General features: G+C 36.8%; 1 protein-coding gene across 2 annotated transcripts; it reads right to left on the reverse strand.

Moving 5' to 3' along the window:
• Positions 1 to 50,640: 50,640 nt before the first annotated feature.
• On the reverse strand, positions 50,641 to 111,410 carry LOC113118694 (extensin-like). 2 transcript variants are annotated; one of them, XM_026288066.1, is made up of 5 exons: positions 110,966 to 111,410; positions 83,971 to 84,064; positions 70,289 to 70,390; positions 61,999 to 62,183; positions 51,197 to 51,303 (listed from the first exon to the last, which is right to left on the reverse strand). In XM_026288066.1, the coding sequence occupies exons 1-4, from the start codon at positions 111,274 to 111,276 to the stop codon at positions 62,043 to 62,045; spliced, it is 648 nt and encodes a 215-aa protein (XP_026143851.1). In that variant the 5' UTR covers positions 111,277 to 111,410; the 3' UTR covers positions 51,197 to 51,303; positions 61,999 to 62,042. The 2 variants fall into 2 exon arrangements, with proteins under 2 accessions (XP_026143850.1, XP_026143851.1); XM_026288065.1 differs by lacking the exon at positions 61,999 to 62,183 and having other exon boundaries at positions 50,641 to 51,303.
• Positions 111,411 to 144,179: the final 32,769 nt, after the last annotated feature.

The following is a 144,179-nucleotide window of genomic DNA, read 5'->3' on the forward strand; positions in this document are numbered from 1 at the left end:
GTGCTAATACGAGTGCACCAACAACTTCACACGAGATCCGCTTTCTCTGCCGAAAAAAAAAAAAAAAAGTAATTCATTAAGGGTTAAAGCATCCATGTAACAACTGGCCATTTCACCTTTATTCATATCTGAATGTCTTCACGAAGCAAAGCAAAGTTTCTTTCATTTTATTTCCTAATGCTATGTTTGCTTCAGATATTGCTCATTGTCTAAGGCTAATTGTTCAGTTATATTTGCTAGCCATGCTATCGTATTGTCACACTGTCATTACCAGTTTAATTTACCAGCGTGCCTTGTTTTAATCTGTAGTCAAGGCTGTCAACATTAAACACGCCTTCTGCTTCAGGCTCATCTATTGGGAATGCTTTCATCAAACTTATCCGAAAATTTCGAACACACTTTAGTCAGTTTTGATTGGTTGTTCCACACACAACTTCATGGTAAACAATGCGTTAGCATCTTTTGGGGGTGAATTATGTCTTATTCCTCTCATCGCGAAGCAAACAGTTAAATAAAAAACTTGAACAGTCTCGCTGCTTTTTCTTCTGTGTGGGTGTATTCAAGCCGCGCGCTTCAGTTTGACTCTGAATAGAGCGTTCAGCGCGGGGGCGTGGTCACATTAGATATAATGAAGGGAGACGTGAAAAACGGACATCGCGTTGTTTTCATATGGATTACTTTATCACAGAATATCTGTTAGCAGCACTTGTTACACTTCATTTTAATGACATGTTTGTAAATGAAGATCAGCGCAGACAAAGGCTGCAGACAGCACACATACTGATAAGACGCTCAGGAGAAAACAAACACATAACTTCATAATCATACTTCGCGTTGTGATTCGGAGATGCTTGTTGGTCTAAATAAAGTTGGTAATGAACCCTCTTTTATGGCCAAACGCTTTGAAAATCCCGCCTTGTACCGAGATTAGAAAAGCAGTCATCAGTGAAATGTTGTGAACACAACAAAAGGGATTTTTTTGTACTGCTCTGGTGTTGTGGTAAAAATGAATTTTAACCATTGGTTCTTCTGATCTTCATTCTTTGGCAGTGAAAAGTGCAAAGTATTATGCAAAGTGTTCCTAGTGACGTACATAGAGATGGGCAAAAGATTTGAAATCTATAACGACTCGTTTCAGCGATTCAGAGTTGACTCCTTACTTTAGAAGCCAATAACTTTATACATCGTGTACTTTTTGGTTTAATTACTTTGCACATTGTTTACACTGATGGACAGCTACATCATACACTGTAATACAGGTAATTTTTGATTTCCCATCTGTGTGGCTCTTTAATGTGCAGATCGTAAATTTGCTCTTAAAGTTGTAACAATGCTTAACGTTATCTGGGCGTTATATTGACCATATGCCTTACTGCTTTAAATGGGCATGCTGCTCTTTTTACAGGTAGCTGGTTATAAAAGAGCACCCCTTCACTACTTCTATTCTTCTGTAAGGAAAGTTCTTCCGTTTCTAGACCTGCCATTGATTAAGCAGGATTTATACTTTTGCATTCGCTGGGTAATTTTTGGGTAAACTATCTCTTTAATTAGGATGATACACACTTTAAATTTCAATCATTCTGGACACAGCCACTTAATGTGCCAGAATTAAATGGGTAAATAACAACAAGTAAATAGTCTTTCAAACAATGTGCTTTAATACTTTAATACTAATAATATATATATATATATATATTAGGGGTGTAACGATACGCGTATTCGTATTGAACCGTTCGGTACGACGCTTTCGGTTCGGTACGCGGTACGCATTATGTATACCGAACGGTTCGTTGGAGTAATTAATTATATTTGAAAAAAAAAAAAAAAAAGAGAGAGAGAGAGAGAGAAATATAATGATATGCGTTCAACAAGGTAGCCCAATAACCCAAACAACGTAACAGGCAACGCCCCTGACACTCCCGAAGAAGAAAAAAACACCATCTTATATGTTTATGTTAGGCTACTCAGCAGGCGCTCGCTCACTCAGTACGCGCTGAAGGCTCGTTGCAAAATAGCCAATGCGTTTAACAGACTAGAAATGAGAAGATCCTCCAATAACCAACAGGTCTGGTGTTTGGGTGCACTTTGGATTCCCTTTAAGCTATAATGGTGATGGCAAGAGAGTGGTGGATAAAAAACAACGGTATGTCGCATTTGCAACATGACAGGGTACACCAGCGGGAATACAAAAAAAAAAAAAAAAAAAAAAAAAACACCAGCGGGAATATCTGGGATATATGCGTCAGTACTATCTGGGAAAAGACGAAAAAAAGGAGAAACATGCACGCAGCAAACTATCCCTGCAGCATTTAGACACTATAGCTTACAGGGAATCCAACCCAAACACCAGACCTGTTGGTTATTTTAGGATCTTATATTTCTGGTCTGTTAAATGCATTCGACATTTTGCAACGAGCCTTCAGCGCGTGCTGAGTGAGCGAGCGCCTTAGGGGCCGTTCACATATCGTGCCTAAAAACGCATGGAAAACGCTAAGCGCGTCTTTCTCCTCCTTTCCAAAGCGCTTGGGCAGAAGCGCTCATGAGGCGTCTGTCTTTGCTAAGCAACAATGACGTGCTCTCTCCATGAGACGCGGAAATTTCAGCGAAGGATAAATGGATTTGCAGCTCTAAAAATCGCTTGCAGTAGCTCTGCTACTAAATTTATTTCAAAATTGCAATCCATATACAACTATGATCAGCTGATCCTTCATCTTGGCTGAGCTCTCAACGTTGTTACGGGAAAGGATGAAGCTGATTGGTTGGTTCTTGTCACATGACCCGCGGTGCGCTTGCGGCATTCTGAAAAGTTGAGATGTTTTTACATTTTGCTGTATCTAAAACGTATCGAACCGAACCGAACCGAACCGTGACATCAGTGTATCGTATCGAACCGAACCGTGAATTTTGTGAACCGTTACACCCCTAATATATATATAGTAATTAATAATAATAGTAAATAAATAAAATAATAAAATAAAGTAATAATAATAATAATAATAATAATAATAATAAAATGATTTAAGTACAACATTTTTATATAATTATTAATATTAAAACACCTTTTACATTTTTTAAGTTTTAACATTTATTTATTAAATGTTACAATCCAAGTGTACATGTAAATGCCTAATTCATTCAAGTAAATGCATGGATAAGTTTGCAAAATGTGTTATTTTATCTACACTTATTGTATAACCATTCTTTAAACAAAATTGTCCTCATTCCAGATTGGTCAATCTAGTTATTTAATGGATTTTAAAATTGCTTTCATAATAATGATATGTTTATAGATTTGTTATGTTATGTTATTTATGTGTTATAATTAAAATAAAAGTAAAAGTTTTGTGTAGGTAACGTTATAAATTTTAAATTAAATATTAAAGAAACAGTACAGTAGATATAAAAATGCAACTGGGCTAAGTCTGGTGTGCTGCTTCGGCCTAGAATCTGAAAGTGAGTACACATGCATCCAGGCCGGGTGCGGCAGATGGATCCAATCCATTGGACAAGTCTCTATCAGACAACAATTGTAATACCATTGTTTTCTGTTGTTGGTGAAGTGTTATATCTTGTTTTTATTTATAAAAGCAGAGGACATTAAAGAAGAGTCAGGGCTATTCAGGAAGAGAAATACATGGGTCTTTTAATTCTCACATTGCACTTGTTTTCTGGAAGCAAATTACTTTGTCATCACTATATGATTCCACCCCTTGCTTACATATTAAAGTATAATTTTTATTAATACATAAGCAACAGCCTAAAAATTCTACTAACTACTCATACCTTGACAACCGCAGAGCAACTGTCCTTTACACCGTAGCAATGCCATTAAAACCACCCAAAACATTTTCTGCAAAAAAATGGGAAAGTTGCCATTCCAGCTACCAATATCATTTTTGCACAAGCAAACACCACCCACAATTTCATCAGAAAATGTACAAATCTAGCTTTCCCTGTTTTAACAATATTTGTCATGTCAGAAAAGCACATTGAATTGAAAATTGAAGAAATGCAAACAGAGTGAGAAAATATATTTATCGGCCATAGTATTTTCTCTGAATACTGAATAAGGCTTTCCACACAGTGTGTTGAAACACTGGAAAACCACAGCTCTTGTTTGTAAAGTAGCTCGCCCCATAGATGGTCAACAGTCGAGACAAAGCCCAATGGAAATATACAGCTCGTTTGGCGTCCTAATACATGGTCAGCCTTTGAGCAATTACTTTGCTTTATTCCGTCACCCTCAAATGAGTTTCCTTTGCCTTGCTGCTTTGAGTATTATTAACTCCTTCACAAAGAATTATTTAGTCACCTTGAGCATCTGGAAAATAGCGCTCAAAGTAATTATCAAATAGGGTCCACTTAGTTTTTAATTGACTCTCTTGGTTCATTGCCCCAACTTTGGTACGCTTGTCAAAAGTATCTCTGTTCTTTGTGACCCTTCCTGTCAAAGTAGAGCTTGTCAACTTCCAAGAAATGTCATTCCCTGTGGTGAGAAGGAAAGGCAGGGGAGCAGCAGAAAGTGTATATGAGAGAGGGGCTGGGAAGAAGATTTTTTTTTTTTCTGCTGGTACCATTTCAAAGCATTAAGCATCACAAGTGAGTATGAGCACATACTCTGCCATATCCTGCCCTGTGTGTGATCTCACCCCTCACTGTGAGAAAAGCTGCGGTGTTTCTCACGAGAACTAATTTCTTTCTCACAAGACATGTAAATAATAATGGGGATATCTTTTCTGTGGCTGCAATAGGAAACGTTACATTTGCAGTGCTGCTCTTCAAAATAGCATTTCTCTCAATGGTTTAGATTAATCAGACCTTTTAATGTTTTAAATCTGTAACAAGTGGCCTAATTTGACAAGCAGCTTGCAGCAAGAAGACATCATAGCTCTGTTTTCCATTTATTCAAAATTGCAATTTTATCTACTGATATGCATAACAAACATATGTGTAATAGATATATCCATATTTCTCCAGTTGATTAATCATGGTACATAAAGATAATTTTATATTACAAGTTTAAATATGCAAATAAGGTATTACCTAATTAAATATGCTTTCATGCATACACTGAAAAGTCATAGAAATGGATAAAGCCAGTTAAAGAAAGTCACTGAGTTCTAAAATTGCAGAATGTTTTCAAAGTAGACTGACATATACTTCTGAAGATCAAGGAGCATTTGCTTTCTCGAGATGTGACCCCTTTATGGTTCCTTTTATTCAGACCAGTGTGTGAAAAGATATTTGCAAGACATATTGCCTTGTTTCTGTGAGAAACTATTGGCCCGTAAAATGACAAATATCTGTTATAAGATGCACCAAAGATAACAGTGTTACGGCACATGTTTGCAGCAGGATTGGTATCGCAGGAGGAGTCTGTCAGGAGCACCCAGTGCCTTCTTTTCATGTGGAGGGATATTTGATTGGAAGTCTGATAAGTGAGATTGCTGTAAGATGTGAGGGTGCTTTGGGAAATGACTTATATTCCTGAAGACTCACAACATAATTTCATGTGTAAGCAGCTCCTTTATAGTCACAGGCCTTGCTTTACAGGCCTATAGTTCCCAATCAGAAAATAAAATGTATTCATTATTAAATAATATAGTACAACATAATGTAGAAAGATCACAAGTATTCCAGCTGGGAGGATAAAAAAGCAACAGAGAAGCGATCTATTCCCTCTCTAATACACATTCAAATTTGAGACATCTATTTTGGGCATGATACAGAAATAATATTTATGAGGAATTTAAATTTTTGATGTTGCTCTTCTGATCTGTCTGTAAACATATTCCAAGCTGATTAATGTTTTTTTCAAAAACAAAGACATTTGAAGTGGAAAAAATAATTTAAGACATTTAATTCAAGCTAGTGAATTAATTTAAGACTGTCTGTGGTCCTTTTATAAGGGGTCATATCTTGCAAAATGAAATTTCCATTGATCTTTTGAGATAAAAGAGCTCATTGTAGTTCGAAAACATATTTTAACTGTCAGAACTCAAAACTCTCCAGTGCAAAAACAGCAGTTATTGACACTAAAATAAAACATGACTTCTGCGCTTATATAACTGACTCACATCAGACAAAAGAAAAGGATTGGCACATTCTCATATCAACTACACCCATTCCGTTCAAAAGTGTGGTCTGCTCACTCATTCACAGAGAGATGAAAAGCAGAACGCTTCAAAGATGCTATTATTTCTAAGCACCAGGCAGACTAATGAGAGGATTAAAATGTGAGAAAGTTTGCCAAACCTTTAGTTGTTGCTTTTAGTGTAGCACCTGCAGCAGAGACTTTTTATTTTCATTGTTATTTTTATTTATTTATTTCTATAGGTGACCCAAAAATCTCCCCAAAATGAGATTTGTTATTAATTTACTCATTCCATCCATGATTTAGATTACTTTTTTCTCCATCAGTTGCTGAAACGGTGGTCCTTGGTGATTTATAAAATGCAATCTCACTCAAAGAAAGAAAGAAAGAAAGAAAGCATACAGTACATAGGCAACACAAAATTAACACCTCCTGCAGATATATTGAAGGTATATTAAGGTAAAGTAAAACAATTGGTCTGTGCAATAAACCTGCATTATTATTGATACAACATGATCATTTTATGAGTCACCGAGGTCTATGGTTTCAGCTAAAAATCTTTGCCGTACTACACCTATTATATATCAACCTTATGTGCAGAGATAAGAATATTAAATGCTACTTTAAGTGCATGACTGATGCTAGATGCAAGGGCCAGCATTATAGGATCAAGTATTATGACAGCACTAATGTGTATATTGTCTAGAGTATTCAATGAACAACTCACCTCTGTGTTACAGTGTGGCATGCAACTGCTGTCAGATAAATATTTTACTCTAATAAATAATTATATTTGACCTGCTGTCTCCAAGAGCCTGGATGAGACTCCACCATCCACACAGAGGGCAGCATGTACCTGTTAACATCTCTTATTTTATGCAAACATCACAAGTGTTTGAAATGCTCGAATTCTCATTGAAACAAAGTGTTTGCAGACATTCCGTGGTTGTGTTTGTTGTTCTGTCATTAGTAGCACTAAGCACAGTAGAGGATCAGTGTTCAACAAGGTTAGATCACGTTTGTCTGGTATATACAAGTTAGTTGATGACTCCACTAAATACACCATACAGTAAATCAGGTTCCTTTTTTCATCCCAGAGGAGCAGCATTATTCATTATTCATCTGACCTTCCCACGCTGAACTTTGTTTGGTTTTATAATTCATGATGAAGCAGAGCAGAGTCTAGTAAATTCCTGTAAGATCGCTGTTCTGTTATCTTCGTCAATTATTCACATTTGTCCCATAAACTTAATGAGCAGGACTGTTAGGATTAGACAGGATGTCCTGTGGATATTTGAGCACACTTGCAAGTGAAATTATGTCTTTATAGTAGCTTTATGCAAGGATGAGCATATTGCAGCTGGAGAGAACTTGGAGCATTGGAGAGGAGTGGCCACTTTACAACAATTTGCATTAGGTTCTTTCTTTCTTTTATTATTATTATTATTATTATTGTTGCAAAAATATATTAATGCAATATCCTCAAAGGCTTCACCATCCATAAATAGCATAAGATAGTACACTACTGTAAGTGGTGTAGTGCATAAATTGTTTTCCAGCATGTTGCCTTTGGATGTTATCTGTGTTTTTAGTGAGTCTGTAAGATTAATTTTGCATGCATGAACCTAAACGGATTGAAAAGTTAAAGCTGTCACTCACATGTGAGACTAACACGAGATAGCAGGTGATTTGACACTGCACTCTCAGACAGCAATAAAGATCGAGATGCTTAAATGGCAGTATACCTCAAATAACACCCTACATCCCAAATAAATAAATAAACCAAACAGGAAGCCACATGAAACAATTACAGATGACAATTACAGGCTGTCAAGTGACTTTTGCAAGCTGAGCTGCATGCAAGACACAATGGACCCTGAGCCATTGTGTGCATGAAGCCTGTAAATGTGCAATTAAGTGGCAAATGGCTCTTGTGTTGAGAAGCATGATGGTAGCCGAGGCATAAAACAGATTCCAGGGACTGTTCCGGAAGGACGCAGGGGACGTGCTGAGCACTTAGTGTTTCTCCTGCATGCAAAAGTGAGTGGTCTGTGTCTATTCAGCTCTGTGCTTGAGTTTCTTGGCATGCTTTCTCCCTTGTGAACCCAGACATGTTGGAGACCAAAGAAAGAGCCTGCTGCCCCAACGCCTCCTGTACATCAAACTTAGACGTTTGACATCTAAATGGTCCAACCCAACCCACATGCAGTTACTTATGTACTGTCCCTATGAATTACGGATGAAATGAGGAAAATGTGGAGGCCGCCATTAAAATGGTAAAATATAAATAGTAGCTGTCAAAGTAACCCATGATTAGCATGAATGATATAATTTTCCATGATGTTTTCTAGACCTGTAGCAACATGGTGACCATTCAGTAGCCACTAAAACGTTATTATCCTAACCCACAAAACCCACTGATTACATAAAGAAATGGGTGGTGGTGTATGTGGTCTATTATGTTTTACTTTGAAAAATAAATACATAATTGAGACAAAATAATTACAAAGAAATAGCACAAATGTGACTTTTGAAAATACTGAAATACTACTTTTAAACATGGTCAAATAAACAAAAATAAATGTGTGTATGTACGTGTGTCATTTTTGAAGCTCGGCAGTATCTGTCCCTTGCATTGTATTGCAAAGAACAGCTTATACATTCAGCAAAACATTTATTTGATTTTAACATTATTTGATTTCAACATGAGGATTACAGTCATATGGGATTGGAGTCACATGAGGCTAGGTAAATAATGACACATTTGTTATCTTTGGTTAAACTATCCCTTAATGTTTAGTCTCATTGGTGTGTATGAGCATGTCAGTGCATTTTATCAGCAGTAATAATGTGAATCATTTCAATTCAGGGCATTACATTCATATCACCAGCTCATTTAGCGGAGCTATCTATATAAACACACTGTCATGATGAGTCTAATTTCCTCTGCTCATTGTCAGTTTAAGTCTGAAATAACAGCAAAGTTTTTTTTTTGGCCAGCATTGACTCTATAATTAGTTCTAAATCTTCTGACTGCTACAATGCATATTTTCATTCTGTTTACACCGTCCCTTCTTCTGCTGATGTTGGAGTGTTTGAGGACTGTGCTAATAAGTATTGACTTTAGGAAATGAACAGGGAGAAACACCTCACAACCAAAGTCACGGCCTTTTTGATAGTGTAAACATTTTCAAGCTGAAGAAATGCTTCACTTACTTTATCATTTATTGTGCACTTTTAGTGTATGCTCTTCCTATTTTGATGTTTGTTTGAACTTCAGCAGATTGCCTTGACCATGAATGAAACATAAGGATGAGCAAATATTTTTATTTTATTTTACTTACGCCTTTAAAAGTGTACCGTGCGTTGGTTTTCAAGTATTTTCATGACATTCATCTGCAAATATTGCTGTAAAGATGTCCTCAAGTGTTAAGATTGCTGTGGTAGTTTATATAAAATATGGTTCTTGCACGGTTTAATATTCTCTAAACAACATATTAATTTGGCAAAAGCTAACTTTAAATGCTAACTTACATTGTGATGGTGATCATTTCAGACCTTCATTTGCAGAGCTATAGAGAGCAGAGTCTAGAGCGGAATGTAATCGATGGCGTTGCAATCAATATCAAAACATGAATCACAGATTAATGAGGCATCTAGAAAGCTTCAATCGAACAGTCTGTAAAGCCAGATGGTGTGCCTGAATATAAAAAGCCCCAAGGATGCTCGTTTATTCCAATAATAACATGATATAATAACATGATAAATAATAGAAAATCCCAGAGTTTTTACATGGATTTTGAGAAATTGAGTCATCATTTAGAATTCGGCATGTGATGAACACTCTCAAACTGATACAGAAGTCATTAAAGGAATCACCACATGATGAAGATTCTGTAACTTACTTATCTTCATCTCGTCATCTGTTGGCATTAAAACCGTATGGTTTTAATATGATATCTCATACATAAATGTGGTCATGAAATGACATGATTATTGACGTCCTCCTCATCAGAGTTATTATTACTGACATTAATATATCATTATTTATATACAAAAAAACAAAATACTATGGACTTATTTCTGTTATGGAAAAAAATGGCAATTGCAACTTTTTCCTCACAGTTTGGCCCTTTTTTTTCCACAATTGTGAGTTTAAATCTCACAATTTCGACTTTTCCCCCAGTCAGAACTGCAAGTTTATATCTCACAAGTGTAAATTATAAACTCCTAATTGTCCTGTTTTTTTATTTATTTGTTTTTATTTTTGAGTTTACGTCTTGCAGTGTATTTTTCTCTCAATTCTGAGTGTACATCTCTCTTTTTTTTTCACCATGAAATAAATATTTTATTCATTTTTTTTTTTTTACATTTATTTATATTTATATTTTTATATGTTTTATTATTCTTTTTTTTATTTTATAGTTTTATTCTATTATATAAGCTTCCATAAAATACAAATGATGAGACATGGAATTTATTTAATGGAATGATAAATAAAATAACTAAATATGAATGCCAGTAAACAAAGAACATCCAACTGAAAATAAACACAAAATTAATTAAATAGATGTTTGTAGTTATAATATTCATTAGTGTCCAATATAAAGTAACTCTGCATGCTTGTGTGAATGTCCCTTTAAAAGCTGTGCCATTTCTCTGGTCTTGAGCGGAAGGCTCTGCAGTCTCTCCATCTGAGCTTCCTCCACCCTGTCTATCAAATCCCTGGGCTTTAACTCATCATTAGCAGGCTGATCTAGCTTCGTATCTAGCACTGCGTCTCTCACTCAGTTTCTTGTCTCTCTCATAAACACACTGCAAGTGTTCTCATAATCACACTGTAAGCTTCCTGTGCAGGGTTTGGCATTAACAAAATGTCATATAAATTCCCCTCAAGGCCGACCAGGCTGTTAAATTAAGCACAACATGCAAAAATGGACCTCTAATGAAGTGCATTAACCTGAGGTAGAGAGGATTCATTTAGAGGCCCTTTGGTGTCTTTTCTTCCCATCTTTCTTTGCAATCATTTTCTCTCCTCTCAAAATGAGAACAAATGCAACAAAAGAAGGGAATGTAGAGAATAAAAATGTTCTGAATTATGCCTCTCATCTCAGAGGCATGTTTTCACAAAAAAAAGAGAGCTAAAAAGCCTTGAACAGCATGAACAATTGACATTTTTCTGTCAGACCAAGTCAAAAGGGCAGTGTCTGCACTGTCACCGTGAGCTATTGTGTGTCTAGGTTCAAAAAGAGATTTTTCCAGATGCATTTATCTGCTCTTAGATGCACTGTGGCCAATAGCAGCAGTGACAGCAGGACAGAGAAGTGCAACAGTTCTCTGTCAATCCTGTCACAGGCTTCTATCAAATAGATCTCCTACTTTCATAGTCTCTCCCTTATTTTTCTCTTTTGTCTGTATACTGTAGGCATAGGCAATTTTTTTTCCTGTATTAACTTTTTTTTCTTTATTATTTATGCATGACACATGACACTTATGCATGAATATTGCATTTTATTATTATTATCGTGAGTAACATCACCGCAGTGTCATTTTCACTTCATTTAAAGGGGAAATGAAATGGAAAATCAAAATGTTCTTGATATTTACACATATGAAAGGTTACTCTGCATTAAAAAAAAAAAAAAAAAAAAAAAAAAAAGGAAGTTTCAAAACTAACACCCTGGTTAAAAATATAAATATCATTGACTTGCCTCTGCAATTATATCTGGATGAGGAAATTTGATATCATGTTTGACTGCATGCTGCAAGACATACTGTATATCCTGCTCATCTGCAATTGACAGAAGGTGAGGACAAAAGCCCAATAGGACTAGTTTGTGCTAGTTTTATCAGGGCTGAAAAAAAGTGACAAAAGGACCCCTGAATATAAAAATAACAACCAGAAAAGTAGAACACATAATAAAAAAAAAAGAAGAAGAAGAAGAATAGCACATGCAGTATATATTTCCATAGAATGATTTAAGCAAATGGTGCAAAAAAATTAGAGCAGGAAAAAAACTAACTGATAGCTAAAAATCAATTAATTAATTCTCCTTCAAACTAAAATTCAGACATTAAAATTAAAAAATGGCAATAGATTAGCTGGTAACCTTTAAAGTCCAGAGATCGCCAACAATCAGATGTGATAAGACCTGATTTCCTGTCCATGTATCATTCAGCATTAAGCCTATTGGATGGAAAAGCAACAGTCTGGCAGCAGAACATGGCAGATTTCTATTGCAAAATCTGCACCAGTCAAGCAACTGCTACAGTACAGAGATGAATGTGAATGCCAACGGCTAGTTTTCTTCAGGAATTACACAGACTCCTGCCTAAGAACAAACAGAGGTTTGATAGCACTTCAGAGCCGCAGTGTTTACTGTCTTTGAGGAAATCAGTCTACGAATGGCTTAGTTATAGTTGTCTCTGCATATTAAACTGAGATACATGTATATATATATTTTATTCACATGTAGCTTTAAAAGTGGAACTAAAAATACATTTACATTATTTACAGTGTTTACTCTGACCTCTGATTTAAAACTGAGCTTGGCAGTTCATGTATTATCCACGGACAGCATCACAAACATCACATACTGTTAACGATAGATGGGATAGATGGGCTACGTATTCCTTACTGGGGCATAATCTTACCAGCTGCTTATTCATTTACTTATAAAGGACACGATCCTATGAGCTTCTGGATCATCTCAGATTAATTTCTATTGAAGCCCATAGACAAACAGAACAGCACTCTCAAAATTTTTTTAATAAAATACAATAAAATAAATAAATAAAAACAACAAAAACTACTGTCTAATTATTCGCAATGTCCTGAACTCTTCAATTTTGAATTCTGTATAATATTGTCCTTTAAGAACAGACCTACGACCCACTAACAGGTATAGACAAACAGTGATGGTGGTGAATGTGCATATATAATTACAAACAAGATCAAACTGTACATGAAGTATCTGCATCCCAACAGAGTTTTTTGACACTCATTCAGAAGACATTAATGCATGCATTACCTTTCCTTCATTACAAAGATGATGCTTAGTGATTACTCAATAACTCGTAAGGAAATTGCAAAATTAGTCACGCATTAGGAATTAATTATTGACTACTTTAAAATGTGAAAATTAAATTTGACAGCATGAACGCATTTGGGAATAAATAAAAATAGTAGTGATGAAATGATGTACAAACCGATCCAACAGTTTTTTTTTTTTTTTTTTTTTTTAACAGCAAATCCAGTGCAATATAAAATCACAAAGGAAATAGTGTTTCAAAAATAGAAAACATATGCTGATATTTGATATGAAAAATATATGATGAATAATAAATTAATCATAACCATATCTGCAGAAATCCACATAAAGAAATTATATAGTAATTAACAAGCCTTCTGTCACATCACTTTTACCCATATTTGACACTTGGCAAGTGTACATTTTCGGCACCATTGTACGTACTCCACATTAATTCTTTCAGATCCTAAATTAGCTTGTTTGATGTTGCTGTTGCGTAATAGCAGCACATATTTAGAGGTCTAATGGCTGTTGAAAGCGTATTTATTAGAAGTACCTTAGACATCCTGTAGAGATAGAAGTGTGTTTGATTTTGGTAAGAGTGTGTCAAAGTGTAAGCAAAGCTGTGACTCTGAGCTAAACAGGAGACAGTAGCTTAAGCTTCCTTCAAAATGATTGACTGATTTGCAGTGTTGTAATGTTGTAGACGAAGTAAAAATACTTTGTTACAATATTTAAGTATTTTTTGGGAGTATTTATACTTTACTTGAGTTTTAATATTTCAGGCAACTTTTACTGTTACTCCGATAAATTTCCCCAAAGTATATTACCAGTACTACAAAGTTACTTACTACAAAATAGTCAGAAGAACACAGAATGCAGGAAAGGTGCAGGTTTGCAAGTTTGTCTCGTAAAAAAAATTTTGCTAATGTGCAAACAAGAGTGTGTCTCACACAACCGCAGATGATTCACCTTTGCCTTTCAAGTCGAGGCTGGGGTGTGCGATATACAGCATCGTCTGCAATTATATGGTAAGTTTTGTTGTAATGATGTGCAATCTGACGTTATCAAGTAGGCTATATCACCAAATCATACACAGAGTGCATTCACATTCATTTATTAGTATATTAAAACTCTACATTCTAAATTGTAGACTGCAATAATTCTTCTAAAGACTTTTCATATTTATATAATTTAATGCAGGCCTAGTTAACTTAATATATATCACATAAAGAGTAAAATTTTTCTGTAGATGGATGAACACACTTAATAATCATTTTATTTTATTTTAGACATAATGGGCCCTATTTTAACTATCTAAATGCAAAGCACACGGTGTACTCAGGTCATGTCCAAATCCACTCTTGCTATTTTAATGACGAAAAATGGTCCGTGCACTAGGGCACATTTTTGGAATGGGTTTTCAAGTCAAGTCAAGTCACCTTTATTCATATAGCGCTTTAAACAAAATACATTCCGTCAAAGCAACTTAACAACATTCATTAAGAAAACAGTGTGTCAATAATGCAAAATGACAGTCAAAGGCAGTTCATCATTAAATTCAGTGATGTCTGTGCATTTATTTGCAATCAAGTCAACAATATCGCTGTAGATGAAGTGACCCCAACTAAGCAAGCCAGAGGCGACAGCGGCAAGGAACCGAAACTCCATAGGTGACAGAATGGAGAAAAAAACAAACCTTAGGAGAAACCAGGCTCAGTTGGGGGGCCAGTTCTCCTCTGACCAGACGAAACCAGTAGTTCAATTCCAGGCTGCAGCAAAGTCAGGTTGTGCAGATGAATCATCTGTTTCTTGTGCTCTTGTCCTGGTGGTCATGTGAGACAAGGTCTTTACAGAGGATCTGTATCTGGGGCTCTAGTTGTCCTGGTCTCCGCCTTCTTTCAGGGATGTAGAGGTCCCTTCTAGGTGCTGATCCACCATCTGGTCTGGATACGTACTGGATCCGGGTGACTGCAGTGACCCTCTGATCTGGATACAGACTGTATCTGGTGGCTACGGTGACCTCGGAATAAGAGAGAAACAGACTAATATTAGCGTAGATGCCATTCTTCTAATGATGTAGCAAGTACATCGGGTGGTATGGGAAGTGTTCCCGATTCCGTTTTACCTAATTAATGCAGCCTAAAAATCCTTTAACCGATTTGGAAATTAAAAGCATATTAGTATGTTATGTGTAAGCCAGGTTAAGGAGATGGGTCTTTAATCTAGATTTAAACTGCAAGAGTGTGTCTGCCTCCTGAACATTGTTAGGCGTGGGATGAAGTAAAATTTCATTCACCATTATTAGCAGTAATAAAATAAATTGCAAATAGGTAACCTAATTCTTATACACGCGATGACTACCCATCATTACATTTTTATATTTACAGTATGTAGTCTACACAATAATATTATTTTACACTGTAATCTTTTTGTTTTTAATATTTGGCATGTTTGTGTGATGCGCATCCCTGTGTGTAATAAGCAAAGTCAACACGCACTGTGGACCCGCCCAGAAGCGCATTTTCTACCAAGACGCTCTTTAAATAACAAAGAAATATTGCGCCATTGACTTTAGACTTTAGACCAGATTTGAGTTGGTCTATGGCACAGTCTGTTTTCAGCTCCCTAAAATAACAATGCGCCTGAACACACCTCTTTTTTAGACCAGCATGCCCATGGGCGCACAAATGAGCACAGATGCATTTGCTAATTAAACGATGTGACGCTGGATGAGAAAATGCGACTGACTGAAACTAGCAAACACACTTGCACTGCACCTTGTCACATTGCGCCGGGTGTATGATAGGGCCCATTATTGCTTATTTTTTGCTAAATTGTGCTCACGAAAGTATTTTCAAACAAAGATCACAGCACTGTTTCGTCTCTCTGAGCAATGGACATTATTGAATGAATAAACTTTTTGAACGATTCAGTTAAATACATTATTCAGTGATTCACTTATTAACATTGTCAAATGCTTTGTTTCTGAATGAATCAGCCATTTGAATGAATCGGTTCAATCTCAATGACTCGCTCATTAACATTCACTTGCAGTCACCTACTGGCGGTTTTAATTTCACATTTTGACTACCCCACTGATGTTTTCAATTATTTCAAATATCAGTATTCAAAGTTTTATGTTAAAAACAACACATTGAGCCTATTTATGCATTTGTAACTAAATTCATCCATGTCCCCTCTGAGATACATAAACGGTTCGATAAATGCTTTTTCAGATGCAGATTCCAGAAATGTTTTCTTATGTTGGAATGAAACACACTAAGTACCGGATGAAGTGCTTCTTATTCTTACCCCAAAATATAAAATGGAAGAAATAATTATAACTGAGCACATTCTTGCTACTCAAGCTGTGTATGGACATTTATATAATAATATATAATTATATATAATATATGAATGTATCAGGGAAAAACAGCAACGAGACTGCATTCAAATTGTAATAATTTGTTGATAAACTGGTGCTTTCTTTGTTTTCTACTTAAGAGATGAAGTCGATGACACTAACACAGTAGTGGATGTGCCTGTATATATATATCATACCGATTACTAGTGGTCTCAAACTCAATTCCTGGAGGGCCACAGCTCTGCAGAGTTTAGCTCCAACCAGCTCCAAATCACACCTGCTTGGAAGTTTCTAGTAATCCTGAAGACCTTGATTAGCTGGATCAGTTGTGTTTGATTAGGGTTGGAGCAAAACTGTGCAGAGCTGTGGCCCTCCAGGAATTCAGTTTGAGACCAATGGATTACACAATCTAAGAATATTTGTTTTCCATTTGAACTGGTTAATTTGAAAGTAGACATTTCACTCATATTTGTAATACTCAAGTAATATTACAAACGGTGACTTAAACTTCTACCAAAGTAATTTTCTGGTAAGATATCTGTACTTTTACTTGAGTATGACTTTCAGGTACTTTATACACCACTGTTGCTTTGTCTTTACATTCCACAGTTTTGTCTAACATTACCAAAAGATATCTGTTACAATACTTATGACATGCTATGGAGAGGGAATCTACATAAGAAATGTTTGAACACTGCATCTGACAAGTTTTTGCCCCCCAAAAATAAAAATAAATAAATAAAATAAAAAAGTGGAATATTTGTAAGAATATATATATATATATATATATATATATATATATATATATATATATATATATATATATATATATATATATATATCATTATTTTTATTTTTTTTTCGCGCTCAAGTTCACAAAGACAGAAATGGCAGAAAGAACATTTTTTTTGTGTTCATAATTTTACAAAAGCACAATGTTTTGTTGTTATTGTGAGTACACACAAATGCATTTTAAGTCTTTACAGATTCAAAGGATGCATTACTCTTATCTGTCTGACCAAAAATGAGGGAGTATTTTAAGAACAAGTAACTTAACCAGAGTCTGCATCTGTCATTCAGCAAGCGCACTACTGTTCATCTTCCACACTTCGCACAGACACTTCAATAGCACACATTTTTATAGGTTGACATTAGATAGAGCGGCCATGTGAAGTTGCTACTATTTACATATTTCAGATGATAAGCCATACAGTATTTGATGTCGATGAATGATATGATCTTGCCTGATGTACTGTATTACCAATACCGCATAGACCAGCTGTTAAAGATCTGTCTGTCACTGACTGCGTGACTTTTTCTGCGACTAAGTGACTAATAGAATTTTGGTCAACCAAGCCTCTTCTCATCGAGTAACGTATTTTTTATAGGTACTAAAAATTTGTTACTTGTTTCTACTTACACCAAGGCTGTTGCAAAAGACAGATATAATAATTATTCTGCTTTCTAAGATATGTCACAGATAACATGGCAGCATGTATTTTTCATAAAGAAGGCAATCCCATAATAAAATGTTACAAGGAGAAAAAAAAAAGGAAAAAATCCCTCTTTTGAGTTATGGTTGCTTTCAGTGATATGCTTACATTTCATTGGAATCATAGGATGCAGCCTATGGCCATAAATTTTGAATTAGTCCAATTAAATGTATTTATAAATGTATTCGCCCACACCTGAGGGTTAAGTTTGTTTAGACATGTTTTATAAGTAGCCCACTTACTGTCAACTTTGCCTATTCAGGCTCATAATGTTTGTTATTTTGGCTCCTGATGCAGTTTGAACAATTTATTTAAAGGAATCTGTTTTCTGTTTCTTTATCTGTTCATTTACTTTGGTGTAGAAACAATCCACAAAATAGATGCCATTATGGTCAGTATACCGGTTTAGTAAGAGAGAAAAATAGTGAGCTGAAATATGCTGACGGTTTCTTTAGAAACTATGTATATCTGAAAGGAAGTTGAAACATAAATACAGATATAAGTGCCATTCATTTTGATCCGAGCTGAAACTACAAAATAACTCATTTCTGAAGGCTGTGCCATTGTACTTATTATGGAAACAATTTATTTTAAAAGAATATACATAATATTAAGATTTTTTATTTTATTTTTTATTAATGAGTTATTTTATTCTATAACAATGTCATCATCATCACACATCAGTGTTTCTGTTGCATTTACACAGCACGACCCAACATCCAAATGCAATAGATCTCTTGGTTTTTTTGTTGTTGTTTTTTTTTTTTTTTTGCACAAAATGGCTAATTTGACCAAGTCTTTTCTAACATACTGTATTGACTTAATTAGTATCAAAGAACTGATGCTATTGACATCTTGACTAACTGGCTTACAGCAGCCTGCACTAGCATAGAATAAGATACATACTCGTCTAACCTAGTCTTTTCAGGGTAAAAATGGTCTTTTGAAAGTCATTAGAGCTTCTTTTCCAGAGGTTTCATACATCAAAAACTCTCTCTTTGAAGTTATGTTGAAATCCTCTCCATAGTCTCAATGCTATATGCAATATCAACGCAATTGGACTTCTGTGTTGCATGTAGCATCTGTTCTCTTATTTTTCATCTCCAACATTGCAGGTTATTTATCTGTCCTTTCTTCCTGTCGGCCCATTCATCAGGGGCTCTCTCTCCACAGGAGTATCACCCTGGCTCATCTCGGACGATGATGGACACAGGTGGCCGACAACAGCCAGCGAGGGAGTCGGTGGCTCTAGAATCACTCCACTTGTCCAGGGTTCTGGCAGGGATGTGGTGGGCTTATCATCAGTCTGCAGAAGTGCTCTGTCATGCCTCTGATTGGGTTTAATGTGGTTTCTTTTTCCTTTGATTTGAGACTGCACCTCCCGTTTGCTTCACTGTCAAGAAAACTGCTTTGAGGAAAAACACCAATGATGTACCACATAATATAATTTGGTAATGAAAAAAAAAAAATGTAGCAGTCTCTGTCCAGTCATGTTCAACCAACACACTAGCACAGGGTTGTGGCTGAAGATAAGCAGTAGCTTTTACTGCATTGTGAGTAAGGAGTCATGGGTACAAACCAGCCTTACATAGGTTTCAACAAATAAGATATGTTCCTGGATCAACATCCTTTTTAACGGTATAGCTGAATTTTAGTAATTGGCAGTTACACTAACAATTTCATTTTGAACCAAGTCTACATTTCAACTACAGTAAATAAAAAATTGAACGATGATGTCCAAAGACAGTTGGGTCCTATGTAGGGTTGGGTATTGTTTGAATTTTATCAATTCCAATTCCATTTATTTTTATTTATTCCGATTCTGTTCGATTCCCAGTTTTGATTCCAGTGTGATTAAATAATGATATCAACCATTTATCCTGTTTTTTTTATTTTTTTATTTTTTTATTTTTTTTATTATTTATTGGAGTTGAATAACATGAGAAAACATAACAGGTTATAAAAAGCTGGACTCTTTAAGAGCTGTTTGTGTGCAAAATATGACAGCATGAATCTGGAATTTTGTATTTATTTATTTATTTTTCCCTAATGGAAGTTGTGTTCTCTCCTGATTCAAAAAAACTTGATAGACAACTTAACAAAATCACATTTCATTTAAGGCGATTTACTCTATTTTATTTGCTACCGTACACATTGTACACACAATTTAAATCTGAATTACAAACTTGTATCCCAGTACTTCTGTGATTAGAATGTTTGTAGCAGAAAAGACTGTGACTGTTTCATTCATGACAGATGACTGCTGCTCTCTTTAGGTCAATGGCAGCGCGTACATTTAAATGTTCAAATCACACTGATGTGATGGTACACTGCACGGATAAACCAACAAGTGATCACAACATTGTAATCGCACATGTCAAAGGCTGAGGAATGAAACAGACAAATCATTTTAATTTAGAAATAGAATCGCGTTTGGTGTTTGAATCGTGTTCGAGATCGAGCTATTGAAGTGCTTTGTCATGTTGGTGGTGACACCTCTCTTGAAACATGTTTAGCTATCAAAGAAATTGTAGGTTTTTTGGTCTGATCACAAATGTAGCCAAACTTTGGAGCGCTTAGATTAGCGAGCAAGGTCCTGGCAGATAGCTAGGTCCGGTCCTCACAGATGACAAATATTTTAATTTGACAACAAATATCCGATTACTAACCTTAAGTATCCAATTCTGGAATCTGAATCGATTTACAATTCCCAACCCTAGTCCTTTGTCCTTTTGGACTTAAACTGTCATTGTGTGATTAAAAATTCTTATTGCGCAAGAAACAACGTAAATTTGGTTAAATTATAATTTCAAATTTTGGGTGATCTATCCCTTTAAATATAAAATAAATCAAATTTAATCTGATCAAATAATGGCTCAATTGGTGGAAATGTACAAAATGGTTCAAGAAACTGGCTCTGGCACCAGCACCTCTACTGGTGGAAAAGGAGTACTACAAAATCACAATTATACCGGGAGGTACCAACCTATTGTCTCTCTTATTTTTATGACTTAGAATCCTGAATCACCCTCATAAAATTTGTCTCTCTCATAGCAGTTTTATTAGAGCATAACATGGGTTATTTAAATTGGCTGTCTTAAGAATTAATAAGGGCTTAGCTCAGATCTCTCCGAATGTGAGAGCTGCAGTCCTTTTGATCATTCTAGATAATCTAGGCAGCATTGCAGGAGCCACATGAGGGCAGTGGAAGCTGGTGCAGTGGTTTAACAGAACGAGAATCATACTTAAAGATCGATTGAACCTGCTCTGGGTTTGTTTTTGAGACAGAGGGAGAGAGAGCAAGAAAATAAGAGAAAACAGCTGCCATCATGAGTTGTTTTGAACAACACGAGAAATGTCTGTGCCAATAAAAAATTCATGAGCAACGGTAAAATCACTATGGCTCTGTTCCAGAACCACACAGAGCTGCCTATTTAGGCTGTTTTCGGGGCAGAATAGGCATAATCCCTATGCAAACACTGTTTCTGAGGTGGTGGTGTGATTTTACTGCCTTCTAAGAAACCAAATATAACTTATTTAGGACAAAAGACAGGGCTGTATGTACTCCTTTAATAATGTAAATATAGATAAATAATCATGGTATATAAATATAATTAACCCCAGAAACTGGTACTTAAAAAGTTCCCGATCGTGATAGGGAATAGTGGTGTAAGTTTAACAACATGCTAGAAACAAAAATATGAGCTGAATCTCCTGTGTGTATCACAAATTGCATGCCGACTGAGCACTCAAAATGCTAGTTAGGATGTTGCCTAGGAAGAAAAGCAAGGCAGATAAGGTTTGGAACAAGAATTTATCTTTTTTTTTTTTTTACACCAGAAACCAATGTTGGCAGAAACCCGAGGCCTGGGACAAACATTCATTTCATTTTATCTGTAACTACAGAATCTCTCTTTACTCCTGGGTCCTGGACAATATTCTCCTGCAAACAACTCTTTCATGTGAACTGCACTCAGATATATGAGAAATATGACTGGCCTGCCAATATAAAGAAACATATATGGGTTTACATGAGTAGTTTATAATCTACCTCATAAATAAGCGTTCATTTCTGAGCGGTTTGAAAGTGTAGATACAATGATGATAAGCTGGAGGATTCTATAGACCCTGAGCATTTGTGATTCTCACGGTCAAACCAAGGCTGAAATTTAGCTACAGTTCCAAGTTTTCGCCACACGGAACTTCCTTGGGTGATTTTAAATGGATTAATTTTGCTGCTGGTGCGTGCAGCGAGGAAAATGTTATTCCCTTCGCAGCAAGCTTGCAGTGATGTCATCAGACAAGTAGGCAGAGAACAATCATTTCTGCTTGTTGACATGCTGGTGCTGTCTCTTCTAAATTGGCACAGAACCTCTTCTCCGCTTGCAGTTTTGTTTACACATCCACAGTCGAGCATGAAGACAACAACATGGGGGACGTCCATTACACACAACAACAAGATGACACTGTTTAAGCTGTGAACAGGGAGCGTGCAAACCCCTGTGGTCAATGAACTTAAACAGAAAAGGTAGAGAAAATGGAACACCTTTACTGTTTTTGATATTTTGAGTTGGTGGAAAACAAGGGCCATGTATGCAATTGAAGAAAACCTCATACAAAAACCCTGCGACTAATGCATAAGGGTAAAATAAGACTGACTGGCTAATAACCATCAGTTTCCATTGGGGTTTCTCCTCCGACAGGTCCTATCAAGAGATTTGAATAAGAAACTAATATTGTCAAAAAGTCACAGGAGTGGGGCTATTGCAGTTGTTTATGTTGTGACTGGCGGATTGCACTGCCGGTGAGATAATGACAATCTAATATGTTCGCAACTGGTTCACAAATCAGCATGAATGAGTCAATGGATGGACTAATTAGAACTAAAACAAATGAAATTGAACATCATCACTGTTGGTCAGTGAAATTACAATGACTTAACTAATGAAACATAAAATTATCTGCGATTGAGATGGATTTAGCCATCGTTAAATTAAAGGTGAACTTCAATGCCTGCATCTGTCATAATTCTTGGAGTGTTTACTGATGATTTCTGAATTAACGATCTGAAAAGAAATGGTCTCTTAATAATAATAGCCAAACAACAGTTGAAATATTAACCCAGGCTTACTGGAAAACCATGCCTGTGGTGACGTTTCTGCAAAACACTGTTGCTTCTTACAGTCTTTGTGACACTTTCAAAGTGAAATATCTAGTCAGTAGGGCATTCAGTTTAATCCAGATGAGCGTGCATCTGGCAATGTTTTATTTCATCGGCTGTAGTATATGTATCATGTTCAGAAATGAAATGTCTGGTACATAAGTGACACTAAATGGTTAATGTTCTATTGCATTTGGACGTAATGCACCATCTATATTTAAAACCCTACCAAGAGTGATAACGAGATCAAATATGAAGCAATCATACCATTTTAGTTTATTTCTACATGTCTTTGAGCTCATTTGTTGTTATTGAATGTTGTACCGGGTGAGCAACCAAGCAAGTTTACTACATCAGAAAAGCTATACATATAGAGCTGGTTTCATTATGCAAACATCAAAATATGTTTGTTTACAATGTTTTTTTTTATTTTTTATAAATTTTTAGAAATTGGTAATTTGCCCCGTAATCAATTAATGTATATAGGAATTGGTGTTCTACGGACACTACTGGTAATTTCACTACCAAACTACAATACATTGTAAGTCTAGAGATGGACTTGGAGTAAAAAAAAAAAAAAAAAAGGTTTAAGAAATAAGAAACTTTGATGAAAGTTAGATACAATTTAAACATATTATTATAAATACACACAGCATTTTATTGTATTATTATTATTTTGTTTTATTAGTTTAAGTGTAAGTTAAATAGTCTAAAACAAATGGATCTGGAACATGAATTTAGATTAGATTAAAAACCCCAAAAGCCCACCACATTCCACTGGTTTCCATTAAAAAAAGAGCAGAAGGGCACTCTATTTTTATATCTACAGTATGTAGTCCAACTTAAGGAATGGCGAATATCAGCAAGAGAAACCATTTCTTATTTCTTTTGGCTTGTGGCCTAAGAATGTCAGTCCCTCCTTGTCCCCCCCTGAAATGTGAACAATCCAAAATGAATCTTCTTGGCTCCAAAATCAGGCCACAGGGGGTCATGGTATTAGATTTACCCTATAAAACACATCTGATCCTCTTGTTTTTTAAGCATAAGACACACTAGAGAACTTTATTTCTGAAATAATCTATATAAACATTGCAGTATAAATATATGAATATTGGAGTATATTCAATAAACTTTTTGTTTATTTTTAAACCAGTCCAAGATTTTAACCAGTGGGAGAGAAGTCAGAGTGAATTATAAAATAAAGACAGAAAAAAAGCAGCTCAGAGGAAGCCAATAGCAGCAACATAGTGCAGAGGTTCACTAAGTTTCACTCAAAGGCCGGAACAAAAAAACAAACTGATTTTTGGCTGCCAAACCAAACCTCAATGTTCTTGTTCTGGATGCCTGCAAAATCTCCAGAATTGCTAGTTTACACCATGATTGCAGTTTTGCTATGGCAAATTAAACATGGTCATTAAAAAACACATTCAATCAGGACATTCCTGCTGACTAATGTATAACTTGTAAATCAAATTGCTTATGAATTATGATAAATTTTTCCGTCATGTCCAAACGCATGTTCTGTAAATCACATCCCTGCTCTCGTCTATAAGGAACAAACTGCACAGTCTTATGTTGGTTTTGAACACCATCTCATGAAAGAAAAGAAAAGAAAGAAAAAAGGCTGAATTTTTAACAACTGCTCCTCAAAGTCGTTCCATCGCTATAAAATATTCTCCACTGCAGTTTCTCAAAACTGTAAAAACTTTAAAGAAAGACTGAGAGTAGTTAGATGAATAGTTACTCTATTTCAAAACATCCAATAATTTTTATTATTTTTTTTATTTTTTACTTTTTATGCATGAACATTGAGTAGCTAATGCGATTAGTAATGCCACAGCACTTAACACTGGATGATATAATTAAAACAGCCTGTGGATTTCTCATCTCCAGTGTTCTGCTTATGTCCAGGTCAAGATGTTAATCAACTAATGTGAGGGTCATTAGCACATTGACATGGTTTCGTGCTCTGAATACTACCGCAGCGCCTACACCAACACTTCATTTTACCACTTCAGCTCTCTTATTAACCCATGAATTGAATTGAACCTCCGCTCATTGTGTTTATTGTAGTGCATTTTGCTATTTCGTATACTTTCTTAATATAGGCGTTTTTAAATTTACCACAGGAATACTTAAAGGCCCTGTTTGATATATTGCAGAAATGATGTAAGCAAGTGGAAACCTCTCTCTTTCTCTCTCCCCATAGTTCCATAGTCCACTGGGAGCTTTCGTCATTAGAATTCCTTGTGTCACTTGGAATTTATTTCTATTTGTGCCAGGGAGCGAATCAGTCAATTTCATCTCCATTTCCTCCTTTCTCCCCTATGCATCTCAATGAGTCAGGCACAATATTAAAATATGGCAGATAGGTTATGAGAAAAAGTGGGCTTGATGCCCATCTCCTACAAGGCTGGCATGCACAAACCATTTTTTACAGCAACTTAAACATTCTCTGATGGGATGCATCAAGGTCTGTACAGTCTTGAAAATTTGGGTGTAAACAAGCAAATGTAGCAGAAACACAAATAAATAAATTGCTGATACGTGCCAATAACCAGGCTCTTAAGACGCACTCACAAGAAAGTGCATTTGGATGCTTTCAGATTGTCTAAACACATTCACAGCCTCATGCTGTAACAGATTTCACTTATGTTGACCTGTAGAAGCAAGAAGAAATGAGATAAAACAAATGTGCCTAACTTCATTTCTGATTTCATGCTAGCTTATAACAAGACATAAAAAAAAACAAAATAAGTCTGATAAGACATACAGCAAAATGTTTAATATTTGAAATATTTTAACATAATGAAACTTAATTTTCTGCAACAGTATTTGTAATATTTATAGTATTTTCTCCATTTGGAAGCAAAGCTGAATCAGTATTATGATGAATCAGTATGTTGTATTTTGGCCATTTGAAAATGCTAGTTGCCTAGTGACCAAAAAAAAAAAAAAAAAAAAAACACATTTAAGGTTTTACAATAAAGCATGGACAGGTAGCAAAAATAATAATAATAATAAAAAAAAATATTACAAAATGCAATTCTTACTCCACACTCCCCTACTCAGTTTAAGTACATCAAAATATTAATATTAAAATATATTCTCCTCTCTCTCTCTCTCTCTCTTACACACACACACACACACACACACACACAAACACATTAACATTAATGCATTTAATACCCTCTTCTAAAAGGTCAAGTGTTGATGGGAAATAGCTTCCCTTAAATTATCGGGTAACATAATGAGACAAAATTGTTTACGGATCCAGAGACACATTTTGTTGCAAATGACTGTTTGGCTGCGTTCACGCATAGCAGGAAATGGAAAATGATTGTGCTCTGTTGCTATTTTATTCTTTGATGCAGGGCTAAGGCCTTTGCTGTGACCCAGACCCCATTAAATGCCGGATCTCTATCCTCCACCAAAAAATGCTCAGTGAATTCATAGAGCAGCACCATTATGAGTAGCATAATTGAAGCACTGATATTACACTGTGATAAGGTAGCCAACAGGAAGACAGATAACACAACAACAGAGAGAGATAGAGACAAAGAAAGAGAGTAGTTGCTTATATAAAAGTTACATGGAGGATTTGTTCCAGAAGAATTCATCCAATCCAATCAACCTGGGCTTTTCCGGATGAGCTCTCAAGCAATCCTGATGTCTCTGAGGAACAAACGCTATACTTAAACTATTCCTCAGCAATGACAGAGGGCACTCTCTGCTAAGTTTAAGGTGCCCCGTCTTTCCTTTATTTCCCCCATGATTTACGTGCAAGAATATGGAGTTGATGTAACTTCCTTGTTTATGGATCTGAGCAGGTAGTTTTTAGACCAATGACTTGAATTAGCAGAACATAAACTTAGCTGCTTCCTTTTGTCCACATATGTCTATGTCTGATACACACACACACACACACACCCAGAAACAAAAAGCTGCCTTTAACATCTTTACCTGACATTAAATGCATGACAGCAAGCATTTGTTGATGCACTGCAAATGAAAATTTTGACAGAGTCGCAGCAACCCAAATAACATTTTATTATTATTCTTTTTTTAAATTGAAGAGCTCCTTTAAACAATAATATGACCTTCACATTTTTTTTTTATTTTGTCTGAACACTGGCACTGTTTAATTCTCTTCAGCACGAGAACAGTTTATATGAATTCTTCAAAATAGGCTCATAAGAGAGGAGTTTTAGATGGACCAGGAAATTTGTCAGGTGCTTTCACAGTGCAGTTTAATCCAATCAAGAGATGCTTCATTTAAATTTTACTGTTTAGATATATATTAGGTATATGTTATGATTTGAAAGCCCAGGACATAAAACAATTTGTTGCAAGTTACTGTTCAACAAAGAATACTGTTTATCAAAATATGAACTTACATAAAAAAAAAAAATAAAAAAAAAATACAATTACAATTACAATTTAAGTAAAATATATCCTTAAATTTAGTTTAGTTAAACAATTTCAAAGGGATTTTTTTTTATCCCTGAAGATGCATAACATTTATCAAAAGTAACTGAAAAGATAATTAAATAATAATTATAATGCAATTATAATGTTACAAGTAATTCCAATTTGTAATTAATACTGTTATTTTAACATTTTAATTTGAACTCTTTTGAATTCTGATTTATTTATTTATTCATTTTTTTTAAGAAGCAAATCAGCATATTAATGATTTCTTAAGAATCATGTTACACTGAAGACAGGAGTAAAGATGCAGAAAATTCTGCTTTACCATTACATTAATAAATCATATTTTTAAATAAATTAAAATAAAATATTTTAAATTGCAATAATTTCAGAACATTACTATTTTTCAGATGCATGTTGAAAAAAAAATGCAGCTTTGGTGAGAATTAGAGAAACTCTCATGCTCAAGCATGCTTTTAAATAGCGTGTGTGTGTGTGTGTGTGTGTGTGTGTGTGTACCTGCATGTACTCATATACATATTTCAATAGGCAAGACATCTAGCTAGCTAAATGTTTACATGTTTCAGTCACCTTGGCTGGTAGACAAAAATGTTATTTTCAGAGCCTGCTTTTATTGTACGGTAAAAAACTTAAAATAATACTAAACTTAACTAACTTAAAGGGGGGCTGAAATGCTCGTTTTCACTCAATCTCCTGTTAATCTTGAGTACCTACACTGTTAAAAATCGCTGTAAAAAAATTTCGACAGTAACATACTGTTTTTCATTAAAACTTTATTACCCAGAAAACTGTGCATTCTTCATTTTTGAGAAGGTAGCCTGCTGCTATATATCGTAAATTAACAACGTTCAAAGTCGACACTCAGCGGCTGTGTTTCAAATCACACCCTACACCCTCATTCACTATTCCCTACATGAGTTTACTAATATAGTCCACCTGACAGAGAAAATGAAAATTAATGAGTGAATTTAGACAATGATCAACAGCTGCTGTTAACGAGTAGAATCACTGAAGAAAAAAGAAACAAGACACACACAAGAACTACAACTGACTTCAGCCACAGCTTTAGATGAAATCAACTGAAGATTTACCAACTTCACTCATTACTAACCAGACTGACTTTATTTCTATCAGATCAGAGATCAGAGATCGAAAGATCTTACTGAGAATTACAGAGATTTAGATGATAATGTTACTGTTTCGTTTGATGTTACCATTGTGGAGATCAGTGTTTACTTTAGTTGGTCTCCTGACCCTTGACTTTTGCACTTTACATTTTGTTTCATTGCTGTATTTGTATCTTCATGATACATCTGTTACAGCAGTATTAATTTTGATAGTCATGTGATTATGACTGTTTCTGTCAGGCATGATCTACTAGACTGACTTAAAGTGTTGCTATAGTAATCAAATATTAATTTGGTGTTGAAATATTTGAGTGAATGACACAATTTTTTTTGTTTCTTCAATTTTGTAAGATTGAAAAGTAGTGTGATAACCAGTATTTATGGATTTAATGACTAGTTTTAGTTAAAAAATATTTCGGGCAGCCGTCTCCACAACACTCAAAGAGAGAAATCAACAATCAGCATATGAATCTCAACAATGGTGACAATCAAAAGGTTCATGATGCAATGCATGCTGGGTACCAGCACAGGATAAAACTCATCCATGATTCCCAGCATGCATTGCGGCATGAATAAATTATGCCCCTGAATTGTTCACTTATTTTCTTGAATTCTTATGTGCTTATAATTTGGCATTTGTTTTAAGTTTTAGTAGCATGTGTTGTGATGTTCAGAACTGATATGTTTATTTATTTTGTGGATTGTCACCATTGTTGTGATTCATACGCTGATTCTTGATGTTTCTGTCTAAATTTCAGGATAGGTTTTTTTTTTTTTATTATGAGTGAAATTTTCTTAACAGTCTTTCATAACTTATGGCTCAGCAGTGTTCCTTCTTATGCTGTAGTATCAATAAGAAAAGAGACACGGGATTAGATCAGAAATAATAGTATTTGTTCTTGTCAATCTATAAACAACAATATCAGATTTTGTCTCTTCTGTGTACTTTTGTTTTGCTATAACAGGTTCCAAAGGCGCATTGTTACAGCATGTAAAAAAAAAAAAAAAAAAAAAAAACCTTAGTTGTTGAAAAGTCACGTTCAAAAGCCCAACTAAAGTAAACACTGATCTCCATCATGGTAGTGAAAAAAACAAACACCTAAACCTATTTAACTCTCCATAAGTTCTTCTGTAGACATCTGACAGAAATAAAGTCAGTCTGGTTAGTAATGTGAATCTGGTGAAGCTGTTTTAGTAGTTGTTTAATCAGATCTTGAGAGATTTGATGTATTCTTTTATTCAGTTGATTTCATCTAAGGCTGTTGCTGAAGTCATTTGTAGATCTTGTGTTTCTCTTTCCTTCAGTGATTCTGCAGGTGTTTATCACTAATGCTCAATCATCAATTAATCACCGAATTATCTCATTAACTTCACTGATTCAGTGTTACTCAAGCACTCTGTAGTGTGCACACATTATAAGTGTTCATTTAAAACTGAGGATTTTCTTGTGGGGTTTAAAGGGTTAAAGATTTAAGATGAAGAAAAAACAGCATGAAACATAATTTAACAGTAATAAACTGTAATTAATTTACAGGAAACAAACTGTAGAAAAACAGTTATTTACTGGCACCCCTGCTGCCAGTAAATAACAGTTTTTCTACTGTTTCTTGCCGTAAATTAATGGTTGCCAGCAAAAAAGTGTTTTTCTACAGTTTGTTGCCGTTAAGTCAAGGAAAAACAGTAATATACTGTAAAATGTAAACGTCAGATTTACCAAATGAAAAAAAAGTTAATTTAACTAAAATAATTGTGAACATCCATAGAAATTTTTTTTTGGCAAAGTCATACACTGATAATGAGAGTAAATACTGAACTTGACTGTATTAATGTGTGTTTGCACAAGAGAGATTGTTTAGTTTAATGTAGTTTTGTTGTTCACCATTGTGCTGGAGAGTAGAGCCGGTGCTTTAGTCAATGATGAGCCACAAATTCTGATTTTCTGCTGCTTTATATAAAGGCAGTAAATGTGGAGTTGCTGATACAGTGATGATCTCTGTGTTAAGTACTTCAGCACATACATGTGCGGTGTAGATGACAATGAGCTGCAGTGATTTGAGTAAAAGTCATGTATTTAGTTACTTTATTACTGCACATTAAGTGTTTGCATCGTTATATTAAGAAATATTCCTTCTCAGTGGACTCAAATGAAATAAGTTCATAGTACTAACATCGTAGGAATGCTAGTTTTAAAAACTAGAACTGTTTGAAGCAGTGGGAGTGGAGTTAATTTCCATGGTAGAATTTACGGTAAAATACTGTTAAAAAATAAGAGTTGTAAATTAATGGTACTTTACTGGCACCCCTGCTGCCAGAAAATTACTGTTATTTAACGGCAACATTTTTTACAGTGGAGTAGTACTGCATCCTTCATAACTCCAAAAAGTCTTTAGTTTTATTATATTCATAAGAGAAAGATAGTCTGTACCGATTTTTCCCGGAAAAACACGACCGGCTGGAGGCGTGACGTGTGGGCGGAGCTAAAGAATCACGAGCGCAAGTAGGCTTTTGCGTTGAGAGCATGTGGAAGCTGTGACATTACCGTGAGGGAAAAACCATCATCCAAAACAAACCATGGCTTACAGTCAGATTCAGCCATTTATTTATGATCCAGAATCAGATCCAGAGGCTGAAACTGAACGAGAGCAGCAGCAGCAACGACTCGCTCCGAGCGGGGCTCGAACCCGGGTCTCCGGCATGGGAGGGGACGCACCAACAAGGAGGCAGAGATATTTTAAGCAGTTTTACTCACCGCCTGCGGTTCCAACACACGATCGTGACCCTTTTTCGTTGGGATTGCATCATCCTTAAGAAATAAACGATACGCAAATCCATCGTCAAACTGGGCCTTGTTTGTAAAACAAGCATCTTTGAAATGCAGGGAACAAACAAAAACACTTGCACAACTCTGTTGAGGCTCTGTAAAAATAAACTCCATCCACTGGTCCCTTAATGCTGATTTTTTTTTTTTTGGTAATCTGTGAAGGGTTGTCTTGCCCTGGCAACCAAAAACACACTTCTTTTGTGACTTTTCGCGACGCTCTCGCTCTGATCAGTGAATCGCTCTGATCAGTGAAATGTCTGTGCTCAGCCTCGCTATACGGGAGCGCACGCTCTTCCGGCAGAAGTGCCCTAAGGACCCATATACGGAAATTCCGCTCCATCTAACGTCACACAGAGCCATACTCGAAAAAAACTTTTTTGGGAACAAAAATACTCCTTCAAACATACAACTTAATTTTTTAAACTTTGTCCATGTTTAGCATGGGAATCCAACTCTTTAACAGTGTAAAAAACTCAGTATGCATGAAATAGCAGTTCACCCCCCCTTTAACAACCAAACACCAACTAATCCACTCCATACAGCAATTACTATCAAATTACCATGTAGTTGCTTTTGACCTTTGAAACTTTCCTTTGCTTATTGAACCAGTCAAGCTCTGACACCTGTTCATTAAAAAAAATAATAATATAAAATAAATACTCCATGAGTTCCATCATGACTCGAACTCTCACACCATGTTTGTAGTCCTGCAATCTCTCCTACTTTATTTCCCAAGTCAAACATCACATCAAACGATGCCCACCAGTGTCAGGAGATAAACTATCTGTCAAACTGAAGTTGACTTTCCACCAACAACCATTTCATCATCTGTCTGAGTGCATAAATAACACTTATTGAGTGGGGAAAGAGACAGCAGAGACTTCCACCCTGCTATCCTGTGATCTGTCATCAGAACCCTTAAAGGTCCCTGTCAGTCAAAGCCTTGATGGGAGCGGGGCCACTTCTCTTTCACCAGCTCTGATGGGCCAATTAGAGGTGCAGTCTAGTGTGGGCCAACACCAGTGGGCTCATTGTCTGCCGTTAACCTCCCAGATACTCGCTGAAAGACACGATCTCATGGTCAGAAAATGTCACTCAAGCAGACTGACATAATGGCAGAGGGTGGTTTTTTTTCTTTTTTCTACTCATTCCAAAAAGCACAAAGAGAAACTCAAAAAACTAAAATTTATTGGTTCTTCTCTGGTAATATGTTACACATCTGTGTGTGAATTATAAAAACAGGACACTAAGTCATTCTTAACAATATGCTCATATTCCAGTTTTGTCCCTGAAGCTCTGATGTGAAGGAATTCCCATCTGTGCAGCATCAGTCGACCATGCTTCAATATCTAAAACAAAAAGCTTCTTGTTTTATTGCAGAATAAAAGCAGAAGTGTAAGATTTTCTGCTTTGTCCAATCATGGCTTCTTCTACTTTTTTTTATTTGTATATGTTGGGCGCAGCCATCACTGCCCAAAATCCCACTGATGGAGAATGATTCAGCATTATTGCTCTGGCAATTTTAGCACTCAATTTTTTTTTTTCTAAACGGTGTTGAAATAGCTGTGCCATAACTTTTTTGAGCAGCAATAAAGGTACAGCAATAGCGTGATCTGTTCTGAGAAGAAAGAGTATTTTTATGTTCCAACATCTGGCCTGTTTTTTTAAATGGTAATGAAAACTAGAGAAGGGAAAATATGAGTATGTTCAATATGCATGTAGTTTAAAAATAATTTTGCATGCTTCTACAACATTCCTCTTCAGTGTGATTGGCATTCTGGTGAGACGGAATAGGATTTGAATTAATTTATAGATGCTATACAGCACTGAACTTCAACATTTGCCTGTGTGTTAAATCAACCAGAGGCAGAGCTAAGCTAGTATCTTGAACTGCTGTTGCCTCTAAATGAACTCCTCCATCTCTGGAATGTAAATGAGCAGTCTTCATTGACTTCTAAATTGCTTGGCCATTTTTATGTAATCTGAAGATCTTTCAGTACTAGAAGCTATTTGATTGCCGCTCAAGTGTTAGGCCATAGTTCAAACTTCTTTGCAGTGATTTTAGGAGTAGGTTTAAAACCCAAAAATGTCTTTGAAAGCAAATATTTATTTGAGGCCAGGCATCCTCTAGGATGCTCCATGATAACACCAGATTAGAAACAGTATTACTGAAGTCTGAATCAATAAAGATGAACAAATATCTCTTGGCACCCCATCTCTCTGACTGAACCTCCCCACTGTGGATTATCCAAAAGAGTTTTTCCTGATAGACCAGATTTAGCATTTTCACACTCAATAGGGTGATCTAGACCTAGCAGAGACAAGAAGTGAAGGACCAACGGATCAGTTGACAGGGTGTAAATTAGTGGCTAGTTTAACACCTGTAATTAATGATTGTGCCCTCTAAAGGAAGTCATTCACTTTTTTATATTTTATATTTACATCTATCTATCTATCTATCTATCTATCTATCTATCTATCTATCTATCTATCTATCTATCTATCTATCTATCTATCTATCTATCTATCTATCTATCTATCAATAAATAAATGCCAGTAGATATTAGTAGTGTTGGCAAATTTCTAAGGCCTCTGAATTGTCAACGTGATGAAAATTTTGCTAATAAAAAATGTGTATATGTTTTCTACTTTTTTTTTTTAGCATGTAAAATACCTTTTTGTTACTTTTGACTTATTTTATAAAGGAAACAAAAGAAAATTGTTATATTCATTAATATTACAAGATGCACTTACTCCTTAATAATAATAATAATAATAATAATAATAATTATTATTATTATTATTATTATTATTATTATTATTATTATTATTATTATCATTGTTATTATGATTATGATTATGATTATGATTATGATTATTATTTAAACATGAATATCAAATGTGAGACAGCTGGACTTAAAGGAAAACCATTTTTTTCATATCTCAATCAACATTGTATTGCAATGCATGCTCCCCCACCCTACAAAGCATTGTTTTGTTTTTATTATTATTATTATTAATACATTTTACTTTTCAGTATTAATTACCAATGAACATTGTTCACCCTCATGTCGTCCCAAACCCGTAAGACCTCTACACACACACACACACACACACACACGTATGGAGGTCTTTAATGTTTCAAAAGCTGAATGATCGTCATCTGATTAGACTTCTAGCCCTCACTAATTTATCTTAAATGATAAGTTCTGCAAGTATGAAACCATCGTAACATCCATTTCATAGCTAGTTTTATACTTCTCTCTCCAATGACAGTGTCATATCATTTCGTACAATTATATACCAAGATCTGATGATTTTCTGTTTTAAACAATAAAACTGAACAAAATGAGAATAAACTGAAACATCCTCTCCCTTTCTCTTTTTCTCTCTCTCTTTCTCCCTGCCCTTACCCTGCCGGTTGCCCTTGTCACAGACAGACAGTGATGTTTCGCCATGTCGATTCGTGTGACACGCTCCCACATCCATTAGTTTTTCCTTTTCACTGACATTTAGACAACCGATCCGTAGACCACTGGTTGTACCCACAGTGAGATATTGAAAAGCAAATTAGGCTGAATGAGCAGACCTTGACTCACCTGACTGCTCTCTGCTGCTGATGTATTGTGTATTTATTGATTGCTAAAGAAATTGATGCATTCAACATGTGGATCAGAGACAGGTTGAGTGCAAAGTCCTGAAAGGAGATTATTAAGACAAGAAGCTTTGGCTACCGGTTTTATATGCGCTTTGCAGGATGATGTATTTCTGATATTATTCTGTGTTATTAGTATTGACTAGGGGAGGATTCGCTAATGGAAAAGTTCACTTAAAGTTTCCATTATTTACTCACCCTCAAGATGAGTTGGAGAAACATTGAACAAAAAAAGACACATTTAGTAAACTATTCATCCAATTATTTTCCATCTACAGTAACACCAAAAAAAAAAAAAAAATATATATTTTTTTATATATATATATATATATATATATCACCATAAATATATAAATGTAGTCTATACTGATTATTCAATGTCTTCTGGAGCATAGTTTTTTAGTCATTTAGCTGTTCAAGGAAAAAAACAGGAATACAATTCTCCTCAAATGAATACATTTTACCTGAGCTTTCTCTCTCTATGTTTCAGCTTTCTATGCTGTGAGGAGTGAGCAGTATTATCAGTTTATTATCAGTATTATCACCTGCTTTTGCCTAGCATGAAATTTGCATAAAGCTTTATGCTACAACATAAATTACAAGTTATGTTTTTTGACTTCAGTGACATCAGGAACTGTGTACCATATCAATGTCGCATTTTATATCTGAGCAGGAACATGGATGAGACTTGCGGAAGAGAGCTACAGCGGAGGTTATTATTATCAGTAAATAACTTATCAGTGAATAGCAGATTGTCTGTCATACGACTTCAGGAGACTTGGAATGTAGCATACAAATCATGCAGACTGCATTTATGGTGATTATTTTAAGGTTATGTCCTTAACTTGCTTGACAAACATTGCTGTTATGATCTGTCACTGTACTGAAAAGAGCTGTGTGAATATTCTTCTAAATTCGATCTATGTGGAATGAACAAGAGTGAGTAAATAATTGTTATTTTTAGATGAGCTCTCCCTTTAAGGCTCTCATCAAGCCGAAGCTCAAGTATTTGATCGTGACTCAAGTAAATCTGGTTAATGGCTGTTCTTTTGAGGTTTGTTGGATGAAGCACAGGATAAATCACTGATCTAAATGGATTGTGTTTTCTAACTAATTGGAGTTGAAGCTTCCGGCACATTCTGATGGAATGGCATGACTTGACTTTCAGTTTACTTTGGTTTAATAAGATTAACAGTGTTTAGTCAGTGTGTTCACTGTCAACTACTGAGAGTAGCGCTTTACCTTTAGCTATAGTTTAATGCTTTTATTCCATCCACAGTCTCACCTACAACTGGCTGGACTAAAACAGACCCAATAAGAAAAAAACGTCCTTGAAATATTCACATTCTCACCTTTTTCTTAAGCTGGGAATAATTGTATTAAAACCTGTGCTGAAGAAGGCTACAAATTTCACCTCGCAGACAAGTAATTCATGAACTAATGTGATTATGTGCTTCTTTCCTCTTTTCCTTTCCGATGGTGGCAAATTAAACTCTTATCAGCAGGAGGATTTTCACATTACCTCCCTGGCTCAATCTGTGATGAACTCAGTGTTAAAGAGTTAGTTCACCCAAAAATAAAAATTTGACTGTGATTTACTCACCCTCGAGTCATCCTAGGCTAGGTGTATATGATTTTCTTCTTTAAGATGAATCCATTCGGAGTTATATAAAAATAGTCCTGGCTATTCCATGCTCTGTCATTACAGTCAGCAGGTGTTGCAATTGAACAGTCCACAAATCCTCAAATAAAGCACGAGCATTAATAATAAAATGCACCTCACGAGGTTCAGGAGGATGAATAAAGGCCTTCTATAGTGAATGCATGAATTTTTGTAAGAAAAATATCTATATTTCAAATGTAATAAACACTATTCTCCTACTTCCATTATTTGTCACGAGCGGAGGACCGCCGGCTAATGCAAGAGGGTTGAAGGTGGCAGTGAGAGCTTCGCTGCCGGGCCACACCCCTCGGGTGTTGTCGCCACTGTCGAACTGGGCCCAGAGTTGACAGCCGTGCTTGCCTGGGCAGCTGTGAGCATCAGGATGGAGGTGAATATACCGCCCAGCCCTAAGTGTTCATGGCTGTTCGATTGGTTCTCGTAGTAGAGCGTGGCTCACAACAGCGTTTTGATCTGGTTCCTTTCTTCCCGGATGTGCATGAGGAAGTGATGTAGTTGTGGATGGCCCCTTTTTAAGGCCAGAAACGACTTGTTTCCTTCCTCCATCCTCACTGCCCTCAAGGTGGGGCAGCTAGGGGGTGTGTCGACATTCCCCAGGAGGAGAGTGCGATTGTTTTCAGAGGCAGGACAGTGGTACCACTGAAACACTTTAAGAGGCTCCTGGAGCATATGGCATACACAGCCGCAGTCACGCAGCTTATGTTGCTTCATATGAGGTCATTTCAGCACTGGTTGCACTCCCGAGTCCCGAGATGGGCATGGCGCCATGGTACACATTGTGTCACCATCACACCGATGTGTCTCCACCTATTCAGCCACTGGTCAGACCTTGCCTTTCTATGGGCCGGCATGCCCTTAGAACAATTATCCCAGCATGTTGTTGTCACAACAGATGCCTCCAACTTCGGCTGGGGCATGACATGCAACGGGCAGGCAGCTTCAGGGTCCTGGACAGGACCTCGACTGCTTTGGCACATCCACTGTCTGGAGTTGCTGGCAGTGCATCTAGCTTTACGTTGGTTTTGGCCGCTTTTGCTAGACAAGCATGTGTTGGTCCGCTGTGGCTGTTTCGTATATTAACCGCCACGGCGGTCTACTATCATGTTGTATGTCTCAACTCACCTGCCATCTCCTCCTCTGGAGTCAGACACGGCTCAAGTCGCTGCATGCTATCCACATCCCAGGGGAGCTCAGTCATGCAGCTGACACGCTCTAACGACAGCCCACTTCTGGCACACAGCTTGCCTCGGCCTCTATGCAAGTATGCATTTATCCCAGTGAGCCTGCTCACACAGACACTGTGCAAGGTCTTGGAGAATGAAGAACAGGTCCTGTTGGTTGTCCTTTACTAGCCCACCCGGACCTGGTTTTCGGAACTCATGCTCCTCTTGACAGCCCCTCCCTGGCGCATCCACCTGGACCTCCTCTCTCAGGGGCTGGGCACCATTTGGCACGGGCGTCCAGATCTTTGGAACTTCCATGTGTGGCTTCTGGAGGGTACGCGGCAGACCTAAGTGATCTACCACCGGCAGTGGTAGACACTATCACTCAGGCTAAAGCACCCTCTAGGAGGCAGGCCTATGCTCTGAATTGGAGTCTGTTCATGAATTGGTGTTCTTCTCACCGAGAATACCCCCAGAGATGCTCGGTCAGAGTCATGCTTTCTTTCCTGCAAGAAAGGTTGCAGTGTAGGCTGTGATTCATCCACCTTGAAAGTATGTGTGGCTGCCCATCATGATTCAGTGGACGGCCGGTCCCTGGGGAGGCATGACCTGATCATTCGGTTCCTGAGGGGAGCCAGAAGGTTAAATTATTCTAGGAAACCCCTGTCTCCCTCTATTGTTCTGGTTGGACTTCAGAGGGGTCCCTTTGAGCCACTGTATTCAGTCTAGCTTGAGTTCCTGTCTCTCAAGACAGCGCTCATGGTCACGCTTACTTACATCAAGAGGGTCGAGGACCTCCAAGCATTTTTGGTAAGTTAAGAGTGTCTTGTGTTTGGGCCAACCTAGTTTCACGTTGTCCTGAGACCCCGGTCTGGATACGTGCCCAAGGTTCCCACCACGCCCTTCTGAGACCAGGTGGTGAACCTGCAAGCGGTGGGTGTTACGCTTTCCCCCAACATGGGTATGTGAGCGCCTTTCTTCTTCCAATATAGTTCCCCGGTTGGCGTGCCCAGGTCGAGCATCCTCCAGCACCCTCGGCAGTCAGACTAGGCGGAGCAGTCTGCCACCAGGCCCAGCACTAGTGTTAGCATGCCCGGAGTTCCAGTCAGCCCCTGTACTGGGCTAGGTGTCCATATGGCTTTATTCCCTACAGGTAATCCCATATGTGTATTCTTCCACGGTAAGGTTTCGCTCTTGGCAAACCCGTGTCTTCCCTTGACAGACCCACTCTGTCAGTCTCTTCTGGCAGCTGTTCCATCCCTACTCTAAGGTAGGACCTGCCTCAGAGACCCATTCCATATATAGTACTGCCCCCTGGGTCAGTCCATATCAGTATCTCCACGTCACCTCCCTACAGGTAGGATGTGGTCTCTGTAGTGACCTTTTTCTAAGGCTCGCTTCCCCATTGTCTTGTCAAGATGAAAGAACAAATAGGGAAGATCTGAAGAAATCTTTCTCCGAAGGTTGAAATCCCTCCCACTAACTTTGTGTTGGCTGAACAGCAGCATGGCCTTCTCTAGCAGCGATGTACTCACCCTTTGGCCCCTTCGGTACCAAGGTCAGTGAATTTGCGCAGGGGCATTGGGAAGGTTGCGACCTTAAGCGTAGCTTTTGTGGCATGCCACGGCTTGCCGACAGTTGCAGCGCCACAGGGTTGTGACGTGTTCAGGTTGTAGCGTTTTCCATATGACCCCATATGTCATTCGACATAACTCGTAGTGACCGACAGATAGGGAACGTCTTGGTTACGTACGTAACCCTCATTCCCTGATGAAGGGAAAAGAGACGTTATGTCCCCATGCCACAACCTTGAACCATTCGCTGTTGCCGGGACACGTTCTCGGCTCCTCAGCGTAAAACTTAATGAGTGGATGCACCCGTCGCCTCTTTATACCCATAGGCATGGGGAGTGGCTCAGGTATGTTAAATCCACTAGCCAATTTTCATTGGTGTTTTCCCTTAAACTCAGAGATGATTGGCCTCCCAAGTAAGACCCCATATGTCATTCGACATAACGTCTCCGTTCCCTCCATCAGTAACGGTTCCGTTAGATCTTCATTGTGAAGAGTGTCTTCATTGGGGACACGGGTGAGTGTCTGAATCAATCCCTGGAGGTAGGCCTGATCTCAAAGGTGCCAAGATGACTGAAACCTTCATCTAAATCTGCATTCAGAGCCTCCTCCCCTGCTCTTGTAGCTGGTGTGTGTCACTGGCTGCCTAATGTACTGCTAAATTGTAATGACTTTGGTAGTATGATATAATGAGGGTTGTGCTCCAGATTACTAATTACCACAATTAATGCTTATTAAAAGGTGTCAAGATGAAAAGTGACCTAGAGGTACACTGGATTGATACAGAAAAGATTTCTGGAACCAGTGCCACTTATCTACTTATCAACATCAGCCAGATCTGTTGGGATTACAAAACAGGGCCAATACACAAAAAGGATGGGTACAGTTTTGAAGGATACATTAACATGACAATGAAGCAAAAGTTTTAAAAGATAAATCCATGTGCCACTAGTTCTTTAAAGTCAGCTTGGTGTGTCCCGGACTTGACATTTAAAAAAAAAAAAAAATTAAGCAGACTAAATTGGAAAAGTCCTGCATACATCACCAGATAAATGCATTTTGATTAAACATCAAAGGTGCACTAAGAACATTTTGCCAATCGATGTTGATATGTGAAAGCAACCAAACAAAAATGCCAATAGCCCAACAGGGCCTCGCCCCTATTTTGTATATCTCCGCCTGACACGTACATACACAACCATGGCAATGACAATCGCGGAAACAAGTGAAGATGACACACAAGCATATTCAAACAAAAGCAAACACAGATAAGTTGTGTGAAACAAGGCAAAATCAACATTACTCACCTTTCAAGAAGAAATAACACAACCTTGCCATCCGATTCCAGGCCTTCCTGCTTCTTGAGTTTTCTCCACCACTTGGAAAGCTGCTCTGATATTTATGCAGGTCATACTTCTTGCCTGATTGTAATCCTTATTTTTAATGCTTTATTTCTATGATATTTCCTTTTTTTATCTGCCATCTCTCTTTATCTACAGACAATCTGCTAATATCCATGTGCACTCAAATTGAGCACTCTCTTCTCTCTGTCACAACAAAACATGCCTCTTACTGCGAATTGGCTACAAGTGTGTTTTGGGATTCGGTCCGACAATGTGGTCAAAAGCATTTTTAATCATTATTTATTTTTTATTTTTTTATAAATATTGCTTAGTGCACCTTTAATCAAGCAATACACAATAAAACACACGCAGATTCATTTTTGACAATAAGATATATGCCTTTAGAAAACATGAATTTTCATCTCACACCAATTGTTGTTAATGTGAGTGTATACACATAAAAGTAGACCCTTCATAGTTTTGATTAATATTTTACTCTCGTTAAACTGTAGATTTGTTCTTGGTGGGAATGTGTCAAAATAAGCACAACCAAACCCACAATGACCCACAAACATGGCAATTTGAAAATAAAGATTCAACATTACATTTCTAAAAATAAAATAATTTATTTTCAAGCATACTTGTGCTATGAATTGCGCAATCCATAATGTAAATCTTATTTTATGAATATCAATTAGGTTTTGATCAACTTATTTTTTTCTTAAGAATGTTAATTTGCTTGCTATTGTAAATATTTGTTTTGTAAACAAATGTATTTTGACCTCCATACAGTAGGTTTCTGAATACAAAATCCCAAAGCATTCTTTTATAATTTTCTGTAAATGTCCAGACCAAAAAAAGAAAAAGAAAAAAAGAAAAACAAATCTATAAATTCCAGAAAATAAAACTTAATAGGTCTTCTTCTGGGAATTGTGTAGTCTAAGGATCACATCTTATTTAGGATGAGGAACGTTATTCTCATCAGAAACTCTGAGGGAAACATTCCACAAAATGTTTTATATCTTCATTATGATCCAACATTCTTCTATGAAACTGACACCATTTTGCCTTTTGCAAACATTTATTTAAAAAGGAAAGAACAGTGAAATCAAAAGATACATTATATGTAGTATATAAGCATTATAAGCAACTTTTGGTACTCTTGAGTAAACTTTTAGTGACCTGAGCCTGGTGGAAGAGGAGAAGGGATATAGAGGCTCAAGAGGATTAGGAAAATGGCTTTCTGTGCTTTTTCTGTGTGATCCTGCTCCATGTTTGTAGAGTTTTGGTTTTATTGCATGGTTTCTAGTTCAGTATTATTAGGAATTTTAGCCAGCCTTAAACAACAAAACTAAAGTTGCAACAGTGACATGACAATTGTTCCCTAAATAATTCCCTATTCCTATATGAAGGAATGTCTCAGCCAAAATGAAAATAAATAAATACTATCATATGAAATCAGGATACTATAAACGGACTGAATAGCAATCCACTGCCATTGTATGATTAAACGTGTTTCATTGAATAAATGAAATTATGGGCTTATTTTCAGAATCAGAATCAATAAATAGTGTCAAAATTTCAGTTTTTGGGTAAAGTGTTCCTTTAAGTTTTCTCAGGTTGTTTTGACGATAACTTCAATATCAGTTCAGTTACTTTTAGTAAGCAAGATTTTGTTAACCAACTCCGAACGTGTATATAAACAGGTTTCATGAATAATTCTGAATAATACAATAAATACAGTCAGTTGAGGCTTGTCACAGTTTCAGGCTTGTGTTGCAATATAAGCTTTGACAGACTACATGGTTCATAATGTAGGCCATCTATTCTAGGGTTTTTAAGTTTTGGCGTCATTCTCAGCTAAGACACCTCCATGTCACCTGTCACCAAATCTGTAATGTTATTTTGCTGTATTTCACGGTCAGATTATTCTTATGGCATCACATTGTCAAATCTGCCACCTGTTCTCTGTACGCATTGTTGTAGATTAGCCAAATTAAGCCAGTGTTGTCCTTTTCGCATCTAGTGTCCGCTATGGTATGCATGATGTAAAAATCATCATCGGTGTGTGTGTGGATAAAGGATCTGAGCAGACATCCGTATACCTCCAATTTTTGTGGTCTTGCGGACAAGTACGCTTGGTCAGTAGGCTACAAAAGCACCAACTGCACATGCACTGGCTGTGCGAAGAAGCCCGTTGCTACTCGAACCTGTACAATCTGTCGATAAAACAATATAAAGACAGAAAGATGTGCAATAACACTGGGCAATAGTTTGTTCACATGTTTGTTGTGGAGCAGACTATCAGCGTATGTTTTCTCTAGTATAAATACAAGTAGTCCGTTATCCGCACTGTCCATGTCCGCTGTTCGGATTGCTTTTGCGGAAAGTATAACACTTACTGTGGTGTCATTACCAATTTTTGTTTAAATCCCATATTCAGGAGATACCAAATTGAAAAAAAAAGTGCTCACTTCTCATTGAACTCGGAGTTACAACTTGTGAACTGGTTGTTTTACCATGTGTCCAATGCACCTCACGAGAAAAATGGTGGCACTTAAAGTAATAAAATGTAATTAATAATTATAATTAAAAAATTCATGTAATTTACTTTTTCCAATGTATATGTCTTCATACAAAGCAATGTGAACATAAATGAAAGACATGCAGCACTGAGTTCAATATCTAGGCCATCCATGTAAGAACAATCTATAGAAATGATTGTAATGATTGTAAGTGTAATCATAGTGCATTTGCATAGCAACTGATACTTGTATTGTGTTTTACAGCTGCCAGTAACATTCTGTTATGCAGGTTCATTTTGTTGACTGTTGTTTATAAACGAATAATATCCAGTCTGTGGAAGTGAACTGCACCGAGTTGAATGTCACATGTTGCCATCTTGGAATTACGGTAATTACGACATGGTGTGAATGCAGCAAAATAGCCTACAAATGGAAGCCAATGAGTGCAATGCTGAAAATGGGCTGAGAAACATAACGTTTATACCATCGAAATTAAGTGCCATAAACTAAATCCTACCTGTTGCAAAATTACACAACTTCTCTTATAAAAGACTTCTTAGCTCTAAAAATGTATCAATGCAATACAAATGTTAGAATGTATGCTATCCGTTTACAAAATGATAAACTTCCCAACAAATTTCTGACAAAAGTAGATGTTACACTGTTGTTACACTTCTTTTGTTAACCTTGGAGGTTTAGCTGCTTTGGACTCACAGTCAAACATGCCATTAGAGAACCTGTAATGAAACGTCACTGTGCTTTGCTTCAGTATTTTTAAGAATGTTTTAATTGTTGTTTTCCATGAAGGTCAATGGGATCAAAGACAACATCTGACCCCATTTGTGTATAACTGTGTGTGTTCCACATTAGAAATTCCTTCTTTACATTATGTTAGTTGTGACAGAGTATTCATTTTTGGTTTAACTGTCCCTTTAAAGCAACAAATATCAATATATATATATTTTTTTTTTTGGAAGGATGTAAACAGGATCCACTATTGACTCCACTGAGGGAGACACTTCCCTTCCAATTCATTTTGATTACTTGTGTTTTTCAGTGTGTTTTCCCGATCCTGAACCTTCCGAATGGAAAAATGTGAAGACATATTTTGGATCAGTATGCATAAAATACAACTGTCAGCTGTCAAAAAGTGCCGTAACAGGACAGGCCATTTGGGACAGGAAACAATTTCAACAGCGTGGAATTTAGCACTACCAGCAAATGCCCAATCAGACAGAGAAAATATCTGCCAATGCCTGCCGCTCTAGTGGACACGGGGGAAAAACAGCTTTGTGATGGATTTAATGGCACATCACAGTCATGGAGAAAATCATCCTGTCTTCCCAATCAAATGAAAATGAATGCCTAGCGAGCTATAAAATCTGAATGATGTTCTTCTGTTCAAAATATTTTTTTAAACATGTTATTGCAAGTGTATCAGCTACAGGTTGTGACAAAGCAATGTTCATAGTCTCTTTAAACCAATGTACTGACGTACACTAGCTTTCAAATATGCCGCGTTTCCACTGAAATTACCCGGAACATTTTTACCAGGAACTTTTTTTCCCAGGAACTTTTTTACGCTGATTTTGGACGTGCATCATCGGTAGTTAGTTCAGACTTTGTGCATTCGTTTCGGGAGTGTGATGTCCGCGACGACGCAAGTCCGGTAAATCTATAAACAGCAGCGTACTTGATAACTTCAGTCAGCTCGTCTTGGCTACTGCAATTTTCCTTACTGTGTATTTACAATAAAACGAAATAGGATATCAAATACCACTGCCTCCTTTGGTTTTCATTTAAGCATAATAACAGCTGCAGAAATGTACTTAGTTCTGGGATATGTGTATATGCAGCCATTACAATGAAACGAAATATTATATAAATTTGCCTTTTTTTATTTTCATTTTAACATATGGATAAATTGAATACAGACCACAGAAAACCTGTTAGATTTACCCCACGGCTGAATTATATTTTATATTTAACTACTAAAGACACATCAGAGCCAGCAGCACATATCAGAAGGTCTATCCCATGAGAGGCTGCTCTCTGTGGATACATGAGGACTGAGCTCCCGCTGATCGAGTGGAGCTCACCGTCGCAGAGATCGGCGAAACACATTTTTAAATAGGCGCTGTCTTTATAAATAAACCACAGATTTGAGTTTTAAACAACTACATTCTCGCCTGAAATACTTTTAAAATTACATTTCATGACACAATAACAGTAATATTTGAAAATGATCCGAATAAATGGTGTTTGAACTCAACCAATGCTGCGTGAACTCAGATGGCTTTGGCTACAGCAATTTTCCCCTCAGTATATATTTACAATAACACGAAATAGGATATAAAATACTACTGCCTCCTTTCGTTTTCATTTAAACATAATAACAGCTGCAGAAATGTACTTACTCCAGGGATATGTGTAACGTTATATACAGCCATTACAATGAAACGAAATATTATATAGACTTGCCTTTTTTATTTTCATTTTAACATATAGATAAATTGAATACAGACCAAAAAAAACCTGTTATATTTACCCCGCAGCTGAATTATATTTTATGTTTAACCACTAGAGAGACATCAGAGCCAGCGGCACATATCAGAAGGTCTATCCAAGGTGAGGCTGATTCTCGGCGGATAGATGATCACTGAGCTCCCACTGATTGCGTGGAGTAGAGGGCTGCATTGGGTTTGAGTCCCGCCGGGTCCCACGGGACCCAACGCAAATCTCGCGGGAGCAGGTGGTTTGAATTTTGCTGCGGGCGGGAATGGGCGGCTAAAAAAAACACCGCGGGATAGGGAGGTTGCCTAGCGACATGACGGAGAAGATGTCAATAGATGATGTAGAAAAGAACCTAATGTTATTTATTAGAGTTGTTTTTTGAGCACAGCCCCTCGTTGCCATTTGTTAATTAGGTCGAGAGGCGTGATGATGCAGTGTTATTGAGCAGGCTGCCTAAGTTTGAATGTTTTTATTCTTATTAGTATTTTTCAAACAGAATACCTGCGACATTTGGCTAATAATTGTAAAACTTGTCTTTCATGTAGCCTAGTTTATCATATTATGTATATTTTTTTTGCAAAGCAGTCTATTTTTATGTGCAAAGTTTTTGATAAAAAACGAAATTATATTTGAATGTATTGTGTGTTTTGTCTTTTTTTACATGCAGGCCAGGGAAACGAAACAAACAACCCCATGAATCTCTTTAATAATATCAATACAAAAACGTGTTTTTTTTTTTCCCCTGCGGGACGGGAGAAGACACAAAATCAACGCATCTCTATTATTGTGCGGGAATAAACTGTCAGAGTTTTGCGGGTGCGGGCGGGAGTGGACATACATATTGCGGGAGCGGGCGGGAGTGTAACACATACGTTGAGGGAGCAGGCGGTAATGGTCAGAAATTCGGCGGGAGCGGGATGAAGAAAACAGTCCGGCGCAGGGCTCTAGCGTGGAGCTCACCGTCTCAGAGATCGGCGAAACACATTTTTAAATAGGCGCTGTCTTTATAAATAAACAACAGATTTGAGTTTTAAACAACTACATTCTCGACTGAAATACTTTTAAAATTACATTTCATGACACAATAACAGTGATATTTTAAAAATGTTGATCTGAATAAATGGTGAACTCAACCAATGCTGCGTGTACTCAACCAATCAGGATGTTTAGCGCCAAAGTCCCGCCCCCGAAAGTTCCTGAACTTTGAAAAAGTACCACCTCGGCAACAGGGACTTTCTGAGGGGCATTTTTTTACCCGGAACTTCCAGTTCCTGGTTCCTGCGGTGGAAACACACCAAGTACCAGGCCAAAGTCCCTAGTTCCTGGGTAAAGTTCCTGTGGTGGAAACGCAGCTATATATAATATTTCTTTTCCAGGAGAACTTTGGGTTAAGCAGACGCCATGAAGGAAAATCTATTTTTGTCGGAGAGCATTGGCTGTTCTGGTAACACATGCATGACAATAAGCCAGTGTTGAGAGACTAGAGAATAACTTAATGTAGTGATGCAATGTGATTATCTCAGCTGTTTTCAATTTATAAGAACAATATATTAAAATATAATTTTATAATTTTTAGAAGTATTTTCAATTTAATATTCAAATAAACAGTATTTTTTATGTCAGGGAGACAAACTCTTGAAGATACAGGCTTGGAACCAGGCTATTGGCAAACATTTAAGCTTTGTTCAGCTTATTTAGATATCACAGCTCTCTAATGACGCACTCAAGTTCCATTTAATCATGAGATCTATGTGCTGGTCTGGAAAACAAGCATTGCTTCAGTGTAGAATAACAGAAGATGCAAGTTAAGGCGTTCTTAATAACCTGACCCTAAAATGCTCTCTCTCAAGTCTAATTTATTTTAGTAAATCAGTTTATTTAGACATCTCATTTCATTGTACCGTAAAAAAAAAAAAAAAAAAAAAAGACAGAAAAGAATTTCTAAGATTCATTATGCAGAAGTGTTACCAGAAGTCCTTACAAGACATTCAAGAACAGTCAATACATATTTATTTTAATACTGCTGTTGTTTTCAAGTCAATATAAGGCATGCATTATTATTTTTTATTATTAATAATAATAATAAAATGCTGTGGAAGATAAAAATAGCTCTGCTTTTAAACAGTTGCTGGGTTCCATTGAGCTGTTTTCAAGGTCAGGTGATCAAAGAACCAACATAGTTTCAAGACAATTATTCAACTAGCTGTTATGGAAACTAATTGATTTCAAAAATATTTAGTTTAGCACATCATGTTTCAGAGACTGCAATAAATATATTTCAATACAAACACTTTTTTTTTTTTTTTTTGTGAGATTTAATGTTCATTTGCATGAGATTTTTTTTTTTTTTTTCACACGTCTGGTACATAGAGTAAATTTTTACACCACACATAATCCCCATGTAAAAAAAGACAAAAAAGTCATAATGCTTCACATATGGAAAAATAACTAGCAGTGACACATACAATGATTGAGTTCATGTGTTCACGATGACTCGGGTAATGATTTTCCTTTACATACATGAAGATATAATGTATACGTCGTATGTGTTAGAAAATATTAACAACAACCTACAGCTCACATGTAAAAAAAACTAATTCGGCAGGACTGCGAACATAGAAATAAAGTAAATTAATATTGCAATTTCAGAACAGAAGAAAAACAATTTACAATTTCACATTATCTGAGGCAGTATGACAACAAAGAAAAATCAACTAGTGGCAAATGATGCATTTTTCAGTGAATAATAATAATAATAATAATAATAATAATAATAATAATAATAATAATAATAATAATAATAATAATAATACATGTGGCAGCAATAACATGGAGGACAGGTATTTCTTTCCAGCAATGTGACCAGGAACAACAGATGATTCTAATGCTACACTAGTACACAGATAAAAATCAATGCCAGACATAAAGGTGTGCACAGTAGATAGCTTCACATATTGTAACCTATCCCACAAACCACTGCAAAATACATTTTTAAAACCAATTCTCAACAACTCTAAGGGTTTCTCTTTAATCACTTGTAACTTTTACATTGACCACAAACATTGAGCACATTTTTTTTCTTCTTTTCCAGCATGTACATTTGACATGGCTTAACAACATGAGCGTCATTCTTGTCAGATGATCTCATTCTTTAAAGAGGTCTGGTTGAGGTTGTAAAGAGGGCAGCAGTGATTTGCATTGGCTCTTCGTAATGATTCAGGACTGAATATGACGCTGAATATGTTCTAGATGGTAACGAATATTTAGGATCGTTCTCTAAAAAAATACATCAACATATGCTTTTCTTTCAAAAATAGCTTAATGAGGAAGAAAGTTGTGGATTGTCCCTGAAAAGGTTTTGTGTAGGCCAACCAGTGAGACAAAATGGAACATTAATAGTAGGTTTAACAAAAAGAGATGATGAAAATAAAACTGTATGGAAACGCATGCATTTTCAAGGACAACCTACATTTATGAATTCAGCAGCAACGGAAATAAAACACGTTATCTTTTAACAAGATTTCAAAGAAATAAATTGATACATGAGAGTTATGCTTATCTGGATCGCTTTAAATGTGAATGAGTTTCCTTTTGAAAAGTATCTGTTTATCTCTCTGAATCTTTAAATATACCAAATGTAAACATTTGTGTGGATGAAAATATGGTATGCTCTATTTCTTTGGTAACTACAAGAAAAATGAGATGAAAGTGTTTATGCCATCTAAACTGAAGCGTTTCACTTGTGGCATTGTATTGGATGATATCTTATGAGAGGGAGTGAAATAGAGCCCTTTATTTTAATTTTTTTTTCTCATGTAGAGCAGAGGGAACATTCACTTTTTAGATTATAATGACTAAATATTTTAGTGATATTTGGTACTAATTGGATATCTTTGAGAAAAAATGGGAACTGCCTATTTACCCATGTAATGCTGTTTCAGCAGAATCACTGTAGGGGTGTTGTGCCATGTCGTAATTTTGACAAAATGTCAATAGATAAATAAAATGTTACATTTTAACAGTCACTCAACTCAAGCATGTACAACAAGAAGCAAGCAAATATAATCTGAAGAATAAAAGAGCAACATACAAATGTGTAATAAATGATAAAACAAAACTCACTGAAAGAAAAAAGAAAAGAAAAAAAGAAAAAAGGTGACACAATGACAAAGAAACAGTTCTGTCATTACATACTTGACCACATGCAATTGCAAATCTGTATGAGGTTATGTTTTAACAGGTACACCAAAAAGAAAACTTTAATTAAGCAGTTCTTTTCCATACACCTCAAAATCAGTTTTCAAAGCAATGCTACAGAAGAACCATTTTTGGTTCCCAAATAACTTTTCAGTGAACATTACTTAAAAGATCCACTTTTACTTAGTATGAAGAACATTTAAAAATTCACCAAAAAAATAAAAATAAAATAAAAAAGCATCTGTGGAATGGAAGGGTTCTGATGGCAATAAATATTTTTTTTTTTCCTTTTTGGAACCTGACAGACATAATTACCTTGAAACATTTATTGGAAAAGAGTTGCGAGAAGGTTATTAAAAATAATCTTCTATGCTCTTGAAAGAAAAAAAAAAAAAAAACATCTGCATACGCTTTGAAACCACATGAGAGTGTATAAATAATGACCGAACTTTCCTTTTTGGGTGACAATTTCTTGAAACACTGTCAATGGTCAGACACTTGGCAGAATTAAATAAAGGAGGGGAAGATCTAAGAGAGGTTTAGGCAGAGCGAAGGCTGATACCCTGTGTTCAGGAGAAGTGAGGTGTGCTGTTGTGAGGGGAGGGAGGGAGGGAGGGGGTATAGTTGTGGTGCAGTGTTTCTATATTTATAGCACAAGACTAGGGGTTCTAACCACAGCCTCATAGTGAAACATGCAGTGCACAACACACACGGTTTCAGGTCCACAAACTACTGACACTTTTATTCATAGTTCCGAGAGACCGCCTGCATCCTGATGTGGCCAGCACAGGACAACAGTAACGAGGAAGGAAGTGTTGTTCTCTCCAGATGTGACGCGTAATGGCTATCCTGTATGGGGATGGCCATGGGTTTAGACTGACTGCTCTTTGGGGTAATTAAATGGGGGTCGGGGGGTGGGAGGTGGCGCGTTTGGCTGGAAGGTGTACATGGGGGCATTAGAAGGGTGCTGGGTGTAAGGGTTCTGGGGCAGGAAAGTAACAGGGGGGTAAGCAGAAGGAGGTGGAGGTTCATTAAATTGTTCCTGGTTGCCCGGAAGATGGCGGCTCACATAGTCAGCTGGGTTCGGTAGCTCTTTGTTCCCAGAGTTCTGTGAAAACAAGAAAATTAGAGCAACCAGTGGAAGACACAATGATAAATGACACTGTAAATGCCTTTCATATTTTTATATGAAACAAAAATGTAAATTTAATTTAAAAAGCTATTTTGGTCTAAATAGCTAAATTTGCCGTTCATGACAACTGTGAGGGGATTAATTTTTCTATACAGATTAAAATTATGATAATATATTAAATATATTTAATATATAAAAAAAAATATATTAAGCTTTAAATGTTGTAATAATTAAGGGTGTGGCCACTTGAGTGACAGGTGGATTGCCACTGCTGTCACTGGCGTCGATATAGGTGGGCGTGGTTTCAGAAAACATTATCTGGGAGTGACAAATGGTGATGCGCTGCCACAATGGCAACGGTCTGCTCCACTTACTTTGAGCTTCAAAAACGCTCTTCAGGAGACTACAGTTGATGTCACGAACACATACAATATAGAGCACATTCAATATAGAGCACATCAAATATGGTGAACAAAGCAGTTGAGCTTTGTTCACCATATTTGATGTGCTCTATATTGTATGTGTTCATCACGTGAATTACTTTACAATGACTTTGTGAATGACTTTTGGTGTGTGAGCATTTTGAAATCGAATAGGCATTCAGTGCTGGAACAGAAATCTCTCAGGTTTTATTAATACATATTCACAGGTTTTATTAAAACATCTTCACTTGTGTTTCAAAGATGAATGAAAGTCTTATGGCGTTGGAAAGACATGAAGGTGTGTAACTTATGCAAGTCATTTGATTTGTTTCATGTCTTATGACTGTATGAGTGTAAAGTCAAAAGCAAAATACTACTGAGTCTCAGAAAAAAAAATACACAACAACATATAAAACTATATGAATATACCCGGAGGATACACATCAAAATATTAGCTATATTTCCCACCAATATACAGCTTAATAAGTTTTACTGTATACAGTATGAAGCTCATTAGCTTGCAGTTCCCGTGCCTAAAGCCACTAATGCTATAGTAAGTCCACTGTGGAATGGAAACACACAATAGTCTCACACAAACAGCTTGTTCATATGTACAGTTAAACTGGAAATAAAACACATTTTCTTAGCTTGACGATCAGTGAGGCAGGTAGTCCATTCTAATACAACTTGACAGATCCTGGAAAACAATCTTATGTGTTGACCATGGCTATTGTAATCTTAGCTTTCTACAATAAGTTCTTGGTAATAGCTTGGCCAGGAGTTACAGAGATGACAAAAAAATAATAACATTATGTAAAGTGAAATGAAAAAATGCAGTACGAAAAACAGAATGAGACAGACAGAAACAGAAAGAAAGGCCATATTTACACCTGGTATTGTGAACAGTGAAATCAATGTTGACTGTATTAGCATGGTGAGTTACTGGATCACAAAATGTTTTGGACCCCGTTTATACCTGTATTTAGTGCAAGCCAATTGTGATTTGACAAATGTTAACATCAGGTGTAAATTGGGTCACATAGAATGAATACAATAAAAATGGAATGGAAAGGTGACTTACGCAGAGTCCCCAAGCATCTTTACGTCTACGACAATGATGATTCCAACTCTGTGAGCAGTATAGTAACGGAAGGAGCAACAATTTCAAAATAAAAACTGAACAATGTACCCCAGGGCTCACCACTGGGCCATCTTTTTTTCTCAGAATTGACAGTTAAAGACGCAAGCTGGACACTAAAGGTTCAGATGACAGGTGGAACCAGAGTTCAAAGCGGAAATGGACAGATGGATGTGTGAAGGAATCTGCTCACACATTCATCAGATGTCACAGACATCTTTGTGTGCACATAAAGACATCTATCAGATGAAACAGGACTATGTCATAGCTTTTTTTATGTTGTAATAATGTGAAAGATTATTATTTAAGATTATAAGTAACATGGAAAGCATATGATCTCTGCACAAAGAGCTTGGAAACTATGTAAAGTAAATGACCCTTTCAATCACTAAGATGATATTTACTCAAGATGTTCTTGATTAAATAAAACATAACTAAATATGGCTTAGTTTTCAGAAGAACAGAAAGCCATCATTACAGCTACTTCAGTTAGTTACACAAGGATTTCAAGTGATCTGGTGCATAAAGTTACAGACAGTTCAAAAATCTCTATGTTTTCTCATCAGTGACAACAGCTACTTTACCTCAGTCTCCAATTATCATTTGTTTGATAATACATAAGATGCACCCAGCAGGGGAGACCTGAACTTAAAAGAATAATTAAATCAATAATCTACAGAGAATTATTGCTTACAGACTCTCATGTTGTTCCAAAGTCTTATGGCTTTTTTGCTTGCATGCAACATAAAATATATTTAATGTTGGGGACAAGGAAGAGCTGTGATCACCATTTACTTAAATTTTAAAGAAAACATTCCATGCACAAAAGAACTGATTCTAAAGCACCTCTGGTAAATAAATAAATAAATAAATAATGTATAAAAAAAAAATAATAGCTTTAGATAGAAAAAAAGGGGGTGCGGAGGAATAAAAATGATGTTTATACCTATTTACAGTGCTGAGATAAGAACTAAGGGGTTCATTTGCTGCCTCTGGGAAATTAAACAGAGAAAAATGTTTAAGCTTTAATGTTAGCTGAACTAATAAGCTACCAAACACAGTGTAACTAAACCTCAATTTGAAGTGTTTGTTTGAACTCTGGTATTGCTAAACATATGCACAGGCACAAAAACAACTGCTTCCTTTGGAGGAAAAAAAAACTGTGTTTTCTTAACAAGCGTAAGTAATAAAATGTCTACATATGGAGGAGGTGAACCATTTTGACAACACCTTCCTCACAGACAGTGTGAGATTCAGAGAGCCACTTTACTCCTGCATAAAATGCAGCACTAATCTAAATGAAAATCACTGGCCGAATAAGAAGTCCTTTTCTTTATTTCTTTTTCCCAATACCTTCAACAGTGAGGTAGGCGAGTAGGGTTCTCTCTGATAGTCCACCTTGGGGAATTTGACCTAAATAGACTTCTTTTATCTCTTTTGACAATGTAATGATTCCCTCATCACAGCTTTGCCACGTTCCAGAGCTTTGGAATTGGCCAAAGCAATTATTTCACTATCTTTAGACAAGGACGTTGACCTTCTGGCCTCTCTAGTGGCTCTACATAAAGCCAGTTACAATGCTGATTGAAAATGCTTTCTAATAATATGTACTGATTGAAATGGACCTTCTTTTCTTTTTTTTTTTCTTTTTTTTTTACCCCATTTAAAATAGGTGGAATCCAGAGTTTATCTGTCAGTCGTTCTGAGCGCTCCTTTGACAATGTAAAACATGCCTCTATTTTTCCTTTAACTGGTCTCAAAAGAGGACTATGCTCTGACTATGCATGGTTGTACTAAATCTACACTTTACAGCCAATTAGAAAACATGTTGAAGCCATAGATTAACGTTGTATATCCTTTGGATTACTCCGTGAAGATATATTAGGAAAAGCCCTTTATTGAAAGCAGGAGCTTATGAGGGGTTTTCTCAAAGACTTCAGGCCATGGAAAGTGACTAAATGGGGACTGGGTTTAGTTCTTTTTGATGTTTTGAGAGTGTTAGCAGAAGCAGCTGTGCACGTGTCTCTCCTCACCTTTAGGGGGCATTTACACAACATGATTTTTTTACTATTTTGTTTTTCTTGTCAATGCTGTTTATTTGTGCAAAAATGTAATGCATGACTACTGGTCAACAGGCATTTTTGTCTGTACTTCTAAACCTTTCCAGAATTGCATAGGAACAGCCATGCATTCTTAACATGCATCACATCATCGCCACTTTTTCTTCCTCTTTCTCCCAACTATTACAAATGTTAACATGACAAATGGTCGAATGATTTGAAATATCAAAAAGGTATGTTTTGACAATGAGAGATCTAGTTAACAAGAGTATAACAAGAGGTAACAAGTATGATTAAATACAATTATCATAAAAAAATATACAAATAATTACTTAATCCTAAATATGATCAGAAATAATAGTGTCTTAACAATAACCACCAGAGGCAATATATATTTCTGGATATCTGCAAAATTTATCCTAAAATATTTTATTTTTAAAGTGAACATGACGAAAAAAACATGTTGATAATTGATTACACTGCTCTCAAATCTCTTGAAAGAAAATTGAATCCACATGGATCGCCATAGTTATTTATCATGAAAACATGATTTTCTCATTAACTATGGTGTGTGTGTGTGTGTGTGTGTTACAAGCATTTCAGATCTTGTAGAAATTCCCCTCCATAGTATGACACACACATATCCAAAGCCATGAATTACATAACAGGAATGTGTGGATCATCATCTCCACAAATTCCAAAAGAAACTTCATCACTTTTTCACATTGCAGTTTTACAGTATGCACCCACCATCTCACTGAAACACAGTATAACACCTTAGCAATTAAGTTAGTGTTATCATTAGCCATCTCTCATCTCAGAACATCTGTTCTTCGGCTCAGTAGCAAGGACACATCCCCACCCTGGATTACCCACTGGATCCTCGCTACACATTCACCAATATTCACGTCTCTCTCCGCTGGCAGGTTAATTACTGGTTACCTCACTCACAGAGCCGCCCACCCTGCTGGAAAGGTCACTGCGGTGCATGTTTAAACAGACAAAACCAACACTCAGACAAGTACAATCTCACAGGGAAGAGAAAATTTAGTTTATAGACAGTATGCTGGTATATGCTGAAGTAAATTTAAATCAATTTTGAAAATGAAATTATAGTAAAGTACAAAAGACCAAGAAATTAAGGAAGAATAATGACTAAATAAAGAGGAGAAGGAACTAATTTATCAACATCATACATATGGAGTCAGTTCAATTATAGGGAAGTATACGACTCTCTCACTGCTATTTTATTTATTATTTTTTAAGTTGCCAATCACAGCTAGCATTCTGATCATGTTCAATAATGCTTTATGATAAATTGCACTTTAACTGTGATCAAGATTTCTGCTTCACTCAGTGTGTTAACCCTTGTGCGACCCTTTGGGAATTTTTGTTAGTTTCATTTAATTGTGAATGACAAGTTTGACAATTGCTCATTCAGTTTGGACTTAAGTGTATTCTTTTAAAATATTTTATTAGCATCTTTTTAAGGTAAGGTATGTTGAAATTTACAGCAAATGTTCTCTTCACCAGTATTTTTTACAAGCATCTTTCTGATAAGGTCATGAAATCTGTTAGGACTTGTCTTTAATTTTAATTGGTCTATAAAAAACAAATCACACTTTTTTTTCTTCTTTGTTTCTCATGCTTTTTTTCTTTTGTTCTTCAGCGAAATCTTTCACACACACAAAGGAAAGACTAACAAGATGACTGAAGCAAGATTCACAAAGAAAAAAGCAATGAGACACACATAAGTGAATGAGCTCGTAAAGCTCAATGCACAATACTCAGAATCTGCTGCAAGATCTCCTGCAAGAAAGTCTGCCATCTGAGACTTTAAATCATCACAGCTCAGACGGGGATAAGAGATAAAAACATGTTTGGTCTCTAATGACAGATATTGGAATGTCAGTCATTAATCATTATGGTAATGAGGGTCAAATGGCTAAAGCCATTCTTGAGGAATACGCTGAAGAGGTAATTGTCATTTTTAAAGGCCACATTTGAGCTTGAATGACATTACAAATGCTACTGAATCTCATTAATGTTAATCAGTACTAATGGAAAATAAAAACACTTGGAAATTGCAATTCAAAGTGAATGTAATTGTATCGTTTAAGCAATTAGAAAAAAAATGCACCTCAGCAGACAAAGTAAAAGAGGAACTCCATGACTTCTTAATGTATTCTAAGAATCAAATTTAATATTAAAAGCACTTTCACCATGAACAATGCTGATGGTACTGTTTATAGCGCATGCAGTCTGTGTTGTTGCAGCACTTAATTCACTAAAGGAATTATGCAAATCCAGCGCAAACTTCCCCCAAAAATAAGGGCTAAAAGCTATTTGCACATCACAGTTTGGAGACCAATATTTTAGAGACTACTGTGATCTGACATACTATGACGCTGTTCTCCATCATTCAGTCATCATTTGATAAATTACTACCTCCATTATTAATATACAAAGTACACACACATTTAGTCGTCTAAACAAAATGTCATTTAGCACACGCTTTCCCTAACACAGGTAAAATCAGCTTTATGAGTTTTGTGATCAGGTGCACTGCATAATAAACCTAATTTCACAATGAAAGCATGTTTCTGCTGAATAAAGGGAAAGAGTGAATTGTCAGTTGGACGTATTATTCAGTGCGATTTCAGATTATTTAGTGCCAAAAATAAATAAATAAATGAAATATTTAAAAATCAATTTATATATATATATATATATATATATATATATATATATATATATATATATATATATATATATATATATATATATATTCAAATTGCCTTGTTTTATTATTAATATTTAATAAAAAAAATGCATTTAAAAAGATCAAATAGCTTTGAATTCTATTTTTTTTTTAATTTTTTATTCTCAAGTATTTTTTTTTTTCTTCAACGGAAAGAAATGATTATTTTCACCATGCAGTCTGCGCCTAGCATCAGTCCTCATGCTGTGTGAACCTGACATTTGTTTACAGTGCAATATTAAACTATAAATAGAAAGAAAATAACATGCTTTGATCTGAACTGCTTTTTAGCTTTTAGAAAAACAAACTTCGGCAGGATCATAATTTATTGATGGCATTTGAAAAACTGTATGTCATAAAAAGATTTACTGGATAAATGTATATAGCTAATATTATGTTTTATACTTTTTGTTTTGATGATCCACAGCGTGTCACTTCTCTCTATGTGGAAACACTTTGTAGCAGCTAACAATGATTTAGCAATTCCATTTGTTGATTTTGCGCTCAAACTTTACATTCTCATCTAAGAAAGGCTGCCAAGTCTTTTGTTGAGTTATTTTGTTCTTGTTTTACGATGTTCCTGCTCAGCAGTGTTTGCAGCGGTGGCCCTCTGAGAACTCCACGCTGTGATATTAATTGCTTGTTTTAACAGTGAGGCTGCCTCATTCAGACTTTACCCCTGAGAACTGCATTTTTCTTTCTTTCTTTCTTCTTCCTCTCGGCTGCTATTATCTAAAAGAAGAAGAGATGAGTTTCTGAACTGATGGGAAATCTCTTGCATGCTGGGACTGTTAAAGGCACAAGTCGGACCCTCATGTGTGTTTATCTTATACAGTGGAGATAGAGTTAAAGGAACTTTCTGAAACCTACTGAGTGAGCAAAATGGCATAATGTTAAAGAATAAAACTACAGTACATACACTGCCATTCTAATGTCTGGGGTCAGTAAGATTTTTGATGTTTTTAAAGGAATCTTCTGCTTGTTCAAAAATATATATAAAAAAAAAAAACAATACTGTGAGGTTATTAAAGATTTATTTAATAACTTTTAAGATACAAAGCTTTTTTCAGTATTTCTTGTTAAACTGAAAGTTTTAATTGTTTTAAATTGAATCTTTTGTATATACACATTGCCCTCCACTATTATTGGCACCATTGGTAAATATGAGCAAAGTCAGCTGTGAAAATAAATCTGCATTGTTTATCCTTTTGGTCTTTCATAAATAAATAAATAAATAAGATAAAATAAATAAATTCACTAAATTCTAAACTGTCAATGAAGTAAAACAATTGACAGTGTGGGTGGGGGAAATCTCATTGTGTTCATGTTGGCCACAATTACTGTCACCCAAATATCGCAACATCCTTTGCCCAAGATAACAGCTCTGAGTTTTCTCCTTTAACTGCTGAAGAGTTTGGAGAACACCTGATAAGAGATCCGAAACCATTCCTTCATACAGAATCTCTAGTTCCTTCAGATTCACAGCTCCATGTTGGTGCTTCTCTTCAGGTCATCCCACTCATTTTCTATAGGGTTCAGGTCAGAGGACTGGGACAGCCATAGCAGAAACTTCTTTTTTTTGATCAGTGACCCATTTTTGTGTTGATTTTAATATTTGTTTTGGATTATTGTCCTGATGGAAGATCCAACAACAGCTCCATTACTAGATTTCTAACGGAGGCAGTCAGGTTTCGATTTTTTATCTGTTGGTATTTGATTGAATCCATGAGGCCATGTATCTGAACATGACGTCCAGGACCTCTGGCATAAAAACAGGTCCACAACATAAATATCCAGCAGTATATTTAACCCTGGACATGGGGTAATTTTTATCCTTGTTTGTACTAAACCTATCTGGTGGGTTTGCTGCTCCAAATTATTAGTATTATTATTATTTTTTAGAAGACAGTGCCTTTTGAAGTTCCAGTCGTGTCTGACAACTGAATATGCTATTGTATTTGGATAGGCAAGGAGAACTTTTCTTGAAACCCACCCGAACAACATGTGGTGATGTAGGGGCAGCTTGATTATTATTATTTATTTTTTTTCTGACACCAAGTCTCTATTCTCTGCAATTCTCCAGCTGTGATCCTTGGAGAATCTTTAGCCACTCAAACTCTTCTCCTCACTGTGCATTAGCACGATATAGACACATGATCTCTTCCAGGCAGATTTGTAACATCTTTAGATGACTGGAACTTCTTAATTATTGCCCTAATGGTGGAAATGGGGATTTCCAATGCTTTAGATCTTTTCTTACTGCCACTTTCTATTTTGTGAAGCTCAACAATCGCGTTCTGCGCATCAGAACTATATTCTTTGGTTTTACTCCTTGTGATGGATGATTGAGGAGTATCTGGCCTTTGTGTTCCTCATATTTGGAATCCTGTGGGACAGGAAGACATGGCTGGACAATTTCATGCTCCTAGTCACCCGGGTGTGCAAAAATTGTAGCCAACAAGCATTGGAGAAAAACAATTATTTCATCATGAGACCCCCCCCCCCCCCCCCCCTCACACACACACACACACACACACACTTTCAATTGTTTTACTTCAATGAAAGTTTAGAATTTTGTGAATTTCTTTGAATGAATTATCAAAAGAGTGAGCAATGCAGATTTATTTCCACAGCTGCCTTTGCACATATTTACCAAGAGTACCAATAATAGTGGAGGGCATTGTATAGTCATTTTTTTTTATTTTTTATTTTTTTATTTTAATGCATACATGTTGAAAAATTACTATTTTTCAATGAGATTGATAAATCAGATTTTCCCACCCAACTCTCACACCATCGGTTAAGGCAATGTTGCTGTGTTGAGATGTTCAAACAAATAATGTGAAATGTCAAAGAGCCATATATAACTGTCAATCAATTATATAATTATTTTTAACACAACAAATTACATGCATCATTGTTAGATATACTGTACCATCAAGCTGACATTAGTGACATGTTATCGTGTCAACATCATGGTAGCTCATTTATTATGATTAAATGCTTTGGTATTTAGTCACTTCTAACATATGGCCACCACAATTGCAATTAACCAAACGTCCACTCATATATCTCTTCCGATTGCTCATTAAACATAGTTATCCTCACTTAATCAAGTTCCTGAATAATATATAAACCATTTGCAGCAGTGTAATCAATCTCAGCTGTAAAACCACACTCTTCAGACCACGCATGCCTGATTCGAGCCCTGATGCATGACAATGCAGACTATACCAGACTTCTTTTTTAAGACAATGAAATTCATGAATACTATATTACTCTTTATAATAATAATAATAATAATAATAATAATAATAATAATAATAATAATAACAGTAAAATATCAATGCTGGTTTATTCCAACTTGACCAGAATAAACAAGTAATTAATCTTGATGAATTACTGGTTTATTCTGGTGCATAACAGATTGATCTGATTAATAAGTAATAATCAAACAAACACATAATAATAATATTAACAACAACAACAACAACAATAATAATAATAATAATAATAATAATAATAAAATCTTGAACACATAGTTTGTATTCAATGTTGTTGCATTAGATAAAAAAAAAAATCTATGAGTTTTTGAATAGTGTATTTTATGTGGTTTATTTTCTGTTTAATGTCTAATGCAAATATACTTTTTTTGGTTGTGGTAATACTTTTTGGGCTCATAGTATGTAAGCCTTTTTTTCTCAATGTTACAAATATAGATCAAATTATATAGTAATAATCATATAATATATAGTGTAATATTTTTTGTTAATTTCCTTAAAAAATGATCTACAGTAATGCAAACAAATTGATATACGGGTTCATAGTGTGTTTATATGTTCAGTATTTTGTACTGAATGTTATATATCAATATGTAATAACCTGAAAATAATGATATATTATAATAATATAATACTGAATATCATTGCATTAGAAGAACAAAACAAAGAGTTTTAAAGAGTGTAGTCTTTGTTGTTATTATGGTGTTTATTTTTCTATGTAAAAAAGTTACATTTTACATATACTGAATGTGTGTGTGTGTGTGTGTGTGTGTGTGTAGCTTATTTGTGGATAGTTTATTATTTACTGTGATTTTTATTAAACAATACAAAATGTCTATCCAATTAGAAGGCAGCCAGGGACAGCAGATAGATACATAGATAAAGGCAAAAGCAAACAACAGAAGAAAGAAGACACAAACAGGAAACACAGAGGGAATTCAGTGCTCAGTGAGAGAGAGTGAGGGACGAACAGAGGAAAAGAAACATAGGAGTGCATCAGTCTGTGTACCTTGAGGCCAGAGTCATAGGGGGAAAGGCCTACAATGGCATGCGTTAGTGTGAGCTAGGCTGGATGGTTGCGTACTCGACAAGGTCCCCGCCAGTGTGCACAGAGCTTCGTGGGCTGGGAGAAGAAGCCAAAGCTGCAGTATCCAGTTCCGCATACTGGACATCACAGTCCTTGTGACCAGAGTTCTGGAGATAAGAGAGGTGGAGAGGGTGTATGAGGAGTGGAGCTCAAACAGAAAGAGTGAGAGAGAACAGAGCTGTCACTCCAATCAGTGAGCACAGACTCCAGGTTAGTTACATAAACACACACACACACACTATATATATATATATATATATATATATATATATATATATGTATATATATATATATATATATATATGTATATATATATAGTGTATATATATATAATAATAATCCTTGGTGAAGAGTTGCATTATATATATATATATATATATATGTATATATATATATATATAATGCAACTCTTCACCAAGGATTATTATTATTATTATTATTATTATTATTATTATTTTAACTAAATAACTAACTAAATTAATCAATGTCTAAGCAACTTTTGTATTATTAGAATTTGCATTGCATTATGACACTTTTTATGAAATTCTGCTTAATTTTTCATTATATTAATACATCTGAACTTATTTATTTATTTGTTTACCTGCTTGCTTGCTTTTTGGTTTTGATAACTGTCAGGTGCTTAATTGTCATATATATATATATATATATATATATATATATGACATATTAACATTAATGATATGGTAATATAATTATCATAATTTATCCATTAATAATTCTAATTAACATATATAATAATATGCAATATAATAACATTAATTAATTACATTAATAACAATTTATAATGTGACATTATACAGTAATGAGAATCAGGATTAGAAGTTGTTACATTATAATAAAGATGATTTACTAATTTAGAATCACAGTAATTAGAATTATGGTAGGCCTACTGAAAAATAAATAAATAAAAGAAAGAAAGAAAAGGTATCATCATGGAATGCTCATGGAAACTTGATGATCCTAAAAAAAATAAACCTTTCTTTATGTACATTGTATGCAATGAATTGTATGATTCATATTCTTAAAGCTTTAATAATGTATTTATATTGACTCTGCAAGTGACAGATACTTTCATTGTTTCTGTGTTGGTATCACCATCTTGACTTTCTGACTGCCGTCTGCCTCTGCAGCTGTTAAATCATGTAGCTCAGGCAATATAACGAGCCTCCTCCAGTGAAGTGACGTGGAAGAGCAGAGATGAGATGAATGGACAGACATTATGAAGCATGATAATGATAACACAGAAAACAGACGTGGTGATGTTTTCACATGAAGACAGATGGCCTGGCGTGTAACCAATAAATCAATCAAGCTAGGACAAACAAACATGAGCCTGCTCTTAAAAAGGGCCAAGGACTCAAATACAGCTTCTCAAGGTTGAGCAAATGACAATCAATGATGTGAATCTGTGAGCTAACATATAGCAACCCCATATGTGAGTGCACTGGAACATTGTATGAATGACATTGCAGTACGCTTCAAAATATCAAAACAAGCCTTTTTTTTTTGGCTTCATTTAGTTTATACTCTATTGGATTTAGTAAATGAGTTTGTTTCTTCATTAGAACAGATTAGGAGAAATTTAGCATTACATCACGTTCACAATAGATTATCTGCAGTGAATGGGTGCCATTGGAATGAAAGTCCAAACAGCTGATATAAACATTGCAACAATCCACAATATTCCACTCCGGTCCATGAAGAAGCAAATCCACCTGTTCTTTTTCTTTTTTTCTTTTTTAACTTCTAACTATTGCTTCTTGGCAAAATATGTTTCCTTCAGTGCCAGTAAAATAAATATATAAATAAAAGCTGTCTTGTCTGCACTAGAAATCTGCACAAATCAAGCAAAGTTCACAAGTAAAAACAGTTTGAAACAGTTCTAAACATGTGGGTGGATTTTAATGTGAGAGGTGGTTTTTCACTAGAGGAAGCGTTATCATGGATTTATCTACTCATATTTTACCTGGAAACAACAGTAAAAACACCATAATGACATTTTGGTAGCACTTTATTTTACAGTCCTGTTCCTCATGTACAAACTATGTACTTATTATAGTAATTACAATAACTATGTAATAACTAGGTACTAACCCTGAACCTAACCCTAAACCTAACCCTACCCTACTGTAGTTACCTTGTGTTACCAGAACTTTCTTAAATAAATTTACTATAAGTACACTATAAGTACATGTTAGTACACATACTGTAAAATAAAGTGCAAGTGCAGTTTCTTACGAAAATGCAACTTTTTAAGCTTTGTGTTAATTGATGAACTGGAGTGGTGGACTCTCATTCTGATGGCAAGATTTCACTGCAGAGGTTTCATTGGTGAGCAAACGGTGAAATGCTCAATTTCCTCAAATCTGTTTAAATGGTGGTGGTGGGGTATATTTACAACTATTACTTTAAATGCATGCCAAATGTCCACATATCCTTTGGGTCCCACTGTACACACATACATAACAAATGTAGAAGGAGACAAGTAGTCTTAGACATGAGCAGGAAAAAGACAGAAAGGTAGAAGATGAATGTCATACATCAAGAACACACTGGAAAACAATAATAAAAGAGCACCACAGTCAAAAACAATCAGCCATTCACACAGCATACAATCTGTTGCAAAAGACGACAAGCATAATATGAAAACAAAATAAACGGACACACTAAATGACAAACTCAACGCAATCTGGGACCCAAAAACATTAGGATAAGATGAGATGGCGATGTTTTGAAATGATTAAGCCCGTGAAATGTTTATGAGACAAGTTGAATCTCATAAAAAGGTCATTATCTGCTTTTTTTCTGGCCACAAATCGTTGAATTGTAATAAAAGAATTCACAATTTTCGAGTAATGCGGCGGATTCCACCCGCAGGCCGCATTAATGTGGCGGCTCTACAGCCATTATCCAATCACTGCTGAGGAGCTAATGAACACTCGGGTGGAATTCTATAATCTCTCAGTGGTGGCACTTTATATTCAAACTAGGAACATAAACTGTCATCTTCCTTTATCATTACTTTCCCTTCGTTTTCTGGCACAGCAGGATTTCTGCTTCTGCTTTGACAGTTCCTATCCTCTTTATATCCCATAGTTCATGATAATATCTAACAGATAATTGTTTTATTTGGATTCAAATGACAAACTCCCTATCGGAGCGATGCTGCGGCGGAAGAAGGGGCTTGTAATCTTCTGTAATTCACTAGGTTTGTAAGCCGGTGTCATTGCATGTAAACAGATGCTGCAGATATTGGTTGTGATGTCTGGGTGATAGTAATGCAAAGGGACACTGAGTGTGAGGTATCTTCCGCAGGCAGTGCTCTTTGTGAATGGGAGATGATAGGAGCTTCGCGGTATTTGTGTGCTGTGCCTTTGGTGCAGTGGTGAGAACTGGCGAGCTTGACTCTCTGGCCCTTTTCTGCTTAAGATGACAAAGTGAACAGAGAGCCAGGTCGACGCTACACCTACCCCAGATTTTCCGTCCCTGGAGTTCGAGACAATTTAGGAAGACACGGGCTGCATTCCAATTCACCTAGCTGTTATCCGTACTGTAGAGTTTGCTAGATGAGGATTAGGGAGTCCCCAAGAATCGGAGGGCATTCTGAATTTAATTTTTGCTTCTGTAAAGGGCACTGTTCCTTGAAAGGTCACCCCAAACAGATGTTAGCAACTGAGTTTCTTCACGAATGTCCCTGCCACAAGGCTGTTAGAGTAGTGGGCATGTACTATGTTATATTTATGTTAGAGATTTGGTTATGTGTAATCAAGGTCACATTTTGGTTCATAATAAAAAGGCAGTAATGTCCTTGTGTAGGCTGTTTCGAACAGTTTTTGAAGAAAAGTAGTGATGCTATACCCATGCTACTAATGACAGGTTTTGTGGTGCAGGGTCACATATATGACAAATGTCAGCAAAAAAAACAAAAAAAAACAAAAAAAAAAAATTGTATGTGCCGGTGCAGACTTACTTTAATAAAAAAAATTGACTACTATAATTAACTGAATAAATAAATAAATAACGCTATTTAAAAATATATATTTTTTCCCCCTGTACACATAGTTAAGATCACTGAAGCTGTCTATGTTGTTGGCAATGACATTCAGTCCTAGTAGTTTTTGATGGTTTTTACATGATGACGAACAATTTATTATGAGCTAGGTAATTTAGCAAGATGCTAATCATATACATCAAATACATATTGGCCGACTGTCTTAACTAAGCAATAAAAACAATGCAATTTCTCTAAACCAGTACATAATTTTAGTGTGTAGAAGTAGGAAAATTAGAACGCAGCACAGTCTGTGAAAAGCAAACAGGAAGTATTACCTCAGCCTGACAGTAGGGCCCCTGATGGGAAGTGAGGTGTGTGGAAGAAAGAAATTTGACATTGATTACTTAAGACCCCTTCTGAAATGGCTTTCAACCACACACCAATCACTTCTGCAATGCTTCTGCCCTTTTCAACGATTGAAGCGCAATCCAGTGAACACAATGGGCATGCTAGTCAAGCTAATTACAGTCACGTCAGCTATTGGGGGGTGGTGTGTCCCCTCTGGGAGCCTGCTTTCTGTATCGGAAAAAGCTCCTTCATTAGTCTCCGGCTCGTTTCATTAGTAAAAACACTAAGAACTTAAGCACCCACACTGTCACTTTGACATCACAGACAATGTGTTTTTCATCACATTATGTCTCCGAATTTAATGTGTTGTTTTCATTCTCTGCATGTAGATAATGTATATTGATGTACCACTGCAGTATTACAAATAGCTGTCATAAAAAAACTGAATTAGGTTAGATCTTTGCCAGCACGAGTGCTTTGAATCCTATATTACTTAAATTACACCTCTTTATGCTCTCATATGAATACTTGTTAATCCATTGTTGTTTAGTTATAGCGTAATTAGGGTTTGACAGTTCAAGTTAAATACAGCACAACAAATTCAGCTCATTTTTTTCTTCTTAGACATGCATTGCTATAAGAAGAGTGTTTCTGCAGTTGCATAGCTGTTTATTCACCATACCACAAGCAATAGTTTCCCGCTGTTTCATAGTATAATCATCTCCACAGTCCTTCTAGTACACACTCAGCATCATAAAGACGCACTGCATTCCCACTGTATGCTTTAAACATGTTAGAATGAGAAAATACTTCACTACAAAGGTTTCCCTTGGCTTTTTGTGTATCACATCAATATATTGACTTGCAGTTGGTGTACAAAAATATGTCTTTATAATTAAATGTTGGTTGGTTTATTTCGTGTGGAGTCTTGAACATGTGCATGGATATTGCGTGAAGTACTTTATCAGACTCCAAATAGTATTGTGAAAATTACACACTGCCGCAAGGCTACATCACGTTTGCATGGTTGATAGGGAATTGCTAGTTGGTCGCTTGTTGGCTTAAGACCGAAGATCCCACTCTCAAGTCTCTATGATATTCAGCTCTTTAACCCTCTGGTATTCTTCACCTGGGGTAACTTGTAATCTTCAGTGGTCAAAACAGAATAAAGCCAATAAGCATAACATTTTGTGAATGGAAGTAATGTTTATTTATGTATTTATTTTATTTTATTTTATTTTATTTATTTTTTGTTTTAATAGATTTCATGCTACTCAGATATAAATTAACCTATATTATTTAATTTTTATTTCAACACTTTCTCACTCCCAACTCATCATATATTGGCACTTGGTCAAGACAACTTGACGTCGCTTTTTGACAATCAAGGTACCCCTCTAACATTAATTTTTGACATGCAGGTCCTCTGTTTCTTTCAGTTGAATTTAATAGTTAAAAATAATAATAATGATCTCACACCTACCCTAAACCTACCCACTTTAGAACAATATAAAACAGGTAACAGGCAAATATAAGTACAGTCATTAATTGCAAAAACTGACCATAAACAAGCCGTATAAATGCATTACAAACAGGTCTTGTTGCATTCCTAGTCTTCTGAAGCCATACAATGTTTTTTATGCGAAAAACAGAGTAAGACAAGGTTTCAATAGCTAAAATGATCCCACTGTTAACGCGCTCGCATCTCATTCAAAAATATACTTGTAGCATGACGCAGTCGGTCACAAGACAAGGGTTCTTCTGGTGGAATAAATTTTTTTAAATTTGTACAAAGACTACCGCACACAGGAAGAGCTTTACAGTGGATGGAGACAGAGCACAATCGGGCCTATTCCTATAGAAATTATGACGGTAGTTGTATCTGCCTGTTATATCTCGTGTTTTATTGACAAATGGTTTAGGGTCAGGGGTTGGGTTGCTGTACATGCTCATAAATGTTTAAATAGTTTAATATGAATTAAACTGTTGTGACTGTTAACATTGAAAAAATTACACCCCAAAATATATGGAATAATGACTTTATTATTACCCAATATTTAATTGAATCATTACCATAAAATTCTCAGTACCTTTTAACGTCAGTATGTTGACGCCAAAGGGCTACTTATTTAAAGCAATGGAGGACCTTGCACAACTATAAAGGATGCTAAAGGGGTTCCCTGTGCGTCTAAAAGTGAGAATGCATTGTTTATTTATATATTAAATATTACAAACATTAAAAAATAAATATATATATATATATATATATATATATGCAAGGCATCTGGGTGGAGAAATAAAGAAAACCATATAAATGTATATAGGGCTGCATATTCCTTGGTTGCTTATAAGAACATTTTCAGACACAATCACTTAATAGGTTTTGAACTGAGATATATAGTTTAAGATTATTAAAAATTACTTATCTCTGGCTAATTTTACATGATAATCTAAAAAATAAATAAATAAATATCTCTCTCTCTCTCTCTCTCTCTCTTTCTCTCTCTCTCTCTCTCTCTCTCTCTCTCTCTATATATATATAAAGAATTCTTCCTATAGTGGTCACACTATCGGTTATCAGTTATCCTTTCCAATTAATGTCATTTTGTTCCATTTGCTGTTGCACACTTTTACACAAAAAGGCAGCAGTATGTTGACCATTTTATTAAAGTGTCCACGTAAAAAAAAAAAAAAAAAAATAAAATAAAAAAAGAGTCGAAATAACGTTTGTTTTAGTTTGCAGCAGGTGCATCAAACTGTACTCTTTCTCTTCGGTAGCAACACATTTACAGCATGCTTTTCATTTCTACCAATAAAGAAATCCTAAACAACAAAAGACTGTCTAAACAAAAGCCACATCCTTCAAACACCCTGCTAGTGCGTTGCCGTGTTTAATAAGAATGAGACTCCGATCATTCCACAGCCATGTCATGCCGTCAACACAAACCTGACAAATGCAACATTTTCACACACAGTAAGCCCAACAAAGCTATAAAAGATGACACAATGAGCCTATATCAGGCAGGAGACTGTGGCTCTTAAAGAGGCATGCAGCTCAGAGTTATAGAGAATCAAATGCATCAAATACAACATGGCCTTCAAATGAGAGTAGAGGGCAGAAAGACAATGCTGTACAATGTAGAGCCATACAATATATCCACGCAGGGTTGCTGGGTAACTAGTGTCTTAATTGCCCTGGACTGTAGAACACCATTATACAAGAAAGAATAAAGTGTGGAGTGACCAGAATAAATAAATTCTCACCTCAAGGACAGCCAAGTTTCAGTGTAAAGAGCTGTATGATTATATTTCACCAAGTCTGCATTTGGTTTGCTGTGGAGATATGACACTATTGCAATTCAGTGACATGAAGCAAGTGTGTGGATTCATGGAGTAAATGCATTTCAAGACTGCATTGCTTCATTCCTCCAAGCTGAAATGACTGAAACAAAAGCTCTGTTTCAAAACCTAGTAAGCCTCTGATATAGGCAGCTTCCTATGAAGGCAGTAAGTAAGAAGGCAGCTAACTAGGTTTTGACAGAGCCAGGGTATTAATGCTATATGCCTGCGACAGATTCCCTCAAACATATGAGAAACCTCAAACCTTCTGCAGAACCAGCTGAATTACAAACCCCTGTCATCTGTTCCCAGCTGACACAGCACAAGCCAGAAAATAAGTCCCCTTGGATTCCTCTTTTAATCTAAACATCTTTCTAAAGGCAATTCATCTTGTGCAACATGCATAAGAAGATGTGCTCCCTAACATCCTGACCGCAGACGCCGGTTTTCAAGGATACCACCAAAGCAAGAGAATGGACAAACAGCAATGAGTTTAGCAGCGCTACTCACCGGCTTATCGGTGAACGCAGTGGACTCAGACTGTGCCATGTCATAGTATGGAGGCTGGAGAGGAATCTTCTGAATCTCATCCTCCTTGTCCAGATGAACAACCTTCGAAGGCAACAGAACCTGAGATGAAGACCCCATTCACAGCCGCCTGGGAATTGTGCTAACCTGTCTGTCTACATGCACGCTTAATCTGTACAAAGACCTAAACACTTAAACAGTACAGCTTCAGAAAAAAAAGTGCTACATTTGTACCATTCATTGGATGAGGACCCTCAAACTGACAACTCTGTACCTTCTAACGGTAAAGGGTTCATAATAGTACCAAGAGTACATATTACTACCCTAAGGTAGTGAGTAGATTACTTACAAATTGTAGTCTGTTACTGATTCCAAATTACATGACAAAAGTTGTATTTAGTAGCATAATCCATTACCTTCATGTCATGTGGCCATTAACCAATATCAGAGAACCATGAATATGCAAATGCGTTACTCAATTATTAACTTATCCCAATATCTCAGGGAGTCGTTCATGTACTGTAAATGTATTAGGTGAAAGACTTTGGTTTAATGTGAATGTATGAATTTTAAAATGTTTGAAAGCCAAAGATATAGTAATTAACGTTAAAGCCAAAGATAACGTATTAAACAAAAAACAAAAACAAAAAATGTCCATCAGTATTTGGTGAAATGTTGAGAAAACACGTCCAGTGGTCTTGTGCTCAAATGCTATGGCCTCTTAATTTTCTTCAGTAATTATAGATGAAACTTTGTGTGAAAAAAACTGGAATATTTTCTAAAGGTAAATAAGCATTAGGTTATTTTCGAAATGTACATTTCAAACATGAAAATGTGATTTTAAAGAGAACCAATAAATTCTGAATAACGTATTAATATTGAGTACATAATTGCGTAATTAATATAAAATAACTGTAGCCTGATTATGAGTATTTTAAAATGTAATATACTCTAATTACAAATAATTAATTTTAGGAATCTGATTATGTAATCCAGATAACAATTAATCAGTTACCACCCAGTGATGGGTACTAATGTACAGTACACATTTTAGGCATAAAGAAGGTACAAAGGTGTCCTTTTGAGGGTCCTGGTCCAGGTACAAACTGATTTGTATACTCCTAAAGGCATAATTTTTTAATTTAATTATTATTATTATTATTATTATTATTATTATTATTATTTATTTTTTATTTTTTTCTGGCAGTGTATAATTTCTTAAGGTATATTCACAAAAATGATGAAAAAAAAAAAAAAATGGTGCAATTTGGCAATGAGTTTCTGAAAAAGACTTTGTCTACTTGATTCAAAGTGAAATGCATTCCAGTCTGTCATTCATTAAATTGCATGTATCTCTGGGAATCAACCAAAATTTCTTGTAAAGTTTTTAATATATCATGACAATTTATTTATTTTTTAGGCAAGTACTCATGTAAAGCACCATTACATTAATGGTATCAAGATTTATTTTAGGATAATGACTGGCTACTTGTGCATAATGCCTTGCTTGATAAAAATAAAACCCATGAAAAAGCAGATTACAGAGAAAACTATCCAAAATGTATTGTATATTGTGTTATTCTCTTGGATTTAGCCACTTGTCTGTGGCTATTTATGGTCCTGGTATCTGGAGATTAGTGATATATACAGATGGATGTCTCTCTAGAATGCTGGTACTGGACAAATTAGCCAAAAGTTTATGTTATTGGTTTTTGAACCACAGCAACACAATACAAGTCCTTGTTATGAAATACGGTTTGATCACATTTTCGATTTTAACCCTCAGTGTGAAGGAGCACATAGGGATCTATGACATTGTTTTTAAATCTGTGTTGTTGTCCCAAAAATACACTTTCGGCGAGAATAGGCCAATTATGTGAATGGTACGTCAGAATCACTGTGTATTTCAAGTTCTTGTTACAGCAGTGGTTCTTGACAAAGGGGCTGGGACCCACTAGGGGGTCTTAGTTCATAAATAAATAAATAAATATGGCTGTTAATGTTGTGCATGTACGCCTGTGAATTCACAGCGCCATTTTTAACATCAGTCTGTTTCTCTGAAACTGATGAGCTTCATTCTAAGGTTTGTTGGCCACCTGCTGATCTCTTTGCATCACATGCAAAAGAAAACTAGGGATAAAAGAGCTCTGACAGAAAGTGTCTCTAACATGCACACAAACATGTTTTTCTGACTAAATTTAAGTTTTGCAATATTTCACACCAGAAGTTCCTCTTGGGGCCCATAGAAAAAAAACAACAACATCGTCCTGAGGATGCAAAAACACTAAAATGGGTTACGCACAAGATGTGTAGGGTGGCAAAAATAATGAGGGGCTCATTTTTCGCCCACAGCACAACGGAACAACCACCTTAAAACTGCCATATGCTCTCTTGCCTATGAAAACGAACACAGCAGAATAGTCTTTTCATTCCGTCATGTTTAATGGGGTGTGCAAAACCTCTTCCAACTAACTGCTAGACGGAAAAACGATGTCCAAACCCATCCAACGAGCTCAGCAAAGGCCTCGGCCTCATTGTTTTCAGAGCAATTTTCATTAGGCTTACAGTGTGCTCCTTATGAAGCCCTTCCCGCTTCACTGGCAGCAAGCGCAATGTGTTTAGAAGTTTGGGATGGGATAGTTTCTCAACCCTTAAGTACTAAAGCGGAAAGTCTTTTCCAACCCTAAATAAAACGTCTGGAGCTGCTTGAAATTGTGACTGTCATCGAATGAAAGAAAAGCGAGAACAATCAAGCGATAGCAGCCAGCCTTTTCGTATTTTCTCATGAATCAAAGACGAAAGAATACAGCAACAACAGAAAAAACAAAACAAAAGACGGAGCCGCTTACATTTACAGCGGGGTGGTTGTTTGGCTTGGAGGGCTGTTTTAGTGGTTTGATGTGACTGAATCGAAATGCCTAAATGTGGGATAATCCTCCAGCAAAGATGGCCTTTGAGTAAAGATTCCCAACAATCACCGCCTGCCTATGTCACATTTCTGAGGGATATCTATTCACTGTTAAGAGGACTTTAGCTTAACGGAAGATTTCTGAGACAGTGGAAAAAAAAATCAATTTAAAGGAAGAATAAAAGGCTTTGCCGCGTCTTTGTTATGGCAGCCAACTATTTTGTTTCTTGTTATCTCTTCCCTGGGGCCTTGTTGAGAGGAATGGGGAGGGAGGAAAATGCTACAGATGCTCTTGCAGGTTACCTCATTAACTAAAGGTAACATGGGGACGTTGTCAGTCAGCCTTATAGTGGCCTTTCATGTACATTCTGCTTATCAATTTGGTGCAGGTACAGTATTCTGTGGGTCAGCTTTGGGTGATTCTATGACAGGTTTTGCCTTTTGAGCTACAGTCATGCCCAAAAATATGAACAAAGAAGGCTGTGAAAATTAATCTGCATTGTTAATCATTTTATAAAAATATCTATATGAAGAAATTGAGTTAGGTTTCAGACCCCAACCTAGCACAGAAACTGACATGTTAAAATGACTTGCTTCTTGGTTCAGACCAAGGCTGCATCTTATTGCTAGTTTTACTTGATCTTATTACTTTGTTCAAAAATATAGATCATAACATACTATAGATTACAAAACTATAAGGGATTTCAAGGGCAGGCTTTAGATCAAACCTGCCATATCGATACCACATTTTTTATTTAAATGGGAAGTTTTCTCAATTATCACCAGTAAAATATGAAGTGCCACAAGGATCTGTCCCAGGTCCTGCTATTTTCAATATACATGTTTCCCTTTGGTAATATTATTAGAAAATATGGGATTAGTTTCCACTGTATATCTCAACAAGACTAGAAAAAACTTCTAAATTATCTAAGCTAACAGAGTGTGTTACAAATGTAAAAGATATGATCACCAATAATTTTATTCTATTAGATTCGGAAAAGACATAAATATAACTTACTGCATACCTAACTAGTCTTCTGCCATGATACAATCCATCACACTCCCTAAGGTCGCAAAACTCTGGACTTTTGGTAGTACCCAGGATAGCAAAGTCCAACAAAGGAGGTAGAGCTTTTTCACATTTGACTCCCAAAATCTGGAATAGCCTTCCTGATAATGTTCAGGGTGCAGACACACTCTCTCTGTTTAAATCTAGATTAAAGACACATCTCTTTGGCCAAGCATTCAAATAATGCATTTCATAATCTTGTGCTACAGTTATATCTGATCAAATGCACTTTACTATACTTTAGCTTGGGTTAAACAAATACATTTTGCTTGATTGGAACAGCAGCTATGCTAATTACGTCTCTATTTGTTTCTCAGTTTTTGCCACGGGATGTCAACTACGATTTACACAAGCTTGAGTCTGGATCCAGAACACCTGAGAAGAGATGATGCCAACCCCTCAGAGGACCTCAGATGATGCCAACCGTGAAACAAATTACAGAACTACCAAATTTTGCTATATGTTTGATTGCATCATATAATAATTGCTGCTAATAGTGTTCATTGTCTGTTTGTTTACATCTTGAATTAATTTTTCTGTACATTTCTGCCATATGCACATTAACTTGCAGTCACCACTGATAAGCTGCTACTAAATATATTGTAGAAACGTTATTCTCTGTAAAGTTGCTTTGCAATGATTTGTATCATGTAAAGCATCATAGCAGTGCGAAAGGCCCTTTTACCAAGGCGCTAGGACCCACACATACCACAGGGTGAGCAACCCCTGCTGGCCTCACTATCACCTCTTCCAGAAGAAACCTAGTTTTAGTAAACAGGAAGTTGTGTTGACAGACATACAGAAGTATAATTTGTTTTTGTTTTTGTTTTTACAACAAACGGTTGCTCTTTTCAACGTGCGATGCAGTTCCAAAATTGTTTTACTTCTGTGATGTGAGGTGTATCCGAGTGCAATAAGATATCCGCTAACAACAAAAAAACCTTTTAGGGCAGAACATGATTTACAGAGAGCTGAATGGAACATGGAATGTGTTTATTACATGCCAGAATGAAGCTAGGTGATTAGAGGGGAGAAGCTATGAAAGAAAAAGGGATTTGTACCGTCAATCATAAACAAAAGTCATTTCGGAGGTGGAGAAAGACAAATACTAAATATGTGATAAATAATCCCTGTCTCAAAAGTTAGTTAAACTGTTGGTTTCAAGTTGACAAAGCCAATTCAAACCAAGTTTAGATCAAGTTTGGCAGTCTCACAATAGAAATATTCTGGGCCAACTCAGGGGTTGATGCTGCACTCTAAACAAAGATGGATATTTAAAGACTCTTTACATGCATTAATGGTTTATTCAGAACCATAGAATTCTGAAGAACCCTTTCATGCTGAAATGGTTCTTTGTGTTAGAGTTCTATATTCCCACAATTCTGTTCAAATCTGTGACTGACAAAGCACCTCATTACTGATTTTCTGGAGTTCAGTGATCCAAATACACAGATTTTCAACACTCTCAACATGTACATTATTTCATTCTGAAAATGTATTTTTATTATTTTATTTTTTTTTGGTCACATATAAGTGTGTGCAACTCTGAGCTGTGGAAACTTCTCTCCTCTTCTCCACTAAATAAAAGAGACAATGCATTTATAATTCACACTGTACTTTTATTATTATTATTATTATTACTCAATAAGTTTATAAATGTTTATGTATAAACATACCCAGTCACAATAAATATTAAAACTCTCCTGTGATTTTTTTTTTTTTTTTTTTAAGATTGTGGAGGGCTCAGATACTGTCCATTTTTGCTTTTGGCCTTCATAAACATGATTGTTTTCACACAGACACATGGACACACAGTAACTCTATACTCAATTGTGTATTTCAGATGTATTACATCGCAAAACCTTATAATTTGCTGAGAAATATAGCAACTTAATCAGACCAAAATGATGGACTTTTAAGGCATCATATTGATTGGATTGTGATTGTTTCTTCATCACATCTATTTGGTGTTCTTTTTATTTTATTTTATTTTATTTTGTGTATGTGTGTGTGTGTTTCACTTCTTTATGCATTTATTTATGTTCAATGTAAATTGTCATTCATTAATTTATTCAGCTAATAACTGTTCTTAAGATCACTGATAATTTTGGACGTCAATAAAAACAATTCACACAACATGCTGTTGTTGTGGTTAATGTTGTTGTTGTTTTAATTTAAAACCCTAACAGAGGCGACTCTCTGAGATGCCTCATTACTGATTTTCTGCAGCTCAGGCATCCAACTACCCTGACTGTCAACACACTCTCACCAGGTCAATGATTTCTTTCTAAAAATGTCTATAAATTTTAACTTTCAAATGCTAATTGGTTTCCTATGTCTTTTCTCTTTGTAGTTTAAGAGAAAATGTAAGTGTGACCAACTCTGTTCAGTTACTCTACTCTACTTCACTAAGTAACAAAGATACATATTTGTTTTATATTGAATTGACTATACTGAAGATATTGAAAAAAGAAAAATACATTCAATGTCCATTGTCATTCATTAATGTATTCTGCTATTAACTGTTGTTAGTTCACTGTCAAGAAGTACCTAATTGGCATGTTGTTGCAGTTGATGTTGATTTTATGTAAAACCCTAACAAGATATTATAAGATCATTTAGATAAAGGGGGAAAACCAATAATAATAAATAATATATGGAAATAATACTAATATTAATGATATAAACATACTGATATTAATGAAAAACTATAATTAAAAAGCTTATTTATAACAGCAGTAAGGTCCTATATAGCATTTTTGAAGAATGCTTCTATATTCTATACCACTATATAACAGTGTTCTGGTTGGATTTAGCAAACACTTAGAATTTCCAAATGACCCCATCCAGTTCGAACTCGACCAGCACCACATTCCTGCTGCTATTCAAGAACTAATCATTAGCTATCTGGGGGATTCAACGGAGGATTACGTCAGCCCAGTGGGCAACCAATTGAAGGAACTCCAGAAGGGAATCCCAATGGGATGTACCATTTCCACTACCCTCTTTATCATGGGCATGAATCTTCTAATAACAGCAGCAGAAGGCATAAACTGTGGCCCCATTCTGGAGTCAGGTATTGTTCAGCCAGTGCTGCGACACATGTTCAAGAGAGATGGGTACTGGAAACCCTGGACGATGTAGCCACCTGGGCGAGCTTGTCTTTTAAGGCCAGGAAGTCCAGAAGGCTGGCCATCAGGAAGGGAAAAGTCACAAGTAAGTTTGGCCTCCAAGTTCAAGGCCAGGTCATTCCATCCATTGATGAAAGCCCTATAAAGATTTTGGAGAAGTGGTTCAATGCAAAACTGAAATATGGTGCCAATGTTGCAGACACTGTGAAGCAAACAGAAGAGAGGTTGAAGAAGATCAATAGGTCCAGACTCCCTGGAAAATATAAATCCTGGCTGTACCAGCATGACCTTCTACCCACACTTATTTGGCTCCTTACAGTCTATGAGTTCCCTCTAACAGTTGTGGAAGGCACTGAGAGGAAAATTATCAAGCACCTGCGGAGGTGGTTGGGGATTCCCCCAAGCTTCTCTTCAATGGGCCTCTACATTCGATCAGGGCAGCTGCATCTCCCTCTGTCATCTGTTGTAGGAGTTCAAGGTGGTAAAATGCAGAGTCGCAATGAGTCTGAGACAATCTAAAGATGCCCTGGTAAAGCAAGCAGGCATCACAACAAGATCAGGCCATAAATGGGCAGCCAATGCAGCCATTGAACAGGCAGAATGCTCACTGAAGTTGCACTACATCATTGGCAACACCAGCACTGGACGTCAAGGCCTGGGGTCGACACATTTCCAACAGTTTGGGAATGCTAGTACTACAAGCAGGCAAGGTATGGTTCAGGCAGAAATCTGAGCTCAAGAGGAGCAGAGGCATATGTCCAGAGCAGTTGAACAAGCATCCAAGGGGCCATGGACAAAATGGGATTTGCCCAAGCATAAGATCACATGGGCAGAGTTATAGAGACTGTAACCCTACCGTATTTCCTTCCTTTTGCACTGTGTTTGACACCCATCCTTCACCCTCTCATCTGCACACTTGGGGGTTGAGGGATGACCCATATTGGAAGCTCTGTGGCCAAAAGAGAACACTGGTACCACACATTGTCAGGGTGTAAAAAAATAATAATCTTTAACCCAAGGTCGATATAGGTGGCACCATGACAAGGTGCTTTTATACCTTGCCGATACACTTGAGCGAGAGAGGTGCAAGAAGAGGCCAGGCAGCACAGGCAAGGTAACCATCACATTCATCAAGGAGGAAGCCACACCCTTTACAACTAGGGTATTAGCAAAATCAAACTTGCCGCAGGCCACAGGGTCTTGGGAGATGACAGTCGAGGCTGGAAGGAAGCTGCAGTTCCCGGAAGTGGTCCACACAGCTCTTCGCCCAGATAATGTTTTGTGGTCAGCCAAAGATGATAAAATCATTTTAATTGAGCTGACTGTGCCGTGGGAGGAGGGTTGTGAAGAGGCTCATGAGAGAAAGGCCTTGAAGTAACAGCCTTTAATTCAGGACTGTAAAGCAAAAGGATGGCAGGCATCGCTGTTTCCAGTGGAAATAGGATGTAGAGGCTTCCCTGCCAAATCAGTACGGAGGCTGATGTCAGCTTAAGGCATGGATGAGAAGAGGAAGAAACATGCTGCTCACAGGATGGCTTCATGCTGGATATGGAGCAAAAGAGAGGAAAAAAGCTGGAAGACATGAGCAGATGGGCAGTGGCTTGGCCACCACTACCAACCCACCAAACGAAGAGTGTTGTGGTAAGGATTGAAACACTCAAGGAAGGTTGGGAACCACCTGATAACATCTGGCTGGCATTATGGCTGAAAGCTATGGTTACATAAATGACTAACTGAAGAAAGCACCTTGTAGGTGTATTTCACATCGGAACCCTATAAAAAAAGTTTATATTTAGCACTAAAAAAGGTTCTGCTTTTGTTACAAGCCCTAAGAACTCTTTTTTGGTACTGTTTAAAACCATTTTTCTTAAGAGTGTGAGTTTATGATGAACTGTAAAATGTGCATATGACACTAATAGCACATGGCCTATTTGAAACAAAATTAATAAATAAATAATTACAGTAAGTAAGCTCTGTCATTAAAAAAAACTTTTTCATGTATTATCTATAAAGCTTTTACATTATATTACAAACTACCTTTCAAAAGTTTGGGGTCCGCATTTATTTAATTGATTGGTGCTTTAATTTGTTCAAAAATGTCCGTAAAGATATTTATATTGATTCTATATCAAATAAATGCTGTTCTTTTGATCTTTCTCTTCACCAAAATGTCTTAAAAAGAAGCAGAACAATCATGTTCAACATTGATAATAAGAAGAAACGTTTCTTATGCAGCAAATCAGCATATTAGAAATTATTTCTGAAGTATCATGTGGCACTGAAGACTAGAGTAAAGTTCATCTTTGACATCACAGTAAAAAGTCAACGTTGCCATCACAGGAATAAATTCAACATATATTAAAACAGAAAACTGTTGTTTTCAAGTTGCAATTGTATAATGAATTTGGGCTTAAAGTGCAGACTCTAATCTTTCATTTGAGGGTATTCACCTCAAAATTGTAGGAATAATTAAAGCTCTTTAATATATACTGTACATCCCCTTTTTCAAGGGACCATAAGTAATTGGAAAATTGACTCAAAAGCTTTTTCATGGACAGGCGTGGGTTACTCGTTCATTATTTCTACATCAATTAAGCAGGTAAAAGTTCTGGAGTTGAAGTGTGCCATTTGCATTTGGGAGCTCTTGCTCTGAACCACATCATGTGGTCTCCATACAGGTGAAACGATTGTTGCACTCTAAATAATGCTGGGTTGTTTCAACCCAACTTTGAGTCAAATATGAACTAACCCAGCATTTTTTAACAAATCCATCAGAAGGAAAGCAGGAACATTAGATGTGGCCAACTCAACAGTTTGGTACATTCTGAGGAAAAATACATTAAAAATAATGCACTTGTGAGTTCAGCAACATAGACGAATCCTCAGAGAATCCTCTCCATGGTGAAGAAAGACCATTTCACAACATCAAGCCAAGTGAAGAACACTCTTCAGGAGGTAGGGGTGTCACTGTCAAAGTCAACAATCAATAGAATACTTCAGAAGAGCAAACACAGAGGGTTCACCACAAGGTGGAAACAAGGCCAGATTAGACTTTGCAGAAAAAAAAGAAAAGAAAAAAAGAAAAAGAAAGCCAGAACACTTCTTTAAATGCATTCTTTGGACGGCAGCAATTAAGATCAACCTATACCAGAATGATGGGAAGAAAAAATATGTAGAAGGCTTGGAACAGCTCATGATCCAAAGCATTTGACCACAAATGATTCTCAACCAAATTTTAAAAATGAACATTTTATTTATGATTACATCTATTGTCCAATTACATTACCCCTGAGAATGTGAGGACTTTGTATAAAAAATGTTGTGATTCCTAAGCATTTTGTTATATTTTTTTTTCAACCCCCTGAATTAAAGCTTAAAATCTGCTCTTCAATTAAATCTTGATTGTATTGTTTTTAATTTATTTTGTTGGCATACGGAGCCAAAGTTATAAGAAAATGTATCAGTCTCCAAACATACTGAATATGGACCTACCTATATATATATATATATATATATATATATATATATATATATATATAAAGAAAAAAAAGAAAGAAACTGAACTAAGCAAGTCTTATCCCAGACAGCCATTTAAATCTGCTTTGTGAGACATGCTTCAAGGATGTGTATTACAATATAAACCAGGTCTACTTTGATTTCATGTTGACTTTAAAGCAGCCCCTTTGAATGCCTCTGATGTCTCTGAAGCATTTTGAAAGTTCAAGGACACACGAGCTAAAATGGGATCCGTTCATGGTGTGTCTGTGGTGTAATTGAAGCACACACAGGGGTGAAGATAACAAGGAAAGTGCCATAGTACAGTGGTATGTACGTGCACACTCAACTTTCTATAGAGGTCTGTTGTAAGCAGTTTCCTAGCAACACTGACTGTGAGGGCAACTGTCCTTTGTTAATACCAACAACAGGTCTTCCCTTCATCGGCCGACCCTGCCATCCGCTACGAAGGCCTGATCTTATTGAAACTTACATGAAACAAACATTTACGGGATCTGAACAGGGCGCCAGAGGAAATGCACACACACAGATTTATGCAGGTCAGATATCTGAGCCGGCATGACTCAAGCAAATCAATGACTTAAAAAAGCACCGCAAACACATAAACAAACTCAAACGCAGTTGTTTTCTGCCAGTGATGGATATTTGTATGGGAAGAAAGAGTAAGGCGAAACACCTGCTGTTTATAAATGCTACTCGCTTGTGATCTCCCCTATCCTGTGTGCTTTAAGATCAGGGAGACACAATCAAAGCCTGAACATGTTTACTGTCAGGTTTTCACAATTCTGTGCCCCGCAAGGATTCTTCACTTTCAAAACGGCACTGTTAGAGCCAAATGGCACCGAATACTGAAGGAAAATCAGTTCAAGATGCATTTGGAAAGATTTAGCAGAACCACGGTGACCTTCAAAACATGCTATCGATTTAGGGAAGTTGGTTTTGCTCAGCTTCCTTCGAAATTAGCATTGTCCACCAAGGACAATGTACCTCATTTCAAGTACATAGCCGAAGACAAATGCAAATGCAAATTCTGGTGTGTCATGAATGCTAATTACAGTATTGGACATCTGCATGAAACCTCACATGGACTGAGAAATGTCAACAGCGCGTAATCTTGCAAATTAAAACGGATCTGTGTAGTGCTAATTAACGTAATTTACATCATTGGCAAACATTCTGCACAGCAAAATGATAGAAAAATGAGCTAAGCTACTTTGTAAATGATAAAATGAAGATCGTAGGAGCGTAGGTGTGTTTATTTCAAACAAATTATCACTTTTCAGACCACAAAAGGAAACAGTGATATAATTGACAGATAATCAAAAATAAATAAATAAATAAATAAAAAATGCTAAAATACTAGAAATGCAGGAAACTAAAAATAATCTATTATTACAAACTGGAAATTGTGAAATTGCTGCCCTGGACTCCTGACTTCCATCTCACATAGCCTTTGGACTGTTTGACAGCATGAGATCATCTTGGCACAGTGGCCATCATTCGTTCAAGTTCATCTATCTGGATCCTTCATAGATCCATAATTGCTTCAGCATGTTCACTGCGTTTGTTGGGACTTTCACGCAACAATATTTTTAGAGCTATACCAGATTATTATTATATATTTTTTTACTTTTTCCCTCGATGCAGTCATGCAAGCTCTGTTTTTCAGTTTTGTTGAAGGTGATTAAATCAACAGTTTTTCAGTAGCTGTTGAAGAGATTAAATTAGTATTTTCAATCAAATGCTCTGCGATGGCACTTCTTGGTTCCTCAGGCGGAATTGGAAATAAGCGGTTTTAAATTAGCGCTTCATTAAAATGGAGCTAAAAATGACCAGAAACTGATGCATGGTGTAGAAACACTGCATTTACAAAAGATTGTGGTTTCTTTTGATCATCATTGGAACTGGTGGATCAGGAGAAACCAATTGACCTGTGGTTGGCGTTAGTAGATCTGTACTGAATGCAAATCTGAAAATCACAGCATTTTACCTTTTAAAGCACAGCTGCAGTTTTACCTTTTTATGATTTTATCTTTTTATATTAACACTTTTATTCAGCAAGGATGCTTTAAAGGTTTAGTTCACCCAAAAAAAATAAAATAAATAATAATAATAATAATTATTATCTCACTAATTACTCACACTCATGTTATTCCAATCTTGTAAGACCTTCATTCATCTTCAGAATACAAATTAAGATATTTGTGATGAAATCAGTGAGCTTTCTGAACCTGCATAGACAACAATGCAACTACCATGTTCAAGGACCAGAAAAGTGCATTGTTAAATTAGCCCATGTGTCTCCATCATTTTATGAAGCCACAAAAATACAAAAATAATGATTTAATTCAACAATTTCTTCTCTTCTGTGTTAGTTCTGTGTTCCGTGTTGATTCACGTTCAGGAGAGTACCACAACACATGCCTATGCATGGTCAGAAAGCTCTTGGATTAAATCAAACATATCTTAATTTGTGTTCTGAAGATGAACAAAGGTCTTACGGGGTGTGGAACGACATAAGGGGGAGTAATTAAAGACAGAATTTGCAGAGTGTTTTTGTTGGATGAACTATACTTAAACAAAGGTTAATGTCCAGTCTGTTTTACAGAAATAAAACTTTTGATGTTACGTTTCAGTAAAAGTAAATTACTTTTAATGTAAAAGACTTGAGTCTATGTACTTTGCATATGTTAAATGGTCAAATATATGTTGTAAAAAATATATGCATGAATTATTGTGTATATATTAAATAATCCCATTAGAAAGTAGAAGCAATTACAGGGAGTGCAGAAAAATAACATGGTTGCATTTTTCTGTATAAACTGAGGCCTGACATCATCAAAAACATCTGGATAACAAAACACAAGGTTTAGGTAAAAAAAAAAAAAAAAAAAAAAAACTCATATTTTAACTGAAAAAGTGCAACTTTATGAAGTTAAACAAGTGAAAGTATTGATTCAGAGGCACACTGAAGATCATGGGTGGTGCTGTAAGTGTTTCCTGAGACATGGCGTGTGTGGAAAAGAGAAAGACGCCCTACCTGGATCTCGTCAGACGTCAGGCCGCCTTTCATGTCGCTGCTCTTTTTCTTGGGTGGCGGAGGGGCCGGCTTATGAGCAGGGGGGAGGTCAGTCCTGTTGGAAGAAAAGAAAACAGACTGACACCCGGTACCCTGAGAGAGCTTTCATGCGGCCGTGGCTTAAGCCTTGTATGAGCACACGTAATGAGGAGTCATGCCCACGTCTGCCTTTCCCGCCTGCCGGGGGTTTGATAGGCATCTCCTTACACTGCCTTTGTTGTAGCCAGTGCCATTTCAGCCGTGCCCTTTCAATGGCTCTCACTAGCCATGGAGAGAGAGATAATGAAACCGGATTGTAATGGGCAAAATGGAGAGGAAAGAATGGGAGCGTTAGGACAAGGGCAGCTTGAATTATAGCCCACCAATGTTCCCATCAATCCCTTAAAGTGTCAGACAGACAGCAAACAGAGCACACAGGTCTGATCCATGATGTGAGATGCAGTAGGGCAGAGTTGCACCAGCCATTCGTTACTTCAATTCAGAGTCGCTATCAAACTGGGAGACAACGGGGAACGCTGTGAAAATGTCATACCACGCCTCATGAATTTTATTATAATTTGCAGACGTAGTATAAATTGAGACATAAAGTTCACACTAGGTCACAAATAACTAGCATCGGGTTAACTTGGCTTGTAAATAACTCTATTTTAATTTGGTTTTACTTTTAACTAGTGCTGTTCAATTGCCAAATTTGTGAAATCAACTCTGGAATCCTCACTATTCTTTCTTTCTTTCTTTCTTTTTTATCTCTCTCTCTCTCTTTATCTATCTATTTTTGAAGAAATAAGTTAACCTGACGACATGATTTGAAGACATGATCCTTTTAAAGGTCCTTAATATTGCTATATATACTATCACCATCTTTTCCCTGCTGAAGAAAGGCAGCTAAAGGCAGCTAAAGACTGGTATAAACTGGCCAAGCTGGTCTTCCAAGCCTGAACAGCTAAAGAAGTATAGAAAAACCAGTCAACCAGCAGACAGCATGAAGAAAAAGCTGAAACCACTGTTTACCATCAGGGTTTTTCTTCATGTAGTCTGCTCAAAACTCGTAGCTACATATCAAGCTATCTTACTCTTTGAACTAAATCATGGAGTTTAAAATATATATATATTTTTTAGTTTTATTTTCATCTAGGACGCATCTGTATTTGTGCATCATTGAATGTCCTGTTTGTTTTAGGTCCAAAACATGTAGGAAACTGATTTGCAGAAATGAATCTGGAGTTCCATCACATTTAGCGAATGTCTAGTGTCGGAGGCAACGCAAAACAAGTAACAGAGTTACATAATAAGATAACTTTTTTCTCAAGTAACTAGTAAAGTAATGCATTACTTTTTTAGTAAAACATTTGCCATAACTTAATACGATGTGACCGATATTTGGAATTTGTGCTCTGCATTTAGTAGCACGCTTAGCTAAACTCTAACTTGTGCATTGCAGTGGTTATACTGCAGAAAGCACTCAATCACCCGCTGTCTAACCCAACCCATGACCTCACACATAACACTTCAGCACACCTGGGCCTCAGCGCACACCTGATGTGGTCCTGGAGAGTTCATGCAAACACCCAATATTCAGTTTTACTTAAAATAAGTCACCAGTCACTGAGCAAAAACTGTAGAACGACATCTGGTGAATCATAAACTCTCCAATTTTCTGCACTGTAATTTCATTCATAAAGCCTGAAAATTCAAATAAAAGCCAGTTCCCAGAGGAGAACTCAGACAAAACTCCAAAGCAGATGTCAAACTGCCACACACACGTACACAAGCTCACACACGTAAGCACACGTTCCTACGCAAGACGATGTGAGAATGTGGGTGTATACACAAATACACATCTGCACGCACGCATACATACACAGACGCTGCTCTAATACGTTTTTGAGTGTCATTATTTGCATCACATAGAGGAGACCCAAATAATTCAATGTGACAAGTGAGCTGCGCAGGCATTGCCATCTAATTTCCAGAAAGAGGAAAGCTCTTTCCTCAAACATGTTAGGAGTCAGACATCATCCTGCTTATTCTGACAAGATGCCTGTGCTGATAGATAATGAAGCATGGTCTCTCTCTCTGTGTGTGTGTGTGTGTGTGTGTGTGTGCTCATGTTTTTGTGACATATCAGGACACAACTCTGTATAATGACATGGGTATGACACATGTATTACAAGGAGAGGGTGATTTTTTGACATAACTTATGACTTATGACATAACCCATGTCCCCATTTTTCAAAATACGTATAAATCATACAGAAGTAAAAATGCACAAAGTTTCCTGTGAGGGTAAGGGTTAGGTGTAGGGTTGGTGTAGGGCCATAGAATATACAGTTTGTACAGTATAAAAACCATTACGCCTATGGGATGTCCCTACTTTTCACAAAAACAAACGTGTGTGTGTGTGTGTGTGTGTCAAAAATAGAGCAAGGGAAAGACAGGATGTATAATGCTTTTACATTTTACACAAATGCACTACAACGTACATGTTTAGAGGCAAACACACCGCCTCATGTCACTGTGGAGTTGCTTGACCTTTCCACGAGGGCAAACGGGCTATATAAAGTCAGGGCTGCTTTGCGCATGAGTGCCTCTCTCCATTTCCTCTTTTATACACATCACTTCCACTTCACAACACCTTGTATCACGGCAGAACAGAGGAGTGGCAATCCTGACATGCATAGTCAGAATTTAAAACAATAAGTGACGTGACATTCATAAAAAATAAAATAAAGAGTGAAATTTGCATATAAAAAAATCAAACATATTTTTGAACCATTACAATTTTTCCACTATAACATTATTATGTAAAATTTCTAAAAATGCATTATTGTAATTGGAATGTATGGAAGCCAATTTCTGCCATGGAATTAAAATTAGATACATTTTAAATAAATAAATAGCAACATTTTATCTCACAATTAGAATGGAATATATGAGATGAAATATAATTTGTGATGAAATATGATCTGTTATTCAGAATTGCAAGATATAAACTCAGAATGCTGAGAAGAAAAAAATCTGAATTACGAGAGACAGAATTACAGAATTAAAAGGAATTAAACATTTTACATTATAATTATGTGAATTAAGGGACTGAGTGATTAATTGTCATTTCAATTATAACTTCATGAGCCTTAAAACATGCCTACATTTTCTTTAAAATTTGCACTTATTTTTCTTTTTTTTTCTTTTGAACTTGGATTGAAAAAAGCTTGACACATGTTCTTGACAGGTTTCTTGACATTTACACACAGAATCGCACACACATGGTGTTGAAAGCCTAATGGCTGCCAATACAAAGGTTGTATGTTTTACTACCAAAAGAATGTGAGTCAGTAACTAAAGAGATTCTGTGCTCACTGTGGCGTCAAGCAAAGCACTCAAACCAGAGTCACTTTGAAAGGACTGTGCACCAAACGAGTTAGCAGTTATTTGCTTAAAAAGGGTCATACAATAATTTGAAGTATTATTTAATATTTCTATCCTAAGTTTCACTTCTGATTTCATCATCTTGAACTTAATTGTGGGGGGTGGGGGGTTGTTTGGTTAAATGCCCCAAAGAAGGTCTGTGGTCAACACAAGAGCTCTCTCTCTCTCCCTCTCTCTCTCTCTCTCTGTATATATATATATATATATATATATATATATATATATATATAGGTATATATATGTATGTATACTGAACATAATTATGAACGCAGGCATTTTGTTTTTGCTCCCATTTTTTATGAGCTGAACTCGAAGATCTAAGACTTTTTCTATGTACACAAAAGGCCTATTTCTTTCAAAATCATTCATAAATCTGTCTAAATCTGTGTTAGTAAGCACTTCTCCTTTGCTGAGATAATCCATCCACTTCACAGATATCAAAATGCTTATTAGACAGCATGATTATTGCACAGGTGTGCCTTAGGCTCGCCACAATAAAGGGCACTCTAAAATATAAAGTTTTATCACACACCACAATGCCACAGATGTCCCAAGTTTTGAGGGAGTGTGCAATTGGCATGCTGACTGCAGGAATGACCACCAGAGCTGTTGCCCATGAATTGAATGTTAAGTTCTCTACCATAAGCTGTCTCTGAAGGCGTTTCAGAGAATTTGGCAGTACATCCAACCGGCCTCAAAACCACAGACCATGTGTAACCACACCAGACCAGGACCTCCACATCCAGCATCTTCACTTCCAAGATCATCTGAGACCAGCCACCCAGATAGCTGCTTCAACAACAGGTTTGCATAACTAAAGAATTTCTGTACAATCTGTCAGAAACTGAAGCTCATCTGGATGCTCGTCGTCCTCATCGGGGTCTTGACCTGACTGCAGTTCATCGTCAAAACTGACTTGAGTGGGCAAATGCTTGCATTCAGTGGCATCTGGCACTTTGGAGAGATGTTCTCTTCATGGATGAATCCAGGTTTTCACTGTGCAGTTCAGATGGCAGACAGCGTGTATGGCGTCGTGTGGGTGAGCAGTTTGCTGATGTCAACGTTGTGGATGGAGTGGCCCATGGTGGCGGCGGGGCTATTTTATGGGCAGGCGTACGTTATGGACAACAAACAAAGGTGCATTTTATTGATGACATTTTTAATGCACAGAGATACCATGACGAGATCCTGAGACCCATTGTTGTGCCATTCATCCACAATCATCAGCTCATATTGCAGCATGATAATACATGGCCCCATGTTGCAAGGATCTCTACACAATTACTGGAAGCTGAAAAGATTCCAGTTCTTGCATGGCCAGCATACTGACCGGACATGTCACCCACTTAGCATGTCTGTAACCCCCCACCCACACACCCACACCTGTGAAGTGGATGGATTATCTTGGCAAAGGAGACGTTCTCACTAACACTGATTTAGACAGATTTATGAACAATATTTGAGAGAAATAGGCCTTTTGTGTACATAGAACAAGTCTTAGATCTTTGAGTTCAGCAAATTATACTTAAAGTACAGTATTATTGCACTGGAGAAAACATTTTGAATTTTACATTAAAAGATTTTATTAATTAGCTGATGCGAATGTCTCATAAGCAAAAATGACCCATATTTCAAGTCACATTCTACCAAGGGTGTCATTTTAACTTTAATTTCGATGCTTTGGCGGTTCTAACACAAAAGCTTTCTCCAGGTATTGCTTCTTTGTTACAGACACACTCATCAAAAAATAAAAGATGAAAATGAAAAAGAAACAGAAAAGAGCTCCAAAAAGATAAATAATTGAAGAAATGGAACACGTACATACGCACTTTTCACACAGACAACAATTACACAGGATAATGATGATGCATTATAATTAACATAAAAGCTGTCAAGAGTCCATAATTCTACCAAACCACATATCTGCATAAGCATGCAAATGACTGAAGCTGTTTTAAGGTGCTCTAAATATGAGTAATGTAACTGCCAGTCTAAACACTGCTTACAGGCTGTGATAAAAGAATCTGTGAATACTGCAGAGTTTCTAGAATGTACAGTTTCTTGTGCTACAATGCTGTGAGGTTCTATCATCTTGTATCACCTCTCATTTACTGTCTGCTTGTAAATAAAAAGCAACAAAAAAAAAAACTAATGAATATGCAAAAAAATGAATATGCAAAATGTCAGAGTTTAGTATAATTGTGTGTAGTTAGTTGCAAGAAAGCAATATTCTGTTATCCTTTTTTCTGTTGTTTTCTATGTCTAGTGTGTGTGTGTGGGGGGGGGGGGGGGGTCTAGTGCAAAATCAACTAATGTTATAACATCACTACTGCACAGCAAAAAGGACTTTGTATGCCCAGCCTGCTTCTATTTAAATTTAAGACAGACACACAGTGCAATTAGAGCAGACTGGGTCTTCTTGACCCGTGTCCTCAGAAGCTGTTCCTAACTGGTCACAGCTGGAGACAGATGTACTGCAGCAATGCAGTGTCCAATCAGCAGCTGTCTGCAGTTCTAAGACTGACATGTTTCTCTATATTTTACAGGACTAAACCATTCACCAATGCTAAAATGCAATTTGAACATTATGTAAAACAATAGCCTAAAAAGCGTAACGGCTAAAGGTAATGCTTCCGGTCTGGCAGAAAGTGGGAGAGGAGACCAGAGGCCATTATTATTATTATGAATATTTATTTATTTATTTATTTTTTTTTTATTTTTTTTTGAATGGATATCAGTGGAATTGGGGCCTCATTATGCTGAATAAACAGCTTTTTAGAGGAAACGGCTTATCATTTAATGAATCAACAGCCTATATGCAAATTTTCAACATGTTTTACACTAAACAATACTTTTGGATTTAAATATTTTTATAGTTTACCATGAAAAAAAAAAAAAAAAATGCTGTTCTATAAGAGAAGTCACTGACTTTTTGCAACAGGTGGGATTCAGCTTACGGCACTCATTCATTCCTATGGCATCCGTAAACGACAATTGATTTTCACCCAACTCTGACTGAAATTCAATGATGTCAAGACTTACAATCTTGATTAGTTATTAAGGGACTCATGATCCAAATTTGTAATTATGCTTTCTCCAATAGTAAGTAATACAGACCTTCTCGTCTCCTTATAGTAGGACAATCTCTGTCTCTAGTAGGTTTAAGAGTCTGAACCATTTTGAGTTCATGTACACTGACTCAAGGAATTACTAAGAAAAATTTGTAAAAGTAAAATCCTGATTTTTTGCTGTTGATGTTTTATATGACTTAATGTTTATATTTAATATGCTTTAATATGCTTCCAAGTTATTTTGGAGCTTTCACAGCCCGCGTCAGGAGCCCTCAGGAGGGAGTGCCAAAATCCAAATATACTATCTTTAATTCATTCTTCTTTCCGGTGGATTATCTCATTCGGTTTGTGACACTGTACACTGCAAAACCATGCAATTTTTTTACTACCAAGACGCAGTTTCTGACCGTGAGTTATTCCATAATGGACTCAAACAATTCCGTCGCTGAAGAACTGAAATGTAAACAAAGGAATTATGATCCATATTACAAAATTATTGCTTCGTTGGACTAAACGTGCTCCATGAGATGTCATTCAGTGGACCCTTACCTTTCTAACTAAACCGGGATTTACAACAGTGGATGTGTTTATGAGTCGTTATTACGACGGATCTGGTATGTACAGTGTTTCCATTGCTCAAATTTTTATGTGTACTGCTTACACAAATGTAGTAAATACAGTCTTTATAAGCTTTCCATTAAAAAACAGCAATCTGTCGTTGATGCTTGAGGCTTAGATCTTTATAATGATACATAGTTTGTCAAGATTAAATTTGTCCCGTTTCATTTAATCTATTCGTAAACACTAACACGTGCGAGTTTAGGGGCTTTCAGGATGAGGGCCTTGGTGTGCTGGCTAACAGGTTAAATGAGTCCAACCCCCCAGATTACTGTTATAAACATGAGCCGCGTCTAAAAGGCAAAGGGGGAGGTGTTGCTTCAATTTATAACAACGTTTTCAGGATTTCTTAGAGGGCAGGCTTCAAGTATAACTCGTTTGAAGTAATGGTGCTTCATATAACATTATCCAGAGAAACAAATGTTAATGATAAATCCCCAGTTATGTTTGTACTGGCTACTGTATACAGGCCACCAGGGCACCATACAGACTTTATTAAGAGTTTGGTGATTTTACATCCGAGTTAGTTCTGGCTGCAGATAAAGTTTTAATAGTTGGTGATTTTAATATCCATGTTGATAATGAAAAAGATGCATTGGGATCAGCATTTATAGACATTCTGAACTCTATTGGGGTTAGAAAACACGTTTCAGGACCTACTCATTGTCAAAATCATACTCTAGATTTAATACTGTCACATGGAATTTATGTTGATAGTGTTGAAATTATGCAGCCAAGTGATGATATCTCAGATCATTATTTAGTTTTGTGCAAACTTCATATAGCCAAAATTGTAAATTCTACGTCTTGTTACAAGTATGGAAGAACCATCACTTCTACCACAAAAGACTGCTTTTTAAGTTATCTTCCGGATGTATCCAAATTCCTTAGCATATCCAAAACCTCAGAACAACTTGATGTAACTATGGACTCTCTCTCTAGCATTTTAAATACAGTTGCTCCTTTATGCTTAAATGGTGGAAAACAAAACTAGAGGTATTTCGTATTGCTTGGCGGGAAAGTAACCTATCCTACAGAAAATCATTAAAAACTGCTAGATCAGATCACTTTTCTTCTCTTTTAGAAGAAAACAAACATAACCACCAGATATTTATTCAAAACAGTTGTTAAATTAACAACAACAACAACAACAACTATAGACCCCCAGAGGAACGGTTCCACTCATTCTCTACCATAGGAGAGGAAGAATTGTCACAGATGGAGTTTTGGTTCCTTGCCGCCGCTGCCTCTGGCTTGCTTAGTTGGGGTCACTTCATCTACAGCTACTTCACTGTACTTGATTGCAAATAAATGCACAGACACTATTTAAACTGAACAGAGATGAGATCACTGAATTCAATGATGAACTGCCTTAAACTGTTATTTTGCATTACTGACACACTGTTTTCCCTAATGAATGTTGTTCAGTTGCTTTGACGCAATGTATTTTGTTTAAAGCGCTATATAAATAAAGGTGACTTGACTTGACTTGACTTCAGAGACAATGCAACTCCAGACGACAGATAGCTTGCGAGCGTCTGTTCCACCGGAGACATCACTCTGTAGCCATGCTCCCCCATCCCCTCCATGTTGCCGTAATAATCAGATGCAGGGATGTAGAGGGGGGTTTAGAATGGGCGTTTCCACGATATGGCTATATCTTCATGCAGATCGGGAAAAAAGGGAAGGCCCTGGCTAGGAGGTGATTGACTTGCCCGCAAAAAGCATTCATCAAGCTTGCTTTTCTGCGGTTCAGATGTTTTTTCGGCAGGCCATTCCATGTTAAGCTTGACCACCACGTGAGTAACCACCTTTAAAAGCTCCTCATACTGTGGCGAATGGGGTGGCGAATCCCTGTGGACAGATTCCACATCAACCTCCTCAGAGGAAGAAAGGCAGAGGGTCCATCCCTCTCTCTGGAGGGAAGAAACTGCAGAGCGTGATTCCATACCCATAGTTTGGGTGCCGGATCTGGCCGAAGTGGAAAGGGGATAGGGAATCGCCCGTCTTCATTCCCTCTGCAAGATCCATTTGGGCCTCGGCAGAAGCGGGCCCAGCACCGCGGGGAACGCTGGCGAAGGCTCCCTCCTCAAAGAGAGCCCTCTGGGATCGAAGCTGCTGCATTGGCAATCTCTCGCAATGTGGGCAGTCGGACCCCTAGAGAGCCGACTCAGCGTGCTTTGACCTCAGGCAGACCACGCACAGACTGAAACGCGATCCGGGTTTGCCTTTTAAATGTTTAGTTTTCGCCTTGCTCTTAGACGTACTACTTGGAGCTTATACTGGGACGACAACAGTAAATAAAACTCACAAGACAAACTGAGGACATTCACACACAGAGCGCTTGCTGAAAGACGTGAAGCTGACGCCAGCTGCTGTTTTTAGGAGTCTAACTTGCAAATGCCAAACCACTGATTTGTCAAACCTGCTTTCCTGCAGTCTGAGTTCTTCTGACTATTTTATAGTAAGTAATGAATATACTAAGGGGAAATGTGTTGGAGTAAAAGTATACATTTTAATTATGAAATGTAGTGAAGTAAAAGTTGGCTGAAATATCGGAACTCAAGTGAAGTACAGATACTCCCCAAAATACTTAAGTATTGTAACAAAGTATTAATCAGAGATGGGACCAAGTCACACATGTGCAAGTCTCAAGTAAGTCTCAAGTCTTAACCTTCAAGTCTCAAGTAAGTCCCAAGTATTTTTTTCTTGGGCAAGTCAAGTCAAGTCAAGTCACAAGCTATGTCAAGTCAAGTCAAGTCAAGTCCTGTAGTAGGTCAAGTCAAGTCCAAGTCAAGTCACCTTATTGTAATTTTACCTGCAGAATCTGATCTTAATAAAGTTAAAAGACAAGATATAAGTAACTTTCAGTAAATTAAAATAATTTGGATTTGCATTGTAAATACTCATGTTCAGTAAAATACATCATGGAATCAAACAAAATTGTAACTTAATAAAATTATTTATTTTTCACTTCTGCCAACAGTGTTTGGAATATTTTACATTTTCAACATTGAGTCCATAAAACAAATAACAGCTACACATCCAACAGACTCCTCTCTGAACACCTCTCTCTCTCAAACACAGTTTACATACAACATTAAACTTTGTTACATTTCTCCTCTCTCTCTCACACACACACACACTCTCTCTCTCAAAATATATTCATAAGTCATTACCTCTATTACAAGGTATTGCACTTGCAAAATATAGGATTCGAGAGAGTCTTGTCTGCAAGCCGAGCATGATGTGGCCTATCCCACCATGGGGTGAGCTCGCGCAAAACAAAACACATCTTCAGCACAGCGACTCATTTGCACGTCTCTGATTGGCCAATGCGTTCAACAGACATGTCTGTGATTGGCTACAATGTTCAACGCTGCAAAAGCACGTTGTGAGTACCTTTTAATGCAAAGGGAATACATATATATATATATATATATATAACCGTAATATGCACTTCTCATGATTAGGTAATCGTGGCAGCTGTAGTCTTATTCACATTTGTTTTTCTGATTGTTTTGCTCTATGAGAAAGACAAGGTAACAAAATATGCGGGGCTTAAGCCCCCTTAGCCCAGCCCTAGCGTTTTTTGGAACGCGTTTTTTTGACGGCCTGCTAGCGGATCGTTAGGGGCTGTTCACATATGCACATATTTCCAATGTAGGTGCGCTCATAATGGAAGCAACGCGGTGCGACGCACTCGTTTTTTCCATGCGCGTCTGCACCGCATCGAGTTAAAAACATTTAAACTTTTCAGAATGCCCAAACAATCAGCTCCATCCTTTCCCGTAACAACGTTGAAAGCTCAGCCAAGATGAGGGAACAGCTGATTATAGCTGTATATGGATTGCCATTTTGAAATAAATTTAGTAGCAGAGCTACTGCAAGCGATTTTTAGAGCTGCAAATCCATTTATCCTTTGCTGAAATTTACGCATCTTTCATGGAGAGGGCGCGTCATGGTTGCTTAGCAACGGCAGACGCCTCCGGGGCGCAACTGCCCGAGCGCTTTGGAAAGAAGGAGAAAGCGGCGAACCCTGCGTTCATGACTGATGATAGTTTCCTGATCCAGTCATGACAACGCTATTCTCAGCCTGCGCTCCAGCTGAGTAATCAGCTTTATTTTTAAAAATAATTTATATATTTTATATTCAAACTGAAAACATGACGTGATTAACACTCAAGTCATTCAAGTCATCGTCTCTCAAGTCAAGTCAAGTCCCGAGTCTTTAACTTCCAAGTCCAAGTCAAGTCTCAAGTCATAAAAATAGCGACTCGAGTCAACTCGAGTCCAAGTCACCAAGTCACAAGTCCCCATGTCTGGTATTAATACTTCATTACAATACACCACTGACAGCCTACTACTACTTCTACTACTACTAAAATGAAACAAACATATTTTTTTTGTTTGCCAAAAAAAAATAAGTTTGCTTAATTTTCAATAATTAAAAGATAAATGATAAATTAAATTAATGTTTTATGCCTTCATTTGACACCAAATTTTTGAGGATTCATAAGGTTACTTTAAGAAAAAATAATAATCAATTAAGTTGTTTATACATTAAAACAATTAGAAATGCTAAAACAGAAGTTTGCAACAATAAAACATATAAATAATATAGTGATAAAAAAAATTAAATAAAAAAATCATAGGGCCCTAAACATGTAATTTTTGTTAAACTTTTACAAAACTGATGTGACAATGTATGTTTCATGCTTTTAATTAATTACATGTTTTGTTATGTTTTTTTATGAATACAGTTTAATTTAACTATTAAAAAGTAGTTGAGAAAAAAAAATGAAACTGAAAAAAAGCAATACAGAAAAATAAAAAAAAAGAATGTTGAAAAAATTAAAACGAAATTTCGGAAAAAAATAAGTGTGATAAGGGATAAGTGTCACGCTGTCTAGTCTCTGTTTCCCTGGGTGTCCACTAGTGGGCTCACTTCCCCTTAGGCACTTCACCATAGGCACTAGAATTCCTCTAGTCTGGTCCTGCCTTCACAGTAATTGCACTCCAGTTAATTGCACCAGGTGCAGGAAATCTATTGTCATTAGCCTCCTTATAAGTACAAGTCTTTCCCTGTTGTTTGTATGGAGTCTTTACCCTTCGTGTACCAGCCTTCTCGTATCCCGAGTTCCCTCATTATCTTCTCGTATCTCCGAGTTCCCGTTCCTTTTCCTTGCCTCTTCCCTCTTTTGTTTTATTTATTTTTGGACTGTTTGTTTTGGCTTTGACCTCTGCTTGTTTTACCACGATTTGGATTACCCTGGAATTGTTAATAAACATCTGCGATTGGATCTCTCGTTCTCCCTGTGTTTCACTGGTCGCGAATCATTACAGAAGGACTCCATCCACAGAGATCCATGTCTTCTCCAATTCCCTCCCCAGCCAACAAGCGGGAGAGGAATGGCTTTGAGGGTACTCGCCTGGTTGTGTTCCGTGGGATCAGGGTAGGTCGTTCAGGAGTGAGTGGTCTAGAGGAGGTCCGACATCACTGTCCCATATGGCCCACCGGAGACCCTGAGTTTGGTTGGGAACCGCCGTCTCACCAGTGTGGACGGAGAGGGGAAAGGAGGCGCAAGTCTGCAGAGCCAGCGCCACTGCACAAGATGGCTGCCAGTCCAGTGCCATTGCACAAGATGGCCGCCACCCCAGCGCCGCTGCACAGAATGGCCGCCGACCCAGCACCATTGCACAGAATGGCCGCCAACCCAGCACCACGACGCAAGATGGAAGCCAACCCAACACCACAGCACAAGATGGCCACCAGCTCAGCGCCACAAGGCAAGATGGAAGCCAGCCCAGCTCCACAGCACAAGATGGCCGTCAGCCAAGCGCCACGAGGCAAGATGGAAGCCAGCACAGCGCCACAGCACAAAGATGTCACCAGCCCAGCGCCACGGTGCAAGATGGTCGGCAGCTCAGCGCCAACGCCCAAAATGGCCGCTGAGACGTTTTTGGATTATTTATCCAGGCTGTCAAAGATCCTAGAGATTCCCAAAACTGTTCACGTCCCGTCTGCTGAGCCAGCACCACAGTACAAGATGGTCACCAACACAGCGACACTGCACAAGATGGACGCCAGCCCGGAGCCACTGCAGAGGATGGCAGCTACAGTGGGCTTTCCTAAGTTGAGTCAGGTGCCTGTTGACTTTCCAGAGTTGAGTCAGGTTCTGGTTGACCCTCCAGAGTCGAGTCAGGTGTTCATGGACCCTCCAGAGTCATGGTTAGTCACCGTCGACCTTCCAGAGTCAGGGTTAGTTACCGTTGACCTTCCAGAGTCAGGGCTAGCTCCTGTTGACCTTCCAGAGTCGAGTCAAATTCCAGTTGACTATCCAGAGTCGAGTCAGGCTCCTGTTGACCATCCAGAGTCGAGTCACATTCCAGTTGATCCTCCTGAATCAAGTCAGATTACTGTTGACCTTCCAGAGTCGAGTCAGGTGCCCGTTGACTTTCCAGAGTTGAGTCAGGTTCCGGTTGACCCTCCAAAGTCGAGTCAGGTGCTCATGGACCCTCCAGAGTCAGGGTTAGTCACCGTCGACCTTCCAGAGTCAGGGTTAGTCACCATCGACCTTCCAGAGTCAGGGTTAGTCACCGTTGACCTTCCAGAGTCAGGGCTAGTTCCTGTCGACCTTCCAGAGTCGAGTCAGGTGCCCGTTGAATTTTCAGAGTTGAGTCAGGTTCTGGTTGACCCTCCTGAGTCGAGTCAGGTGCTCATGGACCCTCCACAGTCGAGACAGGTGCTCATGGACCCTCCAGAGTCAGGGTTAGTCACCGCTGACCTCCCAGAGTCAGGGTTAGTCACTGTCGACCTTCCAGAGTCAGGACTAGTCACCATTGACCTTCCAGAGTCAGGGCGAGTTCCTGTTGACCTTCCAGAGTTGAGTCAGGTGCCCGTTGACTTTCCAGAGTTGAGTCAGGTTCCAGTTGACCCTCCAAAGTTGAGTCAGGTGCTCATGGACCCTCCAGAGTCAGGGTTAGTCACCGTCGACCTTCCAGAGTCAGGGTTAGTCACCGTCGACCTTCCAGAGTGAGGGATAGTTACCATGGACTTTCCAGAGTCAAGGCTAGTCACTGTTGACTTTCCTGAGTCAAGTCAAGTCACTGGTGATCTTCAAGGACAGACTCAAGTCACTGGTGATCTTCAAGGACAGACTCAAGTCACTGGTGATCTTCAAGGACAGACTCAAGTCACCGGTGATCTTCATGAACAAAGGCAAGTCACCGGTGATCTTCATGAACAAATGCAAGTCACCAATGATCTTCATGAACAAATGCAAGTCACCAATAATCTTCATGAGCATAGTCAAGTCGGCACTGATCTTCTGGAATCCAGTATAAACACCATGGGATTACCAGAGTTTTGTCACTTCTCGGTGGAACTACTCGAGCCTCTCCATGGTTCTGATGAACTACCAGAGTCTCTCCTCGCCTCTGTGAAACTTCCAGAGACTCATCATGCCTCAGTCGAACTCTTTGAGCACCCGACTGTTCCTGTTGTGGCCACGGAGGCTACCCCTTACATGTTCATGTCTTATGTTGCAGACTTGCCCAACCAGACTTGTCCTTCCGTTGGCCCGGCCGCACGGATGTGGTGGTCTTCTGCTCCGCCCTGGGGGACTCCGATCTCGAGCACACGGACGTGGTGGTCTTCTGATCTGCCCTGGAGGGCACCCGTTCCGACCACACGGTTGTGGTGGTTATCTGCTCCGCCCTGGAGGGCTTGCGCCCTGACCACATGGTTGTGGTGGTCCTCTGCTCCGCCCTGGGGGGCTTCCGCCCTGACCACATGGTTGTGGTGGTCTTCTGCTCCGCTCTGGGGGACTCCGGCCTCGACCCCAAGGATGTGGTGGTCTTCTGCTCCGCCCTGGGGGGCTTCCGCCCTGAACACACGGTTGTGGTGGTCCTCTGCTCCACCCTGGGGGGCTTCCGCTCTGACCACATGGTTGTGGTGGTCTTCTGCTCCGCTCTGGGGGACTCCGGCCTGACCACACGGTTGTGGTGGTTCTCTGCTCCGCGCTGGGGGGCTTCAGCCGTGACCACATGGTTGTGGTGGTCTTCTGCTCTGCTCTGGGGGACTCCGGCCTCAACCACAAGGACATGGTTGTCTTCTTTTCCGCCCTGGGGGGCGTCGGTCCTGACCACATGAAGGTGGTGGTCTTCTGCTCCGCCCTGGGGCCTTCCGCCCTGAACACACGGTTGTGGTGGTCTCCTGCTCCGCCCTGGGGGGCTTCCGCCTTGACCACATAGTTGTGGTGGTCTCCTGCTCCGCCCTGGGGGACTCCGGCCACGACCACAAAGATGTGGTTGTCTTCTGTTCTGCCCTAGGGGGCATCCATCCCGACCACACGGAGGTGGTGGTTTTCTGCTCTGCCCTGGGGGGGCTTCCGCCCTGACCACACGGTCAGCCCTCCCCCTGATCCTCCGCCGGTCCACCTCCCTCCTGGGTTTCTAGTCTGTGTCTGTCGTTCCGTTTCCCTCTAGGACCTGGCCCTCCGTCCCTCCCCCTGATCCTCCGCCGGTCCACCACCCTCCTGGACTCCTTGTTTTGTGTTGCACTTCTCTTGTCTATGTTTCCCCATTTTACCTGGTTGCCTTGTCTCTGTTTCCCCATTCTACCTGGTCCTCTTGTCTCTGTTTTACCATGTTATCTGGCCCTCTGTCCCTGTCTCTGTTTCCCTGGGTGTCCACTTGTGGGCTCACTTCCTCTTAGGCACTTCACCATAGGCACTAGAATTCCTCTAGTCTGGTCCTGTCTTCACAGTAATTGCACTCCAGTTAATTGCAGGCAATCTATTGTCATTAGCCTCCTTATAAATACCATTCTTTCCCTGTTGTTTGTATGGAGTCCTTACCCTTCATATACCAGCCTTCTCGTATCCCGAGTTCCCTCATTATCTTCTCGTATCTCCGAGTTCCCATTCCTTTTCCTTGCCTCTTCCCTCTTTTGTTTTATTTATTTTTGGACTGTATTTTTTGGCTTTGACCTCTGCTTGTTTTACCACGATTTGGATTACCCTGGAATTGTTAATAAACATCTGCGATTGGATCTCTCGTTCTCCCTGTGTTTCACTGGTCGCGAATCGTTACAATAAGTGTCTCATCACACGCCTACCGTCTAGGTAGGTAGCTCACTATGTTTTGGAACAGGTAGGAAGTATGTTTGTGTGTAAGAGAGAGAGAAACCCAGACTTCCAGAGAGATAAGCCTTGACAGACAGCGTCACTTCCAGAAGCACCATTATCTTTCTTCAAATGGATAAACTAATGAAAGGAAACTAAATAATTCAGCTTTTCTTTTCATAGAAAAAAATAACTCACTCTTTGATCCCATTTTGAATTCAATGCGCTTGCTCTATAAAGAAAATGTATGTTATTATTGACTTAATTAGATTTATGAGGTACCACAGTAGTTTACCTTTTTTTTTTCTTATTGAGTATTAAGCTGAGACACAGAATAGTGCTTTAATTCAAATGTGTACCAAGTATGAATCACAGTGCTGAACAATTGATTTGGCTTTTAAAATCCACCAGGAAAGAAAGACGCCCAGACACAGCAAGCAGAAAATAATGTTTCAGTTGTGTATGTAACCCTTGTTCCCCGGAGGGAATGAAGATATCACGTGAGATGGTGACCAACAAATTGGGATCTGAAGGGAACTCATTTTTCCAGTCTGTTGCATTTCAGCTGCATTGGTTTAAATAGCTCACTATACTCTAACAATCTTATATCTGATGAATGAAGACAATCACTCTTAATACTTCTTTAAATTAAATGGAATTTATCTGCACAAAAGTGTAAAGAAAAGTTAAAGGAACCCCCCCCCCAAAAAAAAATAAAAATAAAATAATAATAATAATAAAAAAAAATAAAAAAAATAATAATAATAATAATAATGATAATAATAATAAAAGACGATTAATCACTTACCCCCATATCATTTCAAAGCCGAAAAAGCTTATTCCGTCTTCGGAACACAATTTAATATTTTTTGGATGAAAACCAAGAGGCTTGTTACTGTCCCATAGACTGCCAATTAAAATACACTGTCAAGGTCCAGGAAAGTATGAAAAGCATTGTCAGAATTGTCCATCTGCCATCAGTGGTTCATATATATATATTTTTTTTCTTTCTTTTTTTTTCTTGGGTGTTAAAATATTGTGCCATGAACCGGCCTACAGGTTGACTGCTCCATCCAAATTCTCAAACCTGCATTGGGAACGGTGTTGACAGAAAACCATTGCTGACAGGAAACATAGGAGTTACGGTTTTCTCGAGGATGTCTGGCCACTTTCACGACTTGCCCTTCTCCTTGGTCTGTCGGCCACGAAAGGCTCAGGGCAGCTTAAGAGTGGAGATTTGACAGGGATAGAGAGAAAAACATAGCTAATCCCTGCTCTGAAAAGAGTAATCTATGAGAAAGAGTTAGGAAGAAGGAGAAGAGACAGAAAAAAAGTGAAATTACTTTCTGGAATCCTTTGACAAAGGAAGTGAGGCTATCAGTCAAGAGATGCAGTCTAAATCCATAGAGAAGAAGAAAAGGTTTAAATATGATGTCTTTTTTTTTTTTGTCCCTCTGTTTTTTTTTTTTTTTTACAATTAGAGCTGCAACCTGGCCTGCCAGTGAATCCAAGTTAATCTTGTGTTTCTTTATGACTTCAGGTCCAGATCTCCATGGGCAGGATGTGAAGTGTGGCCAGTCTCTGGCACCTTCATTGATCTCTGTTGATCACAATCTTATTTGGTAATTTAAATGCTAATGACACTTCTAATTGTGCAACAGGGAAAATGCAATCTGATGTGGGGGAGACAATGATACGCTGGTCTAACCATCTGTCTATTTATCTGTCCATCAGTATATCTGTCTGTCTATCTATCCATCTGTCAATGTATCTTTCTGTCTCTGTGTATTTGTCTATCTGTCAGTCTGTCTATCTATCTGCTTATCCATCTGTCTATCTATCCATCTGTCAATGTATCTTTCTGTCTCTGTGTATTTGTCTATCTGTCAGTCTGTCTATCTATCTGCTTATCCATCTGTCTATCAAGCCATCTGTCTATCGTTTTTTCTGTGTATTTTGAATGTATCTGTCCATCTGTCTATCTGTCTGTCTATACTGTACGTCAGTCTGTCTATCTATCTGTCTATCATCCATCTGTTCTTGTATAGGTCTATCTTTTTGTCTTTCAGTTTATCCATCCGTCTATGTATCCGTCTATCTGTGTCTGTCTGATAGATAGATAGATAGATAGATAGATAGATAAATAGATAGATAGATAGATAGATAGATAGATAGATAGATAGATAGATAGATAGATAGATAGATTGATAGATTGAATGTATTTTAAATGTATTTAAGCTAAATCACTCACTGTAGTTGCTGAGATACAGCAAATTTCAGGTGCTGTGAAATCTCTTCAAGAAAACCCATAGCCGATCCATATTCTTGTCTATGGCTTATAATCAACCCTGTCATTGCTCTGTCACTTGATCATGCTTGCTGCTAGTGCACGGAAGTTAAATTATTGCAGCACAACCTTTAATATCACTTCAGCTCTGGTTGTCAGAAGTCAATACCAGCCCACTTATGGGCCAAACTGCTCTCAAAAATCAAATAGTGCCACATTATTATTTTACACAGGAACACATTTAGAATCAAGGGAATAGATTGCATTGATTATATACCTCGGAGTCAACATAAAATGACTTATTATCACAAACTCATCCCTAAGGATAGATATTATGCTTTATTGCATTGTGCCTTTATCTGTTTTCACAGACTGCCTATCCATTGAGAACTGAATAGCAGTAACTGACTCCTTGAACTGCCAGTGGCGTTCTTCATGATCAGCAACCAACCGTTATGTGTCATTTAGGTCTCTGTGAGAACTGAGAATTATGGGAATTTACTATTTCTGAGAAATCATTGTAAAGCCACTAAGAGGCACTGAGCTCACAAACTCTTATAGATATCCCTGTTACCAGACTCTTTGTTGCGACTCTGACAAGCTTTGATTTGTACTTCACCTTGATTTAAAAACTACTCCATTGTGATATTAAACACAAAGGACAAACATCACAAAGGATGACGCAATCCTCTCCAAAGGAAAATAAATAAATAAACAAATAAATGAAACAAACAGAATATTATATTATATTATATTATATTATATTATATTATATTATATTATATTATATTACACTGTAAAAAATATTCCGTAAAATATACGGTAAAAAAAACGGCAGCTGTGGTTGCCAGAATTGTACTGTAAAAATACAGTAACACTGTGTTTGGTTTAACAGTTTTATACCGCAAAAATACAGTTACACCGTTTCAGGTTTAATGGCTTTACATTAAATTTACAGTTTAGGTTTAATGGCTGTACCTTAAATTTACAGTTTAATACCATAATTTAACTGATATAATATTAATACACCAACTTACTGAAGTACTGAAATCTGTTTTGTAACTTTGTATTACACTGGTAACCACCAAAAGTAGGTGGTGATGAGAAAGTCATGTCATAAAACAAAGCCCATCACAAGCAGCTTTTAAATAATAAGATACATAGAAGGTACAGAGTGTGACTCACATAGACACTAAATACCATCATGGTGAGACTCATTAAACTGATATATGCAATAAAAATTTATTTAACAACATTATATGTAACATACAACCCTAATATTCATAACAGATAAGAACAAAATAAGAAGAAACATAGTTATAAAAAAAATAATAATAATAAAAAAAATAATCAAATTCAAACTAAATTTGAAATGCAATGCAGAGAATTCTCTGAACATAAGTATATGTTTTTTTCCTATAAAGTTTACAGGAAATTACCATTAACCATTTAACAGGTTTGTACTGTAGCATTTTCAATTTTTTTTTTTTTTTTTTTTTACTTTTAAAATCACAGACATTTATTTACAGTGTATATTATATTATATTATATTATATTATATTATATTATATTATATTATATTATATTCACTATAACTCACCATTACACAAAAATGCTAAAAACTACTTCATAATCAATATTTGAAAAATTATTTGAGGAAGTTCCTTTTTTTTTATATATATATATATATGTATACAGTATGTAGTCAAAACGGTTCTTAATAGTGTTAATAAACATATAAGCACATACACGACAGCTCTACTATCACTGAAACATCAGCAACAAGCAGCACTAGATGAGGACCACTGTTCACCAGGGACTCATATTCTGGACATGCAGACAGAAACATGCTTGCAGGCAATACATAGAGAGAAAAGAGACCAACGGAGGTTAGGGAGTTTTAGCATATTGAGCAGAGTTTGCCGTGTGAGTCAGTGTAAAGTAGTTTGAGATTTAGAAGTAACACACATAACTTTTCATCAAAAGAGTGCATGATGAAAGTGCGCACTTCAAAAAGCTTAACTTTGTAGCTTGCACACATCATTTAGGCATTTCTTCATCTTCATTTCTTTTGCTACTGCAGTCATCCAAAAAACTACTGTGTTTGTGGTTGGGTCAAAACTATCAAAACTATTAAAACTTGGACAGTACAAGGAATTCATATATTTATTTTATTTATTTTTATTTTCCTGATACGTATCTACAAATATAGGAGAGGCAGGGCAGTGTTCTACTTATTTTATCTGAGTTTTTATTTACCGTATTTTCTGGACTATAAGTCACACTTTTTTTTCATAGTTTGGCTGGTCCTGCGACTTATAGTCAGGTGCGAACTTATTTATCAAAATTAATTTGAGGTGAACCAAGAGAAATGAACTAAGAGACATGAACCAAGAGAAAACATTACCGTCTACAGCCGCGAGAGGGCGCTCTATGCTGCTCATTACTCCTGTAGTCTACACTGAAGACATAGAGCCCTTGCGGCTGTAGACGGTAATGCTTTCTCTTGGTTCTTAATAAATGCTACTCATAGTCCAGTGCGACTTATATATGTTTTTTTCCTCATTATGACGTATTTTTGGACTGATGCGACTTATACTCAGGTGCGACTTATAGTCTGAAAAATACGGTATTTCTTAATTATTTTTTTTTCACATCATGTCTCAAACTTTGATATAATTCCTTGATTTATCTAATACAAACAAAACTAGTTTGAAAATCTTAACCTTTAACATGACCGTTGGATTATAATTCAAATAATCATTAAGTCACCCCACATCAAATTTAACAGGAAGACGTTTAGAGTTGGATGATTCAGTGATTTTACTCCAGTCAATTCAAATGGAAACCCAAGGGAACACTTATGTGAGTATGTATGTGAATTAATTAATTAATTATAATTGTGACTTTTGAGTTCCCGAATATTTACTGCAATAATAATAATAATAATAATAATAATAATAATAATAATAATAACAATAATAAATATTTAGTATTGACCTGTGGTGTATTAAAATTAAAAGGGAAAACGTAATAGGCCTATATATATTTTTTCTTCTTCTTTTTTTTTTTTTTTAATAAAAAAAAATGTATGCTTGATTGAAAGAAATTAAGTCATTTTGTTCTTAAGTGAATGTATCTTGATTCAAGAATGTCTGGTTATTCATATTGGAAACATGACAGAAATTCTGATTGATCTCATATTCATCAATTCTGTCCTATTAATGCTCAAATGCTGCCCACACAGAGCTCCAAACAGACAGAACTGGAGGCCATCATGCCACACAGAGACTATGAGGGGAAATTCAGAAAGGGGGTAGACTAGGAGGCCGTGGCCTTTACTTTCCTGGTGGGGGATTCGGGTTTCTCTGGGACCTCATTCCCAGGGGCCTCTGGCTTTGTCACACAGCTATCAGCCACTGCGATGCTGGGATCCAGAGAGAGAGAGAGAGAGAGAGGTTACTGAAGCAAAGCAGCAGAGAAAGACAGCAAGTGAGAGAGGAGAGCCTCATTTGTTCCTAATTCATTCCTGTGAGACCAAATCAGCGTGCTTTATTTGTCTCTTTAGGCCTGTGGATTGATTGCGAGAGAGAACGTGGGCAGATGCCAGGTCTTTAGCAGGCTACTCCATCTTAGGTGCCGTTTCACAAGGTCGACTGAAGCATATTGACTCTTGACACAGATAAAAGGTGCGACAGGATGCGTGTTAGAGCTACAGCCGAACACTTTGACACTTATTGCAGCTGCACGGGGTGATTTACAAACCGACAAACACAAGTGCTTATTGCTGGGTGGTAAATTTAGAATTCTTGTGGGGAAACAACAGCACTACATTCAATTATGATGGTTTGAAAACCCCCTTACTTTGCCTTCATAAATAATGAAATAGTGAAATTACATGTAGGATGGAAAAATAAGGCATTCTGAGTAAATCACAGAAGGACTGAAAGAGAAAGAAAACAAACAGCCAAGAGGCCTACAGTACACACTGTTTAGAAAAAAAAAAAGAAAAGAAAAAAAGAGTTTGCGAAGCTGTAAATAAAACAATGATTACTGACATATGTTTTACAAGTATTGATGCCCTGGTAGGCAAATGCATTATTTTTTGCATATTATTATTATTATTATTATTATTATTATTATTTGAGTCCTTAGCCATCTTCAAGAATCGGCTTAAAACACATCTCTTCCATCTTTATTTGATCCTCTAACTTTAACACTCACTATTCTAATTCTATTCTTTAAAAAATCTAACTACCTTTCTAATCTTTTTGTATTCTATTTTCTTTAAATTTATTATGCAATTGTATATGTATGTGTGTGTTTATGTGTAAAGACCTCTAACTAGCTTGCTCTATTCTTTTATTTTTTTATTCTATCTGTTTTCTTTTTATTTATTATATTAGTTAAAATCCCATGCTACGTGTACTGTGTTAACCTAACTGAGACTTTTTATAGCACTTATATATCATTGCTCTTTTTGTTGTTTTTGATTGCTTCCACTGTCTTCATCTGTAAGTCGCTTTAGATAAAAGCGTCTGCTAAATGAATAAATGTAAATGTAAATGTATTATTATTTTATTTTATTTTTTTATGATCCTGACAAATTTTCTTGTGATTTCAAGTTAAAAAAATTGTTTTCTCAACATAAAAAGCTGTTTTTTAATTTCAAAAATTATGAGAAATATTGCACCTTGTAAGTGCACTGTGTTTCATTCACGTCAGCTCAGTATTAAAGTTACACACCTAACAGCTTCCTTCTCGAGTTCCAAAACAACTTTAACTTTGTCGAGATCACAAGAAAATTCAGTTGTGATAATGAGAAAACAAGAAAGGGCTTGCTTTGGGGTTACAAGAAAATGCAATTTCAGTCCTTTTACTTCAAAATTTCTTACTGATGAATAATTAATTAAATGTGTTACTGTTTCTTCGCATGTAACGTTTACTAGCAATTTCTAAGTGAAAATACTGCTATAAATTGAATGTTTTATATTTATAACATTTCATATTTACAATAATTGCTATAATATGCATTTTATGAATATCAATCATCATTCAATATTTTTTTTTTTTTTTTTTTTTTTTTTTGAAAGCTGCACCATATAGCGTTTTACCTTGTCATAAAAAAAGGATGTTATCTTAGATTTTGCTCAAAACCACATGATTTCATTTGTTGTTTGATTTGGCAAAAATAAATAAAAATAAATAAAAATAAATAAATAATAATAATAAAATAAAAAGTTTTTCAAATATTAGTAAGCAGTGTAGCAGGTTTGTTAAAATGTTCTGCTACAATACAGACCACTTTTCCAACTGATGCTTACTTAGACCTGCTTCCAAACTCAAATATCAAGCTTTTAAATCATAAAACAAAATGGCATGGATTTTGTGAGAGTCTCTCAAATGAGCATCATAATTTCATCTCTGAGGTAATTAAGAACTCCTGTGCCAGATTTCATGCACCCTCACACTGGTTTGCCAAGGCGATATTCCCATGAAGGACAGAAGCCAACACTCTCCAGTGAGGGATTAATTACCCTCTCAGAAGGACAGATTACACTAACTTTAAATATCACTAAATTATTACATGGGGATAAACGGCAATAGGCTGATTTACTGATCCAAGTGACTCAGTGTAGGGTGAAAGTGATATAATTACCTGTGTTTAGTGTTTTTGAACTGAAGCATGACTAAAGAAGTTGCTAATAGGACTGGTTCTGGAAGCAGTCAGGGTGTTTGAGTCCACATCTCAGTGTGGCAGAGAAAGAAAGCCATGTGTCCTTACATTCATCTCCCAGTGTTTTTATTTTATATGAGGGCAGTGGCCACGTTGAAATTTGGCCTGTTCACTGAGCATTCTGGGAAGGATCTCAGAGGAAATACTTAGCTGGAAACTGGCTGCAAGTCCTGTGCAATATGTTTCAGTACAATATGTCAATGTCAACATGTTTCTTCCATACTGTAAGAATGTGGAATATTGAAAATGTACCTATTAAATATAACATTATACAGCCGATAAAAATATTTATCACAATGTAATTTTATCTTGAATGGTAATTTAAAGGTAAACCAACAAAACTGCATCAAATTATTAAGACATCTTGATTTTATTAAATTTTTTTCTTGCCATGGATTCCTCCCTTGATTTGACCATAAAAGTTTATAAACTGTAATAAAACATTTATTCATACAACAACAAAAAACAAGTCTAATTATCTCATGTAATTTTGTGGTTTAAACAATATTATCTTGCTTTATGATGTTTAAAGTATTTATTTATTTATTTATTTATTTATTTGTGATTTAAATTAATAGTTTGCCTCAAAAATGAAAAATTTAACTGGTGAAAACAATGTTATGGATAGAGGACTTGCAATTTAGCTAGAAGCAATGTTTGAAAATTAAAACATCTTTATTATTATTATTATTTTTATTTTTTTATACATAGCTTCTTTTTTTTTATACATAGCTTTTCAACTTTTTCAAAGTTATGTGGACTAATTGTGGATTATCGTGATGTTTTTATCAGCTCCTTGGAGTCTCATTCTGATGGCACCACTGATGTCTTCCCCCTATTTTTTTTATAAGCCACTGGAACATTTCCCCTTTAAAACATCTCCACTCTCAATTAATTTAATTTATAAAATCATATACCACAGACCACATCCAGAAAAATCTATGTACTTTGTAGTACTTATACTTACTAGTACTTAAACTAGTACTTACTAGTTTAATAATTGCATTATAAATTTCAATAATTTAATTATTAATATTTTATTTCAATAGTCCACTTTAGACTTCTAACTATAACTAAATAACTACACGTTGACTAAATTTCATTAAAGTAATACATATTAATAAAAGCAATATTTTTTTGTTTTATTTTTGTTTTTGTTTCAATGTCATTTTTACAAATACAGTTGTGATTGTAATGAGTCTGTAATTCTATGATAATTTGTACAATTTGTTTTCTATACTTGGGCATAAAATGCTTCTAGAAAACATGGAGCAGAATGGTATAGGTTTCTATAAAACAGCCTTCTCAACTATAGATGCCCCCAATCACTGTAGATCATCGGAGCCAAAGTTTCAGTCTTTTCTGAATTCCAATGTAGCCCTTAGTTTTGTGAAGTGTGCGCTTCAAACCGTTGACTGTCAAGTGTTCTGTTTATTTGCCATGCTTTGGGATTTGACAGGCTCTGCTGCTAATATGATGTGCCTCCTGCAATCAGCCCTGATTGAAACACCTGTCTCTCAAACTGAGAAATGGACAAATCAGGTCTACATAGCAATCAGGAAACCTCTTTAGCAAATAGGTAACATGCTCTTAAGCAATCAAGTGCATCCACTAACAGCAAAATGAGAGATGCATTCATAAATGCTGCTTCTCTGAATATTTTAAGTGTGATGACCCCAAAGTATTGAAGGTTGTGCTTTCATTAAGGTAACTGGAAGCCCAGCATTATGGTGGGATGATGCAGAGTAATACTTTCAGAAACAGCCACTGAAGTATGAAATGTTCACTCCAATGGAGTTTCTGAAGTGTAATTCTTCTTAATGACAATGACAGGCTCTGCATTACAGTTTCAATCACCTCTTTCTCTCCAACCTTCAAAAGATGGTAGCATTAATAAAAACTTGTCATTATGGTTATCCACAAATAATTGAAATGCATTTTTTTTTACCTTTTTTTATTATCACCTTTACTATTTTTGTCAACCAGGATTGCAGTTGCATGTCAGTCGGTATAGACCACAACCGCAATACCTTTTTAACAGTGAAATATTTAATATGCTTGCATTGATTGCAGCAAGAGATTTGTTTGCATTTTGCTTTAGGATTTCACTGAAATCCCATAAACAAGATGAAACTTCTCTTCAGTACTTCCGCTGTGATTCTGGAGATTGGTCCTTGCTGTAAGCGATTACATAAAGTATTGGGGACAAAACTGGCCATGGAAAAAAGTGCACACTATCAGTAGGTGCGTTTCCGTTAGCCTTCAAATTGCACAAATTGAAAATGTGAATTGAAAATACACAAAATGTAAACCACAAAATCACCCGTATATTGCAAAGATGTTTTTACAATCACATGAGGTGTTTTTTTTAGGCAGTGCGAAAACGGAATAAATTTTGAAACTGCAATGGAAATTTTTTTTCCCCGCATTTACAGGTCACATGGCCTATGTAAAAAGTCATATGATCATATTTCAATGTAACATAACCTCCAAGAACCTCTTCCTATGTGGCTGCTCTCCAGCATAAGGCGCTTTCCTTAGCATAAATGCTTAATAAATGACAATTTACACTGCACACGTCTGTGGTGAAGTGTGGCTTTGACACTCTAGTTGATGCTTGTGTTTATTCCAGAATCCAGCCACACCACATACGTTTTTGAATGGCACTTGCGAGTGAAGTACTTACAGATCGTTGTCTGTTTCTGTGCGGGGCTTCTTTCCTCTCCTGTACACCATACATATTGTGGCCACCACTCCTACAATCAGACCGGCCACCACCACAACTCCCAAGATGCCAAAAATACCACCAGGAGGTCCTTGTGCCATCGGCTTTTCTGCGGGAGAAGAGAAAGAAAGAGCATTATGAATTGTGCCTGATTCATCCCACCACGATTTAACAATCAGCGATTCTGCATCACAAATATAAGAGTTTGCAGGCTGACACAGCATCAGCTGACCACAGATAATCAAAACATCGCTGTGTTTACACTCCTTCATTCCTGCATGTTAAGTCAGCATGGAGAAAACGCAGTGTGGGATCAAGAATCGTTTCAATTTAATTGCTTGCATCTTTTCCTCAGATGCATTATTTAATCAACAATTAGGCCTAATATTGAGAACAGGTTTTACTTTGGAAGTAGGATTCCAGTCAGTGTTTTTAAGAGACATTGTGGTTGATGTCAGAGCTTAAAGGGACAGTTCACCTTCAATGAACATTCTGGCATTATATATCCTTAAGTTGTTCCAAACCTGTATAGGTTTCTTTCTCTTGTTGAGCGTAAAATAATTAGCTGGTCCCCACTGACTTCCATAGTATGGAGAAAGAAAGAAAGAAAGAAAAGAGACTTTGGAAATATCTTCTTTGGTGTGCAGCAGAATAAAGATACTCATACTACTGTAGTTTGGAATGACATGAGGGTAAGCAAATGGTGAGGAAATGTTAAATTTGTGGAAGACATTAAAAAAAAAAAAAAAAAAAAAAAAAAAAAAACATTGTCAGTTTTACCTGTGCATTACAACGCAAGGTCAACACTTTAAGTCTGTCTCAAAGGTTGCGAGAAGCTACATTCTCACAACCCTTGAAACTGAGAGCCAATATATGTGTGAATTTCAGTCAATACTGTTGAGGTGTGAAGGTAAAGAGGTTTCTTCTGTAATCCTTGCATCAGGGCTGAAAGCAAGAGTTTCCTTTGTATTTCAGCAGATGAAACTCAACACAAAAGCCACAGTGCAGTGATCTCCACTAAGGCTAATAATATTAGCTTCTTGCTAGATTTAACCATTAACGTTTACCTAAGTAACTAATGTTGTTTTAGGACTGCAGTAAAGTTTTTTTTTTTTTTTTTTTTTTTTTTTTTAAATATGTGGGTTCAGCTAAAGTGCATGAACTTAGGTGCACTATAATTTAAGATGTTAATATTTATGCAAAAATGCCAGCAAAAACAATCAGACAATGCATTCCAGCAAAAGCACATTCTCGCATTTAACCCAACTGAGCAGCTGCTCGTGGGTGTTAAGCCACTGGGTTTTTTGGCAGACTATAGGGGCAAATATGTTCTGAAGACTGCAGCAGCTGTTGCTGACTTTATGATTGGCCTCTAGTTTGTGTCAAAAACAGTCAATGTTGGCAGCAAATGTCAACATGGCAACCGATTCCACTGTCAGGGGTATCTCATAAAACTGGTGCAGTGTGACTGATGGCCAGCAGGGGGTGAGAGCGTTCACGGTGGCACCATATGGGCTACAATCAGTCACATGTCATAATTTGTCTGCATAGATGAGACAACCCATCCAAATTATGCTCAGGCGTGCAACACTTAGATTTAATCACTAAATACAGCAGATGACAGAATTACTGTCGACAGGAACCAGGCCAAGAAATGTAATATAACTGAACACAATAAGCGTGAGCTCTTTGTGGCTTCGGTGCTATTTTTCTAACGCTCATGTCATACATAACATTTCAATTCTGCTGTTTGATGGCATTCTGGCTTGTTTTGCAAGATTTTTATTGTGCTTCCATGGCTTTCTAGGAGATTGTGCTGTCATATACTTAGTGCCGAGTTTGATCGATTTGCTTGTTTGATTGATTAACACGCAATTGCTTTTACAGCCAGGAATGTTTTATTGCACAGTGGTTGATCTTTCATAGTTTGAAAGACTTTATGGAGGTCTCAGCTGTTTCATTGAAATATCAACTTTTGCTGCTTTTGATAAAATTCATTAAGGGTAATAAAAAATGGACGTAAATGGAATACGTTTGGACAGAAAACAAGTATAGAGAGCTATAAAATTTAAACTGAAGTATTTCAAAATCTGAGCACAGTTTGACACATAATGTTGAAACTCTAGAAGAGAAAATAAATGTGGGATTAATGGGGAGTTTTTTTTTTGTTTTTGTTTTTTCTGAAAAATGAAAAAACTTAGAATCAGGACATTTGTGTCTCCCTATTTAATCGCATTGCTGTCTAGAGGAAACAACTCAGATACTGAAGAGATCTCATTTGTCATTTCTATTTCCCGTGGGAGTTATAATTGTACTGGTTTGAAACGTACAGTAAGACTGCAGCTGAACTAAATGTCTCTTTGCAAATCTAGTTATTAACTCATGCTAAGAGTGGCATTTTGGCATAGCTATAAAATTAAAATGGATAGCAAAGTACACTCTAAAAAACGCTGGGTTGTTTTTTCAACCCAACTGCTGGGTTGAGGCCGTTGGATAGGACTTTGGGATGTTTTAACCCAAGTTTGGGTTGAAAATAAGGTTTAAAAAAAATTTTTTTTAACCCAGCGGGTCTGGGTTGAGGACGCGGACGTGAAGGAGAGCACGCACGTCACGTCAAGATCGTACGTCTCCAGTGCGAGCAGCCGCCATTTTCTCAGCGTGATAGAAGCGAGAAGCGAGTGAAAGACTATGCTAAGTAAATATTCAAAATGTAAAGTTATCTTTTATTGTTTACCCGGTTGTATGAAAGGCGGAAGGTTTTATGAAAGGCGGAAACAAAGGAGATTAACGTTATATATATATATTTTTAAAAAAAACGGACGCGGTTTTCGCCTCAGACACGGAGGTCTTAACTGCCTCATGTAACTGTACTGAACGGAGGATGTACTTTTAATATAACGTCTGTGAATGTATTTTGTCATTTACATAAGATTTAACATTATCTGTACTTTTTGAGGCGTTAACAGACGGTTATGGTCACGGTTACGCTCATGTGAATTTGTCTTTTTTTTCGCGGTTAAACTGAAAGTATGTTTGTCTCCTAAAGGAAACGGCATTGTGTAGTAAAGACTAGCATAATTATTTTGAGGCTGTTGAAGTGGTAACTGTTAAAAGTATGTTTTACATGTAATATTTCAGACTTGTCAAGCTTGTGTCTTCATTGTCCTCGCGCTGAGAGTTAAAGACACAGAAGCTGTTTGTGTGAGGAGTCACAGACCTGTGTGAGGATGAGGAGGTGTTCTTCAGAAGAGAGGGACAGACGGTTTAAGGAGAGTAAACTTCAGAATAACATCAAGTTATCTTTATTTTTACTAAGACTAAAATAATGTGTGTGTTTTTTTAGATGTTGCAATCCAGAGACAAGATAACTTCATTCTTTTGAGACTGATGTAAGTTAAGTTATTATTACTTTTTTTTTTAGAAAATTAATGTTTATGTTGTGTCCTGCCGGTTTACTTCACATTTTGATGCAACAACAGTGTGATTACGTGCTCATTTCATTAAGACCATTGATGTCTGTGTTTTTTATTGCAGAAATCAAACCAAGTTTGGAGTTGTCTTGTCTGATTTGGAGAGTCATTATTCTTGGTCTTCGCTCTTAGAGGTAAAGTTCACACAAAAAATAATTTACTTGCCCTCAAGTCATTCCAAACCTATAAGACTTTTGTCTGTCTTTACAACATAAATTAATATATTTTCAGTTTTCTCATAATATTTGTTAATCCATTTATAGTTTAGATAATCAGTATTTTCAAGCTTCATAAATATAGAGTTATTGTAGAAGTAAATTCTGATATTTATATATGAATACATCTTAAATTATATGATAGCAAACATGTATGTTCAAAATAAAATACTGGTCTCCCAGACCAGCAATGGAGGACACAAAAAGAGAATATTAAATATATTCGTATGCTTTCCAAAAAATGAGCAGAGTTTGTATGAGTCTGGAAAAACATGGGGAGAGTAAATTATGAACATTTTAATTATTTGGTGAACTAACGGTTTGAAGAGCAGCCCTCCACGTACATGAACATTTGTGAGGTATGTGAATGTCATGACTGTTTTAATGTTTCAGTAAAGAAGCTTTCTGAAAGCGATATTTATTCAAACAATATCACCTGCCCTCACACTAGTGCTGCCATTATAGACTTCATGAGAGCTGTGATAGACAGACATTAAACAAGCACACAAAGTGTTGAAACTTTAAAACCGATTATTTACCTATCCTTACGGATGTGAATACACCTCTACCTGAAAATGGATAGTTTAATTAAATGTTTAATTTTTTCAAATGTGTTTCTCTTAGGCCACTGATGAAGAACAGGCGGTGACTGGGATGAATCCTGGTCAGAGAGGAGAATCTTCTTTCCCCTAAACTGATGCAGCGGTGGTTTTAAAGAAGGACACTGCCCTGGATGATGTAGAAGATGTCACATGCTGTGCTGATGGGGCTTCTTCATGACTACATCAGTTATGCTGAAGAGATCATGAAAATTGACCGTGATGCATGATCTGTATTAATGGACTATGAAACAAACTGTAAGTGTATAATTTGTTAAAAAAAAAAAAAGTTAAATGCTTTTTCTGTGTTGTTTAGTAGAAGAGTTTACACTCTGTCATTCATACACCTGCTCACATTCTTTCACACACACACACACACACACACGCGTCTGTTAAATGTTATAATATCAAAGTTAATGTTGTGATTTATTTGTGTACTGTCATGCCAGAATAGTTGGAAAAAAACCTAACTAATTGTAAATTTATTGTATGTGTTTTCGTATATTTTTATACAATATATACAATTGAACAAAGTCCAATTTGATCTTAAGTTATATTCATCAAATGTTCAATGCTTTGTTTATGAACTCTGTAGCTGTTAATTCCATCCTTTTCTGCAATTCTTCTAACATGTTACTTTTTGACTTTTCTCATGTTTTTAATAAATATTTTCCTTTTGATAATTATTATTTGTGTGTAAAAGTGATATTTAAAATGAACAACATTTGTAGGTTTAATGCCTAGCTCAATTTGGGTTAATTTTAACGTAGAAATGCATTGTTTCCCCACATGGCTGCACTCTGCGAGTTTATTTTCTGCCAGCAGGAGGCGCTAAGAGCGGGAGAGGTAGGTTTCTCCGGTAACGGCTGCAGAGCGGTGCTGAGCTCACAAACGCTGCCTTATCAAGCACATGCGAAATGATATCGAACATTTTCTAAATACAGTAGTTTTCCTTCTGAAATACAGTGATAAAAAACACCCGCTCTGGTTTTTGAAACCCTGCAATATAGTCATTTTAAACCATAAAAAATGGCAACCCAGCAGGCTGGGTTAAATATGATAACCCAACTGGTTGGGTTAAAATAACCCAGCGCTGGGTTCGTCCCTTTTTGACCCAGCGCTGGGTTGTCAAAATAACCCAAATTGGGTTGTTTTCAACCCAGCAGTTTTTAGAGTGTATTCATATGAACTTGGTATCTTTGGCAAATCTGAGCACAGTTTGAGACATTATTTATATAATTTCTGAAACCTTCGAATAAAAAGATCTCCATTTGCTCTCTATTTAATCTCATTGCTCTCTAGAAGAAGTAATTGAAATATTAAGGAGATCTCATTTATATGTGTATATACTATGGGAGTTCAAACGTTTGCAATGTAAGACTGCAGTTTAAGTGAATTTCTCTGTGCAAGTCTAGTTACGAACTCAAGCTAAAAGAGACATTTTGACATAGCTATAAAATTAAAATGGAGTATTCATTTGATGAGAAATACTGGAGTTCATATTGATGTCTTTGACTTTTGATCGCAGAGTTTGTTATCTTGGCAAATCTGAGCACATCTTGATATATTATTTATATATACATTCTTTAACTCTAGAGGAGAAACGTGGGATCATTGTGGTGTAGAAAAAAACTTGGAAGTGAGACACTCGAGACTCTGTCTGCTTTCTTTTTATTCTCATTGCTGTCTAGAAAAAAAATAATTGGAATATTAAAGAGATATAATTTGTAGTTTGTATTTCCTCTGGGAGTTCAAACTCTATTGGTTTCAAATGTAAGACTGCAGCTGAAGTATATTTCTCTTTTTAAGTCTAGGGTCGAAGCCAAGAAATACATTTGGATCTGATATTAAGTGTCCAGAAAATAGTTTTTACTTACTTAACAAGTAAATGGTATGTTCTAATAATGTGATATGAAAAAAAAAGATATGTGATATAATTATATAACTATCATTGTTTCTGAGAAAGGGTGGATCTGTCCTTGCATGAATCAGTATTTTTCATTGAACTCCAATCCTCAATCACTGGCTGATCCAAGATTATGATCATGGATTTTTAAAGTTTCATCCATGTCACAAAAGCGTGTGCTTTCTCTCTGATTCAATAGTACTAGAAATACAGGCAGAAAACAGAATAATGCATTCTCATAAATCTTTAACTGCTGAGTACTCCGTCAGACATCAAGGCACAATGGCTCAGACTTACTTCCAGAGATCCCAAACTGAATGGCAGAGCAGCATTAGGATTCTGTCCTCAAACAAAGTCTGCCAACCTCAATAAGCAAAACCCAGCAAACCTTGGGCAGAATCAATGGCTTCTCCCCTAGTGCTGTGAGAATCTCTAAACACTTCCAAGACTCTACTGAGTAAGACGCCTATCTATAGCCCCCATGATGTCTTTATATTATCTGACCATGACTGTCTCTCCTGACAGGACGAAGCTTCTGTCCCTGGGGTGTTTTTCCCCGACAGCCTCTGATCACTTGGCTGACTCTCTCTAGAGCACAATGACGGACATTCAGAGCACCACTTCAAACACAACGGCGAACAATGGCAGCGCAAGCCTCCACACCTGTAAACCGCCCCACACCGCTCTCACTTTGTGCTTGACACTCAGCGTGGACAGCGTAAGCAATTACATGTCACTTCGGGACAACTGCTTTTGGGGCCCTTGCTGACCTCAGACGCTGTGCTTTCTGCAGTCTACTTGGAAGTCATGATGTTTGAAACTTACTTAACTTAAGTCGGGAAAAATACTTGCACTTTTCACTTGTATACTACACATTGGTGTTCCTATGATATTTTTAAAAGACACAATTAAATATACAGACATTTGATAATGCTCTACATTTCATGGTTGATATTATATATTAATAAAACTGTGTAAACCATACTTGTGGAAGCCTCAGATAACTACACTGTGATTTTTAATCATTCTCTGCTAAGCTATTGGGAGTGTTCCACTGAGTAGCCAATCAGAACCTCTGAAATCAAAAGCCATTTGGAATGATGAAATTAATTAATGCTGAATTATCGATATAACACAAAAAATAGCGTGCTGAAAATTTCTACTTATTTTACAAGTATGGTACACATTGGTGTTCCTTGGATATTTTTAAAAGTGTTGGAGGCAGAGAGCAAACTTTTATTTTTATTTATTTATTTATTTGTGAGACCTTTTAGACGTATTACCTAACATTAACCAAGCATGGAAAGTCGAATTTAAACATATCAAAAGTCTGTATCCCCTCTTAAAATGATCATTTTAGCCTATACATTTTGTTCTTCACTACTGTAGTCTTGATGTTCTTCACAGATCTCAACTTAATCCAACAATCAAAACCATAAAACACTGTCAAAATTGTGATTATATATGTATGTTATGAATGCTTGATTCTGATCGGTTGCAGCTGGATGCACTTATTGTAAGTAAATATATATATATATATATATATATAGCTCAACCATTCAACCCTGTTAATTTTTTATTTTTTTTTTTATAATATATATATATAGATAGATAGACTGGCCACCTACTGTATATATATATATATATATATATATATATATATATATATATATATATATATATATATATATATATATATATATATATATATCACTAATCTGCAGAACGTTTTAAAACAACATATTTAAAAAAGGTATGTGTGACAATAAGGAGAAAGATGTTGCATGTTAGAGAGAAAAGAAGAAAGGGCTTTCTGCTATGAGTTTTATTCCCATAACTGTAGTTGCCCTTTGGGCCTGCTTTCCATTGCCTTAATGCAGCAGTCAGATACAATTTTGTGTTACATAACACAAATTCACAATGAGGACAAGAAAAGTTTCAAAATGCAATTTTCCTTTTATGGATTGGAGCCTCAGATACACTGCAGAGAAAAGGAACAGTGATTTTTGGCCTTTCTTCTCTCACCAAGTAGCCAACCAGAACCTCTAAAATCTCTCTCTCTCTCTCTCTCTCTCTCTTTTTCTTTATGGTTCAATAAAAAAGGATAACATAATAATAATAATAATAATAATAATAATAATGTAAATGTATTGTAATAATAATGTAATTACATAATAATGTAATCAAGTTTTAATAATTTTAATAATAATAATAATTATCTGTGGAATCACTAAATCCAGTTACATCCAGAGTTGTACAGCCGTGACCCAGAAGGCTGAAATAATTCTGTCATCATGGCGAACGTTGGAGCAAGGCCTTGTTTCAGCAGTTCTTATTAACGACCTTGTTCAAGACCTAGCTCCATGAGGGATGGAAAAATCGATCCAGTTCTCAAAATTTATAGCTAAGCATACAAAAGGAAATTCAATTAGCCCCTGCAGGACGGTGTTACAGTAGTAAAGCCATGCACGCTGGAAGATTCAATTAAACTTTGAAATGCATTGCTGCGAGAGGGATGTATTAAAACAACTTTTAGAGTCAACTTTTTCCATTTCAACTTCAACGTATGATCCTTTCTTTGATTAAATTGCTGATGATCTTGCCCACTGAATTGGATTATGGAACACCTGTGCTCCAGGTTTGAAGACTGAGATATTAAAGAGACTTTTTAAAAATATTTTTATGAGATGCCCTGTGTTATATTGTACCAGATAAAGGACGTCCCATAAGAGGGTTACTGACATGATGCTCATTTTCGGTGCTTATCTTTTTTTTTTTTTAAACCATACATTAAACAATATATTCATACATACAATGAGTTCTTAACCATTCATTTCTAGGCATTCTCTAGAAACATCTGAGATGCTTAAATGCATCACAGAGAACTCCATCAAGTATTTTCAGCCATGAAAGAGCAACCTCTGAGCAATAAAACTTTCCCCTGGGAACTTAACTTTCTAATCAGCGCATAACCTGAATCTTTATTGTCAGTCACTTCGAGAGAGATACATAAAGTTCACGGCAGCAGGAATCGCAATCGCAATCACTTTGCTAGCTGATCCTTTAAGGCCTGACCCCAGGGACTCGATATTATCCTTCAGTTGTTGTGATAGCTTGTGGTAAATGCCATTGAATTATGTTAGAGTTAAATAATGGCCTATCAGTGCAACTGCATTACAGACAACAGGCTCTTTTCTGTTATAAGAGCAGCAGGCCTGCCCAGAGCTGTGATCAATAGGTTTGTAATGCACTATAAACTTTCAACAGGCGGCCGAGCTGGCATGACAGCCTGTTTGTGGATCATAAAAGAAGAATCGCAGGGGCAGCGTTTGACAGCTATTCTGCTATGATTGCTCAGTTAAGGTGCTCTGTGAGCAAACTAATTGAAAATTCTATTTGTTTTGACATTTGTGGCCACGAGACAACAATAGAAAGTCCATTTAGGGGGATCACAGTTGAGTTACCACATGAGAGGATCTGATGAAATTTAATGGCATTTCGGGAAAACACAATTTAAAATTCTTCCACGTTTTTTTAAAAGTTCAATAAAACTTTTATGGTTTAATGTGAATAAACGTTCTGTTGTGTATAGTAGGGCCCTATAAAATCTGCTTTATTATTTATTTATTTGTATTTACTTTTTCCTAAAATTCATTAACCCCCCCCTCCAAATTATGTATTGAGATGACAGACACTGAAAACACAATGAGTGTTACATGTTGATTGAGAGCTTATTTATTTTAGGTTTAGGCTCACATGCACTATGTTGCAGTATTAAGTGTATAGCTCTACTTCTGATTTATTTGTCTAAATTATATGACTCTGTCCATGTTTCCATGATTCTAGTAGCATTTTCCACGTGGTAGAAATCATAGGGCCACAGGCTTTAACAATATTCCCAGTCTCTGTTTTCAAACCAACTTTAAGCCTCAAAAAAGCTTTAAAAATAAGCAAAAATATGTGAAACCCACCTAAGTAACCAGATATTTGGTTCCTTATAAATCACATCATTTAAGAAAAATATAGAAATGCCACTTCTGTCCCGTTTTTAAGAAAGTGAAAAATTGTCATTGATTTTCAATGAGAGCAGAGAATCCACCCACATATAGACCTGTAGTGTCCCTGTCAGCAGAGTGATGTCTCTGCCCCTCCTGGATACGACCTTGATGATTAGTGATGCAGCCTCCTTCTGGGTGGCAGACACCTCCATCACCTGTCATTGGCTCTAATGCAACCCCCTGAGCAGCCCCATGGCCTCAGATCCTTAACATTTTGTCAAGTAAGGTCCTTTGTAAGTTAACATTCAATGGTATATACATCATATACAGTATTCATGGTTACATTCTTGTTAAATTCTAGTAAATGTCATGTGACAAAATGATATAGATGTTTACAGAAACCACAATTTCTTTGTCCAGAATGGTCTGTGCTCCTCGGAACAAAAACTGATCTCTAGTGCCATATTGGATGTGAGACTTGTGTGATAAAAATTTAATTTAATTTAATTTAATTTAATTTAATTTAATTTAATTTAATTTAATTTAATTTAATTTAATTTAATGTTATTTAGTGGCAGAAACAAGCCTCCATACTGTATAGTTTATTTTACAGTAAAAAATTAATTTAAAATAACAATGGCACCTTAGGTTCATGCTAATACCATGGTATAATATTCATAAAGCACCTGTACTGTAGAAAACCACTGTTATTTAGTGCTTGAATGTCAATGCTAGTGAATGTTAGACTTATACTTAGTCTTGTTCCACAGATGTCGTTTCTTTATAGAAGTATAAGCAACCCAGGGAACTTCAACACAATACGAACAGTTTATTAAAAGATAAACGTTCCTCTAACGGCACTTTCATGTACCTCACACAGTGTGCCAGACGTGAATGTGAGATCCAGCTTCCAGACACCGCATGACATATCAGTTTCTCACTCTGCAGATGTGAACTTGTGCTCTGTATCTTACGTCATGCTGAGAAGATTCAGATTTCATCAGGGTTGGATCAAGGGAGGAAGGCTGGTATATTAATGCATGATGATCACAGCAGGCTCCTTCCCCTTCAGAGCGATGCAGGCCTCAGTGCCGGTCACAGTTCTCAGAGGGGAGCAAGGGCTAGGCCATGCAGATTTGCATTTGTTTATCATTTGAACTTTCTGCGTTATTAATTCTGCCGTCATTCTCCAGCCCAGTTCACTACATGGAATCCACAACTGGTTAGCAATGTGTTCCTGTTTGTGACCACTTCAAGTTGTAACTGATTATTGATGATATCATATGGTTTGACATAAACAGTATTTCCTGTTTAGTAATAGATCTGTTATTATGAGCATGATGAGGTAATAATGGGCAACCACTTTTTTTTTTTTTTTTCGTTGGGTCCCTAATGAATAACATATTTGGCCTTTCCAAAACCTAGTGAACGGTCTTGGTTAATATTGTCTATACAGCCAGCTGGCTTCTAGACTATTACCCTTGCTGAAATGGCAACATTCATATGCATTTATAGCAAACATGCATTTGCCTAAAGAAACTTTTCATATACTGTAAATAAAAAAATAAAAATTCTGTCATCTTAATCAGAAATTTTGAAGAATGTTATTTCAGTAGCATTGACTTCTCGAGGTCCAGAGTTGAAGTTTAAGTATGAACAACTCTTACATTTGTGCAAACATGAACATATTGGTTGATTTTTTTGTATGTGTAAGAAATTAGATTGTATTTTTAATAGCATTCATTAAAAGCAGTTGACTCATTTACTTAAGTTTAAATTATACATTTAAGTTTGTTCTGTGTGACTTCTGGTGCCAGCATGCTTCAAAGGGTTACATTCTTAATCAATAATACACTTTAATATATTTAAATAAATCAAATTTATGTAATTATTTTAGACCATAAAATGCACTACAGATGCAACATAAATAAATATAAACGTCAGGGGCGTCTGCAGGATTTCACATGAGGGCATGCACAGAGGGGAGTTTTTATGTATTTATTATTATTATTATTATTATCATTATTCAATACATGCTCACGTAAAAAAAAAAAAATATATATATATATATATATATATATATATACTTGAGACAATACATGAGAGCAAAGGCTGAGCAGAATGAATATGTGTCTAGGCAGCTTTAAAAAAAAAAAACCTTTATAATAATAATAATAATAATAATAATAATAATTGACTGAATTTGACTATTTTGCAAACTCATTTGGCCAGCTTTGTGAAAATAAATAAAAATAAATATCGGTTTCAACATAATGATTATTTCAGAATTAATGGTATGGCTGGCTCAGTTGACATAAATATGGGACACACAAAATAAATTATTGTTTTTTGTTTTTATATATATATATATATATATATATATATATATATATTTTTTTTTTTTTTTTTTTCAGGGAAGTTGGAGTGCTAAAATGTTACTCTTTATCCCACACTAAACTATTGTATGTTGCCAGTGAGCATGCCAAATGCAACAAATTCTAAACCTGTGCATCTGTTATGTTTTTTCATTATATCCTTCATTATATGTACACATATTTGCATTGCTTTGTCCATTCGCTGTAGATCGGACCTTATATCACACCTCAAATTACGTACAATGCTTACATGCTATTGGTCAAAATACTTTTCAGTCATTACCTTCAGCAAGTATGAAAACACTAGGATAACAAAGAAATCCCAGCCATAACATGTCTTAGAAAAAGTGGATATATGGTTACCCTAGCCAGCATGTCCATATTGTAAGTTTTGACATCTACCCAGATTTGAATGCCTATGAATATGCATATAAATAAATAAATATCCTGACATTAAGAATACATGCTAAGCTGCCTTAAAATGGCACCAAAAGAGGGCATAGTTATGTTTCCATCTGCATCCCATCTAGTGTGCCTATATGGTCCCTTAAAAAGCTGTATAGGATGGCAGCTCATAAGATTATGGAATGTTATTGTACATCTTAAGACTCATGCATGCAAACATCTTGAATTACCAGGCATGCTTCCTTGTCAGTACATCTCATGCAGAGCATGTAACCTTGGTGTGAAAATGAAAGGGGAAAGGCATTTCAAATGCTATGTAAAGAGCTCTGTCACCCTTCAGCTGGGTGTTTTCCATCTTGGCCTTTTACCCTTGTTTTAAGTTCTTTCAAAAGTTCAAAGTGGCAAGACTCTCGCTGTAACATGTTAGTCACACATTGCAGTGTGAGTCGCACATTAAAATAAGAGGGCCTGAAATCAGCTGGCCCACCTGGACCAGACCTCTTTCAACTGACTAACAGTCTGTCACCATGACTGGCATGCTAGTAGTTTTAAATGGAAACAGGTTTAGCTACTGATTCTCTCACTAATGTGTTCTCATTTTTGTCCATGCAAAGAAATATATATATATATATATATATATATATATTAAAAAAGACAAATGTGCTCACCCTTAGGTCATCATAGATGTACAGTAGACTGGTTTTTTTCCCAATCAGAACAGATTTGGAGAAATTTAGCATTACTCACCAACGGACCTTCACAGTTAATAGGTGCCGTCAGAATGAGAGTCCAAATAGCTGATAAAACCCTCTCAATAATCCACAAGTTCAATCCATCAATTAACATATTCTGAAATAAAACGCTGTGTGTGCAATAAACAATTCCATCCTGAAGACATTTTTGGTCATAAAACTATTGAATTCAGCTAAAATATGAGTCATCTATCCATTATGTGTCTTGCTGTAGTGGAAAAAGTCATCTAATCTAAATCTAAAAATGCACAGAATTTTTTTTTTTTTTTTTTTCAATGAAAAATTCTTGGTGGATTGTGATGGACAACAGGGAGGGCCTTTTTTTCCACTGGAGGAAGCATTATTATGTATTATGGCCAGATAAAGTTAAAATGCCTTGTCATGGAGCTTTTCACTTCACAAGACATTAACTGATGGACTGGACTCGAGTGAATTACTTGTGGTCTTTTTAGTAGCCATGTGGACTCTCATTCTGAACACCTGAACATTCTGGCACCAATTCACTGCAGAGAATCCATTGATGAGCAAGTGATGTAATGCATAAATCTGTTCCAAAGAAAGAACAAACTCATTGGATGACAATGAGGGTGAGTAGATTTAAAGCAAATTTAAATTTTTGAATAGACTATTTAAGCAGCACTTCTATTATACTAGGGTTAGGTACTTTTAACTTTTATAACTTTTTCAAGAGTCATTACACGCACAATCACATACAGTTTCTAAACCTCTGTTTTTGCACTCTTTTTCTGGCTCTCTTCAATTGATGCACCATCAAATAGAAGGATGCATCTGCAAATGTACTAAATGTGTAGCGACACACTCCCATCTGCATTAATGCGGTGCACATTAGACAAAACAGCTTTTTCGAAGCTTTTAATACTGCACTATGCACATCTCAAACGGAAAATGCTCCCGCTGGCCCGAATTGTTTCCCGAAGGCTGAACCTGGTGTTCGTCTCCTCTGCTTACCACAAAACACTGAAGCAATAGCTTCTCCATACCTCACTCCAGAGTTTCTGGGCACTTTCAAGAGAACAGACTGAAAGTTTAGCAACCGATTCATGCCATCATGGCAATGAAAAGAGAATACGCCTGCCAATGATAGCCACCTGTTCCTTCCAAAGACTACAGTGATGGGTATGTTATTACAACCTCACACTCCTGGTGCCAAGACACTGAGACAACTCCATCAAAAACAGAATCGAGAGGGAGAGAGAGAGAGAGAGAAAAAATGGGTGAGGAATCATGTGAGTATGAAGATCTGCAAGCAATTTATTCAGAGTAGCATTACTGCTTTTTTATTTCCCCTTGTTTTTTTCCATGTGGGCCAAATACCACAGGCCCCAATAAAGAAACAGAAATGTGGTTTAATGAAGTTCATAAATCTGTGTTATTTGCTGCCAACTCGGAGCGCCACTTAATGCGTCTGCAGATCCTTCCCTCCTCATTCACCCCGCTCCCGCCCACCCCATTCTAAATCCACACTCTCATTAAAGTTACACGTTTTCAAGCCTGTCTCCTTCAGAACCACAAGATCTTGATGTCATCCTGTTTTCCACTGCTGTTTTCCCACTAACGCTCCATGTAGTAAGACATTCTGCCATGTCCTGACCGTGTCATCCATCCGGCCCTTTCGGTCTCAGCCCTAAATGCTGCCTCCTGGGAAAGCAACTGTGATTGTTTCTGATAGTTGTTCTTCACTACTCTTCAGAGGGCAACACTTTATTAAGGACAAATTGCTAACACCTGGCATGTGTTTATTAAGACAAATCCGGGCACATTATTGGCTTCTGAATCCTCTGGTATGAGGGGAGAAGCACCTGAGGCCATTCAGCCTCTTTGTGGCCCATAAACAAATAAATCGCAAATAAAAGAACCACCCAGCTGTTATACCTAGTTACAAGATGGCAAGGCTTCTAATAATGTCGGAAATTTTTATTTTACAAGTTTTTTTAAAGGGTTCATATGACGTAGCTAAAAAAGAACATTACTTTGTGTATTTGGTGTAATGTAATGTGTTTAAGCAATTTAAGGTAAAAAAACAAACAAACAAAAAAAACATTATTTTGCACATACTGTACATAATGTTGCTCCTCTATTCCCCACCTTTCTAAAACGCTTAATAAATACTGATTATAATGACTCATTCTGTCTTTTTATGCATTGCGTTGTGTATCACGTTGCATAAACATAAAACCATGTCTGCATTTGTTATCTGAAAAATTACTAACAACAAGCGTTACTCAACACTGCTCAAAGCGTTTGAATAATCAGTGGCCAATTCTTTAAATATGTGACCCTAGACCACAAAACTAATCTTAAGTTGCTGGGGTATATTTGTAGCAATAGCCAACCATAGGTTGTATGGGTCAAAATTATTATGATTATTTAGTTGTTTTTTTGTTTTGTTTTGTTTGTTTTTTATGCCAAAAATCATTAGGGTATTAAGTAAAGATCATGTTCCATGAAGATATTTTAGCAATTTCCTACTGTAAATATATCAAAACTTAATTTTTGATTAGTAATATGCATTGCCAAGAATTTCATTTGGAAGTTTCAGATTCCAAATTCATCAGATTCCAGATATTCAAATAGTTGTATCTCTGCCAAATATTGTCGTATCCTAACAAAACATACATTAATGGAAAGCTTATTTATTCAGCTTTCTAAACTTTGACCCTTATGACTGGTTTTGTGGTCCAAGGTCACATATGTACACATACTTACAGGCTGTGAGTCAGATGTACAAGATTGTCCTTGTACAGTTGGAACTGCCCCACTTTATAGAAACAGCCTTTGTGTACAGAAGCATTGTAGTCCTCATCCTCTGTAAAATGTGCTGCACAGATCTGAATATTGGGTTAAACTGTTCTGGAACAGTTTTATAAATACAACTTAACACACAGCATTTCCACAACATCGCAACAGCGAGGATAAAAGTTTGCGTGAACATTTAGGCGGTGTTATGCAAATCTTCCCACATCGTGACGCAAACGTGGGGGCTTGTTAGAATTACAGTAGCCATTTTCAGAGGGCGTGGTTGAAGAATATCTCTTTGGATTTGAGACTTTAGTCTTTGCAACTTTACATATCTTCTTTATGCACCAAGAGCTTATAACACTCCAAAAAGAAAGCAAAACGTGATATCTTATCTTATGACCCCTTTAATATAAATGTATTCATACACCATTTGTTTTGTTTCAGTCATAGACTGTACAAAGACCCACAATTGCAGCATGTTTCTGGCTGTGTTTTGGGGCTTTTGTGTTCACAATGAGTAACGTTTTGTAATTAAAGCGTACTTTAATGAAAATCTCATTCCTTCCCACAAAACAAAGATGGATACATAAATAGCAGTTGCATGACCACTATGGTGATGGCACACAATCAAAAAATAGATCATTATGTCCATTGTTTCCTGTCTGTCCAGTAAGGTCCAGCAGGAGATCTCTGTAGGTAATCATCCTTCAAATATAATAGATTGTTAAAATACCACAAACTGGGCAACCCAAGGCTTTCCAGCAGGCTGGGTGCAACTAACAAGCTCAAGATGTGAGTTTACCATTCAAGCCTCATGTCCAGCAGAGGAATACCAAGAATGGCTGTACCCTTTTTAAAACCGAACATACATAATTATTGTGCTCCTTTACAATCATTGCTTATTAGATACCCCTGAGTCAGACGACCATTTTTATGGCGTCATACATTCAAGTTGGGCTTGCTATTAGTGAGCGACCTAGAGGATAATTAATGATCAGCTCTAGATAACTGCAAATGGGTAGAAAAGAGAAGTGGACTACAGTTTTATATACAGTTTTATATATATATATATATATATATATATATATATATATATATAGTTTAAGTCTTTGGTTCTAATAATTATGATGATTTTGGGTCACATTTAACAATAACCCACCAATTTAGTATATCAAAAAATTTGAATACATCATAGGACAAAATAAATAAATAAATAAATACAAATTTTAGTGAATTGTTGGCCATCTGGAAAGTATGTTCATTTACATGGAGGCTGGAGGTGGCATTGAGGCGATCAGTTTGTGGCACTGCTGAGGTGGTATGGAAGCCCAGGTTTCTTTGGCAGTGGCCTTCAGCTCATCTGCATTTTTTGGTCTTTCCTTTCCCCTTGACTATACCCCATATATTCTCTATGGGGTCCAGGTCTGGTGAGTTTTCTAAGCAGTCAAGAACACCAACACCATGGTCATTCAACCAACTTCTGGTCCTTTGGCAGTGTGGGCAGGTGCCAAATCCTTCATCTTAAAAAAGCTGGTCAGCAGAAGGAAGATGAAGTACTCCAAAATGTCTTGGTAAACGGGTGCTGTGAAAAAAAAAAAAACACACAATGGACCAACACCAGCAGTTGACATTGCACCCCAAGTCACCACAGACTGTGGAAACACTGTCTTAACACTGGACTTCAAGCAACTTTGGCTATGAGCTTCTCCAGCCTTCCTCCAGACTCTAGTACTTTGGTTTCCAAATGAAATACAAAACTTGCTCTTATCTGAAAAGAGGAACACTGGGCAACACTCCAGTTCTTTTTCTCCTTAGCCCAGGTAAGACGCCTCTGACGTTGTGTGTGGTTCTGCAAATTCTTTGACATGTCTGTGTGTGGTGGCTCTTGATGCCTTGACCCCAGCCTCAGTCCATTCCTTGTGAAGTTCCCTCAAATTCCTGAATCGATTTTGCTTGACAATCCTCAAAAGGCTGCAGTTATCTCGGTTGGTTGTGCTTCTTTTTCTTACACACTTTTTTATTCCACTCAACTTTCAGTTAACATGCTTCGATACAGCACTCTGTGCATAGCCAGCTTCTTTGGCAATGAATGTTTGTGGCTTATCTGCATGTGAAGGGTATCAATGATTGTCTTCTGTACAACTGTCTGATCAGCAGTCTTCCCCATAATTGTGTAGCCTAGTATACCAAACTGAGAGACCATTTTGAAGGCTTGGGAAACCTTTGCAGTTGTTTTTAGTTGATTAGTTGATTGGCATGTCACCATATTCTAATTTGTTGAGATTTGTTGAATTGGTGGGTTTTTGTTAAATGTGAGCCAAAATTATCACAATTAAAAGAACCATAGACTTAAACTAATTCAGTCTGTGTGCATTGAATTTATTTAATACACAAACGTTGTATTAAACACAATATGAGTTGAATTATTGAAATAAATGAACTTCTCCACAACATTCTAATTTATTGAGATGCACCTGTACACTGTCAAAACATGCTGAAAAAATGTATTGCATACAGGTAGGAGTTTAATTGGATGGTGTTGAGAATGTCACAATAAACAGTCAAAACTGTGGCAAAATTTGTATGCAATGTGCCAATGAAGGCCTGTGTTTCTGGTCATAAGGATATAAGCAAACCCTGCATTTGTCAGCACATCTGAATTATCAGTCTGTCAGGATGGCAATGGCTGGTTAGATGTCCTGTTCTGTGACAGCTGAAATCACACGTAGGTGTTGCTCTAATTAAACTGCCAGAGAACATAAGGAACTGTCATGCAGTCAGCTGGAAAAAAAATGAAAGGGGTCATATGATTCTGCTAAAAAGAACATTATTTAAGTGACGTGACATTCAGCCAAGTATGGTTACCCATACTCAGAATCTGTGCTCTGCATTTAACCCATCCAAAGTGCACACACACAGAGCACTGAACACACACCCGGAGCAGTGGGCAGCCAATTATGCTATTGCCGGCCCAAGATTCGAACCCACAACCCTATGGTTAGGAGTCAGACTCTCTAGGCCACGACTTTAGGTGTATTTGGTGTAATAAAATATGTTTATGTGGTTTAAGGTAAAAAAAAAATATATATATATATATCCACATACTGTACATTATTGTTTCTCCTTTATGCCGCCGCCTTCTGAAACGCATTGATTTTTATGAGGCACATCAGTCTGAAAAGCGAGGTTTGCTCTGATTGACCAGCTATCCTGTGCATTGTGATTGGCCGAATACCTCAAGCGTGTACATGGACAAGAAAATTTATCTGGTGTCCCAAAGACTCTCTTCGTTTAGAACTACTTTCTCAACCATGAATTCAATAACACCAATAAAAATATTTCCAAACAAAGTCAAAGTAGTTCTGCAATGCATTGTAGTGGTGTTTGAACAGATTGATTAAATGAATGACTCATTCATAATGCTCATAAATTAATCAGTGCTTTGATGAAATGAACTAAGTTTTCCAATGCTACTTATGAGACAGACAACAATCTAGGACAAACTGATTTACTAGAATAAAAATAAAATTTTAATTGGAGAGAAGTCCATTTAAGAAGAAACCATTCACACAAATGATTTGGGTTTGCTTCTCTTACATTTGTGAGAGAAGCGCATTTAGAGTGAGCCTTTACACTAGAATGATTAAGACGCTCCAATGTAACATATGTTAAATTTGAGAGACAGGACCATTTAGAGATGATTCACTACAACAAGTCAGATTTGGAAGTCTGATCATTCCCTCATTTTAATTGGCTACACTCTGGCTATTAGAGTGTTTTGTTTTTAAAGTGAAATTAAACACTACCACACCTATAATCTAGTTATTTACTCCTCAATACTGCACTGTACTAAGCTCCATATGTTGCTGTCACACCATTATCAGCTCTTCTAGTCCAATTTTGATACAATATGAATGACCTGCACACATGTGGTGAGGATGTAGCTTTTGAATTGTTTGAGGCATTTGCAGACCATATATAAAGAACATTGGCAGCATGTACAAGTACCATAAATTAATTTGGCCAATGAAATGCAGTGAACACAAGCTTACTATGACTAACAGAAGTGTATGAAAATATTACAGGCAGTATGTTACCTTCATGCACTGCACAATAATAAAAGCATATTATTATGAAGTGTTGTCATAGTAACACCATTCACAAAGCCGTTAGAAAATATTACAACATCATGTGATGTTCAAGTTGTTCCAAGGTGAGACCCATTTCCTGTTCTTGAGAGGCTTTTATGTGTCCTTAATGCTTTCTTGGTCCAAGGTCAGGTGTTAGCTTTTATACGATTGAGGAAAATTCAATTCATTCAGTACCATTTGCTTTACTACTACCTTCATAAGCAGCCCCACCAAAGCCCTTTCTATAGCAATGCTGTTTCCCTCAACGTGCCAGGGCCAAGTTATAATTTCAGGGCATCTATCTATATCAGCTCAAAACAGGAACCCCACAGTACTTTGGTAGATTCTGATTCTCTCTCCATTTTTATTAGCAAAATTGCTTCTTTCTGCAAGCCAAGTGTCTCCACGGTTAGCATCTAGAGGTCAGTGCTTTAATTTCTGACTCCATTTAATAGCTTGCTGAAGGAAAACCCATTTGCCATATATATATAAGGGCATATAAAGGGGCATGTGAAAGTGCATGCGAAAGTTTGGAAACCCCTTGCTGAATCTTTTAAAAATGCTGATAATTTAAATAATAATAATAATAATAATAATAATAATAATAAGAGAGATCATAAAAAATGCATGGTATTTTTTATTTATTCATAGTACTGGCTTGAGTAAGATATTGTGCATACATTTTTTTTTTATATATATATATTTAGTCCACCTGTCAGAAGCTCACCAGGTACAGCATTAAACTTGCAATGAAACTTGCATTGGTATAAGGCCTGTGGAACACACTGAATAAAGTGATCAGGTTGATATGTGCGCTCGCTGCTGTTGCATAGTGTTTTAAAAAGCACACGTGATATTATTAATCTATTTCAGGTCCTAATTAGGTGATGACCAGCACATGAACTGTTGTGCTGTGTGGCTTACTATAAAAAATAAGTAGTGAAAGTGCCCCATCCCACACCCAAAACTAGTTGTCTGTTGATGCGAGTCTTAAGCAACTAGTGGAACATTGTCCTGCTCCACTTCACAGACGCTGAGTGAAAGTTTTATAATGACGAAACATTCATTTATGAAATTGTATTCACCAGCTCGATGCGCGCATCATACATCATTACACTATTTCTATGTCGCTGCGCATGTACAGTACTTTCCAGACAAAGTGTTTACATGTCCTCTCACTGAGATTACAAAAGAAATAAACCACCCCTTACAATCCGAACTAATTTTAGTCAGATCTGGCCAATTCAATCTGATTGATGTGTTTACAAGTGACTTTTTTCTGATTGTGCTTCTAGTCCTACAACAATCGGATTAGTAGGGTCCATGTAAACACAGCTACTTACTGGACATTTACAGTCATTTGCAATCTGCTTGATCAACATAATAAAACACTGTTTAAGATAAAACTGAATGTGCTTTGAGTGCAACTCACTGGACATTCACTTCAAAACTACGGCCACATGTGTAAGAAGCAATGCAATATAATTTAGCAGAAATGTATCCACAGACACATTCAGTCATCATTCAGTACAATCACTTTTGGGAAATCCAGCTAAAGCACAGTAGCTGGTTTCTAGTTGGTCCTTGTAAATGCTGGTAGACAACCAATAAACCAGATATCAGGGAGTCAAAATTGCACAAGAACACTATAAATGTTCTCCATAAAAGTATATTCCAAGACATCTGAAGCTTTATGGTAGCTTTAGAAACTGAGCCTTGACAACCAAAGTACACTTTTATTTTTTATCATAATAAATAAAGGATGATGAAATAAATAAATAAATAAATCAATCAATCAATCGATCAATAATAATCCTTTATTTCTTTGGTTTGGAATGCCATTGGTTGAGTTAATGATGACTGAATGTTTATTTTTGGGTAAAAATATCCCCTTAATGGTCAAGCTGTTTGTTGGATCATGGTAGATAGTCCAAGCATGGTATTCCAGTCCCGCCAGATCCCCACCAGATGGTTGTCTAGCAAATGACCAGCATGGACTGGCTAATAACCAGTTAGCATGTTCCAAAACACAGCTACCAGCTTAAGCTAGTTTTGGCTGGATTTCCATGCAGGGTCTATGCATGAAAATACAATGGTTTTACAATCTGATAACGCCACTGTACCATGGTGCCACCACCATCAGGACAGAAAAAAAGAAACCTAAACATTTTCCAACATTTGTTTTTTCTTTTATCAAATAAAGCTGATGGTCAATAAAAATGTGCCTGTGTAGATGCAATAGATGTCATAGATGAAAACCTACATAAACATGTCAACACAGGAAGGGATTTTCAGCATATGTGGAAACATATAGCAAACTCACACAGGTTAAGCAGGTACTCAAGTGCACACATAAATCATTCAGTTTGAACTCTTTCATACATGATGGAAATTAAACGATGTGATGTGTATTTTCCACATTTTCCCAGTATTTTCTTAAAGTGCTAAAGTGATCGTGTACACAGTTTTGGCAAGGTTTGAGGCACATGCGTCTGAAAAGGATATAGATGCCTTAATCATCAAGAAAGCGCAGACTGAGGTTTATGAAGCAATTTGTTCACAGGGTTCATAGCTGGCAACCCTCAGAGAATGCCTGCCATGAATTCTATTCATAGTAGGAATGTGGGGTCTTTTATCCCCTCCAAAAACACAAGTTAGACAGATAACACTCTCTAGACGTCTCATTGATGGTGTAAAACACTAGTTCGCCCTCGTTCCCTTTCTCTCAGCGGCCCTCCCCCAGGCCTTAGAACACTACGCTTGATCCACACCTTCTGTTATTGTTAAAGAAACACTGGAGCGTGCTCTCCAATCTAGAATGCATTTCCCCTTGAGCCCTAGCTCTGTCCACAGCCAAAGATTGCAACCTGAGCCAGTGCAGGGAGACTGTTGAAAAATATAGACGAATGGATCTGAAAGCCAAGGCAGGAGAGAGAATGTGAGAAATGGTTTGGCTCAGTGGCAAGAAGAAAAAAAAAAACAACAACATAATGAGCCGAAAGCTGGTGTAGAGCACAGAAGACAAAAGAGCAATTGTGCAGCACAGAACACATGGCCAACAAAGTTAAGCAAATGTTCAGCACAGCTGTAACACCAATAACAGGCACCAGCTATGTTATAATACGCATGTCATCCACATTTGTCGGTTAAAGGGATAGTTCACCCAACAATGGAAGTTTAGTCAAAATGTATTAATCCCCAAGTAATTAAAAACCTGTATGTCTACACACCTGTCATTTTCACTGGAAATCGACCCATTGGGAACCAAAAGTGTTTGAGGTCATTGACAGCACTTGGCATTACTCTAAATATAGATAAATGACATGATGCTATATTTTGTGTTGTTTTATAACAACACATAAGATATTGCTAACATAAAAACAAATGATACTATGCTGCTACTTACACATATTGTGTCCAGTAAGTGGCAGAAATGTCTGGTATGTGAAAGTAAAGTTAATGCTCTATCATATTTTAAATAACATACCACCAATACTATACCCCACCCTAAAAAGAGCCGATAGTGTAAAAAAAAAAAGGTAAACATTAGATAAAAACATATTTTCTAAAGCAACTGTGCCATTTTGGCTTGATGTAAAAAGGTTTTTTTTTTTTTTTTAGCTATTATTGGGCCTTGTGTCTAACCCAAGCGCTGCATATCACAAGTCAAAATCTGAAAATAACTGAAAATCTGCACTTATAATAATTTAGTGACAAGGAATACATATTTTTGGTGTATCCTCCCACTAGTGGTTATGTCAGCTGGGAACTGCAGTGAATTGTATGTATATGCGTTTATTTTATTTTATTTTATTTTAATTTAGTTTGGAGGTACATTTTTCCAGTGAGTCTGAATTTGCAACTGTTAATAATTTATTTCCTGATAGTTTACAGGGCTTAAATCTCATTTTAAGACAGAACACAAAATGATAAACATGCACATCTTCACAGCGAACAAAAATCTACTACCATATGATCATGCAATCCCAGTGCTCAGGGAGTACAGGAGAACAGGCCACAGGAAGATGGGTAATCTAACAATCCCAGGCCAAAGATCAGCCTCAAGCGATTATATGTGATAGTCAGGGTAATAGACTATCAATTCCAACACATCCTTGGTAAATTGACCAGTTGATTTAAGAGAACTGAAACACTTTATGGCAGAGAGCCACAAATTTTCAACCAGGACAGATGATGAGAGAGCTTAGGTCCACTCAGAAGAAGAAAATGTCAACTTATACTAGGAAAAATGAGTTGGCAAAGTCAAAAACAAAGCATCTTTCACTGCTCGATGTCTACCTACACCCAACGTTTATGATGTCCCCTGTTGGGAATTCTGTTCCTGCCTGATGCTTTTTGGGCAGGTAGAATGAGGCTATTTAATGCACGGCCTAATTTCACTTCACAGCTTGCTGTCAGTGCACTAACTTTAAAAATAGGGAGGTGAAGAAGGTCATCCTCAAAGAATGAGGAGGGGAAACTGCTGTCAGGCTGGGAGGTAGGCTAAGCTTCGATCTGCCTCTGGTCTCTTTAATAAGGATTAAAATCGCAATTCCACATGCATACCATCTCACCCAGTGCCCAGACCACAGATTGTCCATTCCCTGTCTACACACTGCTAAAGCACACATGGGAATGTCAACAATCTTACCATGGAATCTACTCAGTTTCAACATACCAACACACACAAATGAATATACACTATGGCATATTCTGGGGGCTAGTTGCTGTACTTCCGTCCTTCGGATGAGACGTTAAACCGAGGTCCTGACTCTCTGTGGTCATTAAAAATCCCAGGATGTCTTTCGAAAAGAGTAGAGGTGTGACCTCGGCATCCTGGCTAAATTCGCCCATTAGCCTCTGACCATCATGGCCTCCTAACAATCCCCATATCCGCTGATTGGCTTCATCACTCTGTCTCCTCTCCACCAGTAAGCTGGTGTGTGGTGGGCGTTCTGGCGCAATATGGCTGCCGTCGCATCATCCAGGTGGATGCTGCACACTGGTGGTGGATGAGGAGATACCCCCTGTCTATGTAAAGCGCTTTGAGTGCCAAGAAAAGCGCTATATAAATGTAAGGAATTATTATTATTATTAATTACTTTCACAGTATTTTTTATTATTATTTTTTTTTTACTGTATTACTTTTACAATGTACTACAATGACAGTAAATGTGTCTTACAACAGTCAGCAGGAAAATATTTTACTGTAGAATCATAATCATAAAGATTTTTTTTTCAGACATTCTCTAATAATTTTAAATATATGAAATTATTTTTGTTTCAACTTAAAATTAAAAAACGCATTTACAAGACATTCCATTGTTTAATTGTTATTATTATTATTATTATTATTATTATTATTATTATTATTATTTTCTTAATGCAGACTGAAATGACCACAGAGAGGTCAGCCTGAATGAAAGACCCTTACATAAAAGTATAAGCTATTCAGATGTTCTCATGTGAAAACTGAGGGGTTTGGAACATACAAGCATTTTTCATCAGTGCTTAAGTTTTTATTATGGTGCCGGAATATGGAAATCCCATTAATTACAGTTTAAAATAGACCAATAATTCCAGAGCTGGGCCCAACATTAACAATAGGAGCTACTTCATGTGTAAATGGCAAAAACACATGAGAAAAACACAGTTTCCACCAGGCGTTCATTAAAATTTAAACACCAAGTGCTGTGACCTGGCTTATGGGTTTGAGAAACCAATGCAGACCATCATGAACACACACACACACACACACACACACACACACACGCACACACCTTTTGCAAATAAACATGGGCAAATTATTGGCTTTCGCCCTGGAAGTATGGAAGGATTTTTTGTTTATTTTATATATTTTTTTACAATCTTTTTTTTTCATGTCGAGAAAACAGCTGAGAATCTTACTTATTATATTTATCTTTTTTTCTTTCCTCATTAAAGAGACCACCATGAAAGAATAATAAGCTTTCTCAGTTTATTTTATAGTGACAGTCAGACAATATTTACATAATGTTTTGATATGTTTCTATCAGATCCATTTTAGACACACAGGACATAATGCACAAGTTACCATGAAAGCTACTTGAGCTGAATGAAGTCGAGAGAATTCACATCCTGATATGTCAGCATGGAATCTGCACTGTGCAAACAAATCCAGCTTTCCTACAGGAACTACACAGATGTACTAAAGCACACTAATACACACAAACATGCAAAAAAGGCACTGGGGAGTATACGATAACTCAAACACAAATACACACACACACACACACACACATAATAGGTAAAGGGAAACTGTTCTCTTCTCAAGCCTGGATGAAAGTGCCACACTGGAATCCAGTCGTGCGGTTTAGCCTTGTCTTCTGTGATATATCAAGGATGGCCAAACAAAATAGCACTCTATGCACCTCACATTCTCCCTATGTCTGTAAACGCTTAATGTGACCGTGGAAACTCTCTGAGCATCCAACCTTTGAGAACTGATCATCATCATCATATATCTCGCATTTAATATTTCATTTCTCAACGTCCTCTGATTTTCATATTAAAGGAAATTGGTCCAGGTATAATAGTCAACATAAAATGACATGACATCAGCAGTGATTCAGTTTCATTTTCCGGTACTTGAATTCACAGACATGTGATTCATCTGGAAAGATTCTAATAACGGCACAAGTGAGGCGAGCTTCGCTATTACTATTGCTCTTAGTTAGTGTTAGCGAACAGAACTTTTTTTTGTGCAACAGACATGAATGATTGCTTAAATCATGTGCTTGTTGAGGAAAGGTGTACTTTTACTCTTCTGAATAAAAGGTACAGTTGTTACAGTAAGAAGTAAAAAGGAAAAGAAAAAAAAGTTAATTGTAAGATATAAAGCCACAACGTCAGACAAGTAGCCAAAATTGTAATACTAGAAACTGTCACACTTGCAAGAAATATTGTAATATAAAATCACAAGTTTTAGAAATAAAGGAGCAGTTGCAACATATAGAGTCACATTGCGAGGTATATTGTCACACCGTAATATATTACATCACAATTTGCTTGTTACGAAAGAAAAATGCAATTGCGGCATATAAGGTCATAGCAAATACTAGAATATGTGAGATTTAGTCACATTTCGAGATAAAGTGAAAACTATTTGTGATTACAAGAGATAAAGTCACATTATGAGACATGACATTGCAATTACTAGAAACAAGGGTGCAGTTGCATTACAGTCTCTTTGTGAGATATAAAGTCATAATTTAATTCACAGTTCCGAGAATATCATGTCACAAATGTGAGATATATTTGCAATTACAAAAAACAAAACTGTAATTGCAAAATATAGACTGCTCTATGACATATCAGTCATTAAATTAATAACTAATTATATTATATCTTTTTATTACTTTTGCAATTACAAGAAACAGTCACACTTGTGAAATATAAAACCACATTGTGAAATTATAACATCACAGTTACGAGCAGCATGGATGCAACTACCAGATATAAAATTATATATATATATATATATATATATATATATATATATATATATATATATATATATATATATATATATATATATACAGTATTGTTCAAAATAATAGCAGTACGATGTGACTAACCAGAATAATCAAGGTTTTTCGTATATTTTTTTATTGCTACGTGGCAAACAAGTTACCAGTAGGTTCAGTAGATTCTCAGAAAACAAATGAGACCCAGCATTCATGATAAGCACGCTCTTAAGGCTGTGCAATTGGGCAATTAGTTGAATTAGTTGAAAGGGGTGTGTTCAAAAAAATAGCAGTGTGGCATTCAATCACTGAGGTCATCAATTTTGTGAAGAAACAGGTGTGAATCAGGTGGCCCCTATTTAAGGATGAAGCCAACACTTGTTGAACATGCATTTGAAAGCTGAGGAAAATGGGTCGTTCAAGACATTGTTCAGAAGAACAGCGTACTTTGATTAAAAAGTTGATTAGAGAGGGGAAAACCTATAAAGAGGTGCAAAAAATGATAGGCTTTTCATCTAAAATGATCTCCAATGCCTTAAAATGGAGAGCAAAACCAGAGAGACGTGGAAGAAAACGGAAGACAACCATCAAAATGGATAGAAGAATAACCAGAATGGCAAAGGCTCAGCCAATGATCACCTCCAGGATGATCAAAGACAGTCTGGAGTTACCTGTAAGTACTGTGACAGTTAGAAGACGTCTGTGTGAAGCTAATCTATTTTCAAGAAACCCCCGCAAAGTCCCTCTGTTAAAAAAAAGGCATGTGCAGAAGAGGTTACAATTTGCCAAAGAACACATCAACTGGCCTAAAGAGAAATGGAGGAACATTTTGTGGACTGATGAGAGTAAAATTGTTCTTTTTGGGTCCAAGGGCCACAGGCAGTTTGTGAGACGCCCCCAAACTCTGAATTCAAGCCACAGTACACAGTGAAGTATGGAGGTGCAAGCATCATGATATGGGCATGTTTCTCCTACTATGGTGTTGGGCCTATTTATCGCATACCAGGGATCATGGATCAGTTTGCATATGTTAAAATACTTGAAGAGGTCATGTTGCCCTATGCTGAAGAGGACATGCCCTTGAAATGGTTGTTTCAACAAGACAATGACCCAAAACACACTAGTAAACGGGCAAAAACTTGGTTCCAAACCAACAAAATTAATGTTATGGAGTGGCCAGCCCAATCTCCATACCTTAATCCAATTGAGAACTTGTGGGGTGATATCAAAAATGCTGTTTCTGAAGCAAAACCAAGAAATGTGAATGAATTGTGGAATGTTGTTAAAGAATCATGGAGTGGAATAACAGCTGAGAGGTGCCACAAGTTGGTTGACTCCATGCCACACAGATGTCAAGCAGTTTTAAAAAACTGTGGTCATACAACTAAATATTAGTTTAGTGATTCACAGGATTGCTAAATCCCAGAAAAAAAAAAATGTTTGTACAAAATAGTTTTGAGTTTGTACAGTCAAAGGTAGACACTGCTATTGGGCAGTAGACACTAATTGCCCAATTGCACAGCCTTAAGAGCGTGCATATCATGAATGCTGGGTCTTGTTTGTTTTCTGACAATCTACTGAACCTACTGGTAACTTGTTTGCCACGTAGCAATAAAAAATATACTAAAAACCTTGATTATTCTGGTTAGTCACATTGTACTGCTATTATTTTGAACAATACTGTATATATATATATCACATTAGTATTTACAAGTACGAGAAACAAAGTCACTTTTGCGGCATTTCAGGCCACTTTGTGAGATATAAAGTCACATTTGCATAAAACAAGGTTGCTATTGTGAGATTCAGAATCACTTTGCAAGATATAAAGTCACAAATGACAGATATAAAGTTGTAAAGATAAAGTCAGCAGAGCATTAATTTGAGCAAATATAAACGTTTTAGTTTTTTGGTTTATTTCCCCCAAGCAGCTCTACTTTTTTTTTTATTTATTTTTTTTTTTTTTTTACTTTAGTTCCTGAAGTAACTAGTTTTTGTTTTGCTTTCATACTCTTGAGGCTCTCAAAACATCAGGGCCCATAGCAGTCAACGAGAGAGTAAATTCTGTCAGTCTGCAATGCAGTAAAAAAGATCAATTAATCCTTCAAACAATGTGATGTGTTGTTAAATTGAGGGTGTGTGAAGTTTATTCCTGACAGGCTGCTTTTTGCACTTTAACTGATTGCCGCTGCTGCTGGATAATCTAGTGTGTAGGTGTGTCTATGTGTGTGTGTGTGTGTGTGTGTGTGTTTTAATTAAAGTTACATGTGAACTGGGAGAAGTTGAATTCAGAGGAGGCAAGGTGAAAAATTGTCTCGTTTTCTTGTCTTCATTTTGAGGCTGCTTCTTATCTACTTTTATTCTTGGCCACTGCTGAGGTTATCTCCCAAATTACTCACAGAACTCATTTATTTCTCAAATGAATCGGGCTCTACGGAGATGGCCCCTGCCACCAACTCTCATCACTACCAGCTGTGCAATGGTGGCAGCTTCCCTACAAAGATTAGCAACGATTCACCAGAAGTGTGATGAAGATCAAAGCTCACATCACACAGTGAGTGCACACACAGGTTTAGTCATAAGCCCTAGACACAAGCACACAGAGGCATTTAATCACACATTAATGCGGCTAAATAGCTGTCACTTTTGAAAAAACAATGATTTTACACTGTGTATATAATTTTAATGCTTCAGACTTTGATTATACCTAGCAGGTATAAAGCAGCTGTGTTTTGAAACATGGTAGCTAGTTTCTAGATGATCTACACTAGTCATTAGCTCGCCCTTATACCTGAGAATACATTGTCACAATGTATGGACATTAATGCAAAATAAGCCATTTGCGGCCAGATGATGTACTGTAGTTGTGATATTTGCTACTAGGGACTAATGAAGGCCTGCTAACCAAACATTGACATGAATGACACTAATCAATCAGACTCTTTATTCTCGCGTAGCCAGGCCTTTAGACTGACAGCAGAAAGTTTAATTGGCCAAGAGGTCATCTGACCGATATGTAAAGCATCTAATTACAGTTAGATTTGTTCAGCGTCATGTTTAGGGGCCTGAAAATGTGAAGTTAATGTCCTTACAATAACTGACCGGCATGCAGGCAAAAAATTATTCTTTCAAGAATGTTATCTTTAGTCGTCAAGAGTCTATGCTGTAAAATCCAGCCCAGAAATCATGTATAATTTAATCAATCAGACGATAGCTTCGAATCTCCTGATGTGTTAGTCATTTTGTCTGACATTAATCCTGCAGTCCGTAGGTGTGACATCTGAGGCTAAGGGTACATTTACATGTCAATAATGTAAAAGTTTCAAGATGACAATGTTGTCAAAATCATGTCTATTCACACTGCTTTGTTAAAATAAGTATATCATTAGGCCATTAGTTGCCTTCACACGTATGCATTATTTAATAGGCCTACTTGTGCATGCCTTTAGACTGCACATGTAAAACACATATGCACATCGTCATCATCTACACAAATTAGCATTTTTCTAGTTTACACTGAGACAATAATTGTTTTGTTGTCATTGTTAATGTTGTGTAAATGAATGGCCAAACGAACACCATTGCCACGGGTAGTTTTTTAAAGTCCGCAGGTTGAAACTACCCCAATAACATGATATTTTGCCCCTGGAAGGCAATATTAATGGGGTACCCCCCTTGAAATGTGATTAGGCTAGTATTGGGATAGTTTTGAGTAGCAATTGGCTGGGTTTTGTTGTGAAAACCTGACAACCTTGGCTAATACAGATGAGAAGCGTATGTCGGAACCAACAAAGCAGCCACGCTACATTCTGTTTCTGAACAGGATATTAACCTGTTTTTGCTGACCGAAGCATTGGTAAGTCTAAGTTTGTTCTATATGAAAAGCCTTAGACTAGTATTCATTTCAGTAGAAAACTGTAGTGAATAGTTTGTACCTGCACGTTTTTGGAGTTTTACAAAAATTAACTGTTGGTAGAGGCACATTTTCCAATGTTGGAAATTCCTCCACTTATGTTTCACAGAAGAAAAACACAATACAACTATTGGAATGACAAAGGTAAGTCTATTATTTTTCATTTCATATTAAAAGACAAAACAAAAGTATGTGAATAAATTCTGCAGATGTAATATTTAACTGAAGATGTATTTGTTGATATGAATCACATATTGTAGTTTACTTCTAGGTCAGCATTATTGTAAAACTTTTTCATTTTCTCTCAGAAGGGGTAAAGAGCAGAAACTGTTCTGCATATTTACAGGCATTTGTGTTCCACATAGAAGACAGATGAACCAAAACATCTTGAAATGAAGAACATTCATGGCCGGAGAAGTTTTATCTTAAACCAAATGTCAAAGAGCACTCTGGGATTTTCTGAGGACAAATCTCTTGAGAATGGTACTCCAAAAGAACTGAGAAGTTAGCCTTGTTCATGAATCACAAAAAAAGCATTCTTAAAACTTTTTAGAAAAACCTGAAGGAAAACAATGACCACCATATTATTTCAAGATCTTGTTCTGCCTAATGTGCCTGTATGTCAGGCCTGCTTGCAGAAAACCTTTAAACTGGGCAGAATTTGTTTTCTTTTTGCTCTCTCTTTTACTCTCTCTTTCCTCATCCCCATCTGTTTTCAGTTTTCTCGGCATGTGTGACAAACAGCAAAGAAATTCCAAACTCAAGTCTCTCTAACCCCAACTAGCCCCTTTCCCAATACCCCTCCCCTCCCTTACTCTTTTCTTTGGCTAGGCGGCTTATGTCTCACATTTAATCATGATCACTTTGCCAGCCTGCAGGGCCCTTAACCAATTGTGAGGGGGGATAGAAAGAAGCCGAGCTTGAGAAGGATGAGAGACTGAAATAGAGAAGGATATTTGGGGGCTGGCATCTCTTTAGATTTGGAAGTCTAACTATGTAACCAGCTCGATGCTTGTACATTAATTGGCAGCTACAAGATATTTACTCTGTCACCACTGCAGTTTTGGGCTGCTGCCAGATTCGAATGGCAGCCATTTTATCATGGTAACATGAGCTGGGGATGATGGGTGAATGGGTTGCACTGAGG

The sequence above is a fragment of the Carassius auratus genome, chromosome 18, assembly GCF_003368295.1.
Source record: "Carassius auratus strain Wakin chromosome 18, ASM336829v1, whole genome shotgun sequence".
Taxonomy (NCBI): domain Eukaryota; kingdom Metazoa; phylum Chordata; class Actinopteri; order Cypriniformes; family Cyprinidae; genus Carassius; species Carassius auratus.

Excerpts from the sequence above, each read along its gene's own strand:
- LOC113118694 (XM_026288065.1), bottom strand. The coding sequence starts at position 111,276 with ATGAAGGAGTGTAAACACAGCGATGTTTTGATTATCTGTGGTCAGCTG. Across the intron at positions 70,391-83,970 it reads TGACGTCTGACGAGATCCAG|GTTGTTCATCTGGACAAGGA; the intron begins GTAGGGCGTCTT and ends TTGCCTTCGAAG. Across the intron at positions 51,304-70,288 it reads CTGCGTTCACCGATAAGCCG|AACTCTGGGAACAAAGAGCT; the intron begins GTGAGTAGCGCT and ends TTGTTTTCACAG.